At 56.4% G+C, this 112,342-nt stretch overlaps 11 protein-coding genes across 14 annotated transcripts in view; 5 read left to right on the forward strand and 6 right to left on the reverse strand.

Annotated features, from left to right (window-relative positions):
• LOC134055419 (uncharacterized) overlaps window positions 1-5,359 on the forward strand; it is a 25,299-nt gene extending 19,940 nt beyond the window's left edge. The window contains exons 6-8 of the mRNA XM_062511756.1: window positions 391-500; window positions 2,821-2,843; window positions 3,021-5,359. Coding sequence (XP_062367740.1) covers window positions 391-500; window positions 2,821-2,843; window positions 3,021-3,262 — 375 coding nt within the window. The 3' untranslated portion in view covers window positions 3,263-5,359. The remainder of the gene's footprint in view (window positions 1-390; window positions 501-2,820; window positions 2,844-3,020) is intronic.
• Window positions 5,360-10,023: 4,664 nt separating this feature from the next.
• On the forward strand, window positions 10,024-60,859 carry EVI5L (ecotropic viral integration site 5 like). The gene is given in 20 exon segments (XM_062511757.1): window positions 10,024-10,060; window positions 13,523-13,644; window positions 14,741-14,930; window positions 17,440-17,664; window positions 19,341-19,415; window positions 20,890-21,015; window positions 23,740-23,883; window positions 25,891-25,980; window positions 27,325-27,422; window positions 27,721-27,781; window positions 28,789-28,842; window positions 31,978-32,010; window positions 35,086-35,224; window positions 54,687-54,817; window positions 55,074-55,166; window positions 55,548-55,676; window positions 58,608-58,754; window positions 59,556-59,651; window positions 59,893-59,988; window positions 60,620-60,859. Coding segments are annotated over 19 exon segments (2,286 nt in total). The 5' UTR covers window positions 10,024-10,060; window positions 13,523-13,525.
• A 2,232-nt stretch (window positions 60,860-63,091) lies between these two features.
• On the reverse strand, window positions 63,092-68,889 carry GIPC1 (GIPC PDZ domain containing family member 1). The gene is made up of 6 exons (XM_062511869.1): window positions 68,620-68,889; window positions 67,584-67,769; window positions 66,485-66,665; window positions 64,651-64,760; window positions 64,220-64,301; window positions 63,092-63,692 (listed from the first exon to the last, which is right to left on the reverse strand). Exons 1-6 carry the CDS (start codon window positions 68,887-68,889, stop codon window positions 63,541-63,543), a joined length of 981 nt encoding a protein of 326 aa, XP_062367853.1. The 3' UTR covers window positions 63,092-63,540.
• Window positions 68,890-71,892: 3,003 nt separating this feature from the next.
• Window positions 71,893-75,627, reverse strand: DNAJB1 (DnaJ heat shock protein family (Hsp40) member B1). Of its 2 annotated transcripts, none has more exons than XM_062511880.1 (3): window positions 75,411-75,627; window positions 74,008-74,567; window positions 71,893-72,147 (listed from the first exon to the last, which is right to left on the reverse strand). In XM_062511880.1, exons 1-3 carry the CDS (start codon window positions 75,619-75,621, stop codon window positions 71,917-71,919), a joined length of 1,002 nt encoding a protein of 333 aa, XP_062367864.1. In that variant the 5' UTR covers window positions 75,622-75,627; the 3' UTR covers window positions 71,893-71,916. The 2 variants fall into 2 exon arrangements, with proteins under 2 accessions (XP_062367864.1, XP_062367863.1); XM_062511879.1 differs by lacking the exon at window positions 71,893-72,147 and adding an exon at window positions 72,980-73,015 and having other exon boundaries at window positions 75,411-75,621.
• Window positions 75,628-77,248: 1,621 nt separating this feature from the next.
• Window positions 77,249-84,159, forward strand: TECR (trans-2,3-enoyl-CoA reductase). 2 transcript variants are annotated; one of them, XM_062511868.1, is made up of 13 exons: window positions 77,249-77,294; window positions 78,206-78,256; window positions 78,467-78,518; window positions 78,747-78,791; window positions 79,081-79,184; window positions 79,434-79,549; window positions 80,873-80,978; window positions 81,295-81,367; window positions 81,585-81,628; window positions 82,194-82,251; window positions 82,660-82,748; window positions 83,122-83,167; window positions 83,498-84,159. In XM_062511868.1, the coding sequence occupies exons 1-13, from the start codon at window positions 77,280-77,282 to the stop codon at window positions 83,623-83,625; spliced, it is 927 nt and encodes a 308-aa protein (XP_062367852.1). In that variant the 5' UTR covers window positions 77,249-77,279; the 3' UTR covers window positions 83,626-84,159. The 2 variants fall into 2 exon arrangements, with proteins under 2 accessions (XP_062367852.1, XP_062367851.1); XM_062511867.1 differs by lacking the exon at window positions 77,249-77,294 and having other exon boundaries at window positions 77,853-78,256.
• Window positions 84,160-84,269: 110 nt separating this feature from the next.
• NDUFB7 (NADH:ubiquinone oxidoreductase subunit B7) lies at window positions 84,270-85,764 on the reverse strand. The gene is made up of 3 exons (XM_062511890.1): window positions 85,583-85,764; window positions 84,756-84,924; window positions 84,270-84,426 (listed from the first exon to the last, which is right to left on the reverse strand). The coding sequence occupies exons 1-3, from the start codon at window positions 85,692-85,694 to the stop codon at window positions 84,336-84,338; spliced, it is 372 nt and encodes a 123-aa protein (XP_062367874.1). The 5' UTR covers window positions 85,695-85,764; the 3' UTR covers window positions 84,270-84,335.
• A 1,576-nt stretch (window positions 85,765-87,340) lies between these two features.
• TRAPPC5 (trafficking protein particle complex subunit 5) lies at window positions 87,341-88,627 on the reverse strand. Of its 2 annotated transcripts, none has more exons than XM_062511888.1 (2): window positions 88,596-88,627; window positions 87,341-87,940 (listed from the first exon to the last, which is right to left on the reverse strand). In XM_062511888.1, exon 2 carries the CDS (start codon window positions 87,932-87,934, stop codon window positions 87,368-87,370), a length of 567 nt encoding a protein of 188 aa, XP_062367872.1. In that variant the 5' UTR covers window positions 87,935-87,940; window positions 88,596-88,627; the 3' UTR covers window positions 87,341-87,367. The 2 variants fall into 2 exon arrangements, with proteins under 2 accessions (XP_062367872.1, XP_062367873.1); XM_062511889.1 differs by lacking the exon at window positions 88,596-88,627 and adding an exon at window positions 88,433-88,581.
• A 2,013-nt stretch (window positions 88,628-90,640) lies between these two features.
• Window positions 90,641-92,208, forward strand: PCP2 (Purkinje cell protein 2). Its single transcript, XM_062511758.1, has 5 exons — window positions 90,641-90,679; window positions 91,148-91,271; window positions 91,493-91,507; window positions 91,866-91,993; window positions 92,203-92,208. Exons 1-5 carry the CDS (start codon window positions 90,641-90,643, stop codon window positions 92,206-92,208), a joined length of 312 nt encoding a protein of 103 aa, XP_062367742.1.
• Window positions 92,209-92,349: 141 nt separating this feature from the next.
• On the reverse strand, window positions 92,350-97,402 carry LOC134055516 (protein PET100 homolog, mitochondrial). The gene is made up of 5 exons (XM_062511899.1): window positions 97,319-97,402; window positions 95,118-95,265; window positions 94,181-94,267; window positions 94,072-94,104; window positions 92,350-93,150 (listed from the first exon to the last, which is right to left on the reverse strand). The coding sequence occupies exons 2-5, from the start codon at window positions 95,142-95,144 to the stop codon at window positions 93,091-93,093; spliced, it is 207 nt and encodes a 68-aa protein (XP_062367883.1). The 5' UTR covers window positions 95,145-95,265; window positions 97,319-97,402; the 3' UTR covers window positions 92,350-93,090.
• On the forward strand, window positions 95,345-108,912 carry XAB2 (XPA binding protein 2). The gene is made up of 19 exons (XM_062511807.1): window positions 95,345-95,572; window positions 96,335-96,483; window positions 97,297-97,420; window positions 97,920-98,117; window positions 98,634-98,768; window positions 99,435-99,599; window positions 101,355-101,499; window positions 102,248-102,399; window positions 102,591-102,710; window positions 103,268-103,399; window positions 103,931-104,062; window positions 104,402-104,515; window positions 104,871-105,033; window positions 105,791-105,981; window positions 106,146-106,268; window positions 107,362-107,533; window positions 107,888-108,014; window positions 108,430-108,524; window positions 108,769-108,912. The coding sequence occupies exons 1-19, from the start codon at window positions 95,366-95,368 to the stop codon at window positions 108,828-108,830; spliced, it is 2,706 nt and encodes a 901-aa protein (XP_062367791.1). The 5' UTR covers window positions 95,345-95,365; the 3' UTR covers window positions 108,831-108,912.
• A 114-nt stretch (window positions 108,913-109,026) lies between these two features.
• LOC134055488 (interferon regulatory factor 9-like) lies at window positions 109,027-112,043 on the reverse strand. The gene is made up of 7 exons (XM_062511866.1): window positions 111,620-112,043; window positions 111,010-111,184; window positions 110,515-110,634; window positions 110,326-110,400; window positions 109,679-109,993; window positions 109,243-109,349; window positions 109,027-109,125 (listed from the first exon to the last, which is right to left on the reverse strand). Exons 1-7 carry the CDS (start codon window positions 111,788-111,790, stop codon window positions 109,045-109,047), a joined length of 1,044 nt encoding a protein of 347 aa, XP_062367850.1. The 5' UTR covers window positions 111,791-112,043; the 3' UTR covers window positions 109,027-109,044.
• Window positions 112,044-112,342: the final 299 nt, after the last annotated feature.

A 112,342-nucleotide genomic window follows, 5' to 3' on the forward strand; every position in this document is an offset into this window, starting at 1 on the left:
TCGGGATCTGGGATTTTTTTGGGATTTCTTCGGGTCGATTCGGGATTTGGGATTCGGGTTTTTTTTTTGATTTCTTGGGGTCTATTCTGAATTCAGGATTTGGGATTTTGTTGGGATTTTGTTGGGATTTTTTTGGGATTTCTCGGGGCCGATTCGGGATTCGGGATCTGGGATTTTTTTGGGATTTCTTCGGGTTGATTCGGGATTTGGGATTTGGGATTTTTTGGGGGATTTCTTCGGGTCGATTCGGGATTTGGGATTTTTTGGGGGGGATTTCTCGGGGCCGATTCTGGACCTGGGGGTTCATTTGCGATCGGGTTTTTTTTTTTTTTTTTTGGGGGGGGTGTCGATTCGGGATTTGGGATTTTTTTGGGGGGGGGGGATTTCCAGGAATTCCTGCTGGACAACATCGAGCGCAGCGTCTCCTACTGGCTGGGGATGACGGACGCGGAGCAGGAGGGGAAATGGCGCTGGGTCACCGGGGAGGTCCTGGATATCGGGTAAAAAAATCTCAGATTTGGGAAAATTCTGCACCGGGGGGGGGGGAAACCGTCAGCTTTCAGTTCAAAAATCCTGATTTTCAGTGAAAAAATCCGGGATTTTCTTGGGGGGGGGGATGGGGGGGGGGGGGGGAAATGGCAATTTTTGGGTAAATAAATCCTGATTTTGGGGTTAAAAAAAAAAATCGCAATTTTCAGTTTAAAAATCTGGATATTTGGGGGGAAAAATGGCAATTTTCAGTTGGAAAAAGAATCATCATTTTCAGTTGGAAAAAATCACAATTTTCCGTTAAAAAATCACAAATTTCAGTTAAAATATCATAATTTTAAGTTAAAAGAAAAAATCACAATTTACCGTTTAAAAAAATCACAATTTTCAGTCAAAAAAATCACAATTTTCTGTTAAAAAAATCACAAATTTCAGTTTAAAAAAATCGTAATTTTCAGTTAAAAAAAATCACAATTTACCATTAAAAAAATCACAATTTTCAGTCCAAAAAATAATAATTTTCAGTTAAAAAAAAAAATCACAATTTTCAGTTTAAAAAAAATCACAATTTTCTGTTAAAAAATCCGGATATTTGGGGGAAAAAATGGCAATTTTCTGTTAAAAAAAATCACAATTTTCAGTTTAAAAAACTGGATATTTGGGAGGAAAAATGGAAAATTTGTAGTTTAAAAAAATCAGTTTTTAATTTGAAAAATCCGGATTTCTGGGGGGAAAAAATGGGAATTTTCAGTTAAAAAAATCACAATTTTCAGTTTAAAAAAATCACAATTTTTAGTTAAAAAATCCGGATTTTTGGGGGGAAAAATGGGAATTTTCAGTTTAAAAAAATCACAATTTTCAGTTATAAAAAAATCCACAATTTTCTGCTAAAAAGTCACAATTTTTAGTTTAAAAATCCGGATTTTTAGAGAAAAAAAATCTGCAATTTTTGGTAAATCACAATTTTCCGTTAAAAAAAATCACAATTTTCAGTTTAAAAATTTGGAAATTTGGGGGGAAAAATGGCAATTTTCAGTTAAAAAAAAATTCACAATTTTTAGTTACAAAATCTGGATTTCTGGAGGGAAAAATGGCAATTTTCTGTTTAAAAAATCACAATTTTCTGTTAAAAAATCGCTATTTTCTGTTAAAAAAAATCAGAATTTTCACTGAAAAATCCTGATTTTTGGGGGAAAAAAATGGAAATTTTCAGCAAAAAATCACAATTTTCAGTTAAAAAATTCCTAATTTTCAGTTTAAAAAAATCATAATTTTCAGTTTAAAAATCACAATTTTCAGTTAAAATAATCACAATTTTCAGTTAAAAAAATCACAATTTTCTGTTAAAAAAAAAAATCACAATTTTTAGTTTAAAAATCCGGATTTTTGGAGGAAAAATGGTAATTTTCAGTTAAAAAAAATTTACAATTTTTAGTTAAAAATTCTGGATTTCTGGGGGGAAAAATGGCAATTTTCAGTTTAAAAAAATCATAATTTTCAGTTTAAAAGAATCACAATTTTTAGTTAAAAATATGTATTTTTAGAGAAAAAATCTGCAATTTTTGGTAAAAAAAAATCACAATTTTTAGTTAAAAAAATCACAGTTTTCTATTAAAAAAAAAATCACAATTTTCAGTTTAAAAAATCACAATTTTCAGTTTAAAAATCCGGATTTTGGAGGAAAAAAATGGAAATTTTCAGTTAATAAATCACAATTTTCTGCTAAAAAATCGCTATTTTCTGTTTTAAAAATCACAATTTCAGTTTAAAAAATAAAATCACAATTTTCTGTTAAAAAATCACAATCTTCCGGTAAAAAATCAAAATTTTCTGTTAAAAAAATCACAATTTTCAGTTTAAAACACTGGATATTTGGGGGGGAAAATGACAATTTTCACTTAAAATAAAATCAAAATTTTTAGTTTAAAAAATCCGGATTTCTGGGGGGGAAAATGGCAATTCATCTCCCAGGTGTTCTTGGTTCTATCACTGTTGTTTGTTCATCTCCCAGGTGTTTTTGGTGCTATCACTGTTGTTTGTTCATCTCCCAGGTGTTTTTGGTGCTATCACTGTTGTTTCTTCATCTCCCAGGTGTTTTTGGTGCTATCACTGTTGTTTGTTCATCTCCCAGGTGTTTTTGGTGCTATCACTGTTGTTTGTTCATCTCCCAGGTGTTTTTGGTTCTATCACTGTTGTTTGTTCATCTCCCAGGTGTTCTTGGTTCTATCACTGTTGTTTGTTCATCTCCCAGGTGTTCTTGGTTCTATCACTGTTGTTTGTTCATCTCCCAGGTGTTTTTGGTGCTATCACTGTTGTTTGTTCATCTCCCAGGTGTTTTTGGTGCTATCACTGTTGTTTGTTCATCTCCCAGGTGTTCTTGGTTCTATCACTGTTGTTTGTTCATCTCCCAGGTGTTTTTGGTGCTATCACTCTTGTTTGTTCATCTCCCAGGTGTTCTTGGTTCTATCACTGTTGTTTGTTCATCTCCCAGGTGTTTTTGGTGCTATCACTGTTGTTTGTTCATCTCCCAGGTGTTTTTGGTTCTATCACAGTTGTTTGTCCATCTCCAAGGTGTTCTTGTTGGGACGATGGAGTGGCTTTGTGCGTGCTTGTGTTTTTTCTCTCCCCTTACCCGAGGTTCTGGGACGTGTGGCTGCACGATCCCCACAAGGAGCAGAAGGACTGCGGAGCTCTGGGCCCCAAGGGGCTCTGGGTCAGCGAGCACTGCTGGAGGGCGCTGCGCTGGGTGTGTGAGAGACCCGCCGAATGCTAGCGCCGCCCCACGTGGCCCGGGGCTGCTCCTGCACCCGCCTCGGGGGGAACCGACACAACAACGAAACAACGGTGAGAAACAGCAACAAACGACGGGGGAAACCACGGGGGAACGACGGGGAAACAATGGGGGAACGACGGGGGAACGACGGGGAACAACGGGGAAACAATGGGAAAACAGTGGGGAAACAATGGGGAAACAACAGGGAAACAACGGGGAAACAACAGGGAAACAACGGGGAAACAATGGGAAAACAACTGGGAAACAATGGGGAAACGAGGGGGAAACAACGGGAAAACAATGGGGAAACAATGGGAAATAACAGGGAAATAACAGGGAAATTACGAGGAAACAATGGGAAAATAACAGAAAATAACAAAAACACAACGAAAAAACAATGAAAAACAATGGGAAAGCAACGGGGAAACAACAGAGAAACAATGGGGAAAACACGGGGAAACAACGGGAAACAACGGGAAAACAATGGGAAATAACGGGGAAACAATGGGGAAACAACGGGGAAACAACGGTGTGAAACAGCAATAAACAACGGGGAAATAACGGGAAACAACTGGGAAACAATGGAAAAATAACAGAAAATAATGAAAAAAACAACGAAAAAACAACAAAAACATAACAGGAAAACAACGGGGAAACAACGGGGAACAACGGGGAACAATGGGAAACAACGGGGAAATAACGGGGATACAACGGGAAACAACGAGAAAACAACAAAAAAACAATGAAAAACAACGGGAAAACAACGGAAAATAACGAAAAACAACGAAAAAACAACAAAAAACAAAGAAAAAACAATGAAAAAAATAAAAAACAAAAAGCAACAAAAAATTAAAAACAACAACAAACAATGAAAAACAATAAAAACAATGAAAAACAACATAAAAACAACAACAACAACAAAAAACAGAAAAAAACCAACAAAAAAACAACAAAAACCAACAAAAAATTGAAATTTTGGCTGGAGTTCTGGCGAGTTCCGGGGGAGAATCCCCGCTCTCCGCACAGGTTGGGTTTGGGAGGTGCCCAAAGGATCGGGGGCTTCGTTCAAAGTAAATAATAACAAAATAAAAGTCTGTTAAATAACTGGGATGGCGCTTGGAAGAGCGCGGATCGTAACGCAACGGCCTCAAACGCGCGGAAAAGGAATTTAAAAAAAAGTAAAATAAAAAAAAAATACCCCACACGCGGATTTACCCGAAATCCAACCCAAGCGTTCCGAGAAAAAATAAATTTGAATGAAAAAATGTAAAGATCTTCAAATTCAGATCAAAGGGTAACCCGAAGTGTTTGGGGAAAAAATAAATTCAAACAAAAAAAAAATCCCCGAAGCTCTTTGAAAAAATCGCACAAATTCATCCCAAAATAACCCCAAAGTGTCCAAAAACCAAAAAAAATACTCCCAAAATAACCCAAAACCCCTTTAAAAACCCCAAAATTCTTCCAAAAATCACCCAAATCCCTCCAAAATAACCCAGTGTCCAAAAAAACTAAATTCAACCAAAAAAACCCCAAAATGCTTCAAGAAATCACCCAAAATAACCCAAAATAACCCAAAATGTCCAAAAAAAGCCAAATCCACCCAAAAAACCCCAAATCCACTCCAAAATGTCCAACAAACCCCAAATCCACCCAAAATAACCCCAAAATGTCAAAAAAACTAAATTCAACCAAGAAAACCCCAAAATTCTTCAAAAAATCCCCAAAATCCACCCCAAAATAACCCAGAACGTCAAAAAAAAATCGAATCCACCCAAAATATCCCAAAACCCCCTAAAAAACCCAAATCCTTCCAAAATAAACCAAATCTCACCCAAAATCCACTCAAAATGTCCAAAAACCCCCAAATCTGCCCAAAATAACCCAAAGTGTCCAACAAACCACAAATCCACCCCAAAATAACCAAAACTCTTCTAAAATTCCCAAATCCACCCAAAAAACCCCAAATCCACCTAAAATAACCCAAAATCCTTCAAATAATCCCAAAATGCCCTAAAAAATCCCAGACTCTTCAAAAACCCCCAATCCACCCCAAAATAACCCAAAGTGACCAAAAAATCCCAAATCCACCCAAAAAACCCCAAATCCACCCAAAAAACCCCAAATCCACCCAAAAATAACCCAAAATGTCCAATAAACCCCAAATCACAAAAAAACCCCAAATCCACCCAAAATATCCCAAAATCCTAAAAAAACCCAAATCCACCCAAAATAACCCAAATCTCTTCAAAAAACCCCCAAATTCACCCAAAATAACCCAAAATATCAAAAAAACCCCAAATCCCCCCAAAATATCCCAAAATGTCCAAAAATCCCAAATTCACCCAAAATAACCCAAAATGTCCAAAAAACCCCAAATCCATCCAAAATATGCCAGAATCCCCAAAAAACTCCCAATACTCTTCAAAAATCCCCAAATCCACCCAAAATAACCCCAAAACCTCCAAAAACCCCAAATCCACCCTAAGACCTTAAAATTTCCCTCAAATCCTCCCAAAATAACCCAAAACCCTAAAAAACCCCAAATCCACCCAACATAACCCAAAATCCCCCAAAAATCCCCAAATCCCCCCAAAATATCCCAGAATCCCCTAAAAAAACCCCAAAACCCTAAAAAACCCCAAATCCACCCCAAAATGTCCAAAAAACCCCAAATCCCCCCAAAATAACCCAAAATGTCCAAAAAAACCCAAATCCCCCCAAAATAACCCAAAATGTCCAAAAAAACCCCCAAATTCCCCCAAAATAACCCAAAATATCCAAAAACCCCAAATCCCCCCAAAATAACCCCAAAACCTCCAAAAACCCCAAATCCACCCAAATCCACCCCAAGACCTTAAAATTTCCCTCAAATCCTCCCAAAAACCTCCAAAACCCTAAAAAACCCCAAATCCACCCAACACAACCCAAAATCCCCCAAAAATCCCCAAATCCCCCCAAAATATCCAAAAAAACCCCAAATCCCCCCAAAATAACCCAAATGTCCAAAAAAAACCCAAATCCATCCAAAATATCCCAGAATCCCCCAAAAAACCCCAAAACTCTTCAAAAACCCAAAATCCACCCAAAACTCTTCAAAATCCCCAAATCCACCCAAAAAAACCCAAAATGTCCCAAAAACCCCAAATGCACCCAAAATAACCCAAAATGTCCCCAAAACCCCAAATCCACCCAAAATAACCCCAAAATGTCCAAAACCCCCAAATCCACCCAAAATAACCCAAAATATCCAAAAAACCCCAAATTCTCCCAAAATAACCCCAAAATGTCCAAAAACCCCAAATCCCCCCAAAATAACCCAAAATGTCCAAAAAACCCCAAATCCACCCAAAATAACCCAAAATGTCCAAAAACCCCAAATCCACCCAAAATAACCCAAAATGTCCAAAAAACCCAAATCCACCCAAAATAACCCAGAATCCCCCAAAAAACCCCAAAACCCTCCAAAAACCCCAAATCCACCCAAAAACTTCCAAAAACCCCAAATCCACCCAAAATAATCCAAAATGTCCAAAAATCCCCAAATCCACCCCCAAAAAAACCCAAAAAAATCCCAAAACCATCCTAAGGCTCCATAATTGACCGAAATCCCGGGAAAATTTGGGGGATTTTTTTTGGGATTTTTGAGGGGGACGGGCGGAAATTCGTGCGCCTGAGAAGGAATTCCCAAAATCCCAAAAATTCGGGTCCAAAATTCCATTTTTTGGGCAATTCCAGCTCCAGGATTTGTTTTTTTTTTTTTTCCCTCCAGAGTTCCCATGGATGTTTTTGGGAATTTTTTAGGAGAAAATCCCAAATTTCCCAAATTTTTTGGGATCAAGGGGAGATCATGCTTTGGGTGGGGGTTGGGGTTTTTTTGGGAATTCTGGGGTTTTGGGATTTGATCTTTGGGGATTTGGGATTTTGGGATTTTTTGGGTTTTTGGGGATTTTTGGGATTTTAGAATTTGGGATTTGATTTTTGAGAATTTGGAAATTTGGGATTTTTGGGGGTTTTGGGGATTTTGGGATTTCAGAATTAGGAATTTGGGAATTTGGAAATTTGGGATGGGGGATTTTGGAATTTGGGAATTTGGATTTTGGGATTCAATTTTTTGGAATTTTGGAAACTTTGGATTTGGGGATTTGGGGATTCGATCTCATGGGAATTGGAAATTTGGAATTTGGGATTTTGGAAGTTTGGGATTTTTTGGGAATTCAGAATTTTTGAAATATTGAATTTTGGGAATTGGGAAGTTTGGGATTTGGGGATTCAATCTTTGGGAATTTGGGAATTTGAAATTTTTTGGATTTTGGGAATTTGGAAATTTGGGATTTTTGGGATTGTGAGATTCAATCTTTTGGGAATTTGGAAATTTTGGATTTTGGGATTCAATCTTTGGGGATTTGGGAATTCAATCTTTTGGGAAGTTCAGATTTCATTATTTGAGATTTTGCAATTCAATATTTGGGAATTTGGGGATTTAGAATTTTTGATTTGGGGATTTTGGGATTTGGGAAATTGGGATTTTGGAAATTGGAACTTTGGGATTTTGGAATTGTAGAGTTTGATCTTTTGGGCATTCAGTGTTTCAGAATTTGGAATTTCTGGCTTCAAGATTTTGGAATTTGGGATTTCAGAATTCGATCCTTTCAAATTTGGATATTTGGGATTTCGGAATTTGGGATTTCAGAATTTGGAAATTTGAGATTTTGGAAATAAATATTTGGGAATTCGACACTTCCGAATTTAGGGTTTTAGAATTTGGGATTTTTGGCATTCAGAATTTGGGACTACGATCTTTTGGGAATTCGATCTTTCAGAATTTGGGATTTTGGAATTTGGAATTTTTAAACCAGGTTATTTTGGGATCTTGGGAATTTGGGGATTTCACAACCGGATTATTCCGGGGATTCGGAACAAGGATTCCAGATTTTTTTGGTTTTATTTGGTTCCGTGGTATTTGGAAAGGAGGGGATTTGGGGCCTTTCGGGCATTTTGGGATCTGGTTTTCTGATATTTGGAGTTACTCTTGGATTTTCGAGCTCGGATTTGTGGGATTTGTGGGGATTTGAGAATTTGAGGGTTTTGATATTTGGGAACTGGGATTTTGGGGGATTTTGGATCCCAGATCCAGATCCCAGATCCAGATCCCTCGGGGATCCACTGATCCCATTCCCAGATCCTTGAGGGATCCCCAATCCCATCCCTGATCCCTGAGGGATTCCCTGATCCCATCCTTGATTCCCATCCCTGATCCCTGAGGGATTCCCTGATCCCATCCCTGATCCCATCCCTGATTCCCATCCCTGAACCCTGAGGGATCCACTGATCCCATCCCTGATCCCATCCCTGATTCCCATCCCAGATCCCTCAGGGATCCACTGATCCCATCCCTGATCCCATCCCTGATTCCCATCCCCGATCCCTGAGGGATCCACTGATCCCATCCCTGATCCCATCCCTGATTCCCACCCCTGATCCCTGAGGGATCCCCTTCACCCCATCCCTGATTCCCATCCCCGATCCCTGAGGGATCCACTGATCCCATCCTTGATCCCATCCCTGATTCCCATCCCTGATCCCTGAGGGATCCCCTTCACCCCATCCCTGATTCCCATCCCCGATCCCTGAGGGATCCACTGATCCCATCCTTGATCCCATCCCTGATTCCCATCCCCGATCCCTGAGGGATCCCCTTCACCCCATCCCTGATTCCCATCCCCGATCCCTGAGGGATTCCCGATCCCACCCCTGATCCCATCCCTGATTCCCATCCCAAATGCCTGAGGGATCCCCTGACAGCATTCCTAGACATTCCCTGATTCCTGAGGGATCCCCTCACCCCATCCCTGATTCCCATTCCCAAATCCCTCAGGGATAGCCTCACCCCATGGCTAGACATTCCCAGATCCCTGAGGGATCCCCGATACCATTCCTAGACATTCCCTGATCCCCGAGGGATCCCCTCACCCCACTCTTGGGCATTCCCAAATCCCCCAGGGATCCCCTGATTCCCATTCCCACATCCCTGAGGGAATGAGGGATCCCCTCACTCCACCCCGGGTCACTCCTCACCTCTCACCCCCATCCCTGGGGGTCTCCAATGGCGCCTCTCCCCTTCCCCACACGGCTCCTCGACGCCCCATAGGAGGAACCGCCTGTCAATCATCACCATGGACCAATGAAAGTCGCGGATCCATTTAGGAGGGCGGGACACCGCCTCGCACCCGTGCTTCCATTGGCTGAAAGTCCTGTCAATCACACCGAAGCCTTCAGGTGGAGCGGCGGGGCTTATTGTCCTCTCCTGTCAGCCAGGTGCCACTCCGAGCGAGACGCGGCAATTGATTGGCTGTTTCACCCATCAATCATCCTCACCTCAACCTGCCATTGGTCGGTCCCTACCCCTCTTCTCACCGCTCCACACCTGAACCTGCCATCCCACACCGCTTCCACACCGCTTCTCACGGGGGCGTGGGCGCCAAAAATCTCCTTGTCTCTCATTGGATAAACCTCCCGCCCATCGACTCTATTGCGCAATTCCACTGACTATAGGAGCGGCAGGCGGGGCGTGCTGCTGCATCTCCCCGTCATGATTGGCTGAGACGCGGCGTGTGGGCGGGCCCAGAGGCGGAACTCGAGCTCTGATTGGGCGAGAGGCGTTCCCGCTCCAGTCAGTGCCGGCCGGGGCGGCGGCGCCGGCTCCGCGATGGCGGCGAGCTCGGAGCTGCCGCTGAGGGGAGGAAGGCTCGGAGATCCCCCGAGGAGGCGGCCGGGGGTCGCCATGGCCACGGAGCGCAGGTACGAGGGGCCGGGCGAGCCGTGCAGGGGCTGTCATTGAACAATGGCGGGGTCTCCCCCTCAGCGCTGAGGGAGATGGACGGGGGGGAGGGGGGCGGGGTTCGCCGCCCTGAGGGGAAAAATGGGGGCGACCCCCCCCCGGTGGGGTTTGCCGCCCTTTTAGTGTGAGGGGGGAACAGCCCTGAGGGGATCTGGGGTCACCCCTCCCTTTGGGGGGATTTTTTTGTGTCACATTCCCATTCCTGAGGTTTTTGCTGCGCTGACCCCCTTTTGGGGGGAGTGACACTCCTTTTGTGGGGTTTTATTTTTTGGAGGGTGACACTCCTTTTGTGGGGTTTTATTTTTTGGAGGGTGACACTCCTTTTGTGGGGTTTTCTTGGGGCTCAAACCCCCATTTTTAGCTTTTTTTTTTTTCCTCGGTTGAACCGCCCTTCTGTGGATTTTTTTGGGGGGTGACCCCCCCCCCACCCCCCCCTTCGTGGAGTTTGAGGGTGAAAGTCTCATTTTTAGTTTTTTTTTTTTTTTTTCTCTGCTGAACCCCCTTTGTGGAGTTTTTTGGGGGTCTTGGTCTGACTCCCATTCGTGGTTTTTTTGGGGGTCAAACTCCCATTTTTAGGTTATGTTTGGGCTGACTCCTCATTTTGTGGGGTTTTTTTTGGGGGGGCTGACCCCCCTTTTATGGGTTTTCTTTGGGGTCAAAATCCCATTTTTAGGGTTTTTTTGGGGGGTTTTCCCCCCCCCATTTTGTGGGCTTTTGGGGGGGGGGTGACCCCCCTTTTATGGGTTTTTTTCGGTCAAATTCTAATTTTTTGTTTGGTTTTTTTTTTTGGCTGACCCCCCAGTTTGTGGGGTTCTTTTGGAGGAGGGTGACCCCCCCTTTTATGGTTTTTTTTTTTTGGTCAAATTCCCATTTTTAGGGGTTTTTTTTGAGGTTTCTGTCCCATTTTGTGGGGTTTTTTTTGGGTCAAAATGCCATTTAATTTGTTTTTTTTTTTTTTCTGGACTGATCCCCTTTTTGTGAGGATTTTTTTGATTTACCCCCTCCCACTCTTTTGGGGATTTTTTTGGGTTTTTTTAGGGTTTTTTGGGGTTTTTGGAGTCCCAGGCTCTGGGGGAAGGTTTTAAGGGGTGAATTTTGGAGCTGTCACCCCCAAATTTGGAAGATTTTGAGTCCCCCCATTCTTTTGTTTTCCCTTTTTTTTTTTAGTTTGGGAAATAATTACCATGAAGGGATAAACGGGACCCCCAAAATTTTGGGGCAATTTTGGTTCCCCCCCCCCTCATTTTGGAACTCTCTGAGCTCCCTTTTCCATCCTAATCTTTAATTAAAAAAAAAAAAAAATTCCCCCCCCCCCAAAATCCATCCCCAAATCTTGATTTTTTTGGGGTGATTTCCCCCTCCTTGACCCCCCAATTTTGGGGTGAAATTTGGGGTTTGGGGTTTCCCCCCCCTTTTTTTTTTAGGTTGAAATTCTGGGATTTTGGCTCTGTTTGGGGCTGTCAATCAATTAATCAATTCCCACATTTTCCCCCCAAAATTCCCCCTCCTGCTGGGATTTTTCCCTTTTTAACTTTTTTTTTTTCTTCCAGGAAAGCCAAATTTTGATGTGAAATCCCAATTTTAGGCTTTTTTTTCACCCAACTCCACGCCAGAAAAATACAAAATTTTCCCCAAAAATCCCAAAATTTGGAACGGGGGGGCTTTGGTTTGGTGACTTTTTTTTTTTTTTTTTTTTTTTTTTTTTTTTTTTGCTTAATTTTGTTTTTTTTTTAATTTGTGGGATTGAAATTTCTCACCTGGTTTTCCTCCGTGTCCACAAAATCTGGGATTTCACCCCATTTTTATAATTTCTTTCTCTTTTTTCCCCCAGTTCTGCCTCATCCCACGGGAATATTTGGGGATGGATCTATATTTTATTTTTTTACTTTTTAAAGTGGGATTTTGGGGTGAATTAGTGGAGTTTTGGTGCTTTTTTTGGGGGGTTGGGGTTCTGTGGAAAGTGCAAAAATCGCTGCTGGATTTGGGGCAGAGTTCCTGTTTTGAGGAACTTTTGGGAGGGAGGAAAAATGGGGATTAAAAAATTCCAAGATGGGGCAAAAATCGGGGATAAAAGGCACAAAGTTTTGAGAAATGGCTGCAAAAAAATGAGGGGGAAAATGGGGAAAAAAAGGGAAAAGGGGGAGAAAGTAGAAAAAGGGGGTAGAGGGAATGGAGAAATGGGGATAAAATGTGGAATTTTGGGGGAGGAATGTGAAATTTTGGGGATAAAATGAAGGATTTTGGGTGGGAATGGAAAATTCTGGTACCAAAATGTGGAATTTTGGGGATGAAATACGAAATTTTGGTCCCTAAAAGCAGGATTTTAATTCCTAAATGTGGAATTTTGGGCTGAAATGGAAATTTTGGTCCCTAAAAGTGGGAACTTGGGGCTGAAATGGGAAATTTTGGGCTGAAATGGGAAATTTTGGGCTGAAATTCAGGATTTTTTTCCCTAAATTCAGGATTGTGGTCCCTAAAATGGGAAATTTTGGTACCAAAATGTGGAATTTTGGTCCCTAAAAGCAAGATTTTGGTTCCCAAAAGCAGAATTTTAATTGTTAAGTGCAGGATTTAGGGCTGAAATGGGAAATTTTGGGCCCTAAAAGCAGGAATTTGGGTGGAAATCTGAAATTTTGGGGGTGAAATGCAGGATTTTGGGTGGAAATGGGAAATTCTGGTACCAAAATGAGGAATTTTGGGCCCTAAAATCAGGATTTTAATTCCTAATTTCAGGATTTTGGTGCTGAAATGGGAAATTTTGGGGCAAGAATGGGAAATTTTGGGGCTGAAACGGGAAATTTTGGGGCAGGAGTGCAGGATTTTGTTCCATAAATTCTGGATTTTGGTCCCTAAAAGTGGGATTTTGCTCCCTAAATTCCGGATTTTGGTCCCTGAATTCCGCATTTTGGTCCCTAAATTCTGCATTTTGGTCCCTAAATTCAGGATTTTGGTCCCTGAATTCCGGATTTTGGTCCCTGAATTCCAGGTTTTGGTTCCTAAATTCCGGATTTTGCTGCCTAAATTCCGGATTTTGCTTCCTAAATTCCGGATTTTGGTCCCTGAATTCCACATTTTGGTCCCTCAATTCCGCATTTTGCTGCCTAAATTCAGGATTTTGCTCCCTGAATTCAGGATTTTGCTCCCTGAATTCCGGATTTTGCTCCCTGAATTCCGGATTTTGCTCCCTGAATTCCGGATTTTGCTCCCTAAATTCCGGATTTTGGTCCGTGAATTCTGGATTTTGGTCCGTAAATTCCGGATTTTGGTCCCTGAATTCCGGATTTTGCTCCCTGAATTCCGGATTTTGGTCCGTAAATTCCGGATTTTGGTCCGTAAATTCTGGATTTTGGTCCCTGAATTCCGGATTTCGGCGATGCGCTCAGCACCAATGAGCTCAGTACCTAACGAAGCCCCCCCTGCAGGTGATGCACCCGGCCATGGCCGGCCCCGAGCGCTGGAGCCCCGCGGGTCCCGCGGCCACAGAGCCCGAGCAGCTGAGCCCCGATGAGCTGGAGCTGCTGGCCAAGCTGGAGGAGCAGAACCGGTCTGGACTGGGGGGAATGGTGCCAATTTGGGGGGAATGGTGCCAATTTGGGATGAATGGTGCCAGTTTGGGATGAATGGTTCCAGTTTGGGATGAATGGTGCCAGTTTGGGATGAATGGTTCCAGTTTGGGAGGAATGGTTCCAGTTTGGGGGGAATGGTTCCAGTTTGGGGGGAATGGTTCCAGTTTGGGATGAATGGTGCCAGTTTGGGAGGAATGGTTCCAGTTTGGGAGGAATGGTTCCAGTTTGGGAGGAATGGTTCCAGTTTGGGATGAATGGTGCCAGTTTGGGATGAATGGTTCCAGTTTGGGGGGAATGGTTCCAGTTTGGGGGGAATGGTTCCAGTTTGGGAGGAATGGTTCCAGTTTGGGAGGAATGGTTCCAGTTTGGGAGGAATGGTTCCAGTTTGGGATGAATGGTTCCAGTTTGGGAGGAATGGTTCCAGTTTGGGGGGAATGGTTCCAGTTTGGGAGGAATGGTTCCAGTTTGGGAGGAATGGTTCCAGTTTGGGAGGAATGGTTCCAGTTTGGGGGGAATGGTCCCAGTTTGGGGGGAATGGTTCCAGTTTGGGGGGAATGGTTCCAGTTTGGGGGGAATGGTTCCAGTTTGGGAGGAATGGTTCCAGTTTGGGGGGAATGGTTCCAGTTTGGGGTGGTTTTCAGGGAATGGTTCCATTTTTGGGGTGGTTTTGGGTCAGTCTCTCCGGGTCAGTCCTGGCCACTCTTCGCTCTGTTCAGGCTCAGTTTAGCCTCAGTCCTGGCTCAGTTTATGCCCTGATTTAGGCTCATTCCCGGCTCAGTTTCAGGCTCAGTTTAGGCTCAGTTTAGGCGTGGTTTTAGGCTCAGTTTAGCCCCAGTTCCAGGTGCAGTTTATACTCATCTTAGGCCCTGTTCCAGGCGAGGTTAAGGCTCACTCCTGGCTCAGTTTATGCTCATCTTAGACCCGGTTCCAGGCGCAGTTTAGGCTCAGTTTAGGCACGGTTTTAGGCTCAGTTTAGGGTCAGTTTAGGCTCGCTCCCACCTTAATTTAAGCGCAGTTTAGGCTCGGTTTAGGCCGAGCTTGGGCACGGTTCCAGCCCTGCCGCCGTCTCCCCAGGCTGCTGGAGGCCGACTCCAAGTCGCTGCGCTCGGTGAACGGCTCGCGCCGCGGCAGCGGCTCCTCGCTGGTGTCCAGCTCCTCGGCCTCCTCCAACCTCAGCCACCTGGAAGAGGACACCTGGATCCTCTGGGGCCGCATCGTCAGCGACTGGGACGAGTGGAGGAGGAAGAAGGAGAAGCTGCTCAAGGTCTGCTGGCGCTCGGGCTGCGGTTGGCCGGTTCATCGTGTTTTGGGTTGGAATTCTCCAGTTTGTCGTGTTTTGGGTTGGAATTCTGCAGTTCATCGTGTTTTGGGTTGGAATTCTCCAGTTCGTTGTGTTTTGGGTTGGAATCGGCCGGTTCGTCATGTTTTGGGTTGGAATTCTCCAGTTTGTCGTGTTTTGGGTTGGAATCGGCCGGTTCATCGTGTTTTGGGTTGGAATTCTCCAGTTCGTCGTGTTTTGGGTTGGAATTCTGCAGTTCATCGTGTTTTGGGTTGGAATTCTCCAGTTCGTTGTGTTTTGGGTTGAAATTCTCCAGTTCGTCGTGTTTTGGGTTGGAATCGCCCGTTCGTTGTGTTTTGGGTTGGAATTCTCCAGTTTGTCGTGTTTTGGGTTGGAATTCTACAGTTTGTCATGTTTTGGGTTGGAATCAGCCAGTTCGTTTTGTTTTGGGTTGGAATTCTCCAGTTTGTCGTGTTTTGGGTTGGAATTCTACAGTTTGTCATGCTTTGGGTTGGAATGATCCGGTTTTTTGTGTTTTGGTGCGAAATTATCAATTTTTTTGTGTGTTTTGGGTTGGAATTCTCCAGTTTGTCGTGTTTTGGGTTGGAATCGGCCGGTTCATCGTGTTTTGGGTTGGAATTCTCCAGTTCATCGTGTTTTGGGTTGGAATTCTCCAGTTTGTCGTGTTTTGGGTTGGAATCGGCCGGTTCGTCGTGTTTTGGGTTGGAATTCTCCAGTTCGTCGTGTTTTGGGTTGGAATTCTCCAGTTTGTCGTGTTTTGGGTTGGAATCGGCCGGTTCATCGTGTTTTGGGTTGGAATTCTCCAGTTCGTCGTGTTTTGGGTTGGAATTCTCCAGTTTGTCATGATTTGGGTTGGAATTCTGCAGTTCGTCGTGTTTTGGGTTGGAATTCTCCAGTTCGTCGTGTTTTGGGTTGGAATTCTCCAGTTTGTCGTTTTTTGGGTTGGAATCGGCCGGTTCGTCGTGTTTTGGGTTGGAATTCTCCAGTTTGTCATGATTTGGGTTGGAATTCTGCAGTTCGTCGTGTTTTGGGTTGGAATTCTCCAGTTGGTTGCGTTTTGGGGTGGAGCTATCTGTTATTCTGTGTTTTGGGTTGGGTTTGTCCCGTAGGGTCGTTTCTTCGGGCTGGATTTGTCCTTTTTTTTTTTTTTGCTTTTTGGGATGGATTTGCCCATTTTGTGGTGTTTTGGGGTGGAATTATCCAGTTTGTTGTGTTTTGGGATGGGTTTGACTCAACGGGATTTGTTTAGGGGTGAACTGATCCAATTTTTGTGTGTTTAGGGGTGAACTGATCCAATTTTTGTGTGTTTTGGGGTGAAATTTGTCAGTTTGTCATTTTTTGGGATGACTTTCATCAATGGGATGAGTTTTAGGATGGATTTGTCCCAAAAGGTTTTTTTTGGGGGGGTGGATTTGTCGATTTTGTTGTGTTTTGGGGTGGAATTATTCAGCTTTTTGTGTTTTGGGATGGGTTTGTCCCGTAGGGTCATTTTTTTTTGGGCTGGATTTGTCCAATTTTTTACTTTTTGGGATGGATTTGTCCATTTTGCTGTATTTTGGGATGGGTTTGTCCAATTTGTTGTGTTTTGGGATGAGTTTCATCAATGGGATGAGGACAGTTGGATGGGTTTGGGTGTTTGGGGTCCCTGGGATGGGTTTGGGATCACCGGGATGTGTTTGGGATCTCTGGATGGGTTTGGGATCTCTGGATGGGTTTGGGATTTCTGGATGGGTTTGGGATCACTGGGATTGGTTTGGGATCTCTGGATGGGTTTGGGATCACCGGGATGTGTTTGGGATCACTGGATGGGTTTGGGATCACCGGGATGGGTTTGGGATCTCTGGATGGGTTTGGGGTCTCTGGGATGTGTTTGGGATCTCTGGATGTGTTTGGGATCACCGGGATGTGTTTGGGATCACTGGATGGGTTTGGGATCACCGGGATGGGTTTGGGATCTCTGGATTGGTTTGGGATCTCTGGATGTGTTTGGGATCACCGGGATGTGTTTGGGATCTCTGGATGCGTTTGGGATCTCTGGATGGGTTTGGGATTTCTGGATGGGTTTGGGATCACTGGGATTGGTTTGGGATCTCTGGATGCGTTTGGGATCACCGGGATGGGTTTGGGATCACCGGATGCATTTGGGATCTCTGGATTGGTTTGGGATCACTGGGATTGGTTTGGGATCTCTGGATGCGTTTGGGATCACCGGGATGGGTTTGGGATCACCGGATGCATTTGGGATCTCTGGATTGGTTTGGGATCACTGGGATTGGTTTGGGATCTCTGGATGGGTTTGGGATCACCGGATGCGTTTGGGATCTCTGGATGTGTTTGGGATCACCGGATGCGTTTGGGATCTCTGGATGGGTTTGGGATCACCGGATGCGTTTGGGATCTCTGGATTGGTTTGGGATCACCGGATGCCTTTGGGGTCCCGCTGAGGGTGACGTGCAGCGTGTCGCGGTGCCAGGAGCTGATCCGGAAGGGGATCCCGCAGCATTTCCGTGCCGTGGTGTGGCAGCTGCTGTGCAGCGCGGCCGAGCTGCCGCTCAAGGCTCGCTACTCGGAGCTGCTGCGCATGAGCTCGCCCTGCGAGCGCCTGATCCGCAGGGACATCGCCCGCACCTACCCCGAGCACGACTTCTTCAAGGGCCAGGACAGCCTGGGCCAGGAGGTGCTCTTCAACGTCATGAAGGTGACACTGGGGACACCTTTGGGACACCTCGGGGACACCTTGGGGACACCTCGGGGTGGGACAGGGCCAGCAGGTGCTCTTCAACGTCATGAAGGTGACACTGGGGACACTGGGGACACCCTGGGGACACTGGGGACACCTTTGGGACACCTCGGGGACACCTTGGGGACACCTCGGGGACATTGGGGACACCTCGCGGACACCTCGGGGACACCTCGGGGACACCTCGGGGTGGGACAGGGCCAGGAGGTGCTCTTCAACATCATGAAGGTGACACTGGGGACACCTCGGGGACACCTCAGGGACACCTCGGGGACACCGTGGGGTGGGACAGGGTCAGGATTTTGGTACTGTTCCCCCTTTTCCAAATCAGTTGAATTTCTGGGATTTCTCTCATTTTTCCAAATCCATGCATTTATTTTTTTTTTTTTTTAATTTTATTTTCCCATTTTTTCCAGTTCCGTGGAATTTTGGGATTTCTCCAAATCCATGGAAATTTTTGGGATTTCTTCAATTCCATCGGGGTTTTTTTGGGGATTTCTCTCTCATTTTTTCCAATTCCGTGGAATTTTTGGGAATTTTCAAATTCCATGAAATTTTGGGATTATTCCAATTCCATTAAATTTGGGCATTTTTTCCAATTCCGTGGAATTTTGGGATTTTTCCAATTTCATGGAATTTTTTTTGATTTTTCCAGTTCCATGGAATCTTTTTTTTTAATTTCCAATTCCATGGAATTTTGGGGTTATTCCAATTCCATGGAATTTTGGGGATTTTTACAAATCCCTGGGGTTTTTTTGGGGATTTCTCTCATTTTTTCCAATTCCATTAAATTTTGGGATTTTTTTCCAATTCCATTAAATTTTGGGATTTTTTCCAATTCCATGGAATTTTGGGGTTATTCCAATTCCATGGAATTTCTGGGGATTTTTCCAAATCCCTGGGGTTTTTTTGGGGATTTCTCTCATTTTTTCCAATTCCATTTAATTTTGGGATTTTTTCCAATTCCATGGAATTTTTTGGGATTTCTCCAATTCCATTAAATTTTGGGATTTTCTCCAATTCCATCGGGGTTTTTTTGGGGATTTCTCTCTCATTTTTTCCAATTCCGTGGAATTTTTGGGAATTTTCAAATTCCATGAAATTTTGGGATTATTCCAATTCCATTAAATTTGGGCATTTTTTCCAATTCCATGGAATTTTGGGATTTTTCCAATTTCATGGAATTTTTTTTGATTTTTCCAGTTCCATGGAATCTTTTTTTTTTAATTTCCAATTCCATGGAATTTTGGGGTTATTCCAATTCCATGGAATTTTGGGGATTTTTCCAAATCCCTGTGGTTTTTTTGGGGGATTTCTCTCATTTTTTCCAATTCCATTAAATTTTGGGATTTTCTCCAATTCCATGGAATTTTTTGGGATTTCTCCAATTCTATTGGGGTTTTTTGGGGGATTTCTCTCTCATCTTTCCAATTCCGTGGAATTTTGGGAATTTTCGAATTCCATGGAATTTTGGGATTATTCCAATTCCATTAAATTTGGGCATTTTTTCCAATCCCATGGAATTTTGGGATTTTTCCAGTTCCATGGATTTTTTTTTTTTTTTTTATTTTTCCAATTCCATGGAATTTTGGGAATTTTTTTCCAATTCCATGGAATTTTGGGAATTTTTCCAGGCCTATTCCCTGGTGGATCGGGAGGTCGGGTACTGCCAGGGCAGCGCCTTCATCGTGGGACTGCTCCTCATGCAGGTGGGAATTCCGAACTTTTCTGGGAATTCCGGCCTTTTCTGGGAATTTTTTTGGGAATTCTGGGTTTTGTTTTTTTTTTTCTGGGAATTTTGGAGGATTTTTGAGAATTTGGGGGTTTTTTAATGGGAATTTTTTTTGGGGGGGGGGATCTCAGAGGGGTTTTTTTTGGGAATTCAGGTTGGGATTTTTTTTGAGGGGGGTGATGCAGAGGTTTTTATTGGAATTTTTGTGGGAATTTTGTTTTTTTTTTTTTTTTGTTGGAATTCTGTTTTGTTTGGGTTTTTTGGGGTTTTTTTAGGAGGTTTTTTTTTGTTGCAATTCTGGGGATTTTTCTGGGAATACTGGAGATTTGTGGGAAGTCCAGGGGTTTGTGGTTTTTTTTGGGGAATTCTGGCTTTTTTTTTCAGGGAATTCCAGAGGTTTTTGTTGGAATTCTGGGGGTTTTCGAGGGAATTTTGAGGGGGAATTCCCAATGGTTTTTATGGGAATTCTGGGATTTTGCTGGGAATTCTGTCAGTCCCTTGGGAATTCCCAAAATTTTGATGAGCATTCTGGGATTTTGATGGGAATTCCCAAAGTTTTTTATGGGAATTCCCTCAATTCCACTGGAATTAACGGGATTTTCAGTGGGAATTCTCATGGTTTTGATGGAACTTCCTGTTTTGTTTTTTTTTTCCAGAATTACAGGGTTTGATGGGAATTCTGTCAGTCTCATGGGAATTCTGGGATTTTGGATGAGAATTCCAGGGTTTTGATGAGAATTCCCAGGTTTTTTTTGGGAATTCCCCATTGTTTTTTTTTTTTTTTTTTGGAATTCAGAAATTTTGATGGGCATTCCCTCAATCCCATGGGAATTACGGGAATTTTTTTAATGGGAATTCCGGGATTTTGATGGGAATTTGGGGATTTTGGTGGGAATTCCCTCAGTCCCATGGGAATATCTGGGATTTTTGTGGGAATTCTGGGATTTTACTGGGAGTTCCCTCAGTCCATGGGAATTCCGGGGTTCTGATGGCAATTCCCGATTTTTTTTTTTTTTTGGGAATTCCCATCCTTCCCATCCCCAGATGCCCGAGGAGGAGGCGTTCAACACTTGATGGGAATTCTGGGATTTTGCTGGGAATTCCCTCAGTCCCATGGGAATTCTGGGATTTTGATGGGAATTCCAGGATTTTGCTGGGAATTCCCTCAGTCCCACGGGAATTCCGGGGTTTTGATGGGAATTCCGGGGTTTTGATGGGAATTCCGGGGTTCTGATGGCAATTCCCGATATTTTTTTTTTTTTGGGAATTCCCGTCCCTCCCATCCCCAGATGCCCGAGGAGGAGGCGTTCAGCGTTTGGTGGGAATTGCTGCGGTTTGGATGGGAATTCCGGGATTTTGCTGGGAATCCCCTCAGTCCAACGAGAATTCCGGGATTCCGCTGGCGATTCCCTGTATTTTTTTTTTATTTTTTTGGGAATTGCCGTCCCCAGATGCCCGAGGAGGAGGCGTTCAGCGTCTTCGTGCGCCTGATGCAGGAGTATCGGCTGAGGGAGCTCTTCAAACCCAGCATGGCCCAGCTGGGGCTCTGCATCTACCAGTTCGAGTTCCTGCTGCAGGTGGGACAGACGGACAGACAGACAGACAGGGACAGACAGACAGAGACAGACAGAGACAGACAGACAGGGGACAGACAGACAGAGACAGACAGACAGAGACAGACAGACAGGGGACAGACAGACAGACGGGACAGACAGACAGACAGGGACAGACAGACAGGGGGACAGGGACAGACAGACAGACAGGGGACAGACAGACGGACAGGGACAGACAGATGGACAGGGACATACAGACAGGGGACAGGGACATACAGACAGGGGACAGGGACAGACAGACAGACAGGGGGACAGCCAGACAGACAGACAGACAGGGACAGCCAGACAGACAGGGGGACAGACAGGGACAGAAAGACAGACAGGGGACAGATAGACAGGGACAGACAGACAGGGACAGACAGAGGGACAGGGACAGACAGACAGACAGGGACAGACAGACAGGGACAGACAGACAGACGGGGACAGACAGACAGACAGGGGACGAACAGACAGACAGGGGACAGACAGGGACAGACAGACAGGGGACAGACAGGGACAGACAGACAGACATGGGGACAGACAGGGGACAGGGAACCAGTTCGAGTTCCTGCTGCAGGTGGGGACATGGGGACAGAGGGACAGGACATGGGGACAGGGATGGGGACAGAGGGACAGGACATGGGGACAGGGATGGGGACAGAGGGACGTGGGGGACAGGGCACAGCCAGGGGGACACAGGGACAGGAGAACGGGTTGGGAACAGGGACTGGGACAGGATAAGGATGGAATGAGGAGGGGACAGGGTGGGGACTGCCATGGGGACAGGGACAGACCCCAAATTCCCATTTTTGTCCCCCATGTCCATACCCCAGACTCCCATTTTTTTCTGCCAAAAATCTCATTTTCCCCCCATAAATTCCCATTTTCCCCATAAATTCCCATATTTTTCCCCTATTTCCCTCCACCAATTCCCATTTTTTTCCCTATTCCCACTGCCAATTTCCCATTTTCCCCCCTAAACCCACCCCATAAATCCCCATCTTTTTCCCCATAAATCCCCATCTTTCTCCCCATAAATCCCCACATTTTCTCCCCCCCAAACCCCATATATTCCCCCCCCAAATCCCCATGTTCCCCCATAAATCCCCATATTTTTACCTATAAATCCCCCTATTTTCCCTCATAAGCCCCATACATTCCCCCCACAAACCCCACATGGTTCCCCCACAAATCCCATACATTTCCCCTATAAACCCCACATATTTCCCCATAAATCCCCATAGATTTCCCCTATAAACCCCACATATTTCCCCATAAATCCCCATAGATTTCCCCTATAAACCCCACATATTCCCCTATAAACCCCATATATTTCACCCCAAATCCCATGGATATTCCCCCATAAACCTCCATGTTTTCCCCCCCAAATTCCCATTTTTCCCCAACATTTTCCCACACAAACCCCATATACATTCCTCTATAAACCCCATACACATTCCCCTATAAACCCCATAGATATTCCCCTACAAACCCCATAGATATTCCCCTACAAACCCCACAGATATTCCCCTACAAACCCCACAGATATTTCCCTATAAACCCCATATACATTCCTCTATAAACCCCATATACATTCCCCTATAAACCCCATATACATTCCCCTATAAACCCCAGAGATTTTCCCCTATAAACCCCAGAGATTTTCCCCTATAAACCTCATGGATATTCCCCTATAAACCCCATAGATATCCCCCTATAAACCCCATAGATTTTCCCCTATAAACCCCATAGATATCCCCCTATAAACCCCAGAGATTTTCCCCTATAAACCCCATAGATATCCCCCTATAAACCCCATATACATTCCCCTATAAACCCCATGGATATCCCTCTATAAACCCCATATACATCCCCCTATAAACCCCATAGATATCCCCCTATAAACCCCATAGATATTCCCTTATAAACCCCATAGATATCCCCCTATGAACCCCATAGATATTCCCCTATAAACCCCATATACATCCCCCTATAAACCCCATAGATATCCCCCTATAAACCCCATAGATATACCCCTATAAACCCCATGGATATCCCCCTATAAACCCCATATACATCCCCCTATAAACCCCATAGATATCCCCTTATAAACCCCATAGATATTCCCTTATAAACCCCATAGATATTCCCCTATAAACCCCATATACATTCCCCTTATAAACCCCATGGATATCCCCCTATAAACCCCATGGATATCCCCCTATAAACCCCACAGATATTCCCTTATAAACCCCATATACATTCCCCTATAAACCCCATGGATATCCCCCTATAAACCCCATGGATATCCCCCTATAAACCCCATGGATATCCCCCTATAAACCCCATGGATATCCCCCTATAAACCCCATGGATATCCCCCTATAAACCCCATAGATATCCCCCTATAAACCCCATAGATATTCCCCTATAAACCCCATATACATTCCCCTATAAACCCCATGGATATCCCCCTATAAACCCCATGGATATCCCCCTATAAACCCCATAGATATCCCCCTATAAACCCCATAGATATTCCCCTATAAACCCCATATACATTCCCCTATAAACCCCATGGATATCCCCCTATAAACCCCATAGATATCCCCCTATAAACCCCGTCTCTACGTTCCCCTATAAACCCCCCCATCTTCCCCCATCCACCCCCACAGATTTCCCCTACAAATCCCAAATATTTCCCTGCAGGAGCAGCTGCCCGAGCTGAACGTGCATTTCCGCTCGCAGAGTTTCCTGACCTCCATGTACGCCTCGTCCTGGTTCCTCACGCTCTTCCTCACCACCTTCCCCCTGCCCGTGGCCACGCGCGTCTTCGACATCTTCATGTACGAGGTACCCCAAAAAACACCCAAAAACCCGCCCGAAAACAGCCCAATCTCACACAGAAACGCCCAAAATCCACCCCAAAACGCTCAAAATCCACCCCAAAACGCCCAAAATCCACCCCAAAACGCTCAAGATCCACCTCAAAATGAACAAATCCCCCCCAAAATGAACAAAATCCACCCCAAGACGCCCAAAATCCACCCCAAAACTCACAAAATCCACCCCAAAACTCACGAAATCCACCCCAAAACTCACAAAATCCACCCCAAAATGCTCAAGATCCACCTCAAAATGAATAAATCCCCCCCAAAACGAACAAATCCCCCCCAAAATGCCCAAAATCCACCCCAAAACGCCCAAAATCCACCCCAAAACGCCCAAAATCCACCCCAAAAGGCACAAATTCACCCCAAAATGCACAAATCCACCCCAAAACGCCCAAAATCCCTCCCAAAACGCCCAAAATCCACCCCAAAACGCTCAAGATCCACGCCAAAACTCACAAAATCCACCCCAAAACTCCCCAAATCCCTCAAAAATGCTCAAAATCCACCCCAAAATGCTAAAAATTCCCCCATTATGCAGAAATCCACCCCAAAATTCACAAAATCCACCCCAAAGCTCTCAAAATCCACCCCAAAACACCCCAAATCCCTCAAAAACACCCAAAAAACAGCCAAAAAACGCCCAAAAATCCCTCAAAAATGCCCCAAATCCCTCAAAAACACCAAAACCCCCCAAAAAAGCCAAAAATCCATCTAAAACACCCAAAATACATCCAAAATGTCCAAAATACATCCAAAAACACCCAAGATGCCTAAAAAACACCCCAAATCACCCCAAAAATCCACACAAAATCCATGAAAAAAACACCCAAAACCCCAAAAACACCCAAAATCCATCAGAAACACCCAAAAAACACCCAAAATCCATCAAAATCACCCAAAATCCTTCAAAAAATGCCCAAAATCCCCAAAAACTCTCAAAATCCATCAAAAACACCCAAAATCCATCAAAACCCATCCAAAAACACCCAAAACCCCAAAAACACCCAAAATCCATCCAAAACGTCCAAAATCCATCCAAAAACACCCAAAAATACCCAGGAAACAACAAAAAAACATTAAATACTCTCCAAAACCACCCGAAATCCAAACAAAACGCCCCAAAACCCACAAAAAACCCAAAATCCAACAAAATCACCCAAAATCCATCCAAAACCACCCAAAGTCCATCAAAAAACACCTGAAATCCATCAAAAAACACCTGAAATCCATCAGAAACGCCCAAAACCCCGTTGAAAACCAGGCTGGGCTGGGAAGAAAAATCCCCAAAAGAAATTTGGGTTTGGGAAAAATCCCTCAAAATTCGGGGTGGAATCGAATCCTCCAGAGCCTGGGTTTGGCCGAATCCCTCACGGCAGCCCCGGGAATGGTCATTCCCCCGGGAATGCCATGGACGAGCCCAGGTGGCCATGGGGTGGTTATGGGATGGCCATGGTGACTTCCGCGGCCCAATGGTGGTGGCGGCGCCGTTGGGTGCCTGCGGTGACGTTGGGTGCCCATGGTGTGATTGGGTGGCCGCAGTGCCGTTGGGTGCCCGCGGTGCCGTTGGGTGCCCGCGGTGCCGTTGGGTGCCCGTGGTGCCGTTGGGTGCCGTTGGGTGGCCGCGGTGCCGTTGGGTGGCCGCGGTGCCGTTGGGTGCCCGTGGTGCCGTTGGGTGCCCGTGGTGCCGTTGGGCGGCCGCGGTGCCGTTGGGTGCCCGTGGTGCCGTTGGGTGCCGTTGGGTGCCCGCGGTGCTGTTGGGTGCTGTTGGGTGCCGTTGGGTGCCAATGGCACCGTTGGGTGCCCGCGGTGCTGTTGGGCGCCCGCGGTGCCGTTGGGCGCCCGCAGTGTCATTGGGTGCCCGTGGTGCCGTTGGGTGCCGTTGGGTGCCCGTGGTGCCGTTGGGTGCCAACGGCGCCGTTGGGTGCCCGCGGTGCCGTTGGTCACCGTCGGCGTTGGCCGCGCGTAGGGGCTGGAGATCGTGTTCCGTGTGGGGATGGCGCTGCTGCAGCTGAACCAGGCGGAGCTGGTGCAGCTCGACATGGAGGGGATGTCCCAGGTATGGGGGGACAGGGAGGGGGCAGGGGGGACAGAGGGGGACAGAGGGAAGGGGGGGGGACGGGGTGGACAGAGGGACGGGGGGGACAGGGGGGGGACAGAGGGACAGGGAGGGACAGGGGGGGACAGGGAGGGACGGGGGGGACAGAGGGACGGGGGGGACAGAGGGACGGGGGGGACGGGGTGGACAGAGGGACGGGGGGGACAGGGGGGGACAGAGGGACAGGGGGGGGACGGGGGGGACAGAGGGACGGGGGGGGGACAGAGGGACGGGGGGGGACAGGGAGGGACAGGGGGGGACAGGGGGACGGGGGGGACAGGAGTGGAACTGGGGTTGGGTTTGGGATGGATTTGGGGTTTGGGATGGGGTTGGGGTGGGTTTGAATGGATTTGGGGTGGATTTGGGAATGGGTTTGGAGTTTTGGGGTGGATTTGGGAATGGGTTTGGGGGTTTGGGGTGGATTTGGGAATGGGTTTGGGGGTTTGGGGTGGGTTTGGGGTGGATTTGGGAATGGGTTTGGGGGTTTGGGGTGGATTTGGGAATGGGTTTGGGGGTTTGGGGTGGATTTGGGAATGGGTTTAGGGTTTGGGATGGGGTTGGGGTGGATTTGGGTTGGTATCGGGTGAGTTGGGGTTGGGTTGGGGTTAATTTGGGGTTTGGGATGGGTTTGAGGTGGGTTTAGGGTGGATTTGGGATGATTTGGGATAGATTTGCAGTGATATTGGGATGGATTTGGGGTGGGTTTGGTCAACGGGGAGAATTTTGGGGTGGATTTGATGTGAATTTCCCCCATTTTGGTGTGAATTCCAGATTGATTTGATATAAATACCTCCCAACCATGCAGTACTTCCAGAAGGTTTCCAGTTCTGATATCAGTGTGATATCAATGAGATATCAGTGTGATATCAGTGTGATATCAATGAGATATCGGTGTGATATCAATGAGATATCGGTGTGATATCAATGAGATATTAGTGTGATATCAGTGTGATATCAATGTGATATCAATGAGATATCAGTGTGATATCAGTGTGATATCAATGTGATATCACTGAGATATCAATGAGATATCAGTGTGATATCAATGAGATATCAATGAGATATCAATGAAATATCAGTGTGATATCAATGAGATATCAGTGTGATATCAATGAGATATCAATGTGATATCAATGAGATATCAGTGTGATATCAATGTGCCATCACTCTGATATCACTCTGATATCACTCTGATATCACTCTGATATCAAGGTGCCATCACTCTGATATCACTCTGATATCACTCTGATATCACTCTGATATCACTCTGATATCACTCTGATATCAAGGTGCTGTCCATTGCAGTATTTCCAGAAGGTGATCCCTCACCAGTTCGACTCCTGCCCTGACAAGCTGATCCTGCGCGCCTGCCAGGTGAAGTACAACCCCCGCAGGATGAAAAGGTCAGGGGACACTCCTGTCACCTGGGTCACTGTCACCTGGGTCACTGTGTCCCTGTCACTGTGTGTCACTGTCACTGTGTGTCACTGTGTCACTGTCACCTGTGTTACTGTCACTGTGTCACCTGTGTCACTGTCACTGTGTCACTGTCACTGTGTCGCTGTCCCTGTGTCACCTGTGTCACTGTGTGTCACTGTCATTGTCACTGTCACTGTGTGTCACTGTGTCGCCGTCACTGTCGCTGTTGTCGTCACTGTGTCACTGTCACCTGTCCCTGTCACACCCTGTCCCTGTCCCCAGGCTGGAGAAGGAATACGCCGCTCTCAAGAGCAAGGAGATGGAGGAGCAGATCGAGATCAAGGTGAGAGCTGGCCACGGACACCTGGGGACATTGGGGACACCTGGGGACACTTTAGGTCATCGTGGGGACATCCTGAGCCATCCCAGGGCCATTTGAGCCACCCCGGGGTCACCAAAGCCACCCCAGGCTGTCCCCAACTGTCCCCGGGGTCTGAGACATCTGGGGACATCCCCTCCCCCTTCTCTGGGCTAATCCCTCTCTGTCCCCCCTGTCCCTCTGTCCCTCTGTCCCTCTGTCCCCCTGTACCTCTGTCCCCTCTGTCCCCTCTGTCCCCTCTGTCCCTCTGTCCCCCTGTCCCTCTGTCCCCCTGTACCTCTGTCCCCTCTGTCCCCTCTGTCCCTCTGTCCCTCTGTCCCCCTGTCCCTCTGTCCCCCTGTACCTCTGTCCCCTCTGTCCCCTCTGTCCCTCTGTCCCTCTGTCCCCTCTGTCCCTCTGTCCCCCTGTCCCTCTGTCCCTCTGTCCCCCTGTCCCCCTGTCCCTCTGTCCCCTCTGTCCCCTCTGTCCCCTCTGTCCCCCCTGTCCCCTCTGTCCCCCTGTCCCTCTGTCCCCTCTGTCCCACTGTCCCCTCTGTCCCCTCTGTCCCTCTGTCCCTCTGTCCCCCTGTCCCCCTGTCCCCCTGTCCCCCTGTCCCTCTGTCCCTCTGTCCCCTCTGTCCCCTCTGTCCCTCTGTCCCCTCTGTCCCCCTGTCCCCCTGTCCCCCTGTCCCCCTGTCCCTCTGTCCCCTCTGTCCCCTCTGTCCCTCTGTCCCCTTGTCCCCCGTCCCCCTGTCCCTCTGTCCCCTCTGTCCCTCTGTCCCTCTGTCCCTCTGTCCCTCTGTCCCCCTGTCCCCCTGTCCCTCTGTCCCCTCTGTCCCTCTGTCCCCTCTGTCCCCTCTGTCCCCCTGTCCCCCTGTCCCCCTGTCCCTCTGTCCCTCTGTCCCCTCTGTCCCCCTGTCCCTCTGTCCCCTCTGTCCCCTCTGTCCCTCTGTCCCTCTGTCCCTCTGTCCCCCTGTCCCTCTGTCCCCTCAGCGCCTCCGTTCTGAGAATCGTTTGCTGAAGCAGCGAATTGAGACCCTGGAGAAGGTGAGGGACACTAAAATGTCCCCAAAAACCCAAAACATTGCATGGCACCCAGAAAGAGACCCTAAAAAAACCCAAATACTGACTGGAACCCCCAGAAACCCCAAAAATTCCCCAAAAAACTGCGTGGAACCCTAAAAAAAAAAAAAACCCCAAAACGACCCCAAAAAATCCCAAAGCACTGCATGGAACCCCAAGAAATAAAACCCCAAAAATCCCCAAAATATTGCAGGTGGCTCAGAAAGAAACCCTAAAAAAGCCCGAAATACTGATTGGAACCCTAAAAATGTCCCCAAAAAAATCCCCAAAATATTGCATGGGACCCAAAACAAAAACAAACAAAAAAAAAAAAAAAAACAAAAAACCACCCTAAAAACAATCCCAAACACAGCTTGGAACCCAAAACCCCCAAAAACGTCCCCAAAAAATCCCCAAAATGTTTCAGGGGACGCAGAAAGAAACCCTGGAAAAAAACCAAAATACTGATTGGAACCCCCAAAAAAAATTTAAAAAAAAAACCAAACCAAAAATCCAAAGCACTGCATGGAACCCCCCCCCCAAAAAAAGAAACCCCAAAATTCCCAAAATCCTGCAGGGAAGCGAGGAAAAAAAACCCTGGGGGGACCCCAAAAACCCCAAAATGTCCCAGTTTGGGATAAAAACCATTTGGGGAGAAAAATCCCTCATTTTGGGGTGAAATCGTCCCATTTGGGACCAAATTTGGGATCAAATCCCTCCAATTTTGGGACAAAAATCTCCAATTTTGGGGTGAAATCCTCCAATTTTGGGATTAAATTCCTGACGTTTTGGGACAAAAATCTTCCAATTTTGGGGTGAAATTTCCCCATTTGGGAGAAAAATCCCCAAATTTTGGGGAAAAATCCTCAAATTTTGGGAGAAAATCCCCAAATTTTGGGAAATAATTTCCCCATTTAGGGATAAAATCCGCACATTTTGAGATGAAATTGCCTCAATTTGGGACAAAATCTCCAAATTTCGGGAAAAAAATTTAATTTGGGGCCAAAATTCCTCCAATTTTGGGGCAAAATCCCCAAATTTTGGGGCAAAATCCTGAAAATTTTGGGAGAAAATCTCATTTTGGGGCAAAATCCTCCAATTTTGAGGTGAAATTTCCCCATTTTTAGGCCAAAATTCCTGAAATTTTGGGGTAAAATTCTCGAGTTTTGAGATGAAATTTTCTGATTTTGGGACAAAATCTCCAAATTTAGGAAAAAAATTTAATTTTGGGGTGAAATCCTCCAATTTTGGGATTAAATTCCTGACGTTTTGGGACAAAATCTGCTTTTGCAGTAAAAAAAAAAATTCAATTTTGAGCTAAAATTTGTCCCATTTGAACCCAAAATCCTCCAAATTTCCCCATTTTTGACCCCAAAATTTCCCTTTCCCAGCCAAAAGCCCCGCAGGGATCTCGGGAATTTGGGGAATTTTGGGGAATTTGGAGATTTGGGAATTTTGGGGGTTTGGGGGAATTTGGAATTTTTAGGGGTTTGGGGGATTTGGGAGAATTTTGGGGGATTTGGGAATTTTGGGGATTTTTGGGATTTTGGGAATTTTGGGGGATTTGGGAATTTTTGGGATTTGGGAATTTGGGGAATTTTTGGGGATTTTGGGGGTTTTGGGGAATTTTGGGAATTTTTGGGGATTTGGGAATTTGGGGAATTTGGGGAATTTTGGGGATTTGGGAATTTGGGGAATTTTTGGGAATTTTGGGGGTTTTGGGGAATTTTGGGAATTTTTGGGGATTTGGGAATTTGGGGAATTTTTTGGGGGATTTTCGGGGTTTTGGGGAATTTGGGAATTTTTGGGGAATTTGGGGAATTTTTTGGGGATTTTGGGGGTTTTGGGGAATTTGGGAATTTTTGGGGATTTGGGAATTTGGGGAATTTTGGGAATTTTTGGGCATTTGGGAATTTTTGGGGATTTCGGGGTTTTTGGGGATTTGGGGAATTTTGGGAATTTGGGAATTTTTGGGGGATTTGGGAGATTTTTTTGGGGAATTTGGGGGATTTGGGAATTTTTGGGGATTTGGGAATTTGGGGAATTTTGGGAATTTTTGGGCATTTGGGAATTTTTGGGGTTTTTGGGGATTTGGGGAATTTTGGGAATTTGGGAATTTTTGGGGGTTTTGGGAGATTTTTTTGGGGAATTTGGGGATTTTGGGAATTTTGGGGGATTTGGGACTTTGAGGATTTTTTGGGAATTTTGGATTTTGGGAATTTGGGAATTTTTGGGGGATTTGGGAGATTTTTTTGGGGAATTTGGGGATTTTGGGAATTTTGGGGGATTTGGGACTTTGAGGATTTTTTGGGAATTTTGGATTTTGGGAATTTGGGAATTTTGGGATTTGGAAATTTGGGGGTTTGGGGAATTTTGGGGATTTGGGAATTTTTGGGGATTTGGAGATTTGGGGTTTGGGAATTTGGCAATTTTGGCGGATTTAGGGAATTTCGGGGAATTTGGGGATTTGGGGAATTTTGGGAATTTGGGGATTTTTGGGATTTGGGGATTTGAGGATTTTGGGGGATTTTTTGGGAATTTTTTGGGGATTTGGGAATTTTTGGGAATTTGGGAATTTTTTGGGGATTCGGGGATTTTGGGAGAAATTGGGGGATTTGGGAATTTGGGGATTTTTTGGGGAATTTTGGGGATATGTGGGGATTTAGGGAATTTTGGGGAATTTGGGGATTTTGGCAATTTTTGGGGATTTGGGGATTTTTGGGAATTTGGGATTTTTTGGGAATTTCAAATTTTTGGGAATTTGGGGAATTTGGGGATTTTTGGGAATTTGGGAATTTTTGGGAATTTTTGGGAATTTGGGGATTTTTTGGAATTTGGGGATTTTTGGGAATTTGGGGAATTTGGGAATTTTTGGGAATTTGGGGATTTTTGGGAATTTGGGAATTTGGGGATTTTTGGGAATTTTTGGGAATTTGGGGATTTTTGGGAATTTGGGGATTTTTGGGAATTTGGGGATTTGGGGATTTTTGGGAATTTTTGGGAATTTGGGGATTTTTGGGAATTTTTGGGAATTTGGGGATTTTTGGGAATTTGGGGATTTTTGGGAATTTGGGCTGTCGCTGTCGCTGACCGGGCTCTGTCGCTGTCCCCTCCCCCCAGGAGAGCGCAGCCCTGGCCGATCGCCTCATCCAGGTACGGCCTCCTCCTCTTCCTCATCTTCCTCATCTTCCTCCTCCTCTTCCTCATTTTCCCCCTCATCTTCCTCTTCTTCCTCTTCCTCCTCCTCTTCCTCCTCCTCTTCCTCCTCTTCCTCATCTTCCTCCTCATCTTCCTCTTCCTCATCTTCATCTTCTTCCTCTTCCTCTTCCTCTTCTTCCTCATCTTCCTCCTCCTCTTCCTCATCTTCCTCCTCCTCTTCCTCATCTTCCTCCTCTTCCTCCTCATCTTCCTCTTCTTCCTCTTCTTCCTCTTCTTTCTCATCTTCCTCCGCCTCTTCCTCCTCATCTTCCTCCTCATCCTCTTCCTCATCTTCCTCCTCCACTTCCTCCTCTTCCTCCTCATCTTCCTCCTCTTCCTCCTCTTCCTCATCTTTCTCTTCCTCCTCTTCCTCCTCTTCCTCCTCTTCCTCCTCTTCCTCCTTTACCCCAATTTTCCCTGATTTTCCCCAATACTCCTACAAATTTTCCCAATTTTTCCTCATTTTCCCCCAATTTTCCCCAGTTTTTTCCCCTTTTTCCCCTCATTTTTCCTGATTTTCCACCCTATTTTCCTTCATTTTTCTCCTGATTTATCCCAAATTTCCCCCAATTGTCTCCCAATTTTTCCCCAATTTTTCCCAATTTTCCTCCATTTTTTCCCAATTTCCCCCAATTTTTCCCTGATTCCCCCCAATTTCTGCCCAATTTTTCCCTATTTTTCCTGATTTTCCTCCAATTTTCCCCGTTTTTCCCAATTTTCTCCCAATTTCCTCCCATTTTCCTCCCATTTTTCCTGATTTTTTTCCCTGATTTTTCCCTGATTTCCCCCCGATTTCCCCCCTTTTTTTCCTGATTTTCCACCGTGTTTTCCTCAATTTTCCTCCAATTTTTCCCAGTTTTCCCCAGTTTTTTCCTAAATTTCCCACTCTTTTCCCCCATTTTCCCCAATTTTTTCCCAATTTTTTCCCAATTTTCCCCCCCATTTTCCCTGATTTTTCCCCCTGATTTTCCTTAATTTCCTCAAGTTTTTCTTCATTTTCCCCCCAATTTCCCCTGATTTTTCCAAATTTTTCCACATTTCCCCCAAATTTTTTGCAATATTTCTTGATTTTCCCCAATTTCCCCCTGATTTTTCTCGATTTTCCCTTGTTTTCCCCATTTTTCCCAATTTCCCCCAATTTTTCCTGATACTCCCCCAGTTTTCTCTATTTTCCCCCAGTTTTCCCCTGACTTTTTCCCCAATTTTCCTGAAATTTCCCCTGAATTCTCCCAATACTCCTCAGTTTTCCCCAATTTTTTATTTTCCCAGTTTTCCCTCATTTTCCCCTATTTTTCCTGATTTTCCTCCAGTTTTTCCCCAATTTCCCCATAATTTTCCCCATAATTTTCCTGATTTCTCCCCATTTTCCCCAAATTTCCCCTTATTTTCCCTGATTTTTCCTTGATTCCCCACATTTTTTCCCAATTTCTCCCAATCTCCCCCAAATTTTCCCTATTTTCCCATAATTTCCCCCATTTTTTTCCCAATTTTCCCACAATTTTTTCCCAAATTTTCCCATTAATTTTCCCAGTTTTCCCTGATTTCCCCCAATTTCCCCAATATTCCTCAGTTTTCCCCAATTTTCTGTTCTCCCCTATTTTTCCCCAATTTCCCCCCATTTTTCCCCCCCTATTTCCCCCCGATTTTTCCCAATTTTCTATGATTTTTCCCGAATTTCCCCCCAGTTCTCCCATTTTTTCCTGCTCCCTTCGTTTTTTTCCTGATTTTTCCAGATTTTCCCCAATATTTCCCCAATTTTCTCTATTTTCCCCATTTCCCCCAATTTTCCCCAATTTCCTCCTATGTCTCCCAAATTTTCCCTGATTCCCCCAGATTTTCCCCAATTTCCCCCCAGTTTTTCCCTGATTTTCCCCGAATTTCCCCAGTTTTCCATGATTTTCCCCAATTTTCCTCCAATTCACCCCCATTTTTCCCATTTTCTCCCTGATTTTTCCCAAATTTTCCCTAATTTTGCCCTGATTTCCCCCAAATTTTCCCCAATTTCCCCCCCAACTTTTCCCCGAATTTTCCTGATTTTCCCCAAATTTCTCCCCAAAATTTCCCCAATTTCCACCCCAATTTTTTACCGATTTTTCCTGATTTTCCCCAAATTTCTCCCCAAATTTTTCCCAATTTCCCCCGAAAATTCCCTGATTTTCCCCAGATTTTCCCCCTTTTTCTCAAATTTCCCAAATTTCCCTTTCCCCCCCCCATTTCCTTTTCCTCCTTCTCCTCCCCTTTTCCCCCGGCCCCATTTTTGGGGTGGATTTTTCCTTTTACCACCTTTTTTTTTTCCTTGCTTTTCCGGAGGCTCCTGCGCAGCTCGGGGGGGGGGGGGGAATTCTGGGATTTGGGGGAATTTTAGGGGAATTTTGGGGGGTTTTGGGGTAAATTGGGGTGAAAAGCAGCGATTGGAGGAGTTTAGATGGAATTTGGGGTGGGGGAGGGGGGAAAATGGCCCTGGAGGTCCCCAGGGGGGTGGTGGCACCTCCCTGTCCCCAATGTCACCTCTGTGTCCCCAGTGTCACCTCCCTGTCCCCATTGTCACCTCAATGTCCCCAATGTCACTTCACTGTCTCCATTGTCACCTCCTTGTCCCTGGTGTCACCTCCCTGTCCGAACCCCCTCCCCCCCCCCAGGTGTCACCTCCCTGTGCTGGTGGCACATCCTTTGTCCCCGGTGTCACCTACCTGTCCCCATTGTCACCTCCTAGGGCTGGCATCACCTCCTTGTCCCCCCAGTGCCACCACGGCTGCACTGGCTCTGCCCTGGTGGCAGGAGGTGACAGTGTCCCCAGTGTCCCCGATGTGTCCAGGGCCAGGTGACGACTACAGGAGGTGACGCTGTCTCTGACGGCCCAAATGTCCCCAACACCCCCAGTATCCCCAATGTAACCAGGGCCAGGTAACGTGGGCCAAGGGGTGACACTATCACCACTGTCCCCGATGTCCCCGATGTCCCCAGGGCCAGGTGACGTGGGCCAAGGGGTGACACTATCGCCACTGTCCCCGATGTCCCCGATGTCCCCAGGGCCAGGTGACACGGGCGCAGGAGGCCGAGGAGAACGACGTCATCCGGCGGGAGCTGGCACTGGTGAGACAGCGCTGCAGCACGGCCACCGAGAGCCTGAGACGGGCACAGAGCACCATCCGAGAGCTGCAGGTGTGACATTGTCACCTGAGTGTCACTGTGTGTTACTGTGTGTCACTGTCACTGTCACTGTGTGTCACTGTGTGTCACTGTCACTGTCACTGTGTGTCACTGTCACTGTGTGTCACTGTCACTGTGTGTCACTGTGTGTCACTGTGTGTCACTGTCACTGTGTCACTGTGTGTCACTGTCACTGTGTCACTGTCACTGTCACTGTGTGTCACTGTCACTGTGTGTCGCTGAGTGTCACTGTCAACTGTGTGTCACTGTGTGTCACTGTCACTGTCACTGTGTGTCACTGTGTGTCACTGTCACTGTCACTGTCACTATGTGTCACTGTCACTGTGTGTCACTGTGTGTCCCTGTCACTGTGTGTCACTGTCCCCTGGTGACAGCGCTGCAGCACGGCCACCGAGAGCCTGAGACTGGCACAGAGCACGATCCGAGAGCTGCAGGTGTGACATTGTCACCTGAGTGTCACTGTGTGTTACTGTGTGTCACTGTCACTGTCACTGTGTGTCACTGTGTGTCACTGTCACTGTGTGTCACTGTCACTGTCACTGTGTGTCACTATGTGTCACTGTCATTGTCATTGTCACTGTGTGTCACTGTCACTGTGTGTCACTGTGTGTCACTGTGTGTCACTGTCACTGTGTCACTGTGTGTCACTGTCACTGTGTCACTGTCACTGTCACTGTGTGTCACTGTCACTGTGTGTCGCTGAGTGTCACTGTCACTGTGTGTCACTGTGTGTCACTGTGTGTCACTGTCACTGTGTCACTGTGTGTCACTGTCACTGTGTCACTGTCACTGTGTGTCACTGTCACTGTGTGTCGCTGAGTGTCACTGTCAACTGTGTGTCACTGTGTGTCACTGTCACTGTCACTGTCACTATGTGTCACTGTCACTGTCACTGTGTGTCACTGTGTGTCCCTGTCACTGTGTGTCACTGTCCCCTGGTGACAGCGCTGCAGCACAGCCACCGAGAGCCTGAGACGGGCACAGAGCACGATCCGAGAGCTGCAGGTGTGACATTGTCACTTGAGTGTCACTGTGTGTTACTGTGTGTCACTGTCACTGTCACTGTGTGTCACTGTGTGTCACTGTGTGTCACTGTCACTGTGTGTCACTGTCACTGTCACTGTGTGTCACTGTGTGTCACTGTCACTGTGTGTCACTGAGTGTCACCGTCACTGTGTGTCACTGTCACTGTGTGTCACTGTCACTGTCACTGTGTGTCACTGTCACTGTGACTGTGTCACCGTCACTGTGTGTCACTGTGTGTCACTGTCACTGTCACTGTGTGTCACTGTCACTGTGTGTCACTGTGTGTCACTGTGTGTCACTGTCACTGTGTGTCACTGTCACTGTCACTGTGTGTCACTATGTGTCACTGTCATTGTCATTGTCACTGTGTGTCACTGTCACTGTGTGTCACTGTCACTGTCACTGTGTGTCACTATGTGTCACTGTCATTGTCATTGTTACTGTGTGTCACTGTCACTGTGTGTCACTGTGTGTCACTGTGTGTCACTGTCACTGTGTCACTGTGTGTCACTGTCACTGTGTCACTGTCACTGTCACTGTGTGTCACTGTCACTGTGTGTCGCTGAGTGTCACTGTCACTGTGTGTCACTGTGTGTCACTGTGTGTCACTGTCACTGTGTCACTGTGTGTCACTGTCACTGTGTCACTGTCACTGTGTGTCACTGTCACTGTGTGTCGCTGAGTGTCACTGTCAACTGTGTGTCACTGTGTGTCACTGTCACTGTGTGTCACTGTCACTGTCACTGTGTGTCACTGTGTGTCCCTGTCACTGTGTGTCACTGTCACTGTCACTATGTGTCACTGTCCCCTGGTGACAGCGCTGCAGCACAGCCACCGAGAGCCTGAGACGGGCACAGAGCACGATCCGAGAGCTGCAGGTGTGACATTGTCACCTGAGTGTCACTGTGTGTTACTGTGTGTCACTGTCACTGTCACTGTGTGTCACTGTGTGTCACTGTGTGTCACTGTCACTGTGTGTCACTGTGTGTCACTGTCACTGTGTGTCACTGAGTGTCACCGTCACTGTGTGTCACTGTCACTGTCACTGTGTGTCACTGTCACTGTGACTGTGTCACCGTCACTGTGTGTCACTGTGTGTCACTGTCACTGTCACTGTGTGTCACTGTCACTGTGACTGTGTCACCGTCACTGTGTATCACTCTGTGTCACTGTCACTGTGTCACTGTCACTGTCACTGTGTGTCACTGTCACTGTGTGTCGCTGAGTGTCACTGTCAACTGTGTGTCACTGTGTGTCACTGTCACTGTCACTGTGTGTCACTGTGTGTCACTGTCACTGTCACTGTCACTATGTGTCACTGTCACTGTCACTGTGTGTCACTGTGTGTCCCTGTCACTGTGTGTCACTGTCCCCTGGTGACAGCGCTGCAGCACAGCCACCGAGAGCCTGAGACGGGCACAGAGCACGATCCGAGAGCTGCAGGTGTGACATTGTCACTTGAGTGTCACTGTGTGTTACTGTGTGTCACTGTCACTGTCACTGTGTGTCACTGTGTGTCACTGTGTGTCACTGTCACTGTGTGTCACTGTCACTGTCACTGTGTGTCACTGTGTGTCACTGTCACTGTGTGTCACTGAGTGTCACCGTCACTGTGTGTCACTGTCACTGTGTGTCACTGTCACTGTCACTGTGTGTCACTGTCACTGTGACTGTGTCACCGTCACTGTGTGTCACTGTGTGTCACTGTCACTGTCACTGTGTGTCACTGTCACTGTGTGTCACTGTGTGTCACTGTGTGTCACTGTCACTGTGTGTCACTGTCACTGTCACTGTGTGTCACTATGTGTCACTGTCATTGTCATTGTCACTGTGTGTCACTGTCACTGTGTGTCACTGTCACTGTCACTGTGTGTCACTATGTGTCACTGTCATTGTCATTGTTACTGTGTGTCACTGTCACTGTGTGTCACTGTGTGTCACTGTGTGTCACTGTCACTGTGTCACTGTGTGTCACTGTCACTGTGTCACTGTCACTGTCACTGTGTGTCACTGTCACTGTGTGTCGCTGAGTGTCACTGTCACTGTGTGTCACTGTGTGTCACTGTGTGTCACTGTCACTGTGTCACTGTGTGTCACTGTCACTGTGTCACTGTCACTGTGTGTCACTGTCACTGTGTGTCGCTGAGTGTCACTGTCAACTGTGTGTCACTGTGTGTCACTGTCACTGTGTCACTGTGTGTCACTGTCACTGTGTCACTGTCACTGTGTGTCACTGTCACTGTGTGTCGCTGAGTGTCACTGTCAACTGTGTGTCACTGTGTGTCACTGTCACTGTGTGTCACTGTCACTGTCACTGTGTGTCACTGTGTGTCCCTGTCACTGTGTGTCACTGTCACTGTCACTATGTGTCACTGTCCCCTGGTGACAGCGCTGCAGCACAGCCACCGAGAGCCTGAGACGGGCACAGAGCACGATCCGAGAGCTGCAGGTGTGACATTGTCACCTGAGTGTCACTGTGTGTTACTGTGTGTCACTGTCACTGTCACTGTGTGTCACTGTGTGTCACTGTGTGTCACTGTCACTGTGTGTCACTGTGTGTCACTGTCACTGTGTGTCACTGAGTGTCACCGTCACTGTGTGTCACTGTCACTGTCACTGTGTGTCACTGTCACTGTGACTGTGTCACCGTCACTGTGTGTCACTGTGTGTCACTGTCACTGTCACTGTGTGTCACTGTCACTGTGACTGTGTCACCGTCACTGTGTATCACTCTGTGTCACTGTCACTGTGTCACTGTCACTGTCACTGTGTGTCACTGTCACTGTGTGTCGCTGAGTGTCACTGTCAACTGTGTGTCACTGTGTGTCACTGTCACTGTCACTGTGTGTCACTGTGTGTCACTGTCACTGTCACTGTCACTATGTGTCACTGTCACTGTCACTGTGTGTCACTGTGTGTCCCTGTCACTGTGTGTCACTGTGTGTCACTGTCACTGTCACTGTCACTATGTGTCACTGTCACTGTGTGTCACTGTGTGTCCCTGTCACTGTGTGTCACTGTCCCCTGGTGACAGCGCTGCAGCACAGCCACCGAGAGCCTGAGAGGGGCACAGAGCACGATCCGAGAGCTGCAGGTGTGACATTGTCACTTGAGTGTCACTGTGTGTTACTGTGTGTCACTGTCACTGTCACTGTGTGTCACTGTGTGTCACTGTGTGTCACTGTCACTGTGTGTCACTGTCACTGTCACTGTGTGTCACTGTGTGTCACTGTCACTGTGTGTCGCTGAGTGTCACCGTCACTGTGTGTCACTGTCACTGTGTGTCACTGTGCGTCATTGTCACTGTCACTGTGTGTCACTGTCACTGTGTGTCACTGTGTGTCACTGTGTGTCACTGTCACTGTGTGTCACTGTCACTGTCACTGTGTGTCACTGTGTGTCACTGTCACTGTGTGTCACTGAGTGTCACCGTCACTGTGTGTCACTGTCACTGTGTGTCACTGTCACTGTCACTGTGTGTCACTGTCACTGTGACTGTGTCACCGTCACTGTGTGTCACTGTGTGTCACTGTCACTGTCACTGTGTGTCACTGTCACTGTGACTGTGTCACCGTCACTGTGTATCACTCTGTGTCACTGTCACTGTGTCACTGTCACTGTCACTGTGTGTCACTGTCACTGTGTGTCGCTGAGTGTCACTGTCAACTGTGTGTCACTGTGTGTCACTGTCACTGTCACTGTGTGTCACTGTGTGTCACTGTCACTGTCACTGTCACTATGTGTCACTGTCACTGTCACTGTGTGTCACTGTGTGTCCCTGTCACTGTGTGTCACTGTCCCCTGGTGACAGCGCTGCAGCACAGCCACCGAGAGCCTGAGACGGGCACAGAGCACGATCCGAGAGCTGCAGGTGTGACATTGTCACTTGAGTGTCACTGTGTGTTACTGTGTGTCACTGTCACTGTCACTGTGTGTCACTGTGTGTCACTGTGTGTCACTGTCACTGTGTGTCACTGTCACTGTCACTGTGTGTCACTGTGTGTCACTGTCACTGTGTGTCACTGAGTGTCACCGTCACTGTGTGTCACTGTCACTGTGTGTCACTGTCACTGTCACTGTGTGTCACTGTCACTGTGACTGTGTCACCGTCACTGTGTGTCACTGTGTGTCACTGTCACTGTCACTGTGTGTCACTGTCACTGTGTGTCACTGTGTGTCACTGTGTGTCACTGTCACTGTGTGTCACTGTCACTGTCACTGTGTGTCACTATGTGTCACTGTCATTGTCATTGTCACTGTGTGTCACTGTCACTGTGTGTCACTGTCACTGTCACTGTGTGTCACTATGTGTCACTGTCATTGTCATTGTTACTGTGTGTCACTGTCACTGTGTGTCACTGTGTGTCACTGTGTGTCACTGTCACTGTGTCACTGTGTGTCACTGTCACTGTGTCACTGTCACTGTCACTGTGTGTCACTGTCACTGTGTGTCGCTGAGTGTCACTGTCACTGTGTGTCACTGTGTGTCACTGTGTGTCACTGTCACTGTGTCACTGTGTGTCACTGTCACTGTGTCACTGTCACTGTGTGTCACTGTCACTGTGTGTCGCTGAGTGTCACTGTCAACTGTGTGTCACTGTGTGTCACTGTCACTGTGTCACTGTGTGTCACTGTCACTGTGTCACTGTCACTGTGTGTCACTGTCACTGTGTGTCGCTGAGTGTCACTGTCAACTGTGTGTCACTGTGTGTCACTGTCACTGTGTGTCACTGTCACTGTCACTGTGTGTCACTGTGTGTCCCTGTCACTGTGTGTCACTGTCACTGTCACTATGTGTCACTGTCCCCTGGTGACAGCGCTGCAGCACAGCCACCGAGAGCCTGAGACGGGCACAGAGCACGATCCGAGAGCTGCAGGTGTGACATTGTCACCTGAGTGTCACTGTGTGTTACTGTGTGTCACTGTCACTGTCACTGTGTGTCACTGTGTGTCACTGTGTGTCACTGTCACTGTGTGTCACTGTGTGTCACTGTCACTGTGTGTCACTGAGTGTCACCGTCACTGTGTGTCACTGTCACTGTCACTGTGTGTCACTGTCACTGTGACTGTGTCACCGTCACTGTGTGTCACTGTGTGTCACTGTCACTGTCACTGTGTGTCACTGTCACTGTGACTGTGTCACCGTCACTGTGTATCACTCTGTGTCACTGTCACTGTGTCACTGTCACTGTCACTGTGTGTCACTGTCACTGTGTGTCGCTGAGTGTCACTGTCAACTGTGTGTCACTGTGTGTCACTGTCACTGTCACTGTGTGTCACTGTGTGTCACTGTCACTGTCACTGTCACTATGTGTCACTGTCACTGTCACTGTGTGTCACTGTGTGTCCCTGTCACTGTGTGTCACTGTGTGTCACTGTCACTGTCACTGTCACTATGTGTCACTGTCACTGTGTGTCACTGTGTGTCCCTGTCACTGTGTGTCACTGTCCCCTGGTGACAGCGCTGCAGCACAGCCACCGAGAGCCTGAGAGGGGCACAGAGCACGATCCGAGAGCTGCAGGTGTGACATTGTCACTTGAGTGTCACTGTGTGTTACTGTGTGTCACTGTCACTGTCACTGTGTGTCACTGTGTGTCACTGTGTGTCACTGTCACTGTGTGTCACTGTCACTGTCACTGTGTGTCACTGTGTGTCACTGTCACTGTGTGTCACTGAGTGTCACTGTCACTGTGTGTCACTGTCACTGTCACTGTGTGTCACTGTCACTGTGACTGTGTCACCGTCACTGTGTGTCACTGTGTGTCACTGTCACTGTCACTGTGTGTCACTGTGTGTCACTGTCACTGTGTGTCACTGTCACTGTCACTGTGTGTCACTATGTGTCACTGTCATTGTCATTGTCACTGTGTGTCACTGTCACTGTGTGTCACTGTCACTGTCACTGTGTGTCACTGTGTGTCACTGTCACTGTCACTGTCACTATGTGTCACTGTCACTGTCACTGTGTGTCACTGTGTGTCCCTGTCACTGTGTGTCACTGTCCCCTGGTGACAGCGCTGCAGCACGGCCACCGAGAGCCTGAGACTGGCACAGAGCACGATCCGAGAGCTGCAGGTGTGACATTGTCACCTGAGTGTCACTGTGTGTAACTGTGTGTCACTGTCACTGTCACTGTGTGTCACTGTGTGTCACTGTCACTGTGTGTCACTGTCACTGTCACTGTCACTGTCACTATGTGTCACTGTCATTGTCATTGTCACTGTGTGTCACTGTCACTGTGTGTCACTGTCACTGTCACTGTGTGTCACTATGTGTCACTGTCATTGTCATTGTCACTGTGTGTCACTGTCACTGTGTGTCACTGTGTGTCACTGTCACTGTGTCACTGTGTGTCACTGTCACTGTGTGTCACTGTCACTGTGTGTCGCTGAGTGTCACTGTCACTGTGTGTCACTGTGTGTCACTGTGTGTCACTGTCACTGTGTCACTGTCACTGTGTGTCACTGTCACTGTGTGTCGCTGAGTGTCACTGTCAACTGTGTGTCACTGTGTGTCACTGTCACTGTGTCACTGTGTGTCCCTGTCACTGTGTGTCACTGTCCCCTGGTGACAGCGCTGCAGCACAGCCACCGAGAGCCTGAGACGGGCACAGAGCACGATCCGAGAGCTGCAGGTGTGACATTGTCACCTGAGTGTCACTGTGTGTCATTGTGTGCCACTGTGTGTCACTGTCAATGTGTGTCACTGTGTGTCACTGTGTGTCACTGTCACTGTCACTGTGTGTCACTGTGTGTCACTGTCACTGTGTGTCACTGTCACTGTCACTGTGTGTCACTGTGTGTCACTGTCACTGTGTGTCACTGAGTGTCACCGTCACTGTGTGTCACTGTCACTGTCACTGTGTGTCACTGTCACTGTGACTGTGTCACCGTCACTGTGTGTCACTGTGTGTCACTGTCACTGTCACTGTGTGTCACTGTCACTGTGACTGTGTCACCGTCACTGTGTGTCACTGTGTGTCACTGTGTGTCACTGTGTGTCACTGTCACTGTGTCACTGTCACTGTCACTGTGTGTCACTGTCACTGTGTGTCGCTGAGTGTCACTGTCACTGTGTGTCACTGTGTGTCACTGTGTGTCACTGTCACTGTGTCACTGTCACTGTGTGTCACTGTCACTGTGTGTCGCTGAGTGTCACTGTCAACTGTGTGTCACTGTGTGTCACTGTCACTGTGTCACTGTGTGTCACTGTCACTGTCACTGTGTGTCACTGTGTGTCCCTGTCACTGTGTGTCACTGTGTGTCACTGTCACTGTCACTGTCACTATGTGTCACTGTCACTGTCACTGTGTGTCACTGTGTGTCCCTGTCACTGTGTGTCACTGTGTGTCACTGTCACTGTCACTGTCACTATGTGTCACTGTCACTGTGTGTCACTGTGTGTCCCTGTCACTGTGTGTCACTGTCCCCTGGTGACAGCGCTGCAGCACAGCCACCGAGAGCCTGAGAGGGGCACAGAGCACGATCCGAGAGCTGCAGGTGTGACATTGTCACTTGAGTGTCACTGTGTGTTACTGTGTGTCACTGTCACTGTCACTGTGTGTCACTGTGTGTCACTGTGTGTCACTGTCACTGTGTGTCACTGTCACTGTCACTGTGTGTCACTGTGTGTCACTGTCACTGTGTGTCACTGAGTGTCACTGTCACTGTGTGTCACTGTCACTGTCACTGTGTGTCACTGTCACTGTGACTGTGTCACCGTCACTGTGTGTCACTGTGTGTCACTGTCACTGTCACTGTGTGTCACTGTGTGTCACTGTCACTGTGTGTCACTGTCACTGTCACTGTGTGTCACTATGTGTCACTGTCATTGTCATTGTCACTGTGTGTCACTGTCACTGTGTGTCACTGTCACTGTCACTGTGTGTCACTGTGTGTCACTGTCACTGTCACTGTCACTATGTGTCACTGTCACTGTCACTGTGTGTCACTGTGTGTCCCTGTCACTGTGTGTCACTGTCCCCTGGTGACAGCGCTGCAGCACGGCCACCGAGAGCCTGAGACTGGCACAGAGCACGATCCGAGAGCTGCAGGTGTGACATTGTCACCTGAGTGTCACTGTGTGTAACTGTGTGTCACTGTCACTGTCACTGTGTGTCACTGTGTGTCACTGTCACTGTGTGTCACTGTCACTGTCACTGTCACTGTCACTATGTGTCACTGTCATTGTCATTGTCACTGTGTGTCACTGTCACTGTGTGTCACTGTCACTGTCACTGTGTGTCACTATGTGTCACTGTCATTGTCATTGTCACTGTGTGTCACTGTCACTGTGTGTCACTGTGTGTCACTGTCACTGTGTCACTGTGTGTCACTGTCACTGTGTGTCACTGTCACTGTGTGTCGCTGAGTGTCACTGTCACTGTGTGTCACTGTGTGTCACTGTGTGTCACTGTCACTGTGTCACTGTCACTGTGTGTCACTGTCACTGTGTGTCGCTGAGTGTCACTGTCAACTGTGTGTCACTGTGTGTCACTGTCACTGTGTCACTGTGTGTCCCTGTCACTGTGTGTCACTGTCCCCTGGTGACAGCGCTGCAGCACAGCCACCGAGAGCCTGAGACGGGCACAGAGCACGATCCGAGAGCTGCAGGTGTGACATTGTCACCTGAGTGTCACTGTGTGTCATTGTGTGCCACTGTGTGTCACTGTCAATGTGTGTCACTGTGTGTCACTGTGTGTCACTGTCACTGTCACTGTGTGTCACTGTGTGTCACTGTGTGTCACTGTCACTGTGTGTCACTGTCACTGTCACTGTGTGTCACTGTGTGTCACTGTCACTGTGTGTCACTGAGTGTCACCGTCACTGTGTGTCACTGTCACTGTCACTGTGTGTCACTGTCACTGTGACTGTGTCACCGTCACTGTGTGTCACTGTGTGTCACTGTCACTGTCACTGTGTGTCACTGTCACTGTGACTGTGTCACCGTCACTGTGTGTCACTGTGTGTCACTGTGTGTCACTGTGTGTCACTGTCACTGTGTCACTGTCACTGTCACTGTGTGTCACTGTCACTGTGTGTCGCTGAGTGTCACTGTCACTGTGTGTCACTGTGTGTCACTGTGTGTCACTGTCACTGTGTCACTGTCACTGTGTGTCACTGTCACTGTGTGTCGCTGAGTGTCACTGTCAACTGTGTGTCACTGTGTGTCACTGTCACTGTGTCACTGTGTGTCACTGTCACTGTCACTGTGTGTCACTGTGTGTCCCTGTCACTGTGTGTCACTGTGTGTCACTGTCACTGTCACTGTCACTATGTGTCACTGTCACTGTCACTGTGTGTCACTGTGTGTCCCTGTCACTGTGTGTCACTGTGTGTCACTGTCACTGTCACTGTCACTATGTGTCACTGTCACTGTGTGTCACTGTGTGTCCCTGTCACTGTGTGTCACTGTCCCCTGGTGACAGCGCTGCAGCACAGCCACCGAGAGCCTGAGACTGGCACAGAGCACGATCCGAGAGCTGCAGGTGTGACATTGTCACTTGAGTGTCACTGTGTGTTACTGTGTGTCACTGTCACTGTCACTGTGTGTCACTGTGTGTCACTGTGTGTCACTGTCACTGTGTGTCACTGTCACTGTCACTGTGTGTCACTGTGTGTCACTGTCACTGTGTGTCACTGAGTGTCACTGTCACTGTGTGTCACTGTCACTGTCACTGTGTGTCACTGTCACTGTGACTGTGTCACCGTCACTGTGTGTCACTGTGTGTCACTGTCACTGTCACTGTGTGTCACTGTGTGTCACTGTCACTGTGTGTCACTGTCACTGTCACTGTGTGTCACTATGTGTCACTGTCATTGTCATTGTCACTGTGTGTCACTGTCACTGTGTGTCACTGTCACTGTCACTGTGTGTCACTGTGTGTCACTGTCACTGTCACTGTCACTATGTGTCACTGTCACTGTCACTGTGTGTCACTGTGTGTCCCTGTCACTGTGTGTCACTGTCCCCTGGTGACAGCGCTGCAGCACGGCCACCGAGAGCCTGAGACTGGCACAGAGCACGATCCGAGAGCTGCAGGTGTGACATTGTCACCTGAGTGTCACTGTGTGTAACTGTGTGTCACTGTCACTGTCACTGTGTGTCACTGTGTGTCACTGTCACTGTGTGTCACTGTCACTGTCACTGTCACTGTCACTATGTGTCACTGTCATTGTCATTGTCACTGTGTGTCACTGTCACTGTGTGTCACTGTCACTGTCACTGTGTGTCACTATGTGTCACTGTCATTGTCATTGTCACTGTGTGTCACTGTCACTGTGTGTCACTGTGTGTCACTGTCACTGTGTCACTGTGTGTCACTGTCACTGTGTGTCACTGTCACTGTCACTGTGTGTCACTATGTGTCACTGTCATTGTCATTGTCACTGTGTGTCACTGTCACTGTGTGTCACTGTGTGTCACTGTCACTGTGTCACTGTGTGTCACTGTCACTGTGTGTCACTGTCACTGTGTGTCGCTGAGTGTCACTGTCACTGTGTGTCACTGTGTGTCACTGTGTGTCACTGTCACTGTGTCACTGTCACTGTGTGTCACTGTCACTGTGTGTCGCTGAGTGTCACTGTCAACTGTGTGTCACTGTGTGTCACTGTCACTGTGTCACTGTGTGTCCCTGTCACTGTGTGTCACTGTCCCCTGGTGACAGCGCTGCAGCACAGCCACCGAGAGCCTGAGACGGGCACAGAGCACGATCCGAGAGCTGCAGGTGTGACATTGTCACCTGAGTGTCACTGTGTGTCATTGTGTGCCACTGTGTGTCACTGTCAATGTGTGTCACTGTGTGTCACTGTGTGTCACTGTCACTGTCACTGTGTGTCACTGTGTGTCACTGTCACTGTGTGTCACTGTCACTGTCACTGTGTGTCACTGTGTGTCACTGTCACTGTGTGTCACTGAGTGTCACCGTCACTGTGTGTCACTGTCACTGTCACTGTGTGTCACTGTCACTGTGACTGTGTCACCGTCACTGTGTGTCACTGTGTGTCACTGTCACTGTCACTGTGTGTCACTGTCACTGTGACTGTGTCACCGTCACTGTGTGTCACTGTGTGTCACTGTGTGTCACTGTGTGTCACTGTCACTGTGTCACTGTCACTGTCACTGTGTGTCACTGTCACTGTGTGTCGCTGAGTGTCACTGTCACTGTGTGTCACTGTGTGTCACTGTGTGTCACTGTCACTGTGTCACTGTCACTGTGTGTCACTGTCACTGTGTGTCGCTGAGTGTCACTGTCAACTGTGTGTCACTGTGTGTCACTGTCACTGTGTCACTGTGTGTCACTGTCACTGTCACTGTGTGTCACTGTGTGTCCCTGTCACTGTGTGTCACTGTGTGTCACTGTCACTGTCACTGTCACTATGTGTCACTGTCACTGTCACTGTGTGTCACTGTGTGTCCCTGTCACTGTGTGTCACTGTGTGTCACTGTCACTGTCACTGTCACTATGTGTCACTGTCACTGTGTGTCACTGTGTGTCCCTGTCACTGTGTGTCACTGTCCCCTGGTGACAGCGCTGCAGCACAGCCACCGAGAGCCTGAGAGGGGCACAGAGCACGATCCGAGAGCTGCAGGTGTGACATTGTCACCTGAGTGTCACTGTGTGTCATTGTGTGCCACTGTGTGTCACTGTCAATGTGTGTCACTGTGTGTCACTGTGTGTCACTGTCACTGTCACTGTGTGTCACTGTGTGTCACTGAGTGTCACTGTCACTGTGTGTCACTGTCACTGTCACTGTGTGTCACTGTGTGTCACTGTCACTGTGTGTCACTGAGTGTCACCGTCACTGTGTGTCACTGTCACTGTCACTGTGTGTCACTGTCACTGTGACTGTGTCACCGTCACTGTGTGTCACTGTGTGTCACTGTCACTGTCACTGTGTGTCACTGTCACTGTGACTGTGTCACCGTCACTGTGTGTCACTGTGTGTCACTGTGTGTCACTGTGTGTCACTGTCACTGTGTCACTGTCACTGTCACTGTGTGTCACTGTCACTGTGTGTCGCTGAGTGTCACTGTCACTGTGTGTCACTGTGTGTCACTGTGTGTCACTGTCACTGTGTCACTGTCACTGTGTGTCACTGTCACTGTGTGTCGCTGAGTGTCACTGTCAACTGTGTGTCACTGTGTGTCACTGTCACTGTGTCACTGTGTGTCACTGTCACTGTCACTGTGTGTCACTGTGTGTCCCTGTCACTGTGTGTCACTGTGTGTCACTGTCACTGTCACTGTCACTATGTGTCACTGTCACTGTCACTGTGTGTCACTGTGTGTCCCTGTCACTGTGTGTCACTGTCCCCTGGTGACAGCGCTGCAGCACAGCCACCGAGAGCCTGAGAGGGGCACAGAGCACGATCCGAGAGCTGCAGGTGTGACATTGTCACTTGAGTGTCACTGTGTGTTACTGTGTGTCACTGTCACTGTCACTGTGTGTCACTGTGTGTCACTGTGTGTCACTGTCACTGTGTGTCACTGTCACTGTCACTGTGTGTCACTGTGTGTCACTGTCACTGTGTGTCGCTGAGTGTCACCGTCACTGTGTGTCACTGTCACTGTGTGTCACTGTGCGTCATTGTCACTGTCACTGTGTGTCACTGTCACTGTGTGTCACTGTGTGTCACTGTGTGTCACTGTCACTGTGTGTCACTGTCACTGTCACTGTGTGTCACTGTGTGTCACTGTCACTGTGTGTCACTGAGTGTCACCGTCACTGTGTGTCACTGTCACTGTGTGTCACTGTCACTGTCACTGTGTGTCACTGTCACTGTGACTGTGCCACCGTCACTGTGTGTCACTGTGTGTCACTGTCACTGTCACTGTGTGTCACTGTGTGTCACTGTCACTGTGTGTCACTGTCACTGTCACTGTGTGTCACTATGTGTCACTGTCATTGTCATTGTCACTGTGTGTCACTGTCACTGTGTGTCACTGTCACTGTCACTGTGTGTCACTATGTGTCACTGTCATTGTCATTGTTACTGTGTGTCACTGTCACTGTGTGTCACTGTGTCTCACTGTGTGTCACTGTCACTGTGTCACTGTGTGTCACTGTCACTGTGTCACTGTCACTGTCACTGTGTGTCACTGTCACTGTGTGTCGCTGAGTGTCACTGTCACTGTGTGTCACTGTGTGTCACTGTGTGTCACTGTCACTGTGTCACTGTGTGTCACTGTCACTGTGTCACTGTCACTGTGTGTCACTGTCACTGTGTGTCGCTGAGTGTCACTGTCAACTGTGTGTCACTGTGTGTCACTGTCACTGTGTCACTGTGTGTCACTGTCACTGTCACTGTGTGTCACTGTGTGTCCCTGTCACTGTGTGTCACTGTCCCCTGGTGACAGCGCTGCAGCACCGCCACCGAGAGCCTGAGACGGGCACAGAGCACGATCCGAGAGCTGCAGGTGTGACATTGTCACTTGAGTGTCACTGTGTGTTACTGTGTGTCACTGTCACTGTCACTGTGTGTCACTGTGTGTCACTGTGTGTCACTGTCACTGTGTGTCACTGTCACTGTCACTGTGTGTCACTGTGTGTCACTGTCACTGTGTGTCACTGAGTGTCACCGTCACTGTGTGTCACTGTCACTGTGTGTCACTGTCACTGTCACTGTGTGTCACTGTCACTGTGACTGTGTCACCGTCACTGTGTGTCACTGTGTGTCACTGTCACTGTCACTGTGTGTCACTGTCACTGTGACTGTGTCACCGTCACTGTGTATCACTGTGTGTCACTGTCACTGTGTCACTGTCACTGTCACTGTGTGTCACTGTCACTGTGTGTCGCTGAGTGTCACTGTCAACTGTGTGTCACTGTGTGTCACTGTCACTGTCACTGTGTGTCACTGTGTGTCACTGTCACTGTCACTGTCACTATGTGTCACTGTCACTGTCACTGTGTGTCACTGTGTGTCCCTGTCACTGTGTGTCACTGTCCCCTGGTGACAGCGCTGCAGCACGGCCACCGAGAGCCTGAGACTGGCACAGAGCACGATCCGAGAGCTGCAGGTGTGACATTGTCACCTGAGTGTCACTGTGTGTTACTGTGTGTCACTGTCACTGTCACTGTGTGTCACTGTGTGTCACTGTCACTGTGTGTCACTGTCACTGTCACTGTCACTGTCACTATGTGTCACTGTCATTGTCATTGTCACTGTGTGTCACTGTCACTGTGTGTCACTGTCACTGTGTGTCACTATGTGTCACTGTCATTGTCATTGTCACTGTGTGTCACTGTCACTGTGTGTCGCTGAGTGTCACTGTCAACTGTGTGTCACTGTGTGTCACTGTCACTGTGTCACTGTGTGTCCCTGTCACTGTGTGTCACTGTCCCCTGGTGACAGCGCTGCAGCACAGCCACCGAGAGCCTGAGACGGGCACAGAGCACGATCCGAGAGCTGCAGGTGTGACATTGTCACCTGAGTGTCACTGTGTGTCATTGTGTGCCACTGTGTGTCACTGTCAATGTGTGTCACTGTGTGTCACTGTGTGTCACTGTCACTGTCACTGTGTGTCACTGTGTGTCACTGTGTGTCACTGTCACTGTGTGTCACTGTCACTGTCACTGTGTGTCACTGTGTGTCACTGTCACTGTGTGTCACTGAGTGTCACCGTCACTGTGTGTCACTGTCACTGTCACTGTGTGTCACTGTCACTGTGACTGTGTCACCGTCACTGTGTGTCACTGTGTGTCACTGTCACTGTGTGTCACTGTCACTGTGACTGTGTCACCGTCACTGTGTGTCACTGTGTGTCACTGTCACTGTGTCACTGTCACTGTCACTGTGTGTCACTGTCACTGTGTGTCACTGTCACTGTGTGTCACTGTGTGTCATTGTCACTGTCACTGTGTGTCACTGTCACTGTGTGTCACTGTGTGTCACTGTGTGTCACTGTCACTGTGTGTCACTGTGTGTCATTGTCACTGTCACTGTGTGTCACTGTCACTGTGTGTCACTGTGTCACTGTCACTGTGTCACTGTCACTGTGACTGTGTCACTGTCACTGTGTGTCACTGTGTGTCACTGTCACTGTGTGTCACCGTGTGTCACTGTGTGTCACTGTCACGGTGTGTTGCTGAGTGTCATTGTCACTGTGTGTCACTGTCACTGTCACTGTCACTGTGTGTCACTGTCACGGTCACTGTGTGTCACTGTCACTGTCACTGTGTGTCACTGTCCCCTGGTGACAGCGCTGCAGCACGGCCACCGAGAGCCTGAGACAGGCACAGAGCACGATCCGAGAGCTGCAGGTGTGACATTGTCACCTGAGTGTCACTGTGTGTCATTGTGTGCCACTGTGTGTCACTGTCAATGTGTGTCACTGTGTGTCACTGTGTGTCACTGTCACTGTGTGTCACTGTGTGTCACTGTGTGTCACTGTCACTGTCACTGTCACTGTGTGTCACTGTGTGTCACTGTCACTGTGTGTCACTGTCACTGTCACTGTGTGTCACTGTGTGTCACTGTCACTGTGTGTCGCTGAGTGTCACCGTCACTGTGTGTCACTGTCACTGTGTGTCACTGTGCGTCATTGTCACTGTCACTGTGTGTCGCTGAGTGTCACTGTTTGTCACTGTGTGTCACTGTCACTGTGTGTCACTGTGTGTCACTGAGTGTCACCATCACTGTGTGTCACTGTCACTGTCACTGTGTGTCACTGTCACTGTGACTGTGTCACTGTCACTGTGTGTCACTGTGTGTCATTGTCACTGTCACTGTGTGTCACTGTCACTGTGTGTCACTGTCACTGTCACTGTGTGTCACTGTGTGTCACTGTCACTGTCACTGTCACTGTGTGTCACTGTCACTGTCACTGTGTGTCACTGTGTGTCCCTGTCACTGTGTGTCACTGTCCCCTGGTGACAGCGCTGCAGCACGGCCACCGAGAGCCTGAGACGGGCACAGAGCACGATCCGAGAGCTGCAGGTGTGACATTGTCACCTGAGTGTCACTGTGTGTCATTGTGTGCCACTGTGTGTCACTGTCAATGTGTGTCACTGTGTGTCACTGTGTGTCACTGTGTGTCATTGTCACTGTGTCACTGTGTGTCACTGTCACTGTCACTGTGTGTCACTGTGTGTCACTGTGTGTCACTGTCACTGTGTGTCACTGTGTCACTGTCACTGTGTCACTGTGACTGTGTCACTGTCACTGTGTGTCACTGTGTGTCACTGTCACTGTGTGTCACCGTGTGTCACTGTGTGTCACTGTCACGGTGTGTCACTGTCACTGTCACTGTGTGTCACTGTGTGTCACTGTCACTGTCACTGTCACTGTGTGTCACTGTCACTGTCACTGTGTGTCACTGTGTGTCCCTGTCACTGTGTGTCACTGTCCCCTGGTGACAGCGCTGCAGCACGGCCACCGAGAGCCTGAGACGGGCACAGAGCACGATCCGAGAGCTGCAGGTGTGACATTGTCACCTGAGTGTCACTGTGTGTCATTGTGTGCCACTGTGTGTCACTGTCAATGTGTGTCACTGTGTGTCACTGTGTGTCACTGTGTGTCACTGTGTGTCATTGTCACTGTGTCACTGTGTGTCACTGTCACTGTCACTGTGTGTCACTGTGTGTCACTGTGTGTCACTGTCACTGTGTGTCACTGTGTGTCATTGTCACTGTCACTGTGTGTCACTGTCACTGTGTGTCACTGTGTGTCACTGTGTGTCACTGTCACTGTGTGTCACTGTGTGTCACTGTGTGTCACTGTGTGTCACTGTCACTGTGTGTCACTGTGTCACTGTCTCTGTGTCACTGTCACTGTGACTGTGTCACTGTCACTGTGTGTCACTGTGTGTCACTGTCACTGTGTGTCACCGTGTGTCACTGTGTGTCACTGTCACGGTGTGTTGCTGAGTGTCATTGTCACTGTGTGTCACTGTGTGTCATTGTCACTGTGTGTCACTGTCACGGTCACTGTGTGTCACTGTCACTGTCACTGTGTGTCACTGTCACTGTGTATCACTGTCCCCTGGTGACAGCGCTGCAGCACGGCCACCGAGAGCCTGAGACGGGCACAGAGCACGATCCGAGAGCTGCAGGTGTGACATTGTCACCTGAGTGTCACTGTGTGTCACTGTGTGTCACTGTCACTGTCACTGTGTGTCACTGTGTGTCTCTGTGTGTCACTGTCACTGTGTGTCACTGTCACTGTCACTGTGTGTCACTGTGTGTCACTGTCACTGTGTGTCGCTGAGTGTCACCGTCACTGTGTGTCACTGTCACTGTGTGTCACTGTGCGTCATTGTCACTGTCACTGTGTGTCGCTGAGTGTCACTGTTTGTCACTGTGTGTCACTGTCACTGTGTGTCACTGTGTGTCGCTGAGTGTCACTGTCACTGTGTGTCACTGTCACTGTCACTGTGTGTCACTGTCACTGTGACTGTGTCACTGTCACTGTGTGTCACTGTGTGTCATTGTCACTGTCACTGTGTGTCACTGTCACTGTGTGTCACTGTGTCACTGTCACTGTGTCACTGTCACTGTGTCACTGTCACTGTGTGTCACTGTGTGTCACTTTCACTGTGTGTCACCGTGTGTCACTGTGTGTCACTGTCACTGTGTGTCGCTGAGTGTCACTGTCACTGTGTGTCACCGTGTGTCACTGTGTGTCACTGTCACTGTGTCACCCATGTCACACAAGGTTACCCCCAGGTGTGTGAGGGGGGAGGTGATTAGGCCGGTGACACTTGGTGACATTCGGTCACACCTATATCCTCGTTGGGTACACTTGGTGACACAAGTGTCACCTGCCTGAAGGAGGATTTGGTGGCGGGTGGGTGGTGACACTTGGTGACACTGGGGACAGGTCACCTGTGTCTGTCAGCGGAGTTCTTGGCACATGGGGATGATGGGGAGGTGACACTCGGTGACACCTGGGGGCACCTGGGGACAGGGTAACCCCTGTCTGACCCAGGAGTTTGCGGTGGGTGGGGACAGTGTCTGGGGACATTCGGTGACATTTGGTGACACCAGGTAACTCCCGTCTCTCAGGAGATCGCATGGCAGGTGGGAGGTGTCACCTGGTGACATTTGGGGACATCTGGGGACAGGATAACCCCTGCATGACTGACGAGGGATGATGGGGAGGTGACATTTGGGGACATTTGGTGACACAAGGTAACTCCCATCTCTCCGAGCATTGCGTGGCTGGTGGGAGGTGGCCCCGGTGACATTTGGGGACATTTGGTGTCACCTGGGGACATTGGGTGTCACCTGGTGACATCTTGGACATTTGGTGACATCTGGGGACAGGGTAACCCCCGCCTGACCAAGGAGTTCACGGCGGGTGGGGACAATGTTTGGGGACATTTGGGGACACAAGGTAACTCCCATCTTCCCGAGGATTGCGTGGCAGGTGGGAGGTGACATTTGGTGTCACCTGGTGACATCTGGGGACGTTTGGGGACATTTGGGGACAGGGTAACCCGCGCCTGACCGAGGAGTTCGTGGCACACCTGGAGACGGAGCTGGAGCGGTCGCGGCTGCGCGAGAGCGAAACCCTGGGAGCGCTCAAGGAGATGCAGGACAAGGTCCTGGACATGGAGAAGGTGACACTGAGGGGACACTGCGGTGGCACTGGGGACAGGGATGGGCCTTGGGGACAGGGAAGGTCCCATGGGTGGCACTGATGTCCCTGTCCCCACTGATGTCCCTCTGTCCCTGTCCCCCTGTCCTTGTCCCCACTGATGTCCCCCTGTCCCTGTCCCTCCGTCCCTGTCCCCACTGATGTCCCCCTGTCCCTCTGTCCCTGTCCCCACTGATGTCCCCCTGTCCCTGTCCCCACTGATGTGTCCCTGTCCCCAGCGCCAGCCGCTGCTGCCGGACGAGTCCAGCGTGGTTCGGCTGCAGGAGGAGCTGCAGGAGCTGGCCCTGAGTGACCTGGGGGACACCTGGCAGGTGAGACACGGGGACACTGGGGACACCTGAGTGACCTGGGGGACACCTGGCAGGTGAGACACGGGGACACCTGGGAAAACCTGGGAGGTGAGACATGGGGACATTGAGGATACCTGGCAGATGTCCCAGCTGTCCCCAGGTGTATCCCAGGTGTTCCCAGGTGCACTGTACCGGACCAGGTGTGTCCTGAGGGTGGGGTCCCAGGTGTGCCCATACCTGACCAGGTGTGTCCATACCTGAGCAGGTATGTCACCAGGTGTGTCCCAGGTGTGCCCAGGTTTTTCATACCTGGCCAGGTGTCCCCAGGTGTGTCCCAGGTATCCTCAGGTGTGTCCCTAGGTGTGCCGAGCTGTGTTGTACCTGACCAGGTGTCCCCCCCAGGTGTGCGGGGGTCGCTGGAAGGAGCCGCGGGAGCTGCACGAGGCCGTGCTGGGAGTGCAGCTCCGAGAGAGCCAGGCCCAGGTGGAGCTGAGGGCACTGAGACAGAGAGTGCTGCACCTGGAGACACAGGTACCAAACTGGGATGGACTGGGAATGGAGCTGAGGGCACTGGGACAGAGAGTGCTGCACCTGGAGACACAGGTACCAAACTAGGATGGACTGGGATGGACTGGGAATGGAGCTGAGGGCACTGGGACAGATACAGGGAGCACTGGGAGAGCAGCAACCAGGGATTAATCCTGCAGCAATCCCAGTTCAATCCCAGTTCTATCCCAGTTCAGTCCCAGTTCTATCCCGGGTTTATCCCGGGTTTATCCCGTTCCAGGGCCGGATCCAGAGGTCGGTTCTAGGCCGGGCTGAGCAGGCCTGTGCTGGCCTGAGGGAGCAGTGCTGGGTTTATCCCAGTTCAGTCCCAGTTCTGTCCCAGTTCAATCCCAGTTCTATCCCAGTTCAGTCCCAGTTCTATCCCGGGTTTATCCCGGGTTTATCCCGTTCCAGGGCCGGATCCAGAGGTCAGTTCTAGGCCGGGCTGAGCAGGCCTGTGCTGGCCTGAGGGAGCAGTGCTGGGTTTATCCCAGTTCAGTCCCAGTTCTGTCCCAGTTCTATCCCAGTTCAATCCCAGTTCAGTCCCAGTTCTATCCCGGGTTTATCCCGGGTTTATCCCGTTCCAGGGCCGGATCCAGAGGTCGGTTCTAGGCCGGGCTGAGCAGGCCTGTGCTGGCCTGAGGGAGCAGGGCTGGGTTTATCCCAGTTCAGTCCCAGTTCTGTCCCAGTTCTATCCCAGTTCAGTCCCAGTTCTATCCCGGGTTTATCCCGTTCCAGGGCCAGATCCAGAGGTCGGTTCTAGGCCGGGCTGAGCAGGCCTGTGCTGGCCTGAGGGAGCAGGGCTGGGTTTATCCCAGTTCAGTCCCAGTTCTGTCCCAGTTCTATCCCAGTTCAGTCCCAGTTCTATCCCGGGTTTATCCCATTCCAGGGCCGGATCCAGAGGTCGGTTCTAGGCCGGGCTGAGCAGGCCTGTGCTGGCCTGAGGGAGCAGGGCTGGGTTTATCCCAGTTCAGTCCCAGTTCTGTCCCAGTTCTATCCCAGTTCAGTCCCAGTTCTATCCCGGGTTTATCCCGTTCCAGGGCCGGATCCAGAGGTCGGTTCTAGGCCGGGCTGAGCAGGCCTGTGCTGGCCTGAGGGAGCAGGGCTGGGTTTATCCCAGTTCAGTCCCAGTTCTATCCCAGTTCTGTCCCAGTTCTATCCCAGTTCAGTCCCAGTTCTATCCCGGGTTTATCCCAGTTCAATCCCAGTTCTATCCCAGTTCTATCCTGGGTTTATCCCGTTCCAGGGCCGGATCCAGAGGTCAGTTCTAGGCCGGGCTGAGCAGGCCTGTGCTGGCCTGAGGGAGCAGGGCTGGGTTTATCCCAGTTCAGTCCCAGTTCTGTCCCAGTTCTATCCCAGTTCTATCCCAGTTCTATCCCGGGTTTATCCCGTTCCAGGGCCGGATCCAGAGGTCAGTTCTAGGCCGGGCTGAGCAGGCCTGTGCTGGCCTGAGGGAGCAGGGCTGGGTTTATCCCAGTTCAGTCCCAGTTCAGTCCCAGTTCTGTCCCAGTTCTATCCCAGTTCTATCCCGGGTTTATCCCGTTCCAGGGCCGGATCCAGAGGTCGGTTCTAGGCCGGGCTGAGCAGGCCTGTGCTGGCCTGAGGGAGCAGGGCTGGGTTTATCCCAGTTCAGTCCCAGTTCAGTCCCAGTTCTGTCCCAGTTCTATCCCGGGTTTATCCCGTTCCAGGGCCGGATCCAGAGGTCGGTTCTAGGCCGGGCTGAGCAGGCCTGTGCTGGCCTGAGGGAGCAGGGCTGGGTTTATCCCAGTTCAGTCCCAGTTCAGTCCCAGTTCTGTCCCAGTTCTATCCCGGGTTTATCCCGTTCAGGGCCGGATCCAGAGGTCGGTTCTAGGCCGGGCTGAGCAGGCCTGTGCTGGCCTGAGGGAGCAGGGCTGGGTTTATCCCAGTTCAGTCCCAGTTCTGTCCCAGTTCTATCCCAGTTCAGTCCCAGTTCTATCCCGGGTTTATCCCATTCCAGGGCCGGATCCAGAGGTCGGTTCTAGGCCGGGCTGAGCAGGCCTGTGCTGGCCTGAGGGAGCAGGGCTGGGTTTATCCCAGTTCAGTCCCAGTTCTGTCCCAGTTCTATCCCAGTTCAGTCCCAGTTCTATCCCGGGTTTATCCCGTTCCAGGGCCGGATCCAGAGGTCGGTTCTAGGCCGGGCTGAGCAGGCCTGTGCTGGCCTGAGGGAGCAGGGCTGGGTTTATCCCAGTTCAGTCCCAGTTCTATCCCAGTTCTGTCCCAGTTCTATCCCAGTTCAGTCCCAGTTCTATCCCGGGTTTATCCCAGTTCAATCCCAGTTCTATCCCAGTTCTATCCTGGGTTTATCCCGTTCCAGGGCCGGATCCAGAGGTCAGTTCTAGGCCGGGCTGAGCAGGCCTGTGCTGGCCTGAGGGAGCAGGGCTGGGTTTATCCCAGTTCAGTCCCAGTTCTGTCCCAGTTCTATCCCAGTTCTATCCCAGTTCTATCCCGGGTTTATCCCGTTCCAGGGCCGGATCCAGAGGTCAGTTCTAGGCCGGGCTGAGCAGGCCTGTGCTGGCCTGAGGGAGCAGGGCTGGGTTTATCCCAGTTCAGTCCCAGTTCAGTCCCAGTTCTGTCCCAGTTCTATCCCAGTTCTATCCCGGGTTTATCCCGTTCCAGGGCCGGATCCAGAGGTCGGTTCTAGGCCGGGCTGAGCAGGCCTGTGCTGGCCTGAGGGAGCAGGGCTGGGTTTATCCCAGTTCAGTCCCAGTTCAGTCCCAGTTCTGTCCCAGTTCTATCCCGGGTTTATCCCGTTCCAGGGCCGGATCCAGAGGTCGGTTCTAGGCCGGGCTGAGCAGGCCTGTGCTGGCCTGAGGGAGCAGGGCTGGGTTTATCCCAGTTCAGTCCCAGTTCAGTCCCAGTTCTGTCCCAGTTCTATCCCGGGTTTATCCCGTTCAGGGCCGGATCCAGAGGTCGGTTCTAGGCCGGGCTGAGCAGGCCTGTGCTGGCCTGAGGGAGCAGCTCCGCGCCGCGGCCGCCCAGAGCCAGGGGCTGCAGGCACAGCTCAGCGAGAGCCAGCGGAAACACGCGGAGGCACAGTGCAAGGTGGGGACACCTGGGGACACCTTGGGGACACCGGGAGTATCCTGGGGATACCTTGGGGACATTGCGGACACCCTGGGGACACCTTGGGGACATTGGGAACAGTGGGAACATCTTGGGGACATTTGGGACGCTTGGGGTTATCAGGGATAACGGGGATCGTGGGGACAGTGGGGACATAGGGCCCACTTGGGGATATGTGGGGGCAGTGGGGACACCTTGGGGACACCTTGGGGACACTGAGGGCACTTCTGGTCAGTGGAAGCGTCTTGGGGACATTGGGGCAGTGGGGACATTGGGGACACCTTAGGGGCTTTGGGGACAGCGGGGACACCTTGGGGATACTGGGGACACTGGGACTTGGGGACACTGGGGACCTCAAGAACATTGGGGACACCTGTACTGTCCTGATGACACCCCTGTCCCATCCCGTGGTGACACCCCTGTCCCCTCCTCCGGGGTCCCTGTCAGCTTTGGGGTCCCCGTGTCCCCTCCCTTGGTGTCCTGTGTGCCCCATTGTCCCCATGTCTCCTCCATTGTCCTTCCCTTGTCCCTGGGGGCCAGGCAGGTGGCACAGTGGCCCTGGGGTGACCCTGGAGTTTCCCCAAGGTGTCCCCAGTGCTCACGGAGTGTCCCCAGGATGTCCCCAAGGTGTCCCTCGAGTGTCCCCACCCTGTCCCTGGTCACAGGATTGTCCCTGGCTGTCCCCGTGGTGTCCCCCATGGCAGGGCTGTCCCTGGGTGTCCCCGTGGTGTCCCCAGGGCTGTCCCGGGGTTGTCCCCGCGGTGACAGCGCTGTCCCCAGAGCAAGGAGGAGGTGATGGCCGTGCGGCTGCGCGAGGCTGACAGCATGGCTGCTCTGGCTGAGATGCGCCAGCGCGTGGCTGAGCTGGAGATCCAGGTACGGGGACATGGGGACACTGCGGGGACATTGGGGACACTGGGGGGACATGGGGACATGGAGGGGATGTGGGGAGGTGTGGAAGGGACATTGGGGACATTGAGGGGACACTGGGGACATGGAGGGGATGGGGGGCATGGGGGACGCGGAAGGGACACAGGGACGTGGGGACGTGGAGGGGACACTGGGGACACGGGCCCAGGAGGGGACAGGTGGCCGCAGTGTCCCCTGGTGTCCCCAGCGGGAGGAGGGGCGCCTGCAGGGCCAGCTGGAGCACTCGGACGCTGCGCAGTACATCCGACACCTGAGGGGACACATCCGGGAGCTGAAGGCTGAGGTGGGGACAGCGGGGACACCTGGGGACATCGGGGACATCGGGGACACCTGGGGACAGCGGGGACATCGGGGAATCCTGGGGACATCGGGGACAACAGGGACACCTGGGGACAGCGGGGACAACAGGGACACCTGGGGACAGCGGGGACACCTGGGGACAGCGGGGACAACAGGGACACCTGGGGACAGCGGGGACACCTGGGGACAGCGGGGACACCTGGGGACAGTGGGGACATCAGGGACACCTGGGGACATCGGTGACAACAGGGACACCTGGGGACAGCGGGGACATCGGGGACACCTGGGGACATCGGGGACACTGGGGACATGGGGGACACCTGGGGACATGGGGGACATCAGAGACGTGGTGGGGGTTGGGGATATGGGGGGACACCCCAGTGGCATCCGGCGGGGGCTGGGGGAGGTGACAGGGGTTGGGGACACACAGGTGGCACTCACAGGTGCTGGGGGACCCCCAGGCTGGCCCCAGTGCCACTGGTGACATCCCTGGGTGCCACCACCCATGTCCCCTCAGTGCCATGTGGCCTGGGGACAGCTGGTGACAAGGTGTTCCCCCTGTCCCCTCCCTTTGGCCTTTGTCCCTCCCTGTCCCCTGCTGTCCCTGTCCCCAGATCCGGCTGCTGCGGGGGCCACTGTCCTTCGGCGCGGTGGCCTTGGGGACACGCCTGGGGGACGAGGACTCGCTGGGCTCCTCGGACGAGGAGCTGCCACCTCCCTTCGCCCTGACCCCGGGGGACATCGGGGACAGCAGTGACAGCGAGCCCGAGGAGCCACCACCGAGGAGCCACCAACAGCACCGTGACCCCAGGGGACATCGGGGACAGCCTGAGGTGGCACCAACAGCACCATGACCCCAGGGGACATCGGGGACATCGGGGACAGCCTGAGGTGGCACCAACAGCACCGTGACCCCAGGGGACATCGGGGACAGCCTGAGGTGGCACCAACACCACCAAGACCCCAGGGGACATCGGGGACAGCCGGAGGTGGCACCAACAGCACCGAGACCCCAGGGGACATTGAGGACAGCCTGAGGTGACACCCCAGGGACCCACATGGACAATGGGGACAGTGATGGCACTGAGGCTGAAGGGGCATCGTGACCCATGAGGACATCAGGGACAGGCCAGGGGACAATGGGACACCTGTGGGGGCCACTGAGGGACGTGCCAGGTCCATGTGGTGCTTTGGGGACACCAGGGGACAGGAGGGGGACACTAAGGGACATCCAGGGGACACTGAGGGCCAGCCCTGGCCTGGCTGATCCCACACAGAGATCCCAGGATGGGGACAGGGACAGGGACACATCTGGGACAGCTGGATCTGGGACAGGACACTGGACAGGGAGGGATCTGGGACAGGGACAGATCCCAGACACAGCTGGATCCCGGGATGTGGATCCCGGGCTGTGGATCCCAGACACAGCTGGATCCCGGGATGTGGATCCCGGGCTGTGGATCCCAGACACAGCTGGATCCCGGGATGTGGATCCCGGGCTGTGGATCCCAGACACAGCTGGATCCCGGGATGTGGATCCCGGACACAGCTGGATCCCGGGATGTGGATCCCGGGATGTGGATCCCGGACACAGCTGGATCCTGGGATGTGGATCCCACCCCAATGCCCTCCCAGATGCTGTGGGACCCCCAAGGACGTGACCAAATCCCCCTGGACTCCCCAAATGGATCCTGGACCCCTCGATTCCCTGGATGGATCCCACACTCTGAACCCCTCCTGGATGGGTTCTGGATCCCCAAACGGATCCTGGATTCTTCTGGACTCTCCTGGATGGATCATGGACCCCCCAGACTGATCCTGGATCCCGGACGTTGAACCCACCCCGGGTGGATCAGGGACCCCCCAAATGGATCCTGGATCCCAAATGGATCCCCCAGACTGGGACAATGGTGGGGACACTCCCTCCCCTCCCCCACTGTACAGAAATACAGGATCCCAAAAAAACGTTGGACTTGGGCTCACCCAGGGGGATCCCAGTACACCCCAGTACATTCCAGCACACCCCGATACATCCCAGTACACCCCAGCACATCCCAGTACATTCCAGTTCATCCCAGCACATCCCAGTTCTCCCAGTTCTCCGTTTTATGCTCAAAGAGTTTCCATGAAAATACAAAAATATCCCGAGGGGGAGGGGAGGGAAGGGGCACCCCCAGGACCCCCCCGTGGTGACAGTGACACAGTGACAGTGACGGTGACAGTGTGTGACAGTGACAATGACACAGTGACAATGACAGTGTGTGACAGTCACAGTGACACAGTGACGGTGACAAGTGACAATGAGTCACACAGTGACAGTGTGTGACAATGACAGTGACAATGTGTGACAGTCACAGTGACACAGGGAAAATGATGGTGACAGTGACAGTGTGTGACAATGACACTGTGACAGTGACAATGTGTGACAGTGACTGACAGTGATACAATGACTGACAGTGAGTGACAGTGACAATGTGTGATAATGACAATGTGAGACAGTGACACAGTGACAGTAACAGTGATGTGTGACAGTGACACAGTGACTGACAGTGACTGACAGTGATACAATGACTGTGACAGTGAGTGACAGTGACAGTGTGTGATAGTGACAGTGTGAGACAGTGACAGTGAGTGACAGTGATTGTGTGTGACAGTAACAGTGACAATGTGTGACAGTGACAGTGATACGACTGTGACAGTGAGTGACAGTGACAATGTGTGACAGTGACGGTGACACAGTGACAGTGAGTGACAGTGATTGTGTGTAACAGTGACAGTGACAATGTGTGACAGTGTGACTGTGACAGTGACAGTGACAGGCTCAGATCAGCACGGGGGGTCTGTGCCATATTTTGGGGACCCCACCCCCAAAACCACCCCTTTGTGTGGGGGGTGGGGCAGCAGTATTGGGGGGGGCGGGGGGGTTGGGGGAGGGGTGGGGGGGGTCCCCAAAATTTAGGGGGGGGGTCCAGAATTGGGGGGCACCGAGGGCCAAGGAGGGGGTGCAGGAAATCCGGGGGGTTGGGAATTTGGGGGTACCCAGATCCGGGGGGAGGGGAGGGGGCACCTCAGGGCACTTTGGGGGTCCAGCAGATTTTGGGGGAGGGGGGGGAAGGTGTTCCAGCTTTTGGGGGAATTCCCCAAAATTATCGAGGAGAGGTCCCCAGGACCGGGGGGTGTCCCCAAAACAAGGTGGGGTCCCCAGTGGAGAGTGATCCCAAATCATGGGGGGGGGTCCCCAAAACCTGAGGGGATCCTCAGTGAGGGAGGGGTTCCCCAATCCCAGGGGGTCCCCAATGCGGGGGGGGGAGGTGGCCCCAGTACAGGGGGTCCCCAATCATGGGGAGGGTCCCCAATCATGGGGAGGGTCCCCAGTCATGGGGGAGTCCCCAGTCATGGGGGGGCCCCCAGCAGAGGGGGGGGCCCCCAGCAGAGGGGGGGGCCCCCAGCAGAGGGGGGGTCCCCATCGGGGAGGGGGTCCCCAGCAGAGGGGGGGGTCCCCATCAGGGGGGGGGTCCCCATCAGGGGGGGGTCCCTAGCAGCGCCCCGCCTTGGCGTCCCCGATGGCGCCCCAGACGTCGAACACGAACTCGTCAGGGAAGGCGAAATCCCCGAGCTGAGAATCCAGAGCCTCGGCCAGAGCGTCCGGATCACGAGCGTCACGGCCCAGCTCCACCATGGTGGCAGCTGTGGGGACAGGGACGGGGGGACAGGAACAGGGGGACGGGGGACAGAGCGTCAGGGACAGGGGACGGGGGGACGGGGGACAGGAGGATGGGGACAGAGCGTCAGGGGGACAGGGACAGGGGGACGGGGGACAGGAGGATGGGGACAGAGCGTCAGGGACAGGGGACGGGGGGACAGGGACAGGGGGACAGGGGGGACAGAGACAGGGGGACGGAGGACAGGAGGATGGGGACAGAGCGTCAGGGACAGGGGACAGGGGGACAGGGACAGGGGGACGGGGACAGAGCGTCAGGGACGGGGATGGGGACAGAGGGGACAGAGGGGACAAGGGGATGGGGACAGGGACAGGGGACAGAGTGTCAGGGACAGGGGGACAGAGGGGACAGAGGGATGGGGACAGCACACCAAAGGCGTTTGGGAATGTCCTGGAGCTTTTTATGGGGTCCCCAGAGGATTTTGGGGTACCCCCCCATGATTTGGGGTTCCCCTAGGGAATTTGGGGTCCCCCCCAGGATTTTGGGGCTCACCCAGCTCGCTGTCCCGGATGCCCATGTAGCTCTCCAGCAGATCGTCCACCTTGGCCACTGCGCGCTCCTCAAACGCCGAGGGCTGGGGGGGATTTTGGGGGGATTTTGGGGGGTCCTCGAGGGTCCTGGGGGGATTTTGGGGTTCCAGGGAGGGATTTTGGGGGGATCCCAGGGGGTGTTTGGGGTGATCTTGGGGGTCCTCAGGGGGATTTTGGGAAAGTCCTAGAAGATTTTGGGGGAGTCCCCGAGGGTCCCAGGGGATTTGGGGGAAATTCTGGGGGGGGGTCTTGGAGTGATTTCAGGGGTCCCAGGGGGATTTTGGGGTCCCCAGGATGGATTCGAGTTTGCCAGGTACACTTTGGAGTCCCCAGGTGACATTCTGAGGTCCCAGGCACATTTTGGGGTCCCCAGGTAGATTTTGGGGTGCTCACCTGCTCCTGCAGCGTGGCCGGGCCCCTCGAGCGCAGCCTCAGCGTCCCCCGGGCCCAGCCCCCCTGGGGGGGACCCCCCCGCGCACCCCCAGAGCGGGGCCCGATCCCCTCTGGGACGGACGGACAGACAGGACAGGACAGACAGAGGGACAGGACAGAGGGACAGACAGGACAGGACAGACGGACGGGGGGGGGGCGTCACTGGGGGTCCCCATTGTGGGGGCACCCTCGGAACCCCCTGCTCGGTTTGGGCTCACCCAGGAGGATCCCAGTACAGCCCAGTATCACCCAGTACAGCCCAGTACAGCTCAGTACAGCCCAGTACAACCCACCACAACCCAGTGCAGCCCGGTATAACCCAGTACAGCCCAGTATCACCCAGTGTAGCCCAGTACAGCCCAGTGCCCTCCCGGTGTTCCCAGTACCCACCGACAGCGCACTGGGGCTCAGTGAGGCACAGCAGGAAGTGCTGACCACAGGGAAGCTCCGGGGACCCCAGTGCCCCCCAGTCCATCCCAGTTCAATCCCAGTCCATCCCCAGTACAATCCCAGTCCAATCCCAGTTCAATCCCAGTCCAATCCCAGTCCATCCCAGTTCAATCCCAGTCCATCCCAGTCCAATCCCAGTTCAATCCCAGTCCATCCCCAGTCCAATCCCAGTCCATCCCCACTCCAATCCCCAGTCCATCCCAGTCCAATCCCAGTCCAATCCCAGTCCAATCCCAGTCCATCCCCAGTCCAATCCCAGTCCATCCCAGTTCAATCCCAGTCCATCCCCAGTCCAATCCCAGTCCATCCCAGTCCATCCCCAGTCCATCCCAGTCAATCCCAGTTCAATCCCAGTCCATCCCCAGTTCAATCCCAGTTCAATCCCAGTCCATCCCCAGTCCAATCCCAGTCCAGTCCCAGTTCAATCCCAGTCCATCCCAGTCCAATCTCAGTCCATCCCAGACCAATCCCAGTCCATCCCAGACCAATCCCAGTCCATCCCCAGTCCCTCCCAGTTCAATTCCAGTCCATCCCAGTCCATCCCAGTCCAATCCCAGTCCATCCCAGACCAATCCCAGTCCAATCCCAGTTCAATCCCAGTTCAATTCCAGTCCATCCCAGTCCATCCCAGTCCAATCCCAGTCCATCCCCAGTCCATCCCAGTCCATCCCAGTCCATCCCCAGTTCAATCCCAGTTCAATCCCAGTCCATCCCCAGTCCAATCTCAGTCCAATCCCAGTCCATCCCAATCCATCCCCAGTTCAATCCCAGTTCAATCCCAGTCCATCCCCAGTCCATCCCCAGTCCATCCCAGTCCAATCCCAGTTCAATCCCAGTCCATCCCCAGTCCATCCCAGTCCAATCCCAGTCCAATCCCAGTCCATCCCCATTCCATCCCCAGTCCATCCCAGTTCAATCCCAGTCCATTCCCAGTCCATCCCAGTCCATCCCCAGTCCATCCCCAGTCCATCCCAGTTCAATCCCAGTCCATTCCCAGTCCAATCCCAGTCCATCCCAGTCCAATCCCAGTCCATCCCCAGTCCATCCCAGTCCATCCCAGACCAATCCCAGTCCATCCCCAGTCCATCCCCAGTCCATCCCAGTCCATCCCCAGTTCAATCCCAGTCCATCCCCAGTCCATCCCAGTCCATCCCCGTTCAATCCCAGTCCATCCCCAGTCCATCCCAGTCCATCCCAGTCCAATCCCCAGTTCAATCCCAGTCCATCACAGTCCATCCCCAGTCCATCCCCAGTCCATCCCCAGTCCATCCCAGTCCATCCCCAGTTCAATCCCAGTCCATCCCCAGTCCATCCCAGTCCATCCCCAGTCCCTCCCAGTGCTCACCCCAGGCTCTCCTGGGCTCGGTCAGTCTCAGGTGGAACAGGTGTCCCCGGGGCAGCTCCTGCAGCAGCCGTGCCACCTCAAAGTGCCGCGCCCCCACCAGGCTGTGCCCATCCAGCGCCTCCAGGACGTCCCCGACCCCCACCTGGGGTGTGCGCGCCATCACCGAGCCCTCCCGGATCCGCTGCGGGCACACCTGGGGTCACCTGGGGGGGCTGGGGGCACCTGGGGGGCACCCGGAGGGGGCTGGGGGCACTTGGGAGCACCTGAGGGGGCTGGGGGTACCTGAGGGCACACCTAGGGAGCACCCGAGGGGGCTGGAGGCACTTGGGAGGCCTGGGGGTACTTGGGGACACCTGGAGGGCACCTGAGGGCACGCCTGGGGGGCTGGAAACACCTGGGGGGGGCTGAAGCCACCTTGGTCATTGAGGCCACCTGGGGACACCTGGCATCACCTGGGGAACCTGGGGGCAGCTGGAGCACCTGAGGGCACCTGGGGGGGCTGGGGGCACCTGGGGCCAGCTCAGTCACTTGGGGTCACCTGGGGGTACCCAGGGGCATCCTGGGGCACGGGGGGGAACTGGGGCCAGCTCAGTCGCCTGGGGTCACCTGAGAGCACCTGAGGGGGCTGGGGACACCTGAGAACACCTGGGGTCAGCTCAGGCACCCGGGGACACCTGAGGGGCACCTGGGATCAGTTGGGGCCACCTGGGACCACCAGGCACATTTGGGGTCACCTGGGTCATCTGGAGCCGTCTGAGGTCACCTGAGTCCACTGAGGTCACTTGGGGCCATCTGGGACCACCCCCATCCACCCAGGTGTCCCCTCAGCTCTCCCCAGGTGTGTGACCCCATCCTGGGACACTGCCTGTCCCTATCCCAGCACCTGGGAGTGTCCCCAGAAGTGTCCCCACTGTACCCAGTTGTGTACCCAGGTGTGTCCCAGGTGTGCCTCACCTTGATGAAGGCGTAGCCAGCCCCGTTGTCAGTGATGGTCAGCCCCAGTGCAGGTACCGGGGTGTGCCCAGGTGTGCCCAGGTGTGTCCCAGCTGTGCCCAGGTGTGCCCAGGTGTGTCCCAGGTGTGTCCCAGGTGTGCCTCACCTTGATGAAGGCGTAGCCAGCCCCGTTGTCAGTGATGGTCAGCCCCAGCGCCTCCTCAGACTTGAGCACCTGCACGTCCTTCTGGCGGCCGCGCGTGTGAGCGAAGATGAAATCCTCGAGGCCGATCTGCCCCCCCAGCAGCTTCTCCATGTCCACCTGGGGCGTGTTGAGCGTGCAGAACAGCACCTGGGGACAGGGGGGACACTGGGGACGTCACCTGGGGACAGGGACAGCACCTGGGGACAGGGGGGACACTGGGGACGTCACCTGGGGACAGGGACAGCACCTGGGGACACTGGGTATGTCACTGGGGACAGGGACAGCCGTCCCCAGCTGGGGACACTGGGGCACAGGTGGGAGGCACAGGGGACACCTCAGAGAACACCCTGGGGACAGGACAGGGGACACCCTGGGGGGACACCTGGGGGACACCAGGTGGGCATTGGGGGGGGTGGGGAGACCCCCCCCCCCGGGGACACGGAGGAGGGTGGGGGAAGGGTCAGGAGGTGTTTGGGGACACCTGGAGGGGGTGCCAGGTGACACCCCCTGTGTACCTGGGGACACACCTGGGGACTCTTTGGGCAACCCCACGCCCCATCCCCCCCCCCCCCGTGTCCCCAGTGTCCCCCCAGCCCTCAGGGGGACCCCAAACCCCAACCCTGAGCCCCGAGACCCCCCAGGGCTGCTCCCAGTGCCCCCCAGTCCGTCCCAGTGCCCCCCAGTCCATCCCAGTCTACCCCAGTGCCCCCAGTCCATCCCAGTGCCCCCCAGTCCATCCCAGTCCATCCCAGTGCCCGTTCCCACCTCGCTGGGCAGGATCCCGAAGGCCTCCCCGATTTTCCCGTACAGCTCTCTCACGTTGCTGAACCCCTCCCAGTCCATCCCAGTGCCCCCCAGTCCGTCCCAGTTCCCGTTCCCACCTCGCTGGGCGGGATCCCGAAGGCCTCCCCGATTTTCCCGTACAGCTCTCTCACGTTGCTGAACCCCTCCCAGTCCATCCCAGTGCCCCCCAGTCCGTCCCAGTTCCCGTTCCCACCTCGCTGGGCGGGATCCCGAAGGCCTCCCCGATTTTCCCGTACAGCTCTCTCACGTTGCTGAACCCCTCCACGCGGCCCGTGGGGGAGCCGTGGGCGAGCTGCGTGTGGAACACGAGCCGGGGCCGCAGCGCTGGGGGGGGAGGGGCGGCCCCGGCCGCCCCCCCCGGGGCCCCCCCGGGCTCTCCCGGGGTCCCCCCTCGCCCCCCGGCCCCTTCCTCGTTCTCCACCAGCGGCGGCGGCTTCTTCCGTCGGCCCAGGCCCAGCGGCATGGGGGGGGGTCCGGGGGGGTTTTGGGGAGCTCTGGGGGGAGCTTAGGCAGGTGGGGAGGGCTCGGGGGGGGGGGGGGGTTTAGCTGTGTTTGGGGGGGGGGTCTGAGGAGGGGTCTGGGGGGGATTGGGGGAGTTTGGTTCTGTTTGGTGGGGGGGGGGGGGGGGGGTCTGGGTGGGGGTTGATCTGTCCGGGGATTTCTCGGGGGGTCCCGGTGCGTCCGTGGGAGTTCCGGTGTGGCCGGGGGGGGGATTTCTGGGGGGGTTTCGGTGTCCCTGGGGGGGGTCCCGGTGTCCCTGGGGGGGTCCCGGTGTCTCTGGGGGGTCTCGGTGGGTTCCCCTGGGGGCGGGGCTCGCTGCCCCCAAACTGAGATGGGAGGGGGGGGGGCGAGGAGAAGAGGGGCGGAGGGTCCGGCGCTGTTCCACCGGGAGCTGGAAGGAGAGAGGGGAAACTGAGGCACGGGCGGGGGCGGTCCCCGAGTCCCTCAAGCCCGGCCAGAGACACCCGGGATTCCCCCGGAGCCCCGCACACCGGGCCCGGTTCCGCCTCGGACTCGCCGGGTCCCGGTTCCCACCGACCCCAGGCCCAGCCCCAGTCCCCCGAGCTCTGTCCGGCCCCGGCCCCGGCCCCGGCCCCGGCCCCGGCCCCGGTTTCGGTCCCGCCTCACGGTCTCCCCCTCACCACCGGGCGCTGCTACCGGAGCGACACTTCCGGGAGGGCGTGACCAAGCACCGCCCTCACCAATCAGCGCGCTCGCCCCTCCCCGCCTGTACCAATCAGTGCCGCCTCCCCGCCCCGCTTCCACCAATCAGCGCCATCGCCCCGCCCTGCTTGCACCAATCAGCGCCACCGCCCCTCCCCGCCTGCACCAATGGGAAGTGAGAGGGGGCAGACAGTTCCCGCCCCCCCCCCCGCCTGCCGCGGGCAATGGGCGCGCCCGCGTTCGCGCCGCGGCGCAGCCAATCAGAAGCCAGGAGGGAGAGTGTAGGGGGCGTGGTAGAGATAAGGGGCGTGGTCAAGGGGGTGTGGTCAGGATTGCAAAGGGGTGAGGGGCGCGGAACGGACCCCGAAAGGGGTGGAAGGGAAAGGGCAGAGACCCCAATTTGGGGAGGGGTCCCAAACCCGATTTGGGGGGCACAGACCCCATTTTGGGGAGGAGTCCCAAACCCGATTTTGGGTAGCAGAGACCCCAATTTGGGGAGGGGTCCCAAACCCGATTTTGGGAGGCACAGACCCCAATTGGGGGAAGGGTCCCAAACCCGATTTTGGGGAGCCTAGACCCCAATTTGGGGAGGGGTCCCAAACCCGATTTGGGGGGCACAGACCCCAATTTGGGGAGGGGTCCCAAACCCGATTTTGGGTAGCAGAGACCCCAATTTGGGGAGGGGTCCCAAACCCGATTTTGGGAGGCACAGACCCCAATTTGGGGAGGGGTCCCAAACCCGATTTGGGGGGCACAGACCCCAATTTGGGGAGGGCTCCCAAACCCGATTTTGGGAGGCACAAACCCCAATTTGTGGAGGGGGCTGCATTCCCCCATTTTGAGGGGGTGGTCTGTGACTGTGGGGGCCACCGAATGATATTTGGGGCAGGGGGTGGGGCTGAAGACCCCCTGTGCCCCCCCATTTTCCTCTCCCCCCCCCCCAAATCAGACTCACGGTTTCGGATTTTTGCACTTTTTTTATCTCGGACCCTTTTCCAGGCGGTTCCACCCCAAAACCGCGAGGGTCCCGCCCCTCCCCCCCCCCTCCCCGAGCCGCCTGCGGCCCCCCCACCCCTCCCCCCCCTCCCGAGGGGTCCCCCCTGACCTTAGGGGGGGGGTGGGGCTGGGAAGGGACAGGATTCCCCCCCCCACCCCAAAACACAACAGGTGAGGGGGAGGCACCTGCGGGACCCCCAGCCCTGAGGGGGGACCCACAAAATGGGGAAACGGGGGGAGGAGGGGATATGGGGACCCCCCCCACAAATACAGCCCTGAGAAGGGGGTGGTAAGGAGAGCTGGGGACCCCCAAAATGGGGGTGGGGTTTAAGGACACCTGAAAACCCCAGGACCCCCAAAATGGGGGACACGGAGAGCTGGGGACCCCCAAAATTGGGGGGATGGGGTTAAGGACACCTGAAAACCCCAGGACCCCCAAAATGGGGGAACAAGGACACTCAGAGCAAAGATAGGGGGACAAGGCCACCCCGGGACCCCCAAAATCGGGGGACAAGGACACCTGGGGACCCCCAGAGCAGAGACTGGGGGGAACAAGACACCTGTAGACCCCCAAAATGGGGGCGTCAAGGACGCCTGAAAACCCCGAGACCCCCAAAATTAGGGGGGTAAGGATACCCAGAGAAGAGATGGGGGGACAGGGACACCTGTAGACCCCCAAAATGGGGGGACAAGGACACCCGGGGACCCCAAAAACAGCGGCCAAGGACACCTGAAAACCTCGAGACCTCCAAAACTGGGGGGTCAAGGACACCTGAAAACCCCCAAAATGAAGGACAAGGACACCTGGAGACTCCCAAAGTGGAGGGGTGAAGGACACCTCGAGACCCCCAGATCCCCCAAACCACCTCAGGACCCCCCAAAACCACAGGACAATGTCACGACAGTGGGAAGGGGGGGGAGAACACCCCAAATCCTGAGATTGGGGACCCCAAAACCCCCTCGAGGTCTGACATTTGGGACCAGGACACCCCAAAATCCCAAAGGTCTGACATTGGGGACCCGGACACCCCAAACCCCCCCGAGGTCTGACACTGGGGACCAGGACAGCCCAAAACCCCAAAGGTCTGAGATTGGGGACCCGGACACCCCAAAATCCCAAAGGTCTGAGACTGGGGCCAGGACACCCCAAAATCCCAGAGGTCTGAGATTGGGGACCCAGACACCCCAAAACCCCCGAGGTGAAGATGGGAAGCCCGGACCCCCCAATCCCGGAGGTGTTTTGGGGAGGGGGTGTCCCCCCAACCAAGTCCAACCCCCCCCATCCCCCCCCCACACCCCCGGGAGGATTTTGGGGATTTCTTGGGGTGTCCTAGAGGGGCAGGATCTGCTCCAGGAGGGTTTTGGAAGCCGGGGGGATCCTGTCGGGGAACTTGACCTCGAACTCGATGACGAGGTCACCGCGCTGCTCGGGACAGCGGGGGAAGGGCAGCCCCTCCCCCGGCACGCGGCGCTTGACCCCCGGCTTGAGCACGTCCTGGAAAACCATGGGGATGGAGCGGCCATCCAGGGTGGGGACAGTCACCGTGCAGCCACACAGAGCCTGGGGACACGGGGGGGACACGGGGACACGGGTCAGAGCCGGGGGACACACGGGGGGGACACGGGGACACGGGGGGGGCATGGGGACATGGGGCAGAGCTGGGGACACACGGGGGGGACACGGGGACACGGGGGGAACATGGGGACACACGGGGGGGACACGGGGACACGGGGGGGACACGGGGACACGGGTCAGAGCCGGGGGACACACGGGGGGGACACGGGGACACGGGGGGGACACGGGGACATGGGTCAGAGCCAGGGGACACACGGGGGGGACATGAGGGGGACATGGGGACACAGGGGGGACATGGGGACACAGGGGGGACACGGGGACATGGGGACACAGGGGGGACATGGGGACATACGGGGGGGACACGGGGACACACGGGGGGACATGGGGACACGGGGACACAGGGGGGACATGGGGACACACGGGGGGGACACGGGGACACACGGGGGGACATGGGGACACACGGGGGGACATGGGGACACACAGGGGGGACATGGGGACACGGGTCAGAGCCGGGGGACACACGCAGGGGACACGGGGGGGACATGGGGACACACGGGGGGGACACGGGGGGGACATGGGGACACGGGTCAGAGCCGGGGGACACACGGGGGGACATGAGGGGGACATGGGGACACAGGGGGGACACGGGGACATGGGGACACGGGGGGGACATGGGGACACGGGTCAGAGCTGGGGGACACACGGGGGGACATGAGGGGGACATGGGGACACACGGGGGGGACATGGGGACATGGGGACACACGGGGGGGACATGGGGACACAGGGGGGACATGGGGACACGGGGACACGGGGACATGGGGACACAGGGGGGACACGGGGACACGGGTCAGAGCTGGGGGACACACGGGAGGGACATGGGGACACATGAGGGACATGTCAGAGCCAGGGGACACATGGAGACACACAGGGGCCACATGGGGACACACAAGGGACACACAGGGGACACACAGGGGACACACAGGGACATGTCACTGCCGGGATGAGGGGGCACCCCCAGCACGGCCCCAGTGCCCAGAGTGACCCCGGAGTGACCCCACAGTGACCCCCAGAGTGACCCTGGAGTGACCCCTCAGCCACCCGTCATGTCCCCCCACCCATCATGTCCCTGACCCCCTCTGATGTCCCCACCTGGTGTCCCCAGCCAGACTGATGGCTCTGATGTCCCCAACACAAAAAACAACTCCCAGTGTCCCCCACAGTGTCCCTCCCGGTGTCCCCCAGTGTCCCCACTTGACTCCAACATCCCAAACACCACCAGACCAGCCCCGATGTCCCCACTGCCACCAACCCCCACACTGTCCCCAGTGCCACCACACCAGCCCCGATGTCCCCACCAGGGAATGCCACCCCATCTCTGCTGCCCCCATGTGACATCCCCCAAAAAAACAACCTGACCTCAATGTCCCCGCCAAGACCCAGCCGTCCCCGCTGTCCCCGCTGCCACCCACCCACCCCTGATGTCCCCACTGCCACCAACCCATCCCCGATGTCCCCACCGAGCCCACCCCAGCTCAGTGTCCCCATCCGATGTCCTCCTGAGACCACCCCAGCCCCCGTGTCCCAGCTGCCACCAACCCACCCCCAATGTCCCGAGACCAGCCCACCCCTGATGTCCTCACTGCCACCAACCCACCCCCGATGTCCCCAAGATCCACCCACTCCTGATGCCCCTGCTGCCACCCACCCTTAATGTCCCCACTGCCACCAACCCACCCCCGATGTCCCCAAGCCCACCCCATCCCCGATGTCCCCACCGCCGCCCCCCACCCACCCCTGACATCCCCCGGATGCCCCCGACCCCCGGCTCCGTCACCCCCCGCCCACCTCACGGAGGCTGATCCTGGCCGGGTAGACGATGTCGGAGCCCTCGCGGCGGAACACGTCGTGGGGCTTGTCCTTGAGCACGAACACCACGTCGGCCGGGATGTTGTTGGGGGTCTGGTCGCCCTCCTTGGGGAAGGTGATCTTGGTTCCTTCCTTCCATCCGCGCTTCACCTCGATGGTCAGGATCTTGTCCTCGTTCCTCACCGTCTTCCCGTCGGGGCCCAGGCGCTTGTGGGAGATCTTCATCTTCTTGGTGCAGCCGCTGTAGATTTCCTCCAGCGACACGCGCAGCTCGTACAGCACGGGGGGGTCCTGCCTGCGCCCCTCGGGCCCCCGACCCCGCGGGAAGCTGACGCTGCCGAAGCCCCCGACGTGGAAGGTGTTGAAGGCTTCGTCGCCGTCCTCATCGTCGCCGTTGCGCTGCACGAAGAAGGTGTCGAAGGGGTTGCGGCCGTCGAAGAACTCGGCGAACATGGCGTGAGGGTCGCCGCGGAAGGTGTAGGTGAAGGTGGGGCCGTTGGAGCCCCCCGGGCCGGGGGTGGGGGCTCCCCCTTTCAGCCCTGGCAATGGCGGGAGGGAGGAAGGGAAGGAGGAAGGGAAGGAGGAAGGGAAGGAGGAAGGGAAGGAGGAAGGGAAGGTGCCCGTCAGCCCCACGGCCGCCCCGCCGGAGGGCGTGGGGTGAGCCACGGGCAGGGCGTGGGGCGGCTCAGGGTGTGGGGAACCGGTTCTGCCCGTGGCGCCGACGCCGCTGACGGCCCCGGACGGGCCCCAACAGGCCCAGCCGGCTCCAGAGGCTCCCCCTGGCACACCCCGGCGCCCTCCCGGTGCCCCTCGGGCTGCTGGCCTGGCGCCGGCCGTCCCCTAGCCCTGGCCACACGGGTCACCTGTCCTGGACACCCCCTCCCCACGTCCCCAGCCCCTCTCTGTGCCACAGCTGGCTTCCATCCCTGTCCCCACCCTGGTGCCAGCACCTCTCAACCCCCCAGCGCTGTCCCCATCCCCTGTCCCCACCTCGTGTCCCCATCACCTGTCCCCATTCCCTGTCCCCATCTTGTGTCCCCATCCCCTGTCCTCACCTCGTGTCCCCATCACCTGAACTTGCCCCCTGTCCCCATCACCTGCCTCCCCCCTCCTGTGTTCCCCAAGACCCCCAGCCCTCTATTCCTCTCCCCAGTCTCCCCACCCCGACCCCCAGAACTCCCAGCTCCCCTTTACCCCCTCCCGACCTCCACCCTGCCCTCAACGCGCCCCCTCCCACACCCCCACCCCCCTCCCGCTATGTCCCCTCCCGTGTCCCCTCCCGTGTCCCCTCCCGTGTCCCCCACCCCCCATCCCTCCCCCCCCCGCTGTGTCCCCTCCGCTGTCCCCCCCACTCCCCCCGGTCCCCCCGTGCCGCCGCTCACCCTCCTCCCCGTACTTGTCGAAGATCTCCCGTTTTTTGGGGTCGCTGAGCACATCGTAGGCCTCGGCCACCTCCTTGAAGCGCTGCTCGGCTCCGGGGGAGCGGTCCTTGTCGGGGTGGCAGCGCAGCGCCTGCCGCCGGTACGCGCGGCGGATGTCGGCGGGGGAAGCCCCCCGGGACAGCCCCAGCGTGCGGTAATAATCCTTCCCCATGGCCGCCCCCGCTGCTCTGGCACCGGGCACGGCGAGGATCGGCGGGACGGGCACGGGGAGGGAGCGGAGAGGGGCGGGGGGGGGGGGGGGGGGGGAAACGGGGAGGGACCCGGGGTGGGACCTGGGGAGGGATGGGGATGGAGCGGGGATGGAGCGGGGATGGAACGAGGGACGGGGAGGGACCGGGAATAGGGAGAGGAGGGGCGGGGATGGAGCAGGGATGGGGAGGGACCGGGGATGGAGCGGGAATGAACCGAGGAATGTGGGGGATGGACCCGGGGAGGGAGCGGGGTGGGAGGGGGGTGGGAGCGGGGGATGGAGCGGGGCTGGAGCAGGGAGGAACCGCGGGATGGATGGGGAGGAGAGGGCTGGACCGGGGAGGGAATGAGAGGGACCGAGGGATGGATCGAGAACGGAGTGGACCTGGGGAGGGACCGGGGAGGGACCCGGGGGGAAGAGCACGGATCGGGAAAGGACCGGGAGAGGGATAGGGAAAGGAGCCAGGGAGGGACCGGGGAGGTGCCAGGATGGGCAGGGGGGAAAGGAGGGGCCCGAGTCTTGCCGGGGGCTGTCCCTGTCACCTCCAGTGGCAGCCTGACACTGTCACTGCAGGCTGTCACCACCGTGAGTGACACCATCCGGAGCCTCCGCTCCCCCCCAGCAATGTCCCCGGTTCAGGACCCAGCAGGGTGACAGAACACCTGGGGAGCTTGGGGGACACAGGTGGACACAGGGGGACAGGGGACACAGGGGGACATGGGGACAAGGACGACATGGGAACACGGGTATTGGAGACTTGGGGACAGGTGGCCAAGGGGCCATGGGGACACAGGGAGGGACAACCCTCCACCCCATTGTCCCCATGGCCAAGAGTCCCCACGGCCCCACGTGTCACTGTGTCCCTAAGTGTCCCCAGGCCCTGCCACATCCCCCTGTCCCAGAGGTGTCCCCATGGTGTCCAACCTGCCCCACCCCGATCTGTGTCCCCACGGTGCCCCCCTATGTATCCCCAGGAGCTCCAGTCCCCTCTGACCCTGCCCAGAACCCCCGTGACCCCCCCCAGACCCCGTCATTCCCCATGCGTTCCCCAGCCCTCCATGGACATCCAGGTCCCCATGGCTCCCCCAGTTCCCCGAGCCCCCAGCCCCTCTGTGACTGGAGCACCCCCAAACCTCAAAGCCCCCCAGTCCCCTGTGACACCCCCCCCATCCCCCAAAGCCCCCCAGTCCCCTGTGACACCTCTCCCATCCCCCAAAGCCCCCCAGTCCCCTGTGACACCTCTCCCATCCCCCCCAGTCCCCTGTGACACCCCTCCCATCCCCCAAAGCCCCCCAGGCCCCTTCAGACCCACTCAGGGTCACGTGCGATGCTTGCCCCGCCCACCCTGCCATTATCCCATTGGCCGTTCTGGTTGTCACTCAAAACCACGCCCCCTCCTCCCATTGGCGGAGGCCCCCCTCAGGCGTTCGCGTTGCCCTGGCAACCAGCGCGGCGGGAAGGGGCGAGGGTTAGGGCGGGGTCGCGGATTTTGATTGGCCGAGCCGAGTCACGCGGTCGGCGCCGATTGGCGGCGCCTTAGGTCCCACCCCCGCGAGCGAGCGGGGCGGGTCACGTGGGGGCGGCGGGGGCGGCGGGAGCGGCGGAGCGCAGCGGCGGCCATGAAGCACTACGAGGTGAGGCGGCCGCGGGGCCCTCGGGCCGGGGTGGCGACCGCCACCGGAGCGGTCCGGAGCGCCGGCGCCTCCGGTTCCGCACGGCTCGATCCCACCGACCTCGCGGAGCCCGCGCGATCCGCCCCGGGGCACTCGGGACGCGCTCTGCGCACGCGCGCCCGGTGTGGCGCTCTGCGCGTGCGCGGCAGAACGTGGCTGGCCTGGTGATGGGGCGGAGCCTCGGGAGGGGGCGGAGCCTCGGGGTCCCGGTTCACTCGGGGGTCCGGGGTGACCCGGGAGGGTCCCGGGCCGGTCCCGAGAGCCCTGAGGGGCCGCGGCCACCCCGCTCCCCCCTGTCACCGACCCCGCGCTCGGGGTGGCTCCTCGGGCACGTCCCCGGTACCCCATGGAGCTGTCACCTCCACCCCCGTGGGGACAGAGCCCCGGCGCGGTGGCCCCAGGGGTGACACAGCAGTCCCCGGTGTCACCCCCGCGGTGACGGCGCCCCGCTCCCCGCTGCGGTCACCCGGCGGTGACAGTGGCCACATGGCCAGCTCTGTCGCCACCTCGTGTCACCGAGGCTGCCGTGCGGGGCTCCGGCCTCACCTCCTGCGGTCCTGCCCTGTCCTGTCCCGTCCTGTCCCCTCCGTCCCCGCCGGCCGCTGTCCCCACCCCCGTGCCGGGTGACTCTGTCCCTCCTGTGGCCACTCCCGGGGCCACCTCCAGGGCCACCTCCGGGGCCACCAGGGAGGGGGGGAGGTTTATATTTAGCCGCCCCCGGGGCCGATCGGGTTTCGGGCGGGCGCGGTGACATGGAGGTGGCAGTGCCACCCCGTGAGGGTGGCCCGGTGGCCCCGGCCCCCGTGCTGGGGCTGTGGCCACCGGTGGCCACCAGCAAGCGGCCCAAGAAAGCGGCCGTGCTCTTCTTCGAGGTGGAGATACTGGATGCCCGCACGCGGGACAAGCTCTGCTTCCTCGACAAGGTGACATGGGGACAGCAGGAAGGGAGAAGGGACAGCAGGAGGGGCCATGGGGACAGCAAGAGGGGAGAGGGGACAGCAGGAGGGGACAGGGGGACAGCAGGAGGGGACATGGGGACATTGCGGGGGATACAACATGGGGACAGCCCTGAGGAGACATGGGGTGTCCCCACGTTGTCCCCGTGGTACCTGACGTCCCCTTGCTGTCCCCAGGTGGAGCCTCAGGCCACCGTGGCCGACATCAAGAACCTGTTCAGCAAAGCCCGTGAGTGGGGACAGGGGACAGGGATGGGGACAGGGGACAGGGACAGGTCCCCCCCAGGGCAGATGGGGACCCCCCACGGGGACCCTCGGTGTGGCCAAGGACTTGTCACAGGGCCACCATGGTCACCGTCATCATCAGAGACCCATGACAGGGCCATGGCCACCGTCGCTGTCCCCATGGGGGCTGTGTCCCTACAGTGCCACCATCGCTGTCCCCTCTGTCCCACAGATCCCCAGTGGTACCCAGCGAGGCAGTCCCTGCGCCTGGACCCCAGTGAGTGTCACCGCGGTTTGGGGTGTCCCCAGGGTGTCCCCAAGTGCCCCCAGTGTCCCCAGGGTGCCCCCAGTGTCCCCAGGGATGTCCCAGGTGTCCCAGGGTTGTCCCACCTGTCCCAGTGATGTCCCAGGTGTCCCCCAGGGATGTCCCAGATACCACCCCCAGGTGTACCCGAGGTGTGCCCAGGTGTCCCAGGTACCCCCCGGGGATGTCCCCAGGGATGTCCCAGGTGTCCCAGGGAAGTCCCCAGGGACGTCCCAGGTGTGCCAGGTGTGGCTGTCCCCAGAGGGTCGCTCGCTGAAGGACGAGGACGTGCTGCAGTCGCTGCCCGTGGGCACCACGGCCACGCTCTACTTCCGGGACCTGGGGGCACAGATCAGCTGGGTCACGGTGAGGGACTGGCACCTGTGTCACCTGTGTGTCACCTGTGTATCACCTGTGTCGCCCCTGTGTCACGCGTAGGTGATCCTGACTGTCCCCTCACCTGTCTCACCTGTCCCAGGAGTCCCTAACGTGTCTCTCACCTGTCCCAGGTGTCCCTCACCTGTCCCTCACCTGTCCCTCACCTGTCCTTCACCTGTCCCAGGTGTCCCTCACCTGTCCCTCACATGTCCCTCACCTGTCCTTCACCTGTCCCAGGTGTTCCTGACCGAGTACGCTGGGCCCCTGCTCATTTACCTGCTGTTCTATTTCCGGGTCCCGTTCCTGTACGGGCCCCGCTACGACTTCACTGCGAGCCGGCACCGCGTGGTGCAGTGAGACTGGGGACACTGGGGACACTGGGGACAGCATTGGGCACACTGGGGACAGCACTGGGAACACTGGGAACAGCATTGGGGACACTGGGAACATTGGGGACAGCATTGGGGACAGCACTGGGGACACTGGGGACATTGGGGACAGCATTGGGGACACTGGGGACAGCACTGGGGACACTGGGGACAGCATTGGGGACACTGGGGACATTGGGGACAGCATTGGGCACACTGGAGACAGCACTGGGGACAGCATTGGGGACACTGGGGACATTGGGGACAGCATTGGGGACAGCATTGGGCACACTGGGGACAGCACTGGGAACACTGGGGACAGCATTGGGCACACTGGGGACATTGGGGACAGCATTGGGCACACTGGGGACAGCATTGGGGACACTGGGGACATTGGGGACAGCATTGGGGACAGCATTGGGCACACTGGGGACAGCATTGGGGACACTGGGGACAGCATTGGGCACACTGGGGACAGCATTGGGGACACTGGGAACACTGGGGACAGCATTGTGGACACTGGAAACATTGGGGACAGCATTGGGGACAGCACTGGGGACATTGGGGACAGCACTGGGGACACTGGGAACATTGGGGCCAGCACTGGGGACACTGGGGACAGCATTGGGCACACTGGGGACAGCACTGGGGACACTGGGGATAGCATTGGGCACACTGGGGACATTGGGGATGACACTGGGGAGAGCACTGGGGACATGGGGACAGCACTGGGGACACTGGGGACAGCATTGGGCACACTGGGGACATTGGGGACAGCATTGGGGACAGCATTGGGCACACTGGGGACAGCACTGGGGACACTGGGAACATTGGGGCCAGCACTGGGGACACTGGAGACAGCATTGGGCACACTGGGGACAGCACTGGGGACACGGAATATTGGGGACAGCACTGGGGACAGCACTGGGGACAATGGGGACACTGGGGACAGCATTGGGCACACTGGGGACATTGGGGACGACACTGGGGACAGCACTGGGAACATGGTGGACAGGGACATGGGAAGGTTTGGGGTGTCCTGGGGGGTCTGGGGGGGTTTGGGGGTTCCGGGGGGTGTGGAGGGTCTGGGAGGGGACAATGGGGGGGCCCTGGGGACATTGCGGGGAGGATCTGGGGACAATGAGGGAGGGTCTAGGGACAAGTGGGGGGGAACTGGGGAGACAGCGAGGGGGACCGGGGGGTCTGGGAGGGGACGCCGGCGGGGGATGGGGACACCAGCCAGGATGGTGGGGCCGGGGGGAGGAGGTGTCCTCAGGGCTGTCCCCCCGCTGTCCCTGTGTCCCCCAGCCTGGCCTGCTGCTGTCACTCGTTCCACTACATCAAGCGGCTGCTGGAGACGCTCTTTGTGCACCGCTTCTCCCACGGCACCATGCCCCTGCGCAACATCTTCAAGGTGACAGTGCCACCTGGGCCACCCGTGTCACCTGGGCCACTGCCCTGTCCCCCCAAGGGTCGCTGCTGTCCCCTCCCGGTCCCCCCGTGTCACCTCTGCCACCTTTGTCCCCTCCCTGTCCCACCTCTGCCACCCCGTCCCCCCCCAATTCTCGCACAGCTCTGACACCGTGTGACATTTTCGAGCTGTCGTTGTCACCTGGGTCACCTCCCCGCCCTCCCGGTGTCCCGTCCGTGTCCCCTCAGCTTCCCCACTGGCAGCAGGGTGTCCCCAGGGTGTCCCCAGTGTGTCCCCAACGTGTCCCCAATGTCCCCAGAACTGCACTTACTACTGGGGCTTTGCTGCGTGGATGGCGTATTACATCAATCACCCTCTGTACACACCGCCAGGTGAGTGTCACCTGTGTTACCTGTGTGTCACCTGTGTGTCCCCTGTGTCCCCTCTGTGTCCTCATTGCATCAACCACCCCCTGTACACACACCACTGGGTGACTGTCCCTGTCACCTGTGTCACCTGTTCCTGTCACCTGTGTGTCCCTCCACGTCCACAGGGACACTGGGGTTGTCCCCATCTCTGTCCCTGACCCCTGTACCTGTGTCCCCCCAGCCTACGGTGACGAGCAGGTGAAGCTGGCACTGGCCGTGTTCCTGGTGGGTCCTGATGGGGACATGGGGGACATGTTTGGGGGATTTGGGGGGGCTGGGAAGGTCTGGAGGTGTGGGGTGGGAGATTTTGGGAGGTGGGGTGGGGGATTTTGGGGTGGCTGGGATGGGGGGTTTTGGGGGGGCTGGGATGGAGGGTTTTGGGGTGGCTGGGATGGGGGATTTTGGGGGGGCTGGGATGGAGGGTTTTGGGGTGGCTGGGATGGGGGATTTTGGGGGGGCTGGGATGGGGGATTTTGGGGGGCTGGGATGGGGGGTTTTGGGGTGGCTGGGATGGGGGGTTTTGAGGGGCTGGGATGGGGGGTTTTGGGGTGGCTGGGATGGGGGGTTTTGGGGGGCTGGGATGGAGGGTTTTGGGGTGGCTGGGATGGGGGGTTTTGGGGTGGCTGGGGGTATTTTGGGTGGCTGGGGGTATTTTGGGGGGCTGGGGGGACACGAGGGAGCAAAGGGGGGGGCTGAGGGGGGACCAAGGGGACACTGGGAGGGTCCCAGGGGAATCCAGGTGTCCCCCACCTGCTGAGGGTCCCCTGTGACCCCCCCCGTGGCCCCCCAGTTCTGCCAACTCGGGAACTTCTCCATCCACGTGGCCCTGCGGAACCTGCGCCCCGCAGGTGAGGGGACATGGGGGACACTGGGGACACTGGGGGACATGTGGGGACACAGGGATGCTGGGGACATGAGGAGACACATGGGGACATTGAGGGGACACCAGGGACATGGGGACATCGGGGGGACACCAGGAACATGGGGATATCAGGGACATGGGGACAACAAGGACATCAGGGGACATCGGGGGACACGGTGGCACAGAGGCCACAAGAACACGTGGGAGCAGCCAGGGGCTGGCAGGGGCAGGGGTGGGACATAGAGGGTGACACCTGTCCAGGGAGTGGCCTGGGGGTGATGTGTCCCACGGGGTGTCACCTGTCTGTCCCCTCTGTCATCTCTATGTCCCCATGTCCCCTGTGTCACCTCTCTGTCTCTCTGTCCCCCGTGTCACCTCTGTGTCCCTGTGCCAGGCTCCAAGACACGCAAGATCCCGTACCCCACCCGCAATCCCTTCACGTGGCTCTTCCTGCTCGTGTCCTGCCCCAACTACACCTACGAGGTGGGGACAGGGGGGACAGGGGACACCGGGGGGAGGTGACAACCCTGGGGGGCAGCCCTGGACAGGGGAGGGGAGGGGAGGGGAGGGGAGGGGAGGTTGGGGACACCGCTGTGCTGGAGGGTGTCACCCCAGTGGAGGAACCCCCGGGGGGGCACAGCGGGACTGTGAGGGAGGGGGACATGGGGGCAGCTGCCCCCACATTTGGTGACACCCCCAGCTGGTGACACCCCCAGCTGGTGACACCCCCAGTTGGTGACACCCCCATGGGTGACACCCCCAGCTGGTGACACCCCCAGTTGGTGACACCCCCATGGGTGACACCCCCAGCTGGTGACAACCCCAGTTGGTGACACCCCCATGGTGTTCCCCCCAGGTCGGGTCCTGGATCGGTTTCACCATCATGACCCAGTGTCTGCCCGGTGAGGGGAGGGGACACCTGGGGACAAGGGAGGGGCTGATGGGGGGTGGCACCCTGGCTCTGTGTCCCCTGTGCCACCCCGGGGTCCCCATGTCCCTTGTGCCACCCCACCCCCCTGGGCTCCGTGTCCCTCCTGCCCCCCCGTCCCCTCCACGTCCCTCGTGCCACCCCCAACTGCCCGAATCCCCAACCCCCCTGGGTGGGGTCCCTGTCCCTTCCTGTCCCCTATTCCTGATGTCCCCCTTGTGACAGCGCTGTCCCCGCACTGTTCCCTCAGTGCCCGATGTCCCCGTGTCCCCGCAGTGTCCCTGATGTCCCCGTGTCCCCGCAGTGGCCCTGTTCTCGCTGGTGGGGTTCGTGCAGATGGCGATCTGGGCTCAGGGCAAGCACCGCAGCTACCTGCGGGAGTTCCGGGACTACCCCCCGCTGCGGTCACCCATCATCCCCTTCCTGCTGTGACACCGCGGGGACAGCTCAGGGACATCCCCCATCATCCCCTTCCTGCTGTGACACCTCGGGGACAGCTCGGGGACATCCCCCATCATCCCCTTCCTGCCGTGACACCGCGGGGACATCTGCTGTCCCCTCCCTGCTGTGACACTGTGGGACACCCCTGCCCTGTGGGGACACTCTGGGGATACCCTGTCCCCCAGTGTGTCCCCCCCCGCTGCTGTGACACCAAGGGCAGCCCTTGGGGACACCCTGATCTGTCCCAGTCAGTCCTGCCCGGAGCCCTGGGGACAGCACGGGGACAGGGGACACGAGCCCCGTTGTCACCCTGGTGCTCACAGCAGGACAGTGACCCCACTGTCCCTTGTCCTCTCTCTGGTGGCAGTGCCACCTCCAAGGTGCCATCCCCGCTGTGCCCTCCCTGGTGGCAGTCACCAGGGACAGCAGTGGCAGCGACAAAGCCACCGCTGGTGACAATGTGGTGTCACCACGGCCCCCACCCCCCCTCCATCCCTGCAGGTGACAATAAATCACATTCCCCCACCCGTGTGCGTGGCCTGTCATTGTCCCATCCCAGGGGACACTAGGGAGGGTCACAGCCACCCCGTGGAGACAATCCCGCTGTCCCCATGCGCAGTGATGAGCCAGCACGGTGTCACTCGGCGGGTTTATTGCGTGGGGGTGGCCTTGTGTCATTGTCACCACGGTGTCCCCAGGTGTCACTCGGTGTCCCCGTGGCGCTGCCGGAGCCGTTTCTGGCGCTGCAGCAGGCGCCGCTCGCGCTCGAACTCCTTCATGCGCATCACGTAGCTGGGGACAGGTGGCGCCGTGTCACCATCGTGTCACCGCCGTGTCACCGCCAGAACACGGGCAGGCGGGTGGGGGTGGCACCGCGGTGGCCTGGTGTCCCCAAGCCCCTCCCACATCCCCCCATGTCCCTGTCACGCCCCTGCTGTCCCCACCCCTGTCCCTGTGTCCCCCATTCCTGTCACCCTGCGTCCCTGCGGTGTCCCCAAACTCTTCTGTCCTCAGTCCTGTGTTCCCCCATGATGTCCCCATGTCCCACTCATCGTGCCGGCAGCTGTCCCCCCGTGTCCCCACGATGTCCCCCCATGTCCCCTGATGTCCCCATGTCCTACTCCTCGTGCTGGCAGTTGTCCCAGGCGTGGCGCAGCTCGTGGCAGCCCCAGGGCACGGGGAAGTTGTCGCGGTGACATCGCAGCAGCCGCAGCAGGTGGTGGCCACAGAAGTCCCTCTGCTCCAGGGGCACGTGGCCCTGCGCCAGCTGTGCCGCCGAGGCCACCATGGCTGTCACCAGAGGGGATAGGGACACGTTCAGCACCGGGACAGGGTGGGGGGACACAGAGGGGACAGGGGTGGGACAGGGTGGGGACACTCACAGGGCTGTGACAGGAGTGGGGAAATGGGAGGACATGCACAGGGACACCCCTGTGGTGGCTGTGAGAACCGTCTGACGGGTGGGGACAGGGTGGGGACACGTGGGGAAAGTCACAGGGGTGTGACAGGGGTGGGGACAAGGTGTGACAGGGTGGGGACACGTGGGGAAAGGCACAGGGGTGTGACAGGGGTGGGGACAAGGTGTGACAGGGTGGGGACACGTGGGGAAAGGCACAGGGGTGTGACAGGGTGGGGACAAGGTGTGACAGGGTGGGGACACGTGGGGAAAGGCACAATGCTGTGACAGGGTGCGGACGCTCACAGGCCTGGGGACAGGGGTAAGGACAGGGCAAATGGCCACATCAGCCCCAGTGGCACCCGCGTGGCACAGGGTGACACGGGGGGGACGCGGGAGGTGGCACCAGCAAACACAAGCGGAGGTCGCGCCGGGAGGTCACCGCGGTCACGCGAGGGCGAGGACTCCCCAAGGCCACCACGCCCGCGTCCCCCTCTCCGTGTCCCCGTCCCCGCCCTCCCCGCGTCCCTTGTCCCCTGTCCCCGCACTGACAGCGGGGCTGGCGGCGCGGCATGCCCAGGTCGGGGGGGAAGGACGGCATGTTCAGCGGGTCGGGCTCTCCTTCCGCGTCCCACAGGTAACGCCGCGCCAGGTGAGCGCCCATGGCGGCGGGGCCGGGCCCGGCAGCACCGGGAGCAGCGCGGCACCGAGAACGGGCCTGGCAACTGCGGCGGCGGAACCGGAAACGCCGCGTGCCGGAAGCGGAAACGGCGGAACGTAAGGAATGGAGCGCGGGACTGCGGCGCCCCCTGGCGGCAGGGAGGACCTCCACAGTTCCCCTGAATGTCCACGAGCCCTCCCAAAAAAACCCCCAAAATATCCAAAAACCCCCCAAAGCCCCAACCCCCCACCAAAACCCAAAAAAACCCTTAAACCTCCAAAAAACTTCAAAAAACCTCTAAAATCCCCAAACCCTCAAAAACCCAAAAAACCCAACCCCCCCAAAATTCCCCAAACCCCAAATAAACCCCAAAAACCCCCAAAACTCTTGAAAACCCCCAAACCCCCCAAAATCTCAAAACGCCCCCCCCCCAATCCCAAATAAACCCAAAATCCCCAAAACACCTAAAAAAACTCCCACCCCCCCCCCAAAAAAAGAAACTCAACCCCCCCCCAAAAAAAAATCCCAAAGCCCCCACCAAACCCCACAAATCTCCAAATTCCCCCAGGACTCCCCGCACCTCTTGCGCCACCCCCACCCTTTGGGGGCACATGGGGACAATGGCCCTGGGGAGTCACAGGGTGGTGGCACCTGCAGCCTCAGGGGCAGTGGGACATCCCCAGAGTGTCCTCAGTGTCCCCAGGAGGGGACATCCCAATGTCCCAAACGGAGCCCTAAAGCCACCACGATGTCCCTAAGGGAAGTGGCAGATGTCCTACTGTCCCCAAGAGGTGACAAATGTCCCCACTGGGGCTTGAGAGAGATAGGGGACATGTTGGGGACGCAAACCCAGCCCAGGATGTCCCCAGCCAAAGAAGAGACGAGGCCACTGGAGGGACAAAGACAGTTTATGGTGACACGAGTGTCCCCAATGGCCATGCTGGGGACAAGAACGGAGCTGAGGGACACAAAGCAGCTCTGATGTCCCCAGAGGTGGCCAAGGGCCCTCAGGAGGGCTCTGGTGGTGAGTGTGGACGACTCTTCCAGCTGGAGGTGACACAGGTGACACAAGCCAAGGCCATGAGGGGTATTGCCTGTCACTCAGGACCCTCCAGGCTCTTGTACCCTGCGGCGATGTCCCTTGATGGTGACATCATCTCAACGCTCCTGTCCTGCAGGACAGCGTGGGACAAGCCCAGCAGGGACGTGACCATGTCCCTCATGGCCCTGTGACACACAGAGACACGGAACAGGACATCACGCTGTTCCCTCAGCACCCCTGAAGGAATGACATCCCTCACAGCCGTGTGACACAGCCATGCTGTCCCTGTGTCCCCGTCCCTCATGGCCATGTGACACAGCCATGCCGTCCCTGTCCCTCATGGGCCTGTCCCCTATGGCACTGTGTCACACGGCCGTGCTGTCCCCATCCCTCACAGCCCCATCCCTGTGTCACACTGCCGTGCTGTCCCCATCCCTCACAGCCCCATCCCTGTGTCACACTGCCGTGCTGTCCCCATCCCTCACAGCCCCATCCCTGTGTCACACGGCTGTGCTGTCCCCATCCCTCACAGCCCCATCCCTGTGTCACACGGCCGTGCTGTCCCCATCCCTCATAGCCCCGTCCCCACACGACAAGACCACACCATCCCCATCCCCCGCGCCGTCCCCACGGCTCAGCGCCCCTCCAGGCTCTTGTCGCGGGCGATGACGGCCTCGTCGAACTTGATCATGAGCGTGGTGCCCTTGTGCCAGTGGGCGCTGACGCGGGCGGGGAAGCCGGCGGCGCCCAGCACGGCCTCCAGCAGCCCGGCGGCGAAGGCGGCGCAGTTGAGCGAGCTGTTCTCGCGCGGCACCGACACGAACGTGTTCACCACCGGCTCCCTCTCGATCACGTAGAACGTGCGGTCGTCGTCGTTGGCCTGCTCCAACTTGTCGGCCTCTCGCCCGAACAGCGCCCGCCACAGCGGCCCCTTGACGAACAGCAGCACCCCCAGCACTTTGGTCTCGCGCCGACCCGGCCGCTCGCGGGCTACCAGCGCGTCCAGAGCTCGTAGCCCGACGTGGTGGCCCAAGCGGGCCAGCCGGGCCTGCAGCTCGGCCACCGAGGCCACGCGGCGCTGGCAGTACTGAACCAGCTCCGAGAAGAGCAGCGCGAAGGCGGCCAGGGACAGCTCCGAGCGCGGCCGGCCCAGAGCCCGCTCCAGCACCGGAGACTTCCCTCGTGTGAAGCGAGCGTCCATGGCGGCCTGAGGGAGGGCACGGCCGTCAGGGGGATGGGAGAGGGCTGGGAGGGGGATTTGAGGGGGCTACAGGGAGATTAAAGGGGGTGGGGGGTAGCTAGATAGGGTTGGGGGGGTGTGAGGGGGTTTAGGGAGGGTCTGAGGGAGTTTAGGAAGTTCTGAGGGGGTTTAGGGAGGGTCTGGGCGTTTTTAGGAAGGGGCTGAGGGTGGGTCTGAGGGAGGTACAGGGGGATTAAAGGGGGTGGGGGGTAGCTAGACAGGGTTAGAGGGGAAGTGTGAGGGGGCTGAGGGAGGGTTGAGGGGAATTAGAGGGGGCGAGGGACAACTAGACAGGGCTAGAGGGGGGTCTGAGAGGGTTGGAGGGGGGTACGGAGAGGTGAGGGGCAGCTGGATGAGATCGGGGGGTCTGAGGGGGTTAATGAGGTGTTAGAGGGGGCAAGAGGCAGCTGGGAGGTGGGAGAAGGGTTTGGGGTGGGTTAGAGGGACGGGCGAGGGTACCTGAGGGGCTCCCGGGGCCCGCAGCAGCGCTCGAGGGATGCGGGACCGCGGCAACGCCCAGCGCAGGGACGGGAGTCGCCGGGGAAGGGATGGGGGTTCGGGATGGGGGTGCCCGTGGAGGGAGGGAGGAGATCGGGGCCTGCCCGGGACCCCCGAGACCGACCTGACACCGATCCGGCCGCCGCGACACCGCCGTGCACGGGCCGTAAAGCGCGGAAACGCCGTGCACCGGCCGTAAAGCGCGGCCAGGGGGCGGGGTTCCACCGGGTTTGACCACGCCCCCCTCAGTGAGGCCCCGCCCCTGGGAGATCGGAGGGGACACGGGGGGGACACGGGGGGACATCTGGTGGCACGAGGGGAGCGGGAAGGGCCCACACGCCCGTGTGCCCCCCGCCCCTCCCCCGCGGACACCTGGGCCGCCAGCTGGGGTGGGGGAAGGGCCCGGATCGCCAATGACGTCAGAGGTGGGGGACAGGAGTGGGGAGGGGTGCGGGTGACCCCCGGGGACACACCAGGACAGGGCCACCCATGGGGGGGCACCGGGGGTCACTCCCCTCATGTGACATGTGCCCCCTGTCACTGATGTCACCTGGGTGGTCCCCCATCCCCCTGCCCCCCGTGTCACTGGTGACATTTGTGTCACACAGGTCCCCTCTGTGTCCTCAGCGTGTCACTCGTGCCACGCAGGTCCTCCCTTATGTCCCCTGTGTAACCCCCCCGTGTCCCCATGTGTCACCTCCTGTGTCCCCATGTGTCACCCCCCCGTGTCTCCGCTGTCCTTCTGCCCGCATGGCTCTGGTGTCCCCAAGGTCCCATATCCCACAGGGCCCTCACGGGTGTCCCCAAATTCCCGGTGTCCCCATGTCCCCACAGCGTGCCCAGTGTCCCTTCAGTGTCCCCATGTCCCCAGCATCCTTTCAGCGTCCGCAATGTCCCCAGTGTCCCCAGTAACCCTTCAGTGTGTCCAGTGTCCTTTCAGTGTCCCCAGTGTCCCCATGTCTCCACAGTGTGTCCAGGGTCCCCTCAGGGTCACCTTGGTGTCCCCAGTATCCCTTCATTGTCCCCATGTCCCCAGTGTCTCCATGTCCCCAGTGTCCCCAGAGTCCCCAATGTCCCCAGTATCCCTTCAGTGTCCCCATGTCCCCAGTGTCCCCAATGTCCCTTCGGTGTCCCCAATGTCCCCACTTTCTCTCCAATGGGACGCAGGGCGACATAAAGAGGAGACACTGGGCGGGGGGGACACCAGGGGACATTGGGGGGACACGGAGGGGATACCGACACCGGGGGGGACATGGGTGAGGGGACAGCAAGGACACCAGGGGGGACACTGGGGACATGGGGGGAGACACTGGAGGACTGGGGACACTGGGGGATAACTGGGAGACACTGGGGACAATGGGGGAGGCACTGGGGACACTGGGCAGTGAAGATAACTGGGGGACACTGGCGACACTCGGTGTGGCAGTGACATTGGCCCAGTGTCCCCGTCCCCCCGCCCCGGGTGGCCGCGGGGGGGATTTATGGGTGCAATTAATTAAGCGCCATTTCGTTAATTGCTCGCGGCTGCCAGGGGGGGATTGGGGACACGCGGGGGCGGGGGGAGAGGGAGCGGGGCAGCCCCCCCTGAGGGGACACGCGACACCCACGGGGTGTCACCCGTGGCGACAGCTGGGACCCCACCGGGACCCCACAGCACCTATGGGGACCCCAAAGCACCCACGGGGATCCCTCAGCACCTATGGGGACCCCAAAGCACCCATGGGGACCCCAAAGCACCCACGGGGATCCCAAAGCATCTACAGGGATCCCAGAGCACCCACGGGAACCCCACGGCACCTATGGGGACCCCACAGCACCCACGGGGACCCCAAAGCGCCATAGCGATCCCAGAGCACCTATGGGGACCCCAAAGCACCCACGGGGATCCCAAAGTATCTACAGGGATCCCAGAGCACCCACGGGAACCCCAAAATACCCACGGGAACCCCACAGCACCTATGGTGACCCCACAGCACCCACGGGACCCCACACCGGTTTCGTGGACACGCAGCACTCACCGCCCCCATCCCCCCAGCACCCATGGGTGACCCTCCCCCCGCGCTCCCATCGTCCCCGTGTCCCCCCCGTGTCCCCTCCCCGTGTCCCCTCCCCGTGTCCCCCCCAGCCCGGTATAAGTAGGGGCGCGGGGGCCGCTCCCCCCCACCCGCGATGGCGGCCCCGGGGGGGACGGAACCCGAGCGCGCTGCGGTGAGGGGGGGTCCGGGGGGACCCCCGGCTGGGGTTTGGGGGGTCCGGGGGTTCCAATGCGTGGGGTTTTGGGGGGGTCCTGGGGGTACAGAGAGGTCTGCGGGTTTCCCCGGGCTGGGGTTTTTGGGGTGCGGGGTCACCCCTGGGTGGGGTTTTGGGGGTCCGGGAGGCACAGAGGGGTCTGGGGGTACCCCGGAGTGGCGTTTGGGGGGTCGGGGGTCATCCCCGGGTGGGATTTTGGGGTCCCCTGTAAGAGCGGGTCCCCATCACCTTTGGGGGGTCCCATGGAGGGGGTTCCCCGTTAAAAGTGAGGGGTCACGGGATTAGGGGGGAGTCCCCATTCAGGGGGTCCCTGTTTCGGGGTGGGGGGTTCCTGTTTCGGGGATTCCCTATTTTCGGAGAGGGGGAGGGTTCCTGTTTTGGGGGTTCCCCGGGCAGGAGGGGGTCCGTGACGCGCTGTCCCTACAGGGGGGGTCCCCAGCCGAGGGGGGGTCCCCGGCCGAGGGGGGGTCCCCGGAACAGGAGGGGTTCTTCTCGCTGCTGAGCTCCGTGCAGAGCACGCGCATGGAGGAACAGCGCTGCATCCTTGGGGGTGAGGGGACACGGGGGGGACACGGGGGGACATGGAGGGGACACCGGAGGGGGACACCGGGGGGGGACACGGGAGGGGGGCGATGGGACCGCAGGGGGGGTCGCCGGGGGGGGCGGGGGGCGATATGGGGAGGGCACCGGGCTCACGGGTGAGGGGACAGTGGGGACACCGGGGGGACACGCTGGGAACGTGAGTTTGGGGACTCGAAGTGGTTGGGGTAGGGGGGTCCCGTGGGGGTGTCCGTGTGTGATTTGGGGGTCCCTGGGGAATCCATGAGTGACTCCGGGGGTCCATGGGTAACCCGGGGGTCCCCCGGCGTGTCCGTGTGTGATTCGGGGGTCCCCGAGGTGTCCATGGGTGACCCGGGGGTGTCCACGTGTGACTCGGGGGTCCGTGGGTGATCCAGGGTTCCTGGGGGTGTCCATGGGTACCCCGGGGATCCCCGAGGTGTCCGTGGGTGACCGGGGGGGTTCCCGGGGGTGTCCATGGGTGACCCGGGGGTCCTCGAAGTGTCCGTGGGTGACCGGGGGGGTTCCCGGGGGTGTCCATGGGTGACCCGGGGTCCTCTCCCCCCCCCCATACCCCGGTCAGGAGGAGGGGACCCGCCCCCCCCCGAGCTGGCATCGCTGCTGGACATGGTGGCGAGCTCCCAGGGCCGCAGGATGGACGAGCAGCGGCTGCCCGTGCCCAGACTGCCCGGCTTTGGCACGGGGGGGGCACAGGTGGGTCTGGGAGAGCCCCAGGAATTTGGGGCAGGGACACATGGAAGAGGGGGTTGGGCTGGGGGAGGGGGCGTCCCAGAAGTGGCTTTGGGATGGGGTCATAGGAAGGGGGGGAGGATCTTGGGAACACCCAGGGAGGGCACTCGGGGGTGGGGGCACCCCCCCCACCATGGGACCCCCACGAGTGCCCCTCCCCTTTCTTCCCACAGGACTGAGCCCTTGGAGTCCCCGACCCCCCCTCATCCCCCTCCCCATCAGAGCCACCTCAGCCCTGTCCCCTCCCCCCGGCTGTGTCTCCCAATAAACCCCCGAGCACTTGGGGCTGTGACACCGTGGGGTCTTGGGGACACGGGGTGGGAGTGGGAGGGTGGCACCGAGGGACACCCGCAGCACTCAGGTGACACTGAAGGACACAGGACGCCCGTGGGGGTGGCAGCAGGGGACACTGAGGGAGCCCCAGGTGGCACTAAGGGACAGCACCTGGTGACACCTTGGGGACACCCCCGTGGGCAGTGCCGGCGCCTTTTATTGGGGGTGAGGACACCCAGGGGTGCCACGTGTCCCCTCGGGGCTGGGTGGCAGCAGCAGGTCTGGACATGACTCCCTCACGTGTCACACACATGTCCCTCGTATCCCCACGTCACACGGGGGCAGCCACGTGGCCGCGCTGCCACCCGTGACAGTGGCATTAGGCGAAGACATGTGTCCCTTGTGCCACCAACACGGGGACGACACGCGGGCACGTGTCCCCTGTGCCATCAGCACGGCCACAGCGATGCCATTGGCTGCTGTCACAACGTCCCCTCTGTCACCAGCATGGACACAGCGATGGCACCAGGATGCTGCCATGTGTCCCGTCTGTCACCAATGCCACCACAGCGCTGGCAGGAAGGTGACACCACAGATGTTCCCTCTGTCACCAGCGTGGCACTGGCACTGGTGTGACGATGTGCCCACGGTGACAGGGCACTGCCACGCGTCTCCGGTGTCACCACCACAGCCACGGCACCGGTGTCACGGTGCAGCCATGTTGTGCAGACACATGTCCCCTCTGTCACTGCCGTGTCCCCCGTGGTGGCCGTGTGTCCCCTGTCCCCTCATGCCTGTGTCCCCTTCCCTTCTCGCAGCCGCTGCTTCAGCTCAGCTATGGCCCGGCGCTGTGGGGACAGAGAGGGGACACTGTCAGGGACAAGGACAGGGACAGAGACAGGGGACAGGGACAGTGATAGGGAACAGGGTCAGGGACAGGGCCAGGGACACTAAGAGGGGACAGGAACACTAAGAGGGGACAGGGTCAGGGTCAAGGGACACTGACAGGGGACAAGGGACATCAAGGGGTCAGGGGACACCAACAGGGGACAGGGTCAGGGGACAGGGAGGGGACAGGGACAAGGGACACAGAGTGGACAAGGTCATGGACAGGGACAGGATCAGGGACACTGACAGGGGACAGGGACACAGGAAATGGGATCAGGGGACAGCAGGGACACAGGGGACATGAGGTGGCACCAGCAGTGTCCCCCTGTGTGTCCTGTCCGACCCCCCTCAGTCCCTCAGTGCGGCTGGGGACACCAAGGGGACACTGGGGACAGTGGGAGGACACTGAGTCCCAGGGACACTGCTGGGGACACCAGGGGGACATTGGGGACACTGCCAGGGTAAGGCTGGACATTCTAGGGACACTGCAAAGACACTCTGAGGACACTGGGGGATGTTGGGGACACTCTGGGGACAACATGGGGAGGGTGGGGACATTGGTGGTGGCATTGGAGACATTGGGGACACTGAGAGGGATGCAGGGGACACTTCGGGGACACCGTGGGGGGGGCACTGGGAATACTGAGGGGGACAGAGGGGACACCTTGGGGACACCCTGGGGCAGGCTGGGGACACTGGGGGATGTTGGGGACACTGTTGGGGACACCCTGGGGGGGTCTGGGGACACTGGGGGTGGCATTGGAAACACTGGGGACACTGAAAGGAATGTAGGGGACACCCTGGGGACACCCTGGGGACATTGGGGACACCGGGGGGTGTTGGGGACACCTTGGGGACATTGAGGACAGTCGGGGTCTCACCTGTTCGGGGTTGTCCGGCGGGAAAATCTCCCTCTGCAAAGAGAGCAGGTGAGGTGGGAGGGGACACTGGGGTGTCCCCAGGGTGTCCCCAGGGTGTCCCCTCCCCCACCTTGCGGTCAATCACGTGACGCTGGAAAAACTCGGCCTGGTTGGAGACCCAGAACACGGCGACAGGGAAGGTCAGGTACACGAACATCTGGGACAGGGACACCTGTGTCACCTGAGTGTCAGCTGTCACCTCCTGTGTTGCCTCCTGTGTCATCTGAGCGTCACCTCCCCTGTCACACCTCTCACAGTCTGAACACGGCGACAGGGAAGGTCAGGTACATCAACATTTGGGACAGGGACACCTGTGTACCTGAGTGTCACCTGTGTCACCTGAGTGTCACCTGTGTGGCCTCCTGTGTCACCTCCTGTGTCACCTGTGTGGCCTCCTGTGTCACTTGTGTCATCTGTGTGCCACCTGAGTGCCACACCTGTGTGCCATCTGTGTGACACCTGTGTTACTTGAGTGTCACCTGTGTGCCACCTGAGTGTTACACCGGTGTCACCTCCTCTGTCACCTGCGTCACCTGTCACCTGAGTATCACACCTGTCATCTGTATCACTTGCGTATCACCTGTGTGCCACCTGAGTGTTACAGCTGTGTCACCTGTGCACCTCCTGTGTCACCTGTGTGTCGCCTCTGTCACCTCACCTGTCACCAGTGTGTCACCTCCCGAGCCACCCACCTGTCCCGGGGTGTCCCTGGTGTCCCCCCCGCCTTATTGCCTCCCCTCACTGTCCCCAGGGCTTCCCCCTTTTTTTACCCCCCCCAGGTTCTAATTGCCCCCTGGGCCACCCACTATTTGCCCTCCTCACCCCCTTATTGCGCCCTGTTATCGCCCTCCTCCTCTCCCGTTATTACCCCCCACCCCGTCATCGCCCCCCTCCTCTCCCGTTATTACCCCCCACCCCGTCATCGCCCCCCTCCTCTCCCGTTATTACCCCCCACCCCGTCATCGCCCCCCTCCTATCCCGTTATTACCCCTCCACCTCCCCCGTACCCTCAGGATCTCCAGCTTCACCCCCATGGCTCCTCCAGGGCTGCTGCACTTCCGGCTCTGACAGCCCCCAAACACCACCACCGCCTATTGGTCGCACCTCTAGCACCGCCGTAGTCTATTGGCTTGGAGAGGAGCGGAGTGGGCGGGGCTACAACCAGATAGACCAATGAGAGGGGAGCACGGTCAGGACGGAGTCAGGGCGCCGGAAGTGAGGTTGGGCGCGGGGAGAAGGCGGATGTCGGTCAGATATGGCGGCGCGTGAGGAGCCGCCGGCAGCAGGAGCGGGATCGAGAGCGGGATCCGGCCTGGAGCAGGAGCCGGCAGCGATGGCGGAGCCGGGGCCGTCAGCGATGGCGGAAGCACAGCCGGGAGCGGGGCCGGCAGCGGAAGCGGAGCCGGGAGCGGTGGCGGATCCCGGAACGGGGCCGGGCCCGGGGCGGCCCGAGCTGTGTTTTGTGAGTGTGGGGCTGTCCCCTCCTGTCCCCGTCTCCTCCTGTCCCCTTCTGTCCCCGTCCCTGTCTCCTCCTGTCCCCGTCTGTGTCCTCTCCTGTCCCCATCCCTGTCTCCATCACTGTACTCTACCATCCCTATGTCCCATCCCTGTCCCCGCTCCCAGTCCCTCCCCACGGCTGATTTTGTGGCCCTGTCCCCTCTTGTGTCCCCATCCCCGTCCCCTCTTGTATCCCCATCCCTCTCCCCTCCGGTCCCTGTCCCCAACCCCTCCCACAGCCACATCTCTGTGTCCGTGTCCCCTCTCGTGTCCCCATGTCCCCATATCCCTTCCCCCCCCGTCCCTGTCACCTCCGGCTCTGTCTTCTCCTTGTTCCCATCCCCTGACTGTGCTTTTGTTCCCTGTCACTGTTCCCCGAGGTGTTCCCATGTCCCTCTGGGGGAAGAAGAAGGTGCAGCACAAGGAATTGTCCCTGAGGGGTCCCCTGTCCCCTGAGGTGTCCCCTGACTGTTCCCAGTTGTCCCTTCAGGAGGAAGAGGAGCTGCTCATGAACCCCTGAGCTGTCCACTGTCCCCTGCCTGTCCCCAATTGTCCCCTCAAGATGATGAGGAGTTCCTCAGGAAGCCCTGAGGTGTCCCCTTGTCCCCTGCCTGTCCCCAGTTGTCCCCTCGGGAGGATGAGGAGGTGCAGCACGAGGAGGAGCTACTCAGGAACCCCTGAGGTGTCCCCTGAGGTGTCCCCTGCCTGTCCCCAATTGTCCCCTCAGGAGGATGAGGAGGTGCAGCACGAGGAAGAGCTGCTCCGAAATCCCTTCTCGGTGCGGGGTTGGCTCCGCTACGCCCAGGCCCGGCAGCGCGGGCCCCGCCCCCGCCTCAACCAGATCTACGAGAGGGCCCTGCGGGAACTGCCTGGCAGGTACGGGTACCTGGGCACACCTGGGCACAGCTGGGGGGCGTCTGGGATACACCTGGGGGGACATGGGAGCACCTGGGATACACCTAGGGGGACATGGGGACACTTGGGATACCCCTGGGGGCACCTGGGGATACACCTGCACACACCTGGGGGCACTGGGAATATACCTGGGGGCACCTGGGACACACCTGGGGGGCACAGGGAGCACCTCAGTGGTACCTGCTGTGTCCCCTGGTGGGTGACAGGGAAAGGCTGGGCCCTCTCAGGGTGACAGGGTGGCCCAGGTGATGGATGGCACAGGTGGCAGGGTGTCAGGAGTGACACACGTGATAGGGGTGGGCCAGGAGATGGGAGTGACACAGGTGATGGGAGTCACACGGGTGACAGGGTGTTGGGTGGCTCAGGTGGCACAGGTGGTGCAGGTGACAGGGTGTAGGGTGGCCCTGGTGACAGTGTCCCATGTCCCCTCCCAGTTACAAGCTGTGGTACCAGTACCTGGCACAGGTCACAGAGGTGACAGGTGCCACCCTGGTGACAATGTCCTCTGTCCCCTCCCAGTTACAAGCTGTGGTACCAGTACCTGGCACAGGTCACAGAGGTGACAGGTGCCACCCTGGTGACAATGTCCTCTGTCCCCTCCCAGTTACAAGCTGTGGTACCAGTACCTGGCACAGGTCACAGAGGTGACAGGTGCCACCCTGGTGACAATGTCCTCTGTCCCTTCCCAGTTACAAGCTGTGGTACCAGTACCTGGCACAGGTCACAGAGGTGACAGGTGCCACCCTGGTGACAATGTCCTCTGTCCCCTCCCAGTTACAAGCTGTGGTACCAGTACCTGCGGCAGCGCCGGGCTCAGGTCAAAGGTCGCTGCCCCTCGGACCCCGCCTTCGAGGAGGCCAACGCTGTCCACGAGAGAGCCCTGGTGTTCATGCACAAGGTCAGGGGACATGGGGACACTGGGGGGGACACGGGGGGTGGGCAGGGCGTGGGGGGACATTGGGGACACAGGGACATTGAGGACGTTGGGGTGGGCAGGGTGTTTCCCATTCGTGTCCCCGTGCCATCTGTCCCCTCTATGTCCCCAAAACCTCCCCATCCCATGTCCCCATGTCCCTCCCTGCACCCCAGTGTCCCCCCACACCCTGCCCACCCCCACGTCCCCGATGTCCCCAGGGCAGTGTTCCCAGTGCCCAATGTCCCCGATGTCCCCAGTGTCCCTCCAGTGTCCCCGGGGCAATGTCCCCACTGTCCCTGATGTCCCCAGTGTCCCCAGTGACCCCGACGTCCCCATGTCCCCAGATGCCGCGGATCTGGCTGGATTACTGCCAGTTCCTGGCTGAGCAGGACAGGGTCACCGTGTCCCCAATGTCCCTGATACCCCAATGTCCCCAGTGTCCCCGATGTCCCCAGTGACCCCGACGTCCCCCTGTCCCCAGATGCCGCGGATCTGGCTGGATTACTGCCAGTTCCTGGCCGAGCAGGGCCGCATCACGCGCACGCGCCGGACGTTTGACCGGGCGCTGCGGGCACTGCCCATCACCCAGCACCGCCGCCTCTGGCCGCCCTACCTGAGCTTCGTGCGCCGGCACCCCCTGCCCGAGACCGCCGTGCGCGTCTTCCGCCGCTTCCTCAAGGTACCTGGGGGCACCTGGGCACACCTGGGCACTCAGACACACACCTGAGCACACGCCTGGGCACACACCTGGATGCACCTGGGCACACACTCACACAGGCACCCCCTGCCCAAGACTGCCATGCGCGTCTTCCGCCAGCGCCTTCCGCCATTCCCTCAAGGTAACTGAGTATACCTGGGCACACACCTGGGGACACACTCGGGCACACCTGGGCACACACCTGGTGACACATTCACACAGGCACCCCCTTCTGGAGACCGCTGTGTGCATCTTCTGTCACTTGCTCAAAGTATGGGGGCACCTGGGCACACCTGGATACACCTGGGCATGCACCTGTGGCATGGGAACACACCTGGGCACACCTGGGGATATGGGGACACACCTGGATACACCTGGGAACATGGGAACACACCTGAGCACTCAGACACACACCTGGGCTCACCTGTGTACACATACACATACAGAGACACACACACTTGTGGACAGGTGGCACTCAGGTGACACTCCTGTCCCCAGCTGTGCCCTGAGGAAGCAGAGCAGTACGTGTCCTACCTGCGCTCCGTGGGCCGTCTGGACGAGGCCGCGCAGGTTCTGGCCCGGCTGGTGAACGACGAGCGCTTCGTGTCCCGCCAGGGCAAGTCCAACTACCAGGTGGGCACCTGGGGGGGCACCTGAGAGGCACTGGGGAGTATAGGTTATCTGCGGGGGCACCTGGGGGGTACAGGGCACCTGAGGTCTCCTGAGTACACCTTGGGGGCACCTGGGGGGTATTAGGTACCTGGTGGGGCACCTATGAGGCAGATGGGGAGGTGCACGGCACCTGGGGGGGCACCTGAGAGGCACCTGGGGCATATAGGATACCTGGGGGGGGCACCTGGGGACATCTGGGAGGCACCTGGGAAGTATAGGGTACATGGGAGGGCACCTGGAGGGAGCACCTGGGGGTGTACAGGACACCTGGGGTGGCACCTGAGGGCATTTGGGGGCACTTGGGGAGTATAAGGTACCTGTGGGGACACCTGGGCAGGTACCTGAGGATACCTGGGGTGGTCTGTGGAAGGGACTGGGAGGGGACACAGGGCACAGAGGGGACTTTTTTGGGGTCTCAGGGCAGTTTTGGGATCTTGTCGTGGTTTTGTGGTAGATTTGGGGCAGTTTTGGGGTCTCAGGATGAATTTGGGGCAGTTTTGGGGTCCCTAACCCCCCTTTCCCCCCAGCTGTGGCAGGAGCTGTGCGAGCTGCTCTCCCAGCACCCCGGGGTGGATTTGGGGTGAATTTGGGGCAGTTTTGGGGTCCCTAACCCCCCTTTCCCCCCAGCTGTGGCAGGAGCTGTGCGAGCTGCTCTCCCAGCACCCCGACCGCGTGCGCTCTCTGGACGCCGGGGGGATCATCCGGGGGGGGCTCACGCGCTTCACTGACCAGCGGGGACGGCTCTGGGGGGCCCTGGCCGACTGCTACGTGCGCTGCGGCCACCTGGAAAAGGTGACACCGCTGTCCCCGAGTGTGTGACGCCCCTGGGAGGGACGGGCACCCCGGTCCCTGTCAGTACCCACGGCCACCACAAGGCCACCACTCTGTCCCCAAAGGACCCCCGGCCACCCCTACCATCCCTCTTTGGGCCACCACAGCTACTGTCCCCACCCCCTTGGGGCTGTGACATCTCCCCTGCGTTGTCACCTTCCCTGTGACATTTCCTGTGTTGTCACCTTCCCTGTGACATCTCCCGTGCATTGTCACCTTCCCTGTGACATTTCCTGTGTGTTGTCACCTTCCCTGTGACATCTCCGTTCCAGGCCCTGGATGTGTACAAGGAGATCCCAATCCCATTAATCCCAGTTTTTCCTGTTAATCCTGTTCTTATCCTATTAATCCCGGTTTTATCCCGTTAATCCTGGTTTTATTCCAGTTTTATCCCATTAATTGTGGTTTTATCCTGGTTTTATCCCACTCAAGGCCTGGGACTTGTATGAGGAGGCCATGATGATCCTTTTAATCCCAGATAATCCCCGTTTTATCCTGGTTTTATCCCATTAATCCCGGTTTTATCCTACTCCAGGCCTGGGACGTGTACGCGGAGGCCTTGATGATTCTTTTAATCCTGGTTTTAACCCATTAATTGTGGTTTTATCCTGGTTTAATCCCATTAATCCCAATTTTATCCCGGTTTTATCCCATTAATTGTGGTTTTATCCTGGTTTAATCCCATTAATGCAAATTTTATCCCGGTTTTATCCCGTTAATTGTGTTTTTGTCCTGGTTTTATCCCTTTAATCCTGGTTTTATCCCATTAATCCTGGTTTTATCCCGTTAATCCTGGTTTTACCCCACTCCAGGCCTGGGATGTGTATGAGGAGTCCGTGATCATCCTTTTAATCCCAGTTAATACCAGTTTTGTCCCGGTTTCATCCCGTTAATCCCGGTTTTATCCCTTTAATCCCGGTTTTATCCCATTAATCCCGGTGTTATTCCAGTTTTATCCCATTAATCCCAATTTTATCCCGTTAATCCCGCTCCAGGCCCGTGACGTGTACGATCATCCTTTTAATCCCATTTAATCCTGGTTTTATCCCGGTTTTGTCCCATTAATTCTGGTTTTATCCCAGTTTTATCGCATTAATCCCCATTTTATCCCCGTTTCATCCCGTTAATTGTGGTTTTATCCCATTAATCCTGGTTTTATCCCATTAATCCTGGTGTTATCCCAGTTTTATCCCATTAATCCAAATTTTATCCCGTTAATCCCAATTTTATCCCGTTAATCCCGGTTTTATCCCGTTAAGCCCTGTTTTACCCGCTCCAGGCCCATGACGTCTACGATCATCCTTTTAATCCCATTTAATCCCGGTTTTATCCCGGTTTTGTCCCATTAATTCTGGTTTTATCCCATTAATCCCCATTTTATCCCTGTTTCATCCCGTTAATTGTGGTTTTATCCCGTTAATCCCGGTTTTATCCCTTTAATCCCGGTTTTATCCCGTTAATCCCTGTTTTACCCCGCTCCAGGCCCGTGATGTGTACGATCATCCTTTTAATCCCATTTAATCCCGGTTTTATCCCGGATTTGTCCCATTAATTCCGGTTTTATCCCATTAATCCCCATTTTATCCCCGTTTCATCCTGTTAATTGTGGTTTTATCCCGTTAATCCCGGTTTTATCCCATTCATCCCGGTTTTATCCCATTAATCCTGGTGTTATCCCAGTTTTATCCCGTTAATCCCGGTTTTACCCCGCTCCAGGCCCGGGATGTGTACGAGGAGGCCGTTCAGACTGTGATGACCGTGCGGGATTTCACGCAGGTCTTTGACAGCTATGCCCGTTTCGAGGAAAGCGTCATCGGGGCCCTGCTGGACACGCAGGCCCAGCTGGGCCGGGGCCAGGACGGTGCGTCCGGGCACCCAAAAAATGGGGGGTGCACCCCAAAAATCATCAGGACATCCCAAAATTGCAATAAAAGCAGGCAGGGTATCCCAGGGCTGGGGGAGCAACCTGAAATTGTGGGGGTAGACCAGAAATGGGAGGGTACCCCAAACTGTGTGGGGGCATCTCAGAACTGCAGGGGGAACCCCAAAACTACGGGGGAAGCTGGGGTACCCCAAAAGGGCAGGTGGGAGTTACTGGGGACAGGTGGGTCAAGGATAGGAGGGTCAGGGGACACCTGGAATGGGGGGGTGACACCTTAGAGTTGTGCCTGGTGCATTTTGAGCGCCTCATGGTGCTGTTCCCAATGTGTCCCCGTGTCCTCTGTGACCCCCATGTCCCCTGACCCCTGTGTCCCCATGTTCCCTGACCCCCATGTCCCCTGACCCCCGTGTCCCCATGTCCCCCATGACCCCTGTGTCCCCATGTTCCCTGACCCCCATGTCCCCTGACCCCCGTGTCTCCTGACCCCTATGTCCCCTGTGTCCCCATGTCCCCTGTGACCCCCGTGTCCCCTGACCCCTGTGACCCCCGTGTCCCCATGTCCCCTGTGACCCCCGTGTCCCCGTGTCCCCCTATCCCCCGTGTCCCCTGACCCCTGTGACCCCCATGTCCCCTGACCCCTGTGACCCCCATGTCTCCTGACCCCTGTGACCCCCGTGTCCCGTGACCCCCGTGTCCCCTGACCCCTGTGACCCCCGTGTCCCCACAGAGGAGGTGGAGCTGGAGCTGCGCCTGGCGCGTTTCGAGCGCCTCATGGCGCGGCGGCCGCTGCTGCTCAACAGCGTTCTGCTGAGACAGAACCCCCACAACGTGCACGAGTGGCACAAGAGGGTGGCACTGCACCAGGGACAGCCCGACAAGGTGAGGGGACAGCCCGGAGGCCACCGGGGGTGGGGACGCGGCGGGGACACAGGAGAGCGTGGCCGGGTGTTGGGGACGCCTGGGTGGGTATTGGGGTGGATGGTTTGGGGGGTTTGGAGGTGACGCTGTAGTGACTGTGCTGTCCCCCCCGTGTCCCCTCACTGTCCCCCCGTGTCCCCTCCCTGTCCCAGATCATCCAGACGTTCACCGAGGCCGTCCGCACTGTGGATCCCCAGCGCGCCACCGGCCGTCCCCACGAGCTCTGGGTGGCCTTCGCTCGCTTCTACGAGGACAATGGGCAGCTGGATGATGTGAGGGACCCCAAAACCCCGAGTGACACCCCCAGACCCACCTGTGATGCCAAAACCCCGAGTGACACCCCCAGACCCAGCTGGGACCCCAAAACCCCGAGTGACACCCCCAGACCCACCTGGGACCCCAAAACCATGAGTGACACCCCCAGACCCACCTGTGACGCCAAAACCCCGAGTGACACCCTCAGACCCCCAGTGACCACCCAGACCCTGTCTGTGCCCCTCAAGCCTGTCCCCTATGGCCCCTGATGTCATCCCATGTCCCTGTCCCCAGGTCATGTCCATCCTGTCCCCATGTCCATCCTGTCCCCATGTCCCCATGTCCATCCTGTCCCCAGGCCAGGTCCATCCTGTCCCCATGTCCATCCTGTCCCTGTCCCCATGTCCATCCTGTCCCCAGGCCAGGTCCATCCTGTCCCCATGTCCCCATGTCCATCCTGTCCCCATGTCCATCCTGTCCCCATTTTCCCATGTCCATCCTGTCCCTGTCCCCATGTCCATCCTGTCCCCATGTCCCCATGTCCATCCTGTCCCCATGTCCATCCTGTCCCCAGGCCAGGTCCATCCTGTCCCGAGCCACTCGGGTTCGTTTCCGGCGCGTTGAGGATTTGGCCGCGGTCTGGTGCGAGTTTGGGGAGCTGGAGCTGCGCCACCAGCGCCACCAGGAGGCGCTGAGCGTGCTGCGGGTGAGGGGGCACCCCAAAAACGGGGAGACCTAAAAACGGGGACTCCAAAAATGGGGGTCCAAAAACAGGGATACCCCAAAAACAGGGAGACCCCAAAAACAGGGGGATCCAAAAATGGGGATACCCCAAAAAAGGAGGGGACCTAAAAACGGGGGCACCCAAAAAACGGGGGGATCCAAAAGTGGGGATACCCCAAAAACGGGGATACCCTGAAAATGTGGGACCCCAAAAACAGGTATTTTGTGGGGTTTTGGGGTGTTTTGCAGATTTTGGGGTATTTCGTGGGTTTTGGAGTGGTTTGTGGGTTTTGGGGGTGTTTTGTAGGTTTTGGGGGTGTTTTGTGGGGTTTTGGAGGCGTTTGGTAGGTTTTGGGATGTTTTGCAGCACTTTGTAGGTTTTTGGGGTGTTTTGCAGGGGTTTTGGGATGTTATGTGGGGTTTTGGGCTGTTTTGTGGGGTTTGGGGATTTTTGGGATGTCATGTAGGTTTTCGGGGTGTTTTGGGGATCCATTTTTGCCCTTTTTCCCCCCAGAAAGCCACAGCGCTCCCAGCCAAGCGCGCCGAGTACTTCGACAGCTCAGAGCCCGTCCAGAACCGGCTCTACAAATCCCTCAAGGTGTGGTCCATGCTGGCCGACCTGGAGGAGAGCCTGGGCACCTTCCAGGTGGGCACGGGGATACCTGGGGGACACCTGGGGACATTGGGGTGGGCATGGGCCACACCTGGGGGACACCCGGGCACACCTGGGGACATTGGAGTGGGCATAGGGGCACTGGGCTGGGTGTGGGTGACACCTGGGTGGATTTGGGGAACACTTGGGGACACTGATGGGTGTGAGTGACACCTGTCCTATGTGTCCCTGTCACTGTCCTTGTCCCCCTGTCCCGGCCCATCCCTGTGTCCCTGTCCCTGTGTCCCATTCTTGTCCCTGTATCCCATCCTTGTCCCATCCCTGTGTCCCTGTCCTTGTCCCTGTGTCCCTGTGTCCCTGTCCTGTCCCCAGTCCACCCGAGCAGTCTACGAGCGCATCCTGGACCTGCGCATCGCCACCCCCCAGATCGTCATCAACTACGCACTGCTGCTGGAGGAGCACGGGCGCTTCGAGGACAGCTTCAAGGTGGCACCTGGGGACACTGCAGGGACACCTGGGGACACTGCAGGGAGAGCCTGGCAGAGCAGGGGGGCGGAGGTGTCCAGGGGAGTGGCTGGGGACATCCAGAGAGGGGATGGGAGAACTCCGTGGCTGGAGCGGTTGGGTGGGACACATCAGGAAGGTTTTGGGGACATCCCTGGAGAGCGCTGGGGACAGCACAGTGACCCTGTGCCTCAGAACAGTGTCCCCAAAGGCTGTGGGTGTGGCATTCCGCTGTTCTGGTGGTGACAATGGCATGCCAATGTCCCCATGCCGATGTCCCCGTGTCCCCATGCCGGTGTCCCCATGCCAATGTCCCTGTGTCCCCATGTCCCTGCAGGCCTACGAGCGTGGCATTGCTCTGTTCCGGTGGCCACACGTTGGGGACCTGTGGCTCACGTACCTGTCCAAGTTCGTGGCCCGGTACGGTGGCCGGAAGCTGGAGCGGGCACGGGACCTCTTCGAGCAGGCGCTGGACGGGTGTCCCCCGCAGCATGCCAAGAGTAGGGACACTGGGAGGACAATGGGACATCAGGGAACAGGGGGGAAACTGGGGACATGAGGACACTGGGAGGACAATGGGGGGACACTGGGGATGAGGCGATATTGGGGACAAGGTGGACATCGGGGACACTGGGGACATTTGGGACAAGGTGGACATCGGGACATTGGGGACGGGGGGACATCGGGGTACACGGGACATCAGGGGACATAGGACAGGTGGACACTGGGGATATGGGGGACAGCAGGGACATCGGGGGATGCAGGGGACACTGGGGACGTTTGAGCCATGGGGGACATGGAGGACATCACGAACACGGGGGGGACACTGGGGATATCGGGAGCATTGAGGACGGGGGACATTAGGGACACTGGGGACACAGGGACACTGGGGACATGGGGAGACATGGGGGTACAGGTGCCCATTTGGACATGGGGGGCCCAGGTGTGTTGGTGACATCTGTGTCCCCAGTGCCAGGGGACTTAGCTCAGCTGCCAGTGGTACCAGGGGAGTTCCTGTCATGTGTCCCCACAGCCGTGTTCCCTCAGCCTGTCCCTGTCCCCTCAACCTGTCACTTGTCACCTCAGCCACGTGTGTCCCCTCAGCCATGTGTATCCCCTCAGCCACATCCCTGTGCCCTCAGCCGTGTCCTCTCAGACTGCCCTGTCCCCTCAGCATGTCCCTGTTCCCACGTCCCTGTGTCCCTGTCCTTGTGTCCCCATCCCCATGTCCCCATCCCCATGTCCCTGTCCCCACAGCCATCTACCTGCTCTATGCCCGTCTGGAGGAGCAGTTTGGGCTGGCACGCCGGGCCATGGCCGTGTACGAGCGCGGCACGCGGGCCGTGCCCCCCGCCCAGCAGCGAGACATGTTCCACATCTACATCCGCCGTGCCGCCGAGCTCTTCGGGGTCACCCACACACGGCCCATCTACCAGAGAGCCATCGAGGTGGGGACAAGGGGGCAGTGGGGACACTGGGGTTAGTGGGGGCAATGGGGACAATGGTGTTACTGGGGGCAGTGGGGTCATTGGGGGCATTGGGGACACTGGGGGGTACTGGGGGCACAGGTGGGCACTGGGGGACAGGTGGACAGCGCTGTGCCCCCCCCCAGGTGCTGGGGGATGACGCGGCGCGGGAGCTGTGCCTGCGCTTCGCCGACATGGAGTGCAAACTGGGAGAGGTGGATCGGGCCCGCGCCATCTACACGTACTGCTCACAGATCTGTGACCCACGGGTGAGACTGGGAACACTGGGAGGGACTGGGAGGGAGTGGGGCACCCACTGCTCACAGATCTGTGACCCCGAGGTGAGGTGACACCTGGCCAGGGGTGTCTCCATGTTCCCACACTGTCCCCACCCTGTCCCCATGTCCCCTGGCTGTCCCTGACTCTGTCCCCACGCTGTCCTCAGGCTGTCCCTGACTCTGTCCCCATGTGCCTGACACTGTCCCTGTGTCCCTAGGCTGTCCCTGACTCTGTCCCCATGTCCCTGACACTGTCCCTGTGGCCCCAGGCTGTCCCTGACTCTGTCCCCAAGTCCCTGACACTGTCCCTGTGGCCCCAGGCTGTCCCTGACTCTGTCCCCAGGCTGTCACCAGGCTGTCCCCGACTCTGTCCCCATGTCCCTGACACTGTCCCTGTGGCCCCAGGCTGTCCCCAGACTGTCCCTGACTCTGTCCCCAAGTCCCTAACACTGTCCCTGTGGCCCCAGGCTGTCCCTGACTCTGTCCCCATGTCCCTGACACTGTCCCTGTGGCCCCAGGCTGTCCCTGACTCTGTCCCCAGGCTGTCACCAGGCTGTCCCTGACTCTGTCCCCATATCCCTGATTCTGTCCCCAGGCTGTCCCCAGACTGTCCCTGACTCTGTCCCCAAGTCCCTAACACTGTCCCTGTGGCCCCAGGCTGTCCCTGACTCTGTCCCCATGTCCCTGACACTGTCCCTGTGGCCCCAGGCTGTCCCTGACTCTGTCCCCATGTCCCTGACACTGTCCCTGTGGCCCCAGGCTGTCCCTGACTCTGTCCCCAGGCTGTCACCAGGCTGTCCCTGACTCTGTCCCCATATCCCTGATTCTGTCCCCAGGCTGTCCCCAGACTGTCCCTGACTCTGTCCCCAAGTCCCTAACACTGTCCCTGTGGCCCCAGGCTGTCCCTGACTCTGTCCCCATGTCCCTGACACTGTCCCTGTGGCCCCAGGCTGTCCCTGACTCTGTCCCCATGTCCCTGACACTGTCCCTGTGGCCCCAGGCTGTCCCTGACTCTGTCCCCATGTCCCTGACACTGTCCCTGTGGCCCCAGGCTGTCCCTGACTCTGTCCCCATGTCCCCGCAGATCACGGGCTCGTTCTGGCAGACGTGGAAGGAGTTTGAGATCCGGCACGGGAACGAGGACACGATCCGGGAGATGCTGCGCATCAAGCGCAGCGTGCAGGCCACCTACAACACCCAGGTGAACTTCATGGCCTCGCAGATGCTCAAAGTGTCCGGGAGTGCCACCGGCACAGGTGAGACACAGGGGAGGGGCAGAGGTGAAAAAGGTACAAGTGAATGTTATGGGGGGCACAGGGGAGAGGTACAGGTGGGTGAGCGGCACACAGGAGCGGGTACAGGGGAGGGTGCAGGCAGGTGAGGGGGCACAGGTGAGGGAGTGCAGGTGAGGAGGTGCAGGTAGGGGAGGACCGCATGGGTGGGGAGGGCGCAGGTGAGAGGGGAGGGATGGGAAACCAGGGGAGGGGTGGGCAGGAGAGGAGGGTGGGAGCAGGGGGGATGGGGATCACCTGGGGGTGCTGTGGGGGTTCTGGTGGCCATGGGGGGTCGCGGGGGGTCCCGAGCCCCCCCTGATGGCTGTGCTGGGGCAGTGTCAGACCTGGCCCCGGGGCAGAGCGGCCTGGATGAGATGAAGCTGCTGGAGCAGCGGGCGGAGGCGCTGGCGGCCGAGGCCCAGCGGGACACGCCCCGCCCCACCCAGCAGGTGCTGTTCGTCAGGTGAGTGACACCGCCCTGCTGAGCCTGCGCCCGTAGCCGGCCACGCCCACCCTGGCCACGCCCACCCTGGCCACACCCACCCCACTCAGCCGCCCCCCTGAGCTCCCCCCAGGGAGGGGGTGGGGATTGATGGGGGTCCTGGGAGGTTCCTGGGTGCTGATAGGGGGGGTCTCTACGTGCTGATGGGAGTCCCTGGCTGCTAAGGGGGGTCCCAGGGGGTCCCTGGGTGCTAAGGGGGGTCCCAGGGGGTCCTCAGATGCTGATGGGGGTCCCTGGGTGTTGATGGGTGTCCCAGGGGTTCTCTGGGTGCTGATGGGAGTCCCAGGGGGTCTCTGGGGGCTGATGGGGATCCTGGGGGGTCCCTGGGTGCTAATGGGGATCCTGGGGGGTCCCTGGGTGCTAATGGGGGGTGCAGGGCCGAGGCCCCCCCAGGGGCAGAGCCCTCCCTGTCCCAGCAGGGGAACCCCGAGGAGATCGACCTGGGCGAGGACGAGGGGGACGAGCCCGATGGTACTGGGGGGACACCGGGACTGGGGAGGGGACACTGGTACTGGGTGGGGGGGAACTGGGACCGGAGGGGACTCTGGGGCTGGGGGGATAGGGGAGGGACACCAGGACTGGGGAGGATACTGGGATGGTGGGGGGGGCACTGGGATTTGGGGACACTGGGATTGGGGAATGGGGGGGACACTGGGAGTGGGGGGGGGGGGACATTTGGGGCCAGCCCCACTCAGGGGTCCCTGTCCCCCCCCAGAGGTGCAGCTGGAGCAGAAGCAGGTCCCGGCCTCGGTGTTCGGGGGGCTCAAGGACGACTGAGGCACAGGGGGGTCCCCTCTGTGCCCCTCCCCCATCCCCCTATCCCCCCATCCCCCTCCCCAATAAACCCCATTTCTACAAGGCTTGGCCGCTCTGGTTCTGGGGTACCCCTCCCCCCTCTTCGGGTGTCCCCAGCCCCTCTCAGTGATAGTGACACAAAGGGGGGAGGGGTCACAGGGGACACCGTGACCTCTCCTGACCCCAAATTCGGCTTTTATTGCCCCGGGGGTGTCCCCAAGCGGTCCGGGGGGATCTCGAGGGTGTCCAGGAGCCGCTGGGCAAAGGCTTGTTCCAGCTGGGGGGAGGGGAGAGAAAAAGAACTGTACCCGCTCATTTCCCCCCAAACTCCCCCCTCATGCCCCTAACCCCCCTCCCCACCCCCCAGAGCTTCCCCAACTCTGCCCTCCCCCACCTCTAGCAGCAGCCCCCCGCCCTGGGGGGCCCGGTCGGGGGATCCCAGCTCCAGCGTCACCCGGTGGGGGGGGAGGGGGCCCAGCCCGGCCCGGTGCAGCTCCAGCTCTGGCGAGAGGGGAAGGGAGAGGTCAGCCATGGGGGAGCGGATTTTGGGGGGAGGAGCAGCCATTTGGGAGCTCCCTCCCTCCTTTCTTCCGACTCCAGGATTTTGGGGTCCCCTCCCCGCGCCCAGGATGTGACTCTGTTCCCCCTCCCCCAATTCCCTCCCAGTTATTTGGGGTCTGTCCCCCCACTCCCCATCCTGGGATTTTGGTCCTTCCCATGTTTCCCCCTCGGGTTATTTTGGTCTCTCCCATACCCCCACCCGATATTTTGGTCTCCCCCCCTCTCCCCCCGTTATTTTGGTCTCTCCCACCCCCGGAAGTTGGTCTCACCCTCCCGGAAGCGCCGTGCGTCGAACGGCTGCAGCAGCGCCCCCTGCTGGAGCGGCCCGTGCGGCGCGTGCGGGCCCCGCACTATGCCGAGGGCGTGGCCGTCCCCGGGGCGCATGCGCAGAAACAGCCCGCGGGGGGCGCTGCTGAGCAGGAGCCCCCGGCCCAGCCCCGCCCTTGCCGGAAGCACCAGGCGCGGCAGCGGCGGTGGCGCCCCCTGGCTGCCCGGAGGACTGAGCAGGTACTCTCCAGGTGGCAGCACCCCCTGCCAGGCCAGGGCGGGGCCGCGGCGCAGGCGCAGCAGCAGCGCTGAGTCTCCTGCAGGAGGCACCAGGGGACCGTGGGGAAAGGGGCGGGGTCACAGCAGAGGCGGGGCCAAAGGGGGTGGGGTAAACATGAGAGGGGCAGGGGCCAAGGAGGTGTGAGGGTGGAGCCAAAGTTTGGAAGGTCGGGCCAGGGCTGGGGGTGTGGCCCAGGTGGACAAGGTGGGGGAGGAGCCAAGACTGGGTGGGGTCAGTTGGAGGCAGGGGCGGGGCTTAGGGTGTGGTCTGGGCGGGTGGCAGGATGGACAGCATGGGGGCATGGCCTGGTTGTGGGGCCCAGCTGGTGATTGGCTGGGGTGGCTCCTCCCCTTTGGGGGCAGGGCTTACCGTGAGCAGTGGGGAGGGGTTCTGTGCTCTCCACCTCGATTCGCAGGGGCAGCACCTCCGAGGGCGGGGCCACAGCTGAAAGGGTGGAGTCAGAAAGCAGCCCTGCCCCATTGCCACACCCCCAAGGCCACCCCAGGCCAGAATTGTCTCCAGGTTCCATGACTGTCCCCCAACTCTCCCCGCTCTCACCGGGGTCTTCGTCATCCTGGGCCCCCTCTGGGGTCTCAGAGGGTGGGGTCGGTGGGAGAGGCTCCGTAGGGCTCAGCCCTGCCTCCTTCTGGCTGTGCTGGGCCTTGGGGGGCTTTGGCACTGTTGAGGTGGGGCACTGAGATTGAGTTGGTGTGTCAGCCCCGCCCCCCTTCCCCCTTCCCTTTAGCTGCTCCTGTTTCACCCCTGCCCTTGGAGTTCCTCTGTTTCCCTTTCCCCATGCCCATCTTCGGCTACCCCCCATTCCCAACACCCTGCTCCACTCAGTCCCCTCCCGATTTGGGGGTTCCCCTTCTGCCCCCTCATCCCACCATGGTGCCCCCCCATAACCCCCTACCCCATTCCTGTGCATCCTCCCCGCTCCCCTAAAATTTAGTCCCTCCCCCCAGTCTCCACCCCCAACATTCACTGTGTTCCCCCATCAACGGTGCCCCCCACATCCCAATCCCCACCCAATGCCCCCCATTTCTCCCTCACTGCGAGCGGGCAGCAGCCGGTACACGCGGTAGGGGTTGGGCCCGTCGGGACGGCCCCGGCCCGGCACCTCTCGGAACTCGGGGCTCCGGGCCAGGGCGCAGCGGAGTCGCGTCTTCCAGCCCGCGGGGTCAGGGGGGTCCCCGGGTCGGACCCGCCCCTTGTATTCCGCCCACGCCTGCCAGCGCCAATAGCATCGGGGAGCGGCCACAGCCCCGCCCACCTCATTTACATATCACAATCCCACCCCCTGAACATGCCCCGCCCACTCGTCAAATCCCGGCGCCCGCCGTTTCCCCGGCCCCGCCCCCCGGTCTGGCTCCTCCCCCATGCAACCTCCTCTGGCTGTTCCATAGCCACGCCCTCTTAGCGCCTCCCATTCCCAGCCCCTCCCCCTTTACACCCCTACCTCTCCTCCAGGCCCCGCCCCCTACCTTGCAGAGCGCTGTCATTGGCCCCGCCCCTCACCTCGCACAGCCCCGCCCCTCACTTTGCTCAGCCCCGCCCATTACCCCTCCCCCTTCAGAGCCCTGGCCCCGCCCATCATCCTGCCATGCTCCACCCCTGTCTCCCCCTCACCGTGCACAGCCTCCCCCCCTGCCCCCTCCCACACCTTACAGAGCGCCGCCCCCGCGCTCTCCTTGGCCCCGCTCCGCCCGCCGTGGGCCCAGGGGATCCTCAGCGCCGTTTGCGCCGCGTCGTCCCACTGCAGTCCCGGGAAGCGACCGCTGTGCAGCTGCGCCAACAGCCAGGGCCGCAGCCGCCGCGGGCCGCCCTCCGCCATCGCGGGAACTCGGGGGACTCGGGGGATTCGGGGGCCTCGGGGGAACCCGGCCCGAGCTGAGGGATCCCGAACCCGCCGAGATGCGGCGCCGCTTCCGGCAATTCACGTGACCTGCCCCACCAATCACCGAGCGGCATGTCTATGACGCAGCGCACCGACTCTATATTTGCATAAAGGGGCGTGGCTAAAACACATGGAGTGTTCGCATTTGCATAAAGAGGCGCGGTTACAGTAGGGGTATGTTTATATTTACATAAAGGGGCGTGGTCATAACACAGGCTCTATTTGCATAAAAGGGCGTGTCTCCAGCACACCTTATAGCTGTATTTGCATAAATGGGCGTGGTTGTAAAGGTATTTGCATAAAGAAGCGTGGTTTATAGGTGCCACACCTATTTTGTTTTTGCATTGAGGGGCGTTTTCTCTTATGTTTGCATAACTGGGCGTGCCCGTTCCTGCAAGCCCCACCCCCTTCCCCCAATTCCCAGCACAGACCCCCCTCTAACCCCAGTGGTGGCCACCACAACCCCCCTCAGGCACAGAGCCGAGGTTT

The sequence above is a fragment of the Cinclus cinclus genome, chromosome 32, assembly GCF_963662255.1.
Source record: "Cinclus cinclus chromosome 32, bCinCin1.1, whole genome shotgun sequence".
NCBI classification, from domain to species: domain Eukaryota; kingdom Metazoa; phylum Chordata; class Aves; order Passeriformes; family Cinclidae; genus Cinclus; species Cinclus cinclus.

Bases quoted from the DNA above. Each gene is read 5' to 3' on its own strand.
- GIPC1 (XM_062511869.1), bottom strand. From the start codon at position 68,889: ATGCCGCTGGGCCTGGGCCGACGGAAGAAGCCGCCGCCGCTGGTGGAG. The intron at 66,666-67,583 runs GTGAGGCACACC...GTGTGCCCGCAG, and splicing joins CTGGCTACGCCTTCATCAAG to CGGATCCGGGAGGGCTCGGT. The intron at 64,761-66,484 runs GTGAGCACTGGG...CGTCCGTCCCAG, and splicing joins CGAGCCCAGGAGAGCCTGGG to AGGGGATCGGGCCCCGCTCT.
- DNAJB1 (XM_062511880.1), bottom strand. From the start codon at position 75,621: ATGGGGAAGGATTATTACCGCACGCTGGGGCTGTCCCGGGGGGCTTCC. The intron at 74,568-75,410 runs GTGAGCGGCGGC...CGCCATTGCCAG, and splicing joins CGACAAGTACGGGGAGGAGG to GGCTGAAAGGGGGAGCCCCC. The intron at 72,148-74,007 runs GTGGGCGGGGGG...CCGTGTCCCCAG, and splicing joins CCAGGATCAGCCTCCGTGAG to GCTCTGTGTGGCTGCACGGT.
- TECR (XM_062511867.1), top strand. From the start codon at position 78,086: ATGGAGGTGGCAGTGCCACCCCGTGAGGGTGGCCCGGTGGCCCCGGCC. The intron at 80,979-81,294 runs GTGACAGTGCCA...CAATGTCCCCAG, and splicing joins CCCTGCGCAACATCTTCAAG to AACTGCACTTACTACTGGGG. The intron at 82,749-83,121 runs GTGGGGACAGGG...TGTTCCCCCCAG, and splicing joins GCCCCAACTACACCTACGAG to GTCGGGTCCTGGATCGGTTT.
- NDUFB7 (XM_062511890.1), bottom strand. From the start codon at position 85,694: ATGGGCGCTCACCTGGCGCGGCGTTACCTGTGGGACGCGGAAGGAGAG. The intron at 84,925-85,582 runs GTCAGTGCGGGG...CTCTGGTGACAG, and splicing joins GCCGCGCCGCCAGCCCCGCT to CCATGGTGGCCTCGGCGGCA. The intron at 84,427-84,755 runs GTAGGACATGGG...ACCTGTCCCCAG, and splicing joins GACAACTGCCAGCACGAGGA to CTACGTGATGCGCATGAAGG.
- TRAPPC5 (XM_062511888.1), bottom strand. From the start codon at position 87,934: ATGGACGCTCGCTTCACACGAGGGAAGTCTCCGGTGCTGGAGCGGGCT.
- PCP2 (XM_062511758.1), top strand. From the start codon at position 90,641: ATGGCGGCCCCGGGGGGGACGGAACCCGAGCGCGCTGCG. The intron at 90,680-91,147 runs GTGAGGGGGGGT...CTGTCCCTACAG, and splicing joins CGGAACCCGAGCGCGCTGCG to GGGGGGTCCCCAGCCGAGGG.
- LOC134055516 (XM_062511899.1), bottom strand. From the start codon at position 95,144: ATGGGGGTGAAGCTGGAGATCCTGAGG. The intron at 94,268-95,117 runs GTACGGGGGAGG...TCCCTGTCCCAG, and splicing joins TGAAGCTGGAGATCCTGAGG to ATGTTCGTGTACCTGACCTT. The intron at 94,105-94,180 runs GTGGGGGAGGGG...CTCTCTTTGCAG, and splicing joins GTCACGTGATTGACCGCAAG to AGGGAGATTTTCCCGCCGGA.
- XAB2 (XM_062511807.1), top strand. From the start codon at position 95,366: ATGGCGGCGCGTGAGGAGCCGCCGGCAGCAGGAGCGGGATCGAGAGCG. The intron at 97,421-97,919 runs GTCAGGGGACAT...CCCTGTCCCCAG, and splicing joins CCCTGGTGTTCATGCACAAG to ATGCCGCGGATCTGGCTGGA. The intron at 99,600-101,354 runs GTGACACCGCTG...ACCCCGCTCCAG, and splicing joins GCTGCGGCCACCTGGAAAAG to GCCCGGGATGTGTACGAGGA.
- LOC134055488 (XM_062511866.1), bottom strand. From the start codon at position 111,790: ATGGCGGAGGGCGGCCCGCGGCGGCTGCGGCCCTGGCTGTTGGCGCAG. The intron at 111,185-111,619 runs GTGTGGGAGGGG...TGGCGCTGGCAG, and splicing joins CGGGGGCGGCGCTCTGTAAG to GCGTGGGCGGAATACAAGGG. The intron at 110,635-111,009 runs GTGAGGGAGAAA...CCACCTCAACAG, and splicing joins CCGGCTGCTGCCCGCTCGCA to TGCCAAAGCCCCCCAAGGCC.